Source organism: Phocoena sinus, chromosome 6, assembly GCF_008692025.1.
Source record: "Phocoena sinus isolate mPhoSin1 chromosome 6, mPhoSin1.pri, whole genome shotgun sequence".
NCBI classification, from domain to species: domain Eukaryota; kingdom Metazoa; phylum Chordata; class Mammalia; order Artiodactyla; family Phocoenidae; genus Phocoena; species Phocoena sinus.
This window is the reverse complement of record NC_045768.1, coordinates 91,536,269-91,680,447: the sequence shown is the minus strand read 5'-3', so window position 1 is coordinate 91,680,447 and position 144,179 is coordinate 91,536,269. Positions and strand designations below refer to the sequence as shown.

Sequence of the window (144,179 nt, the reverse complement as noted above, 5' to 3'; positions counted from 1 at the left end):
TATGTTTGGTAGTGTATATATGTCCATGCCACTCTTTCACTTTGTCACAGCTTACCCTTCCCCCTCCCTATATCCTCAAGTCCATTCTCTAGTAGGTCTGTGTCTTTGTTCCTGTCTTATCCCTAGGTTCTTCAAGACATTTTTTTCCTTATATTCCATATATATGTGTTAGCATACGGTATTTGTATTTCTCTTTCTGACTTACTTCACTCTGAATGACAGACTCTAGGTCCATCCATCTCATTACAAATAGCTCAATTTCATTTCTTTTTAAGGCTGAGTAATATTCCATTGTATATATGTGCCACATCTTCTTTATCCATTCATCCGATGATGGGCGCTTAGGTTGTTTCCATCTCCGGGCTATTGTAAATAGAGCTGCAATGAACATTTTGGTACATGACTCTTTTTGAATTTTGATTTTAGTCACAGTTTCAATTTCAGTGCTTGTGGTTGGTCTGTTCATATTTTCTATTTCTTCCTGATTCAGTCTTGGCAGGTTGTGCATTTCTAAAAATCTGTCCATTTCTTCCAGGTTGTCCATTTTATTGGCATAGAGTTTTTTGTAGTAATCTCTCATGATCTTTTTATTTCTGCAGTGTCAGTTGTTACTTCTCCTTTTTCATTTCTAATTCTATTGGTTTGAGACTTCTTCCTTTTTTTCTTGATGAGTCTGGCTAATGGTTTATCTATTTTGTTTATCTTCTCAAAGAACCACCTTTTAGTTTTATTGATCTTTGCTATTATTTCCTTCATTTCATTTTCATTTATTTCTGATCTGATTTTTAAATTTCTTTCCTTCTGCTAACTTGGGGTTTTTTATTCTTCTTTCTCTTATTGCATTAGGTGCAAGGTTAGGTTGTTTATTCAAAATGTTTCCTGTTTCTTAAGGTAGGATTGTATTGCTATAAACTTCCCTCTAAGAACTGCTTTTGCTGTAACCCATAGGTTTTGGATTGTCGTGTTTTCATTGTCATTAGTTTCTAGGTATCTTTTTATTTCCTCTTTGATTTCTTCAGTGATCACTTCGTTATTAATTAGTGTATTGTTTAGCCTCCATGTGTTTGTATTTTTTACAGATCTTTTCCTGTAATTGATAACTAGTCTCATAGTGTTGTGGTCGGAAAAGGTAGTTGATACAATTTCAATTTTCTTAAATTTACCAAGACTTGATTTGTGACCCAAGATATGATATATCCTGGAGAATGTTCCATGAGCACTTGAGAAAATTGTGTATTCTGTTGTTTTTGGATGGAATGCCCTATAAATATCAATTAAGTCCATCTTACCATGTTTAATGTATAATTTAAAGCTTGTGTTTCCTTATTTATTTTCATTTTAGATGATTTGTCCATTCGTGAAAGTGGGGTGTTAATGTCCCCTACTAGGAATGTGTTACTGTCGATTTCCCCTTTTATGGGTGTTACTATTTGCCTTATGTACTGTGGTGCTCCTATGTTGGGTGCATAAATATTTACAATTGTTATATCTTCTTCTTAGATCAATCCCTTGATCATTATGCAGTGTTCTTCTTGGTGTTATTTTAAAGTCTATATTGTCTGACCTGAGAATTGCAACTCCAGCTTTCTTTTGGTTTCCATTTGCATGGAATATCTTTTTCCATCCCCTCACTTTCTGTGTGTATGTGTCTCTAGGTCTGAAGTGGGTCTCTTGTAGACAGCATATATATGGGTTTTGTTTTTGTATCCATTCAGCCAATCTGTGCCTTTTGGTGTGAGCATTTAGTCCACTTACATTTAAGGTAATTATCGATATGTATGTTCCTATTCCCCTTTTCTTAATTGTTTTGGGTTCATTATTGTAGGTCTTTTCCTTCTCTTGTGTGTCTTGCCTAGAAAAGTTCCTTTAGCATTTGTTGTAAAGCTGGTTTGGTGGTGTTGAACTCTCTCTGCTTTTGCTTGTCTGTAAATGTTTTAATTTCTCCAGCAAATCGGAAAGAGATCCTTGCTGGGTAGAGTAATATTGGTTGTAGGTTTTTCTCCTTCATCACTTTAAATATGTCCTACCAGTCCCTTCTGGCTTGCAGAGTGTCTGCTGAAAGGTCAGCTGTTAACCTTATGGGGATTCCCTTGTGTGTTATTTGTTGTTTTTCCCTTGCTGCTTTTAATATGTTTACTTTGTATTTAATTTTTGACAGTTTGATTAATATGTGTCTTGGCATGTTTCTCCTTGGATTTATTCTGTATGGGACTCTCTGTGCTTCCTGGACTTGACTATTTCCTTTCCCATATTAGGGAAGTTTTCAACTGTAATCTCCTCAAATATTTTCTCAGTCCTTTCTTTTTCTCTTCTTCTTCTGGAACCCCTATAATTCGAATGCTGGTGCGTTTAATGTTGTCCCAGAGGTCTCTGAGACTGTCCTCAGTTCTTTTCATTCTCTTCTCTTTATTCAGCTCTGCAGTAGTTATTTCCACTATTTTATCTTCCAGGTCACTTATCCATTCTTCTGCATCAGTTATTCTGCTATTGATCCCATATAGAATACTTTTAATTTCATTTACTGTGTTGTTCATCGTTGCTTGTTTCCTCTTTAGTTCTTCTAGGTCCTTGTTAAATGTTTCTTGCATTTTCTCTATTCTATTTCCAAGATTTTGGATCATCTTTACTATCATTATTCTGAATTCTTTTTCAGGTAGACTGCCTATTTCCTCTTCATTTGTTTAGGTCTGGTGGGTTTTTATGTTGCTCCTTCATCTGCTGTGTGTTTTTCTGTCTTCTCATTTTGCTTATCTTACTGTGTTTGGGGTCTCCTTTTTGAAAGCTGCAGTTTCATAGTTCCCGTTGTTTTTGGTGTGTGTCCCCAGTGGTTAAAGTTGGTTCAGTGGGTTGTGTAGGCTTCCTGTTGGAGGGGACTAGTGCCTGTGTTCTGGTGGATGAGGCTGGATCTTGTCTTTCTGGTGGGCAGGTCCATGTCTGGTGGTGTGTTTTGGGGTGTCTGTGGACTTATTTTGATTTTAGGCAGCTTCTCTGCTAATGGGTGGGGTTGTATTGCTGTCATGCTAGTTGTTTGGCATAGGGTGTCCAGCACTGTAGCTTACTGGTTGTTGAGTGAAGCTGGGTGTTGGTGTTGAGATGGAGATCTCTGGGAGATTTTCACCATTTTATATTACATGGAGCTGTGATGTCTCTTGTGGACCAGTGTCCTGAAGTTGGCTCTCCCACCTCAGAGGCACAGCACTGACTCCTGGCTGCAGCACCATGAACGTTTCATCCACACTCTCAGAATAAAAGTGAGAAAAAGTAAAAAGAAAGAAAGAAAGAAAAAACAGAAGAAAGAAAGAGGATAAAGAAACTAAAATAAAGTAAGGTAAAGTAAAATAAAGTTATTAAAATAAAAAAATAATTAAGAAAAAAAATTTTTTAAGTTAAAAAAAAAATAACAGATGGATAGAACCCTAGGACAAATGGTGAAAGCAAAGCTATACTGACAAAATCTGACACAGAAGCATACACATACACACTCACAAAAAGAGGAAAAGGGGAAAAAATAATAAATCTTGCTCTCAAAGTCCACCTCCTAAATTTGGGATGATTCGTTGTCTATGCAGGTTTTCCACAGATGCAGGGTACATCAAGTTGATTGCGGAGATTTAATCCACTGCTCCTGAGGCTGCTGCAAGAGATTTCCCTTTCTTTTCTTTTTTCCCACAGCTCCCAGGGTTCGCTTTGGATGTGGCCCTGCCTCTGCCTGTAGGTCACCGGAGAGCATCTGTTCTTTACTCAGACAGGATGGGGTTAAAGGAGTCGCTGATTCGGGGGCTCTGGCTCACTCTGGCTGGGGGGAGGGAGGGGTATGGAACGCAGGGCAAGCCTGCGGCGGCAGAGGTCAGCATGACGTTGCACCAGCCTGAGGCGTGCCTTGCCTTGTCCTGGGGAAGTTGTCCCTGGATCCTGGGACCGTAGCAGTGGTGGGCTGCACAGGCTCCTGGGAGGGGATGTGTGGATAGCGCCCTGTGCTCACACACAGGCTTCTTGGTGGCAGCAGCAGCAGCCTTAGCGTCTCATGCCCATCTCTGGGGTCCGCGTTTTTAGCTGCGGCTTGCGCCTGTCTCTGGAACTCCTTTAAGCAGTGCTCTTAATTCCGTCTCGTTGCGCACCAGGATACAAAGAGGGAAGAAAAAGTCTCTTGCTTCTTCGGCAGGTCCAGACTTTTTCCTGGACTCCCTTCCAGCTAGCCATGGTGCACCCACCCCTTCAGGTTGTGTTTACACTGCAGGTTGTCTCCCTGGGCTCCGAGCCTCAGCTCCCAGCCCCACCCGACCTGGCGGGTGAGCAGACAAGCCTCTTGGGCTGGTGAGTGCTGGTCAGCACTGATCTTCTGTGCAGGAATCTCTCTGCTTTGCCCTCTGCACCCCTGTGGCTGCGCTCACCTCCACGGCTGCGAAGCTCCCCCCCTTTGCCACCCGCAGTCTCCCCCCATGAAGGGGCTTCTAGTGTGTGGAAACCTTTCCTCCTTCATGGCTCTCTCCCACTGGTGCAGGTCCCATCCCTATTCTTTTGTCTCTGTTTATTCTTTTACGCTACCCAGGTACGTGGGGAGTTTCTTGCCTTTTGAGAGGTCTGAGGTCTTCTGCCAACGTTCAGTAGGTGTTCTGTAGGAGTTGTTCCACGTGTAGATGTATTTCTGATGTATCTGTGGGAAGGAAAGTGATCTCCACGTCTTATTCTTCCGCCATCTTCCCCCTCTCAACACAAAGTATTTTTTTTCAAAAATATAAAAGCCTACAAAGAAAGAGAGGCTGTTTGGTACAAAAATAATTGTAATAAGGATAATAAAAAAGAAGTGTGCACAAGGAAAAAGGTAGCAGACACAGGGAAATTGGCCAGGAAATCTAAATTTTATATCAATAGTAATATAATCCAAGCTACCTTGGTTGACCTGCACTTCCCAAACACATACCACAGGAAGCCAGGATGAGATCAGGTTTTAGGACCTTTCCACCCATTCAACTAGAGGTGTTAAGTAATGGGGACAGATATGTGAGTTTTGAGCCAACTTTCAGAGTGCTAAAATCAAATCAGTGGAAAAAAGATCAGCTGACCAGGCTGAAGGGAGAGGCAACACTAAACCAGTGAGGCACCACAATGCTCAGCAAGTCAACAACAAAAATATGAGGGTGTTGACTGTGGCTTCAACTGGAGTTCAGATGTCCAGAATTTTCTTCCTAGGCAGTTGTCTTCATTTTTTTGCTTGTTGCCTCTTAAAGCAATATTAAACAAACAAACAAATAAAACCTATTCAACCTCACATACATTTTTAGGTTGACATTTCAATTGCTTTATCATTAGTTTACAGATACAAAGGATATATTTTCCAGGATATTGCAGACAGGATTTTAAAATTTTTTGTAAAATTCTTGGGGTCAATTTGGCCTTTTCACTTTACGGAAAATAAACACCCTTTGACTTATTTGCCAAAACTAATCATCATTGTCAAATAAGTCAGCCAAATCCAACTCACATTCTGACAGAAATGTTCTCATTTTATTGTTTAATCCAAATAAACATGGTGTTAGGAGTCTCTGTGACTGGAGACTTGACAAGAGCCTGTTGCTTAAATGAAATGTCACTCTCAGGGATGAAGCTTTCTCAAACTGTCCCCTTGTTTGGCCCTTGGAAGTATTTAAAACCAGGGTCTGTGATCAGATTTGGAATGGGTGGAGAAGCTTTAGTGAAGTGGGTGAAGGATGACTATGGAAAGGGATGTGGGAAAGAAGAATATGCAAAGCAGTGACACTTTTTGGAGCAAGGTATCTGTAGTAAAGAGTACCTGCCTAAGGTGAGAATCTGGAAATTAGGTACTTAAAACTATCAATGGCCATATAACCCCTGGAAAGTCTTCCCATAGTCTGAATAACAATAATCTAAGTTCCCTCAAGTTCAGTGTGTGCCAGGATTGAATGAACTAAAAAGTACACTATCAAGGTAGTCAATAACAGTACTAAGAAAAATTACTCCAATCTTGGAAATAAAGCAAGGAGATGCCATATCAATACATCATGCTAGAAGACAATTGTTGAAAAATTCCATCTAAGGGTCATCTGACTCTTTAGGGAAAAGTTTGATTATTTATTTTTAACTATTTATTATTGACTAAGCCCAGATGTTTTACAGCCCTGAAAAGTTAGAAGTTATCCCATAAGAAACTGGTGAGATGGTTTTCTTTATAATGGTGGGGAAATAAGCCCAAATGTTACATTTAATTACACTATAGGACATAAAGTAGGGCTGCATCTAATTTAGCAGTCTTAATTCATTATTCCTTTTTGTTCTCATTCATTGTAACAATCAGTTTTTCAAATTCTCTTTGAACTCATTTTATGGGTTCCCTTAATAATGAGATAATGAAATATTGGCATGAGAATTATGTTTTAACATTTAGAGAATTACATGTTGACAGAAAAAGTATACACAAAGTACAAACAAGTTGCAAGGAAAATGTATGTGATACAGAAGAAGACATATGAGGAAGACCTGGTAGAGATGATACCTGAGTTGAGGGAGAAAAGGAGGCTCTTCTACACAGGAAGAGCCTCAGGTTTGGGAGCACAGTGGCATGGTTGTAGAATGTACTAGATGATCAGGCTGAGAGGTGGGAAAAAGTTATCCTGGGCCATGCATATCATGCTAATGTGTTGGAGCCTTGTCTTGCATAAAAACAGGAGACCTTGAATAATTTTTAGCAACAAAGTGACATAAGATGGATTTGTATCATAAAGACCAATTCTGTTTGAGGAGAGCATGCATAGGTGGAAATAAACCAGATAAAGACACTAAACTACTGAGAGATGAGAAGGTTATGAAGGTTATGAGAAGGTTATGGCAGTGTCAGTAGGAATGAGCAGGTACAGAATAAATAGGACACGATCATTGCTTCAATGTGGGGATGGGGAAAGAGAGATAGGAGGTGAGAAAATGCATAAGTATAAGTAACATTTGATAATTGATTATGAGGGGGTGCCAAGGAGCAGGAGGAGCTGACCCATATCAGCAATAATTAGTGCTTGAGGCATAGAATTGTATCAGGTGGCAGGAACACAAATATCTAGCATGTGAAACACATAGAAGTAGGGCAAGGGGAAAAGGCTTTAAATTTCTAACTTTTTGCATAGTTCATATACATTGTAGACTAAACTCTTTGTCTGCCTGGATTACTCAAAATTCCATCCCTCCTTATGGAATGTTTGCTTAATTGATCTGATTCTGAATCATCTCAGTATGCATAACAGCATAACTTTTGTTTTTTCAGAAGGTAAGTCACATTTGCCTTTTAGCCAAATTTGCCAAATAGAATGCTTTGCTGGATGGAATGTAAGGAATTGAAAAGATTAAGTAAGTATAGTCCTCCATGAGAAAAAAAGCCAACTAAAGTGAATCCTTTCAAACAAATATAAAAATATAGATTTGTGTATAAATTGAATGACCTAAAAGCATTGACACCTCAGTGACAATGAGCACACCCACCACCCAAATCTTGGTTTCTAAGAATCATTCTGTAATAAAAGAAACCAGAAATGGCCGATCCTAAGGCTGGGCTGAGAAAATACTAAATGAACCTGGAGCATCCTGTAGTGTCAGAAAGTAACAAAGTTCTAAAGAAAAAAAAATTCTCAAAAGGACACAGGAGAAAAACTGAAAGAGCTCCCAATGGCCAAAGATGGAACAATTTGAACAACAAAATAAATAATGATAGAATTCCACGGTGAGGTTGACTTTTTTTTTTTTTTTTTTTTAAGATTTTATTTTTTTTTATTTTTTATTTTTTTTAAACATCTTTATTGGGGTATAATTGCTTTACAATGGTGTGTTAGTTTCTGCTTTATAACAAAGTGAATCATCTATACATATACATATGTTCCCATATGTCTTCCCTCTTGCGTCTCCCTCCCTCCCACTCTCCCCATCCCACCCTTCCAGGCTGTCACAAAGCACCGAGCTAATATCCCTGTGCCTTGCGGCTGCTTCCCCCCAGCTATCTACCTTACTACGTTTGTTAGTGTGTATATGTCCATGACTCTCTCTCGCCCTGTCAAAACTCACCCCTCCCCCTCCCCATACCCTCAAGTCCGTTCTCCAGTAGGTCTGCGTCTTTATTCCTATCTTACCCCTAGGTTCTTCATGACATTTTTTCCCCTTAAATTCCATATATATGTGTTAGCATACGGTATTTGTCTTTTTCTTTCTGACTTACTTCACTCTGTATGACAGACTCTAGGTCTATCCATCTCATTACAAATAGCTCAATTTCATTTCTTTTTAAGGCTGAGTAATATTCCATTGTGTATATGTGCCACATCTTCTTTATCCATTCATCCGATGATGGGCGCTTAGGTTGTTTCCATGTCCTGGCTATTGTAAATAGAGCTGCAATGAACATTTTGGTACATGACTCTTTTTGAATTTTGGTTTTCTCAGGGTATATGCCCAGTAGTGGGATTGCTGGGTCATATGGTAATTCTATCTGTAGTTTTTTAAGGAACCTCCATACTGTTCTCCACAGTGGCTGAACCAATTCACATTCCCACCAGCAGTGCAAGAGTGTCCCCTTTTCTCCACACCCTCTCCAGCATTTATTGTTTCTAGATTTTTTGATGATGGCCATTCTGACTGGTGTGAGATGATATCTCATTGTAGTTTTGATTTGCATTTCTCTAATGATTAATGATGTTGAGCATTCTTTCATGTGTTTGTTGGCATTCTGTATATCTTCTTTGGAGAAATGTCTATTTAGGTCTTCTGCCCATTTTTGGATGGGGTTGTTTGTTTTTTTGTTATTGAGCTGCATGAGCTGCTTGTAAATTTTGGAGATTAATCCTTTGTCAGTTGCTTCATTTGCAAATGTTTTCTCCCATTCTGAGGGTTGTCTTTTGGTCTTGGTTATGGTTTCCTTTGCTGTGCAAAAGCTTTGAAGTTTCATTAGGTCCCATTTGTTTATTTTTGTTTTTATTTCCATTACTCTAGGAGGTGGGTCAGAAAGGATCTTGCTGTGATTTATGTCATAGAGTGTTCTTCCTATGTTTTCTTCTAAGAGTTTGATAGTTTCTGGCCTTACATTTAGGTCTTTAATCCATTTTGAGCTTATTTTTGTGTATGGTGTTAGGGAGTGATCTAATCTCATACTTTTACATGTACCTGTCCAGTTTTCCCAGCACCATTTATTGAAGAGGCTGTCCTTTCTCCACTGTACATTCCTGCCTCCTTTATCAAAGATAAGGTGTCCATATGTGCGTGGGTTTATCTCTGGGCTTTCTATCCTGTTCCACTGATCTATCTTTCTGTTTTTGTGCCAGTACCATACTGTCTTGATTACTGTTGCTTTGTAATATAGTCTGAAGTCAGGCAGCCTTATTCCTCCAGCTCCTTTTTTCGTTCTCAAGATTGCTTTGGCTATTCGGGGTCTTTTGTGTTTCCATACAAATTGCGAAATTTTTTGTTCTAGTTCTGTGAAAAATGCCAGTGGTAGTTTGATAGGGATTGCATTGAATCTGTAGATTGCTTTGGGTAGTAGAGTCATTTTCACAATGTTGATTCTTCCCATCCAAGAACATGGTATATCTCTCCATCTATTTGTATCATCTTTAATTTCTTTCATCAGTGTCTTATAATTTTCTGCATACAGGTCTTTCGTCTCCTTAGGTAGGTTTATTCCTAGATATTTTATTCTTTTTGTTGCAATGGTAAATGGGAGTGTTTTCTTGATTTCACTTTCAGATTTTTCATCATTAGTATATAGGAATGCCAGAGATTTCTGTGCATTAATTTTGTATCCTGCTACTTTACCAAATTCATTGATTAGCTCTAGTAGTTTTCTGGTAGCATCTTTAGGATTCTCTATGTATAGTATCATGTCATCTGCAAACAGTGACAGCTTTACTTCTTCTTTTCCGATTTGGATTCCTTTTATTTCCTTTTCTTCTCTGATTGCTGTGGCTAAAACTTCCAAAACTATGTTGAATAAGAGTGGTGAGAGTGGGCAACCTTGTCTTGTTCCTGATCTTAGTGGAAATGGTTTCAGTTTTTCACCATTGAGGATGATGTTTGCTGTGGGCTTGTCATATATGGCTTTTATTATGTTTAGGAAAGTTCCCTCTATGCCTACTTTCTGGAGGGTTTTTATCATAAATGGGTGTTGAATTTTGTCGAAAGCTTTCTCTGCATCTATTGAGATGATCATATGGTTTTTCTCCTTCAATTTGTTAATATGGTTTATCACATTGATAGATTTGCGTATATTGAAGAATCCTTGCATTCCTGGAATAAACCCCACTTGATCATGGTGTATGATCCTTTTAATGTGCTGTTGGATTCTGTTTGCTAGTATTTTGTTGAGGATTTTTGCATCTATGTTCATCAGTGATATTGGCCTGTAGTTTTCTTTCTTTGTGACATCCTTGTCTGGTTTTGGTATCAAGGTGATGGTGGCTTCGTAGAAGGAATTTGGGAGTGTTCCTCCCTCTGCTATATTTTGGAGGAGTTTGAGAAGGATAGGTGTTAGCTCTTCTCTAAACGTTTGATAGAATTCACCTGTGAAGCCATCTGGTCCTGGGCTTTTGTTTGTTGGAAGGTTTTTAATCACAGTTTCAATTTCAGTGCTTGTGATTGGTCTGTTCATATTTTCTATTTCTTCCTGATTCAGTCTTGGCAGGTTGTGCATTTCTAAGAATTTGTCCATTTCTTCCAGATTGTCCATTTTATTGGCATAGAGTTGCTTGTAGTAATCTCTCATGATTCTTTTTATTTCTGCAGTGTCAGTTGTTACTTCTCCTTTTTCATTTCTAATTCTATTGATTTGAGTCTTCTCCCTTTTTTTCTTGATGAGTCTGGCTAGTGGTTTATCTATTTTGTTTATCTTCTCAAAGAACCAGCTTTTAGTTTTATTGATCTTTGTTATTGTTTCCTTCATTTCTTTTTCATTTATTTCTGATCTGATTTTTATGATTTCTTTCCTTCTGCTAGCTTTGGGGTTTTTTTGTTCTTCTTTCTCTAATTGCTTGAGGTGCAAGGTTAGGTTGTTTATTCGAGATGTTTCCTGCTTCTTAAGGTGGGCTTGTATTGCTATAAACTTCCCCCTTAGAACTGCTTTTGCTGCATCCCATAGGTTTTGGGTCGTTGTGTCTCCATTGTCATTTGTTTCTAGGTATTTTTTTATTTCCTCTTTGATTTCTTCAGTGATCATTATTAAGTAGTGTATTGTTTAGCCTCCATGTGTTTGTATTTTTTAAAGATCTTTTCCTGTAATTGATATCTAGTCTCATGGCGTTGTGGTCAGAAAAGATACTTGATACAATTTCAGTTTTCTTAAATTTACCAAGGCTTGATTTGTGACCCAAGATATGATCTATCCTGGAGAATGTTCCATGAGCACTTGAGAAAAATGTGTATTCTGTTGTTTTTGGATGGAGTGTCCTATAAATATCAATTAAGTCCATCTTGTTTAATGTATCATTTAAAGCTTGTGTTTCCTTATTTATTTTCATTTTGGATGATCTGTCCATGGGTGAAAGTGGGGTGTTAAAGTCCCCTACTATGAATGTGTTACTGTCGATCTCCCCTTTTATGGTTGTTAGTATTTGCCTTATGTATTGAGGTGCTCCTATGTTGGGTGCATAAATATTTACAATTGTTATATCTTCTTCTTGGATCGATCCCTTGATCATTATGTAGTGTCCTTCTTTGTCCCTTTTAATAGTCCTTATTTTAAAGTCTATTTTGTCTGATATGAGAATTACTACTCCAGCTTTCTTTTGGTTTCCATTTGCATGGAATATCTTTTTCCATCCCCTTACTTTCAGTCTGTATGTGTCTCTAGTTCTGAAGTGGGTCTCTTGTAGACAGCATATATAAGGGTCTTGTTTTTGTATCCATTCAGCCAATCTGTGTCTTTTGGTGGGAGCATTTAGTCCATTTACATTTAAGGTAATTATCGATATGTATGTTCCTATTTCCATTTTATATATTGTTTTGGGTTCGCTACTATAGGTCATTTCCTTCTCTTGTGTTTCGTGTCTAGATAAGTTCCTTTAGCATTTGTTGTAAAGCTGGTTTGGTGGTGCTGAACTCTCTCAGCTTTTGCTTGTCTGTAAAGGTTTTAATTTCTCCATCAAATGTGAATGAGATCCTTGCTGGGTAGAGTAGTCTTGGTTGCAGGCTATTCTCCTTCAGCACTTTCAGTATGTCCTGCCACTCCCTTCTGGCTTGTAGGGTTTCTGCTGAGAGATCAGCTGTTAACCTTATGGGGATTCCCTTGTGTGTTATTTGTTGTTTTTCCCTTGCTGCTTTTAATATGCTTTCTTTGTATTTAATTTTTGACAGTTTGATTAATATGTGTCTTGGCGTGTTTCTCCTTGTATTTATCCTGTATGGGACCCTCTGTGCTTCCTGGACTTGATTAACTACTTCCTTTCCCATATTAGGGAAGTTTTCAACTATAATCTCTTCAAATATTTTCTCAGTCCCTTTCTTTCTTTCTTCTTCTTCTGGAACCCCTATAATTCGAATGTTGGTGCGTTTCATGTTGTCCCAGAGGTCTCTGAGACTGTCCTCAGTTCTTTTCATTCTTTTTTCTTTATTCTGCTCTGCAGTAGTTATTTCCACTACTTTATCTTCCAGGTCACTTATCCGTTCTTCTGCCTCAGTTATTCTGCTATTGATCCTATCTAGAGTACTTTTTATTTCATTTATTGCATTGTTCATCGTTGCTTGTTTCATCTTTAGTTCTTGTAGGTCCTTGTTAACTGTTTCTTGCATTTTGTCCATTCTACTTCCAAGATTTCAGATCATCCTTACTATCATTATTCTGAATTCTTTTTCAGGTAGATTGCCTATTTCCTCTTCATTTGTTAGGTCTGGTGGGTTTTTATCTTGCTCCTTCATCTGCTGTGTGTTTTTCTGTCTTCTCATTTTGCTTATCTTACTGTGTTTGGGGTCTCCTTTTTGCAGGCTGCACTTTCGTAGTTCCCGTTGTTTTTGATGTCTGTCTCCAGTGGCTAAGGTTGTTTCAGTGGGTTGTGTAGGCTTCCTGGTGGAGGGGACTAGTGCCTGTGTTGTGCTGGATGAGGCTGGATCTTGTCTCTCTAGTGGGCAGGTTCACGTCTGGTGGTGTGTTTTGGGGTGTCTGTGGCCTTATTATGATTTTAGGCAGCCTCTCTGCTAATGGGTGGGGTTGTGTTCCTGTTTTGCTAGTTGTTTGGCATAGGTTGTCCAGCACTGTGGCTTGCTGGTCGTTGAGTGAAGCTGGGTGCTGGTGTTAAGATGGAGGTCTCTGGGATATTTCCACCGTTTAATATTATGTGGAGCTGGGAGGTCTCTTGTTGACCAGTGTCCTGAAGTTGGCTCTCCTACCTCAGAGGCAGAGCCCTGACTCCTGGCTGGAGCACCAAGAGCCTTTCATCCACACAGCTCAGAATAAAAGGGAGAAAAAGTAGGGAGAATTAGTAGAAGTATGAGTAAAGAAAGAAGGAAAGGAGGAAAGGAAGGAAGGAAGAAAGAAGCAAAGAAGGAAAGAAAGGAGGGAGGGAGGGAGGAAGGAAGGAAGGAGGGAAAGAAGGAAAAAAGACAGAAAGTAAGATGATACAGTAAAAATAAAATAAAGTATAATATAGTTATTGAATTAAAAAATATTTAGAAAAAAAAAAGGGACGGATAGAACCTTAGGACAAATGTTGGAAGCAAAGCTATACAGAGAAAATCTTACACAGAAGCATACACATACACCTTCACAAAAAGAGGTAAAGGGGGAAAAATCATAAATCCTGCTCCCTGAGACCACCTCCTCAATTTGGGGTGATTCGTTGTCTAAAGGAGGGAAGGAAGGAAGGAAAGAAAGAAAGAACGAAGGTAAAGTATAATAAAGTTATCACAATTAAACTTAATTATTAAGAAAAAGAATTTTTTAAAAAAAGTCATGGACGGATAGAGCCCTAGGACAAATGGTGGAAGCAAGAGTATACAGACAGGATCTCACACAGAAGCATACACGTACACATTCACAAAAAGAGGAAAAGGGAAAAAAATCATAGATCTCGCTCCTAAATTCCACCTCTTCAATTTGGGATCATTCCTTGTCTATTCAGGTATTCCACAGATGCAGGGTATATCAAGTTGATTGTGGAGCTTTAATCCGCTGCTTCTGTGGCTGCTGGGAGAGATTTCCCTTTCTCTTCTTTGTTCTCACAGCTCACAGGAGCTCAGCTTTGGATTTGGCCCTGCCTCTGCGTGTAGGTCGCTGGAGGGCGTCTGTTTTTTCGCTCAGACAGGACGGGGTTAAAGGAGCCGCTGATTCGGGGCCTCCGGCTCACTCAGGCCGGGGGTTGGGGGATGGGGGTAGGAGGGGCACTGCGTGCGGGGCGGGCCTGCGGCTGCAGAGGCAGCGTGACGTTGCGGCAGAGGCCGGCGTGATGTTGCACCAGCCTGAGACCCGCCGTGCGTACTCCCGGGGAAGTTGTCCCTGGATCCCGGGAACCTGGCAGTGGCGGGCTGCACAGGCTCCGCGGAAGAGGGGTGTGGAGAGTGACCTGTGCTCGCACACAGGCCCCTTGGTGGCGGCAGCAGCAGCCTTAGCGTCTCCCGCCCGTCTCTGGGGTCCGCGGTTTTAGCCGCGGCTCGCGCCCGTCTCTGGGGTTTGCGCTTTCAGCCGCGGCTCGCGCCCGTCTTGGGGGCTCGCGCCCTCAGCCGCGGCTCGCGCCCGTCTCTGGGGTTCGCGCTTTTAGCCGCGGCTCGCGCCCGTCTCTGGAGTTCCTTTAAGCAGCGCTCTTAAACCCCTCTCCTCGCGCACCAGGAAACAAAGAGGGAAGAAAAAGTCTCTTGCCTCTTCGGCCGGTGCAGGCTTTTCCCCGAACTCCCTCCCGGCTAGTCGTGGTGCACTAACCCCTTCAGGCTATGTTCAAGCCGCCAACCCCAGTCCTCTCCCTGAGCTCCGTCCAAAACCAAAACCCGAGCCTCAGCTCGCAGCCCCGCCCGCCCCGGCGGGTGAGCAGACAAGCCACTCGGGCTGGTGAGTGCCGGTCAGCACCGATCGTCTGTGCAGGAATCTCCCTGCTTTGCCCTCCGCACCCGTCGCTGTGCACTACTCCGCGGTCCCGTAACTCCCCCCTCTGCCTCCCGCAGTCTCCGCCCGCGGAGGGGCTTCCTAGTGTGTGGAAACTTTTCCTCCTTCACAGCTCCCTCCCACTGGTGCAGGTGCCGTCCTTATTCTTTTGTCTCTGTTTTTTCTTTTGCCCTACCCAGTTACGTGGGGAGTTTCTTGCCTTTTGGGAGGTCTGAGGTCTTCTGCCAGCCTTCAGTAGGAGTTCTGTAGGAGTTGTTCCACGTGTGGATGTATTTCTGGTGTATCCGTGGGGAGGAAGGCGATCTCCGCGTCTTACTCTTCCGCCATCTTCAAGGTCCCTCCTCGAGGTTGACTTTTTTTCTTCTTTCAGTACTCTACAGATGTTGCTCCACTGTCTTCTACCTTGCATTGTTCCCAGTGAAAAATATGGTCTCTTTCTTAACTTTGTTCCTCTGTACATAATTGTACATAATGTGTTTCTTTACTTGGGCTGATTTTAAGATTTTCTGTTTACAATTAATTTTAAGCAATTTGATTATGACGTACTTTGGTGTTTTCTTCATGTTACTTGTGCTTATGTATTATTGAGCTTCTTGGATCTATGGCTTTATAGGTTCATTAAATTTATACAATTTTGGTCATTATTTTTTCAAATACTTTCTATGCCCCTCCCTATTCTCCTTTGGGGACTCAAACTATAAATTAGACCAGTGTGTGTGAAGTTGTCACACAGTGAGGCACTCTATTTATTTCCAATCTTTTTTTCACACGGTATTTCATTTTGCATAGCTTCTATTGCTGTTAACAAGTTCACTAATCTTTTCTGCCAGGTCTAAACTGTCATTAATCCCATACAGTGTACTTTTTATCTTAGATATTGTATTATATTACTAACTCCATTAAAAACCACACCAGCATCCCTATCAAATTACCAATGGTATATTTTACAGAACTAGAACAAAAAATCTTAAAATTTGTATGGAGACACAAAAGATACAAATAGCCAAAGCAATCTTGAGGGAAAAAAATGGAGCTGGAGGAATCAGACTCAAATATAGACTTCAAACTATACTACAAAGCTACAGCAGATTCTACAAATTGTTAAACTTGTAGAATAGGTAGGTCAAAGGAATATTTATGTAAAAATTTGCTCATATTGTCCAATTCATTACCTCCAAAAAGTTGAACTAATTTACACTTCACCAGTATTTACACCTTCACCAACTTTGAATATTATTATTCTGTTTAATCTTTGCTGTTCTTAAAATGGAAAGTGATGTTTCATTATTCTAATTTACATTTCTTTGTTTACTAATCAGAATGAATATATCTTTTTATGTTTTTTAACAGTTTGTATTTCTTATTTTGAAATTGCCCTGTTCATGATTCTTTGCTCATTTGGGGGGAAGAGAAGATTATGTGTCTTTTTAAAATTGATATATAGAACTCTTAGTAAAATACAGATACTAACCTTTTCACTGCCCTCTATGTTACATATTTTCTCCCCCAAATATATTTTATTGCTGCCTTTATTTATTATTTTTTAAACTAAGGATCCAATAAAGGTTGTTTATATTTGGTTGTTAGGTACCTTTAGTTTCTTTTTAATATAGAAGAGTCTCTCAAAAATTTTTGTATGCATATAGTCTCTTACTTCTCTCTGTTGCATAGTGTTCTATAGTATGCATCTGTCGCATTAAATTTATCCAGCCATGGAGGCCTAGATTGTCTCCAACACCCTCATCCCACAGATAATGGTACAATACAAATTCCTGCCACTATCCTTTTGTGTGTTGATGTGAGAATTTCTCTGAGATACACAAGTATGGTTTGTTTGGTTGCTGAGGAATGCATATTAACATCAATAAGAATTACCTGATTTCTTTCCAGAAAGGCCTTACCAGCCTAAATTCCCACCAGCAGGAGACTACCAAGACTTGTATCTTGTTTAACCATTTACTGGCAGCAAAGCAAAGGTAAATTTCTAAATATATCTCACTTGGTTTTATCCATATGTAAATGAAGATTAAAATGCCTACCTTATAAAGTTAAGATGAAGATGAAAGGTAATATATAAATCACTTATCACCAATCACTCACTAAATGGTAGCCAGTGTTATTATCACGTCTCTTCTGTTAGATTGTCCGCTCTTTGATAGCATGCATAAGTCTTCAGCTATTTCTGCCTGTCTCTCTTCTCCCATTCCGAATTCTCTGAGTTACAAATTGTGATGGGGGTATCCTTATTAACCTGACAATTTACTTCTAGAAGTCACAAATTGAGTAGCAAGAGTCTTGGTTCTAGCACACATTATAAAACATTTTGGTTTGGAGAAATCACATTTAAGTTGTTTATTTTATTAGATTGTGTTCAGTGAAGGACTAACTCAGCAGGCCTGGCTCACCTAAAGCCTACATATTCCAAACAAAGGTTTGGCCTGGAGGAGCTTCAAGATGGCAGAAGAGTAAGACATGGAGATCACCTTCATCTCCACAAATACATCAGAAATACATCTACATGTGGAACAACCCCTATAAAACACCTACTGAATGTTGGCAGAAGAACTCAGACCTCTCAAAAGGCAAGAAGCTCCCCACATACCTGGGTAGGGCAAAAGAAAAAGAAAAAACAGAGACAAAAGAATAGGGATGGGACCTGCACCAGTGGGAGGGAGCTGTGAAGGAGGAAAAGTTTCCACACACTAGGTAGCTGTGGGTGGCGGAGGGAGGAAACTTCAGAGCCATGGAGGAGAGCATAGCAACAGGGGTGCGGAGGGCAAAGCGGAGAGATTCCCGCACAGAGGATTGGTGCGGACCAGCACTCACCAGCTTGAGAGACTTGTCTGCTCACCCACTGGGGTGGGCGGTGGCTGGGAGCTGAGGCTCGGGCTTCGGAGGTCGGATCCCAGGGAGAGGACTGGGGTTGGCTGCATGAACATGGCCTGAAGGGGGCTAGTGTGCCACAGCTAGCCGGGAGGGAGTCCAGGAAAAGGTCTGGAGCTGCCGATGAGACAAGAGACTTTTTCTTGCCTCTTTGTTTCCTGATGCGTGAGGAGAGAGGAATAAGAACACCACTCAAAGGAGCTCCAGAGACGGGCGTGAGCCACGGCTATCAGCGCGGACCCCAGAGACGGACATGAGACACTAAGGCTGCTGCTGCAGCCACCAAGAAGCCTGTGTGCAAGCACAGGTCACTATCCACACCTCCACCCCCGGGAGCCTGTGCAGCCTGCCACTGCCAGGATGCCGTGATCCAGGGACAACTTCCCTGGGAGAACACACGGTGCGTCTCAGGCTGGTGCAAGGTCATGCCAGCCCCTGCTGCTGCAGACTCACCACGAACTCCATACCCCTCCCTTCCCCCAGCCAGAGTGAGCCAGAGCCCCCGAATCAGCGGCTCCTTTAACCTCGTCCTGTCCGAGTGAAGAACAGACGTCCTCTGGCAACCTACATGCAGAGGCGGGGCCAAATCCAAAGCTGAACCCCAGGAGCTGTGCGAACAAAGAAGAGAAAGGGAAATTTCTTGCAGCAGCCTCAGCAGCAGCGGATTAAACCTCCACAGACAACTTGATGTACACTGCATCTGTGGAATACCTGAATAGACAACGAATCATCTCAAATTGAGGAGGTGGACTTTGAGAGCAAGATTTATTATTTTTCCCCCTTTTCCTCTTTTTGTGAGTGTGTATGTGTATGCTTCTGTGTGAGATTTTGTCTGAGATAGCTTTGCTTTCACAATTTGTCCCAGGGTTCGGTCTATCCATTTTATTTTTTATTTTCCTATTATAATTTTTAGCACTTGTTATCATTGGTGGATTTGTTTTTTGGTTTGGTTGTTCTCTTCTTTCTTTCATTTTTTCTGTTTTTAATTACTTGAAAATTTTTTAAATAATTATTTTATTCGTTCATTCTTTCTTTCTTTTCTTCCTTTTATTGTGAGCCGTGTGGATGACAGGCTCTTGGTACTCCAGCCAGGTGTCAGGGCTGAGTCTCTGAGGTGGGAGAGCCAAGTTCAAGACACTGGTCCACAAGAGACCTCCCAGCTCCACATAATATCAAACGGTGAAAATCTTCCAGATATCTCCATCTCAGTGCCAAGACTCAGCTCCACTCAACGACCAGCAAGCTACAGTACTGGACACCCTATGACAAACAACTAGCAAGACAGGAACACAACCCAATCCATTAGCACAGAGGCTGCCTAAAATCATAATAAGGACACAGACACCCCACAAGCTACCACAAGAAGTGGACCTGTCCACTGGAAAGGCAAGATCCAGCCTCATCCACCAGAACACAGGCACTAGTCCCCTCTACCAGGAAGCCAACACAACCCACTGAACCAACCTTAGCCACTGGGGACAGACACCAAAAACAATGGGAACTACGAACCTGCAGCCTGTGAAAAGCAGACCCCAAATGCAGTAAGTTAAGCAAACTGAGATGACAGAGAAACACACAGCGGATGAAGGAGCAAGGCAAAAACCCACCAGATCTAACAAATGAAGAGGGGATAGGCAGTCTACCTGAAAAAGAATTCAGAATAATGATAGTAAAGATGATCCAAAATCTTGGAAATAGAATGGACAAAATACAAGAAACGTTTAACAAGGAACTAGAAGAACTAAAGTGCAAAGAAACAGTGATGAACAACACAATAAATGAAATTAAAAATTCTCTAGAAGGGATCAATAGCAGAATAACTGAGGCAGAACGGGTAAGTGACCTGGAAGATGAAATAGTGGAAATAACTACTGCAGAGCAGAATAAAGAAAAAAGAATGAAAAGAATGGAGGACAGTCTTGATACCTCTGGGACAACATTAAATGCACCAACATTCGCATTATAGGGGTCCCAGAAGAAGAAGAGAAAAAGAAAGGGGCTGAGAAAATATTTGAAGAGATCATAGTTGAAAACTTGCCTAATGTGGGAAGGGAAATAGTTAACGAAGTCCAGGAAGCACAGAGCCCCATACAGGATAAATCCAAGGAGAAACATGCCAAGACACATATTAATCAAAGTATCAAAAATTAAATACAAAGAAAAAATATTAAAAGCAGCAAGGGAAAAAAAATAAATAACACACCCGGGAATCCCCATAAGGTTAACAGGTGATCTTTCAGCAGAAACTCTGTAAGGCAGAAGGGACTGGCAGGACATATTTAAAGTGATGAAGGAGAAAAACCTAAAACCAAGATTACTCTACCCAGCAAGGATCTCATTCAGATTTGACAGAGAAATGAAAACCTTTACAGACAAGCAAAAGCTAAGACAATTCAGCACCACCAATCCAGCTTAACAACAAATGCTAAGGGAACTGCTCTAGGCAGGAAAAACAAGAGAAGGAAAAGACCTACAATAACAAACACAAAACAATTAAGAAAATGGCAATAGGAACATACATATCAATAATTACCTTAAATGTAAATGGATTAAATGCTCCAGCTGAAAGACATAGACTGGCTGAATGGATACAAAAACAATATACGCTGTCTACAGGTGACCCACGTCAGACCTAGGGACACATACAGACTGAAAGTGAGGGGATGTAAAAAAATATTCCATGCAAATGGAAATCAAAAGAATTGGAGTAGCAATTCTCATATCAGACACAATGTACTTTAAAACAAAGACTATTACAAGAAACAAAGAAGGACACTACACAATGATTAAGGGATCAATCCAAGAAAAAGATATAACAATTGTAAATATTTATGCACCCAAGATAGGAGCACCTCAATACATAAGGCAAATAGTAACACCTATAAAAGGGGAAATCGACAGTAACACAATCATAGTAGGGAACTTTAACACCATACTTTCACAAATGGACAGACCATCCAAAATGAAAATAAATAAGGAAACACAAGCTTTAAATGATACATTAAACAAGATGGACTTAATTGCCATTTACAGGACATTACATCAAAAAACAACAGAGTACACATTCTTCTCAAGTGTTCATGTAACATTCTCTAGGATAGATCGTATCTTGGGTCACAAATCAAGCCTTGGTAAATTTAACAAAACTGAAATTGTGAGAGGCTCGTGTACCACACAAAAAAGAAAAATATTCAACATGCATTTATGACAAAAAAAAACCCCTCCAGACAGTAGGCATTAGAGGGAACCTACCTCAACATAATAAAGGCCACATATGACAAACCCACAATCAACATTGTCCTCAATGGTGAAAAACTAAAACCATTTCCACTAAGATAAGGAACAAGACAAGGTTGCCCACTCTCACCACTATTATTTACATTGTTTTGGAAGTTTTAGCCACAGCAATCAGAGAAGAAAAAGAAACAAAAGGAATCCAAATTGGAAAAGAAGAAGTAAAGCTGCCACTGTTTGCAGATGACATGATACTCTACATAGCGAATCCTAAAGATGCTACCAGAAAACTACTAGAGCTAATCAATGAACTTGGTAAAGTAGCAGGATAGAAAATTAATGCACAGAAATCTCTAGTATTCCTATACACTAATGATGAAAAATCTGAAAGTGAAATTAAGGAAAGACTTGCATTTACCTTTGCAACAAAAAGAATAAAATACCTAGGAATAAACCTACTAAGGAGACAAAAGACTTGTATGCAGAAAACTATAAGACACTGATGAAAGAAATTAAAGATGATACAAATAGATGGAGAGATATACCATGTTCTTGGATTGGGAGAATCAACATTGTGAAAATGACTATACTACCCAAGACAATCTGCAGATTAAATGCAATACCTATCAAACTACCACTGGCATTTTTCATAGAACAAAATAGTTCACAATTTGTATGGAAACACAAAAGACCCCGAATAGCCAAAGCAATCTTGAGAAGGAGCTGGAGGAATCAGCCTCCCTGACTTCCAACTATACTACAATGCTACAGTAATCAAGACAGCATGGTAGTGGCACAAAAACAGAAATATAGATCAATGGAACAGGAATGAAAGCCCAGAGATAAACCCATGCACATATGGCCACCTTATCATTGATAAAGGAGGCAAGGGCTTCCCTGGTGGCGCAGTGGTTGAGAGTCCGCCTGCCGATGCAGGGGACGCGGGTTCGTGCCCCGGTCCGGGAAGATCCCACATGCCACGGAGCGGCTGGACCCGTGAGCCATGGCTGCTGAGCCTGCGCGTCCGGAGCCTGTGCTCCGAAGCGGGAGAGGCCACAACAGTGAGAGGCCCGCGTACCGCAAAAAAAAAAAAAAAAAAAAAAAAAAAAAAAAAAAAAAAGGAGGCAAGAATATACAGTGGAGCAAAGAGAGCCTCTTCAATAAGTGGTGCTGGGAAAACTGGACAGTTACATCTAAAAGAATGAAATTAGAACACTCCCTAACACCATACACAAAATAAAGTAAAAATGGATTGAAGACCTAAATGTAAGGCCAGACATTATAAAATTCTTAGCGGAAAACAGAGACAGAACACTCTATGACATAAATCACAGCAAGATCCTTTTTGACCCACCTCCTAGAGTAATGGAAATAAAAACAAAAATAAACAAATGGGACCTAATGAAACTTAAAAGCTTTGCACAGAAAAGGAAACAATAAAGAAGTCAAAAAGACAACCCTCAGCATGGGAGAAAATATTTGCAAACGAAGCTACTGACAAAGGATTAATCTCCAAAACATACAAGCAGCTCATGCAGCTCAATATCAAAAAAACAAACAACCCAATCGAAAAATGGGCAGAATACCTAAATAGACATTTCTCCAAAGAAGATATATAGATTGCCAACAAACACATGAAAGAATGCTCAACATCATTAATCATTAGAGAAATGCAAATCAAAACTACAATGAGATATCATCTCACACCAGTCAGAATGGCCATCATCAAAAATGCTGGAGAGGGTTTGGAGAAAATGGAACCCTCTTGCACTGTTGGTGGGAATGTACATTGATATAGCCACTGTGCAGGACAGTATGGAGGTTCCTTGAAAACCTAAAAATAGAGCTATCATACGACCCGGCAATCCCACTACTGGGCATATACCCTGAGAAAACCATAATTCAAAAAGAGTCATGTACCACAATGTTCATTGTAGCTCTATTTACAATAGCCAGGACATGGTAGCAACCTAAGTGTCCATCGGCAGATGAATGGATCAAGATGTGGCACATCTTGATACAATGGAATATTACTCAGCCATAAAAAGAAACGAAATTGAGTTATTTGTAGTGATGTGGATGGACCTAGAATTTGTTATACAGAGTGAAGTAAGTCAGAAAGAGAAAAACAAATACCGTACGCTAACACATTTATATGGAATCTAAAAAAAAAGGTCATGAATCTAGGGGCAGGATGGAAACAAAGACACAGACCTACTAGAGAATGGACTTGAGGACATGGGGAGGGGAAAGTTAAGCTGAGACAAAGTGAGAGAGTGGCATGGACATAGATACACTACCATATGTAAAACCGATAGCTAGTGGGAAGCAGCCGCATAGCACAGGGAGTTCAGCTGGGTGCTTTGCGACCACCTAGAGGGGTGGGATGGTGGGGCAAGGGAGACGCAAGAGGGAAGAGATATGGGGATATATGTATATGCATAGCTGATTCACTTTGTTATAAGGCAGAAACTAACACACCCTTGTACAGCAATTATACTCCAATATAGATGAAAAAAACACCCCAAGAAACAAAGGTTTGGCCCGTGACTATCTTCTGGGAGATAACCTCTAAGCCCTTGGAATTTCCCTATAAGCCTGATAATAATGGCTTTGTTTACCTGGGGCCTTGGAGTATGCTAGGAAGCTTATGCTAACAATGTGATTTATGATGGGGTCTTTGGGCCACTTGGTATCAATATCATCCCTGGAGGGGCTGGGGACTGAGTACCTAAGGTCAGTCACTTGGTGCTCCATGCTATGTGACTGACCCCCAATAAACACCTTGGATACCAAGGCTTAGGTAAGCTTCCTGGGCTTCATGCATATTGTCACACATCATTGCTGGGGTAATTAAACGATATCCATAGCCTCCACTCAGAGAAGACAACTGGAAACTTGTTGCATGGTCTCTCCTGGACTCTGCCCTATGTGCCCTTTAACTTTTCTGATTTCAATCTGCATCCTTTCACTGTAATAAACCATACCATGAGTTTAACAGCTTTTCCTTTTCTTAATTAAAATGTTTATTAAATTATTTTTTATTAATTATTGCTCCAGCTTTATTGAGGTATAATGAATAAAAATTGAAAAAATTTATGGTGTTCAGTTGATGTTTTGATATTCATATAGACTATGAAATAGTCACTCCAACCAAGCTATTAACATATCTATCGCTTCACAGTTGCCATTTTCTTTCGTTTTTCTTTTTGTAATGAGAACACTTAGGATCAACCCTCTTAGCAAATTTCAAGAACACAATACAGTACTGATAATGACAGTCACACTGCTGTACATTAGGTCTTCAGAACTTATTTTGCATAACTGAAATTATATACTCATTGACAAACATCTCCCATTTCTCTCTTCCTCAAACCCCTGGAAACCACCATTCTACTCCACTGCTTCTAGGAGTTTGGCTATTTTAGATTCCACATGTAAGTGACATCATGCAATACTTGTCTTTCTGTATTTGGCTTATTTCATTTAGCATAATGTCCTCCAGGCTCATCCATGTTGTCACAAATGGCCATATTTACATCGTTTAAAATGATGAATTATATAATATTGCAATATACATATATATATATATCACATTTTCTTTAAACAATCATCTGAAGATAAATATTTATGTTGTTTCCATATCTTGCCAACTGTGAATAATGCTGCAATAAACATGGGAGTGCAGATATCTCTTTGAGATTCTGATTTTATTTCTTCTGGATATATACCCAGAAGTGGGATTGCTGGATCATATGGTAATTTTGTTTTTTTACTTTTGGGGAGAAGCTCTATACTGTTTTCCACATTGTCTGTACCAATTACATTCCCACCAGCAGTGTACACATGTTCACTTTTATCAAAATTCTTGCAACACTTGTTATTTTTTGTCTTTTTTATAACAGCCATTCTAACAGATTTGAGGTGGTATCTCACTGTGGTTTTGATTTGCACTTCCTTGATGATTAGTGAAGTTGAGCATCTTTTCATATACCTGTTGGTCATTTGCACGTCTTCTTTTGAGAAATGTCTATTTAGGTCTTTTGCCCATGTGGTTTCTTTTTGTTTGTTTTTTGCGGTACGTGGGCCTCTCACTGTTGTGGCCTCTCCCTTTGCGGAGCACAGGTTCTGGACGCGCAGGCTCAGCGGCCATGGCTCACGGACCCAGCCGCTCCGCGGGACGTGGGATCTTCCCAGACCTGGGCACGAACCCGTGTCCCCTGCATCGGCAGGCGGACTCTCAACTACTGTGCCACCAGAGAAGCCCTTGCCCATGTTTTAATCAGGCTATTTATTTATCTATTTGCTATTAAGTTGCATGAGTTCCATATATATTTTAGATATTAACCCCTTATTGGATATATAATTTGAAAATATTTTCTCCCATTCAGTAGGTTGCTTTTTCATTTTGTTGATTATTTCCTTTGCTGTACAAAAGCTTTATATGCAATCTCACTTGTCTAATTTTGCTTTGTAGCCTGTGCTTTTGGTGTCATATCAAAAAAATATTTGTCCAGTCAGATTTTTTCCCTGTTTTCTTTCAGTAGTTTTAGAGTTTCAGGTCTTATGTTTGAGAATTTCATCCACTTTGAGTGATGTACGGTGTTAAGACAAGGGTCCAATTTCATGGATTGCATATGGATATCCAATTTTCCAGATACCATAACACACGTATCCTTCAGTGAGTGCCATTATTTTCCTAGAGCCTAGGATGTTGAATTAAATTATGTGGAATCCCAGGTCTTTGACATTGATTAGTGCAGAATTAATTAGAAGGTAAGAATAAGGGTCTATTTAATTCCTATGGTATAACTATCAACACAATGCAATAAATAATTCATCTCCTAAAATTTACTTTTATGACTCTGCAAATCAAGGGACCAGACCTCACAGTGCCATCATCAAATATTACTTCCAGTGTTACATTTCTGGCAATGCATTTTAATTGGGATTTTCACAAACTGGTATGTATTTAGAATATAATCAAGAAAGATGACAAGTTCATCTTGGCATTTCACACAAATGGAATTAGACATGTTTGTACAGATATAGAAGGCAGAACCAGAATCAAAGTATGGATGAAATAGTTTTTGGCTTAATAAAAAGGACATAATTCCAAAATATGACAGCTATCCATAAATGGATTGGGCCTATTTAACATATCCTCTTTTCTGGCTATATTTAAGAATAGGATAGGGGACAACTGGTCTGAGGTATCGTTGGGGGAATTTCCTACTCACAATTCAAGGCTGGTGGCTTCTGAAATCCTGTCAGTTTCCTAGTGCCGACTAAAAAGCCTTCAGTCAAGGATAAGTAGCAGTAAAGTCCCTGATAGAAGGGTCAGTCTAGGTAGATGAACTGAGCTCAATACAAGAATTTCTATGTTCTTTCAGGATAAACTGATTTTGGACATCAATATGCTTTGGGAAGCAATGTCTGATCAGTGAGTGTAAATGAAGCTATAACTCAGTACACCAAGTGCTATGGACTCAAGCCCTGGAAGGGACCTAAGCCAATGGATACACAATAGCAAATCAAACAAAAATCTTTAGGATTGTACAAGACCCATTTAAAACAACAACAATAATACAAGATGCAAATCAATAGTGAAATGACTGGACTTACTCCATTCTTCAGTTAAGTCCACCTGGGTCTCTTTAATAAGGAGGAAGACATAAGTTCTTCAGAGTTTCAGTGTTTGTGTTCTTTCAAATAGGCATCGAATTCTCAAACACCTAATAAAAAATATTCTGACTATATTTGTTCCCCAAATTCGTGGAGCAGGTCCTATCTATCCCATTAACTCTTTAACTAGCCAAGCCACTTTACTTTTGGAGCTTAGGTTGGCATCTGCAAAGTAGGAAGTAATATCTCACAAGGTCCTTTCCAGCCAGTAATCATAACATTTATAGAGCCACAGTTAGTGTTAGCTGATTTCTGTACATCAGCACTTTACCCAAACATGATCTGAGATTTTGAGTAATCAGTTAATATACACCGTGTTGGTACCATCAAGTAGCTCTGGATTGGAACAGGAACCTGTATGTTTCCTAAGACTGTCCTTCCTATGAATCCCACAGCCCAGGTAAGCTCTCTGTCAGCTTCTTTATAGACTTTGAAGAGGAACAGAATATCGTAGTTATAGCATACGGCACTTCCCCAGTTCGGGATTCCAGATCCCGGGGCTCTGTATCCGTGTCTGAAAGTGCCCATCCATATACTTGTTGGGGGAACCAAACCAAGACCAGAAGTGCAGTCACTAACAAAACCCCCTGCACCTGACACCCTCAGCTCCCCAGATCCGGTTCTGTCCCAGAAAAAGAAACTACTCTTGGGGGCCTTGGGAGATGACGCATTTCCGGCGTGCTGCGGAGTCCTGACGCCAAGGTGGCCCCGGAAACGTGGAGGCGGGGCCTGGGGTGGGCGGGCGCTGTTGAGGCTTTGGGCACAGGCGACGAACTTGTGGCGGGAGCTGAGATCCGGGGCGGGGCTTCCTGCCCCTCGCTGGCTTGTGGGGAAGCGGAGCGGGGTTACCTCGGCCGCTGGAGACGCTGTTGGCGGCTTTCTGAGTTGAGTTCTGTTCGTGGCTGTGGCTTGTGCCCGCTTTTAGCTGCTCTTCTCGCCTCGTTTCTCTTGCTGCTCCGGCCTCGGCAGCGCTCACAGCCCTCGGAGTTGCCACTGGCGCCGCCGCCTGAACCGCAGGCCGCTTTGGGCCGCGGAGCCCATGAGAGCGCGGGCCCAGCCGCCGCATTTGCGGCGTAGCTGTAGTCCCGGAACACCCCCAGCCGGCGCGGGCATGGCAGCGGCATGAACGCGGAATCTCCACTGGAGAGGGAGGTGAAGGCGGCGTCGGAGCCCGAGGCGGGAGCCATGCTGGAGAAGCGCGCGGGCGCGCGGGCCGCGAGCGGCAGTTCGGTGAGCGCGGGCTCGGAGTTCGGACGCTTTACTCAGCCCGAAGCCCCAAGCCAGGGGAGGTTGGGCGGCGTCGCGGCCGGAGTCCGGGGACGCCTGATGCGGGGCTGGGGCCTGGGTCGCCTGGGGATGAGGATACACTGATCCTCCGCGTCGGCTCGAGGGGCTCTGGCTGTCGGAAAGCCTGTCCTTTTCCGTGTCAGCCAGCCGAATTCATTACTGCTAGGCTTTCCTAGCGCTGCTCATCGCTAGACAAAAATGTAGGCGACTTGGTTATTGATTCAAAAGACACCCGACGTGGGACCGTGAATATAAGTAATTTGGTTCTTTCAGAGTTCTCCATACACGTGACAGTGGATACTATTTTCATGGTGCACTTTCTGGTTTGAGCCTACTTAGAAGATGTATGGAGAACCTTTAGAACCGGCATTGGGCCCTGGACCGGGAAGCTGGCGGTGGAGGCTGGGCAGCGCCTTCCTGTTCCTTCATGGTTCTCTAGGCGGTCGCAGAAGCGGTTGGTGAGCAGGCTTTCAGAGGAAGCTGCCTATCCCAGGGCCCAACTGTAGAGCGTATTCAGGCTAATCTCTTTTAACAGTTTCACGTGAGATTCAGATGGCTTCCGAAGCAGTGGTTTAATTGGCCTGGATTCAGCAGAACAGGCTGTCAGTGGCGCTTAAGTGTCTGACGTTGGAATTCTAAGCATAGAGTGTCATTTCTCAAAGATATATTTTTTTCTTTTTTGCTCTGTTTAGGACAGGGAATATAGAAACAGTACAATGAATAGAAACTAATGCCAAGGAGACTTTTCCCAAAGAAAATAGAAATTTTAGGGAAATTAAATTATATGCAGTCGGCTTCAGATTTAATTTGCTTTTAAAGAATGCTAAATGATGTTGAAGGCCCCTTCCTGCCCAAGTGCCTTCTTATTTTTGAGAAAAAAAAATTAGGAGTTCTTCATTTCGAAGATAAGATTTCTGGAAAGTGGGAAAGTGTTTTTGGTAGGAGGAGGGAAATTCTATAGTATTGGTTTTTCTCGTTTTGTTTTTGATTACATAAAATGCAGACTTATCTTCCTGCCGACTAAGGGAAACGAAACTGCCAGTTCCTCCTCCTGTCTTTGAATTGATAGACCATAATTACCAGTGGCCAAGCTAGTAACCTGAGAGGTAGACTCCATCCTTTCCCATCCCTTCATCCAATAAGTTAATAAGTCTAGCTAAGTTTACCAGGTAAAGATTTTAGGTTTTTTATCCTTTCTGCATTCCTGTGGTTCAGTTCCTTAGCATTTTTGACCTAGATTTTGACTATCTCTTGAGACCCTTGCTTACTTCATCATCATGCTGCTCTCCACAGTATTGATTAGTGTAATCTAACGTGTAAATATGATCATTACTGCTGTCCTTAAATATTTTCATTGGCTCTCTTTGGCTTATAGGGTAAAAAAAGTAACCTGGCAGGTTGAAGCATTAAAGCATAGTGATTAGGTGAGCATGCTTGGAATCCCAGTTCCCACTTTTTATTACCTGTATAACTTTGGGCAAGTTATATAACCTCTCCACATTAATGATAGTGTTTACCTCATAGTATTGTGAGGGTTACTACAACCTGGCACCTGGTAAGTCCTCAATAAATATTAGCTTTTAGTGTTATTATTTCTCAATATTTTAAGCATGAATGATTGCTCAGAATGTATGGTGATCCTTGTCTGATAAAAAGCATTCAGTTCTCTCCCATTTACTAATCTATAGAGGAACTAGACCCCAACCTAAAAGTTAAAGTTGCTGATTTTATATGCTTAGAACAGGAATTTTTGAGGAATGTGTACTCAAAGAAACTGAGACAGTTTATTCCCTGATTGCTTTCCCTGTGAGTTGATGCTAATTTAGGCACAGATTCCTGTCCAGTCTTTCCTTACCTCTTAAGGTGTGTCTAGTCAGTATTGATAAATTGCAGTGAATTCTGACAGTGAGTTTTAGTGCTTGCTCTACTTAGATGACTATAGCATGGGTAGGTAGCAGGGTTCAGCCACTGGTGCTTTTTGTAATGTGTGTTGCCTGGGAAAGTAGTGAATGTCTTTAATCATATATGTTCGTGTCATATGCCAGTACCCCCAAATTATACATCTTTCCTGTTTGCAGTTTCTTTCTAGTATTGCTTCCAGGTGCTACATTCTTTGGCCTCCAAGACTTGACTTCATTTTAATGTGTTGGAATTTCCTTATAGCTTGATTCTAGTGTATCCATGGTTTCAGTTTCGATGCTACTAATAAGCACAAGCAAGACTGCCCACATACAGGGAATCAGCTGAAACTTTTTTCTACCTTGTTTGGCAAAGAGATGTATTGACCTGAATAATAGAGGGAATCACATATTTATTCAAAGAGATGATTGCAATCTAGAAAAGGGAGTTTTGTATAGTAAATAAGTTCTTGTTTTATTGTCCTTTCTTTGCTCTATCCCTTCCTAATTGTGCGTGTACATACACCTTGAAATGTTGTGTCAGAATTATTTGCATTATCATTGAATGCATATCCTTTTGGAATCATTTACCTTTGAGCATCTGAAGAGAATTAAGGATTTTCTGCAAAGAAAACACAACTGAGTTTAGCATACTCTGTATTTCAGAATGTTCATTGACTCCAAAAAGCCAGTACTTAGATACCAGTTAAGATCTCTGATGTAGGGCCTCTCAGGATCAATGCCATTCTGGTGACATTTGATGTGTTTTTAGTTGATTTTCCTCAGACCGTTTCAGAGGGGCTCCTGTAAAGACTAATTTTGATTTATAAGGACAAGAGTATTATATACTTTATAGGCAAAATGGAAATAGTACTCAAGAGCAGCTTGTTACCCCCCAAAAAAGGCTAAAATGACTAGATATGTTTTGTTTGTAAAAAGGTGAAAGAGGGGATTTCCCTGGTGGTCCAGTGGTTAAGACTCCATGCTTCCACTGCAGCGGGGCACGGGTTCCATCCCTGGTCAGGGAACTAAGATCCCACATCCCACGGGTGGCACGGCCAAAAAAAAAAAGTGAGAGCGGACCTAGGGACATTTTAGGGGAATTTTTTTTTTTTTTAATTAGCTTTCAATTCTTAACACTGTTAGGAATCAGTATGATCATTTTAGTAATAAAATAGTACTGGACATTAGCACAACCAAACTCTGTTAAGTAAATTATAGCAGATAAAAGAAATGAAAAGTATTTGTGAGCAGTTGATCTATCGCAATTTATAAAAGTAAATGCATTGTGCTTTCATAGCAGAAACATTTATATTTCATATTAAGAATTATGCAGATCTCTAGTCAACTTTCAAGCCTTTATCAGAACACAGACGTTGTTGCTGCTGTTATGTTGTTCTTAGGCCTAGTATAGGTAGGATTTTGTAAAACTTGCTTCTTAGGATATCTGAGCATCCTTTCCCACTGGTTTTCTTACTAGATTAAGTCTTTGAAGACAGGAACTACAGCTGTGTATCTTTTAATCTAAAATAGTCCTTTAATCTAAAATAGTCTAAAATGAATGTGTGTTAGAGAAGTAAATTAGTCTAGTTTAAACCAGTAATTATGCTTATCAATGAAATTAGCTTGTTGCTTTTATATAAGTTTTGGTTGGACTTATAAAACAGATTGGAGAGTTCTGTTTTATTCTCTGAAGAGTTTGTGTAAGATGGTAATACAGTTGTAGAACTTTATGGTTCTTCAGTTTTTTTGGCTAATGTAGTTCTAGAACAATGTAGATTTTCCGTTTGATTTTCTGTTTCTTTCTGTCAATTTTAGTAAGTTGTATTTTCCTAGGAATTTGTCCACTTCATCTAAAATTTCAAATTAATTGGCATAAAGTTGTTCCTAACAGCCTCTTAGGCTCTTTTTAATTACTGTAGGATCTTTAGTCTATTTTTTTTTTATTGCTGACATTGGTAATTTTTACCTTATCTTTAAAAAATATTCTTTAGGGTCTTCTGGATAAATATTCACGAATTTTTCAAGTGGCATTAATTTCATGTTTTATTTCTGTATTATATGAACTATATCCAGGAAAATGTTCAGTAGTAATTGTAAAAGTGCACAGCCTTCTCTGCATAACAGGAATATATACTTTTTCCACTGTCAAGGATGATGTTAGCTATACAGGTGAGATAAACATGCTTTATTACACTATGGAAGCGTCTTTTTATTCCTCATTCTCCTTCTTGCTGGTGTTTTCTCTCTCCTTTCCCCCTTCTTTCTCTTTCCTTCCTTCCCTCTCTCCCTCCTTCTAGTGTAGTGTCTCATAGAACCTTCACAAGTGGTTTATGAAATCTGAGATGTGCCCTGGGGAAAGAGGTTGTGGCGTAGCAAGGGCATTGTTATATGAAAATTGGAAGAGAAATTTGTCCTTAGTATCTGTAATCAATTATAAAAAATAAGAGTTTTTAACCCTGCAAAAAACATCATATTTGTGAAGTTTGGTCAATTTCCTATCTAGATGCCTGACTTTTTTATATGTAGCTTTGTATTTGCTTGTCTTTTAAAAACAGCTTTATTGAAATGTAATTATAAAAACTATATATGTTTACAGTGTACAGATTTGTGTTTTGACACTTCTGAAATCGTTACTGCAATCAACATAGTGAACATATCCATCACCCCTAAAAGTTTCCTTGTGCCCATTTGTACATCTTCTATCCACCTCTACCTTCCCAGGCAAGCATTTATCTACTTTCTGTTACTATATATTAGTTTTAATTTTTTAAAGTTTTATATAAATGGGCTCATACAGAATATATTCTTTTTGGTCTGGCTTTTTTCAACTCAGATAAATTATTTTGAGATTTATTCATGTTGTATAAATCAGTAGTGCATTCTTTTTGTTGCTGAGTAGTGTTCAGTTGTATGGATGTATCAGTTTGTTTATCCATTCATCCCTTGGTGAACATTTGGTTTATCACCAGTTTTTGGCGGTTACAAATAAAGCGGCGATGAGCGTTCATGAACCAGTCTTTGTATGGAGTATACTTTATTTTCTTTTAAGTAAATAAGTGGAATGGCTGGATCATATAGTAGGTGTGTTGTTTAACTTTTTAAGAAACTGCCCAGCTGTTTTGAAAATTTTTAAATTTTAATTTTGCATTGGCACTAGCACTATGAGAGTTCATCTACATCCTCATCAACACTTGGTCAGTCAATTTTAGCCCTTCTAGTAGGTCTGTAGTGGTATCTTACCATGCTTTTATTTTGCATCTCCCTATGGCTAATTATGTTCAACATCTTTCCATAAGCTTACTTGCCATTTGTATATCCTCTTGGTGAAGTGTCTGTTCGCATCTTTTGCCTACTTATTTGTTGTTGTTGGGTCGTTTATTATCTTATAATTGAGTTTTAAGAGTTCTTTATATATTGGGGTTGTAAGTCTTTTATCAGATATATGTTTGCAAATATTTTCTTCTCAGCAGAAGTTTTCATGAAATTTAATTTTATCAATATGCTCTTTAGGGATTGTGTTTTTGGTTTCATATCCAAGAAATCCTAACTCAGTATCAAAATAATTTCCTTTTATATTTTTAGAATTTTTAAAAATTTTACAATTAGGTTTATGACCCATTTTGAATTAGTTTTTTATATGGTGTACAGTATCAGTAGCATTTCTTTTTTTGCATATGGTAACGTGAATTGTTGCCTCTTCTGTTGAAAAGACTTATTCACTGAATTGCCTTTGCACCTTTGTCAAAATTCAGTTATCCATGTATGTGTCAGTCTATTCTGGATTCTTTATTTTGTTTCATTGATCTGTTTATCTTTACATCAGTACCATTCAATCGCTATTACTGGAGATTCATAGTAAGATTTGGAACGAATAGAGTTTGTCCTACAACCTTGTTCTTCTCTTTTAAAACTGTTTTGGCTATTCTGGGTCCTTTGCATTTTAGAATTATAGAATCAGCTTGTCAATTTCTACAAAAAAGCCCGCTGATATTTTCATTGGGCTTTTGTTGATCCAGAAGATCAGTTTAGGAAGAATTGAAAACAGTATAGGCTTCTGATCCATAAATGAGGTATTTCTCCATTTATTTTAGATCTTTAATTTCTTTCAACTGTGCTTTGTAAGTTTCAACAGGTCTTTTGGGTCATTTGTCACATTTTCCCTATATCACACGTTTTAGGTGCTATTGAACATGTAAATGTAATATAAATGTAAATTATTAAGAAATTTTAAATTCACAACTGTTTGTTGCCAATATATAGAAATACAGTTGATTTAAGAAAAAATTTAAATTGTGATATAATATACAAAATTGTAAATTGTAACAAAATTTACAATTTAATTATTTTTATGTGTTTAGTTCAGTAGTGTTAAGTATATTCACATTGTTGTGCAACCAATCTCCAGAACTTTTTCATCTTCTAAAACTGAAACTCTATATCCATTAAAGAGCAACTTCCCATTTACTCCAGCTCCTGGTAACCACCATTCTGCCTTCAGTTTCTGAGTATTGACTACTCTAGATACTTCATATAAGTGGAGTCATATACATAATTTGTCGTTTTCTGACTGGCTTATTTCACTTAGCATAATGTCCTCAAGACATGTTGTCTTCAAGATTGTTGAAGGCATGTATGGCATGTGTCAGGATTTCCATTTTTTTAAAAAAAATAAATTATTTATTTATTTTTGGCTGCGTCAGGTCCTTGTTGCTCCGCGCTTTTGGCTGCGTTGGGTCCTCATTTCTGCTCACGGGCTTTCTTTTTTTTTTTTTTTTTTTCTTTTTGTTTTGTTTGTTTTTGCGGTACGCGGGCCTCTCACTGTTGTGGCCTCACCCACTGCAGAGCACAGGCTCCGGATGCGCAGGCTCAGCGGCCATAGCTCATGAGCCTAACCGCTCTGCGGCATGTGGGGTCTTCCCGGACCGGGGCACGAACCCGTGTCCCCTGCCTCGGCAGGCGGACTCTCAACCACTGCGCCACCAGGGAAGCCCACGGGCTTTCTTTAGTTGAGGCAAGTGGGGGCTACTCTTCTTTGCGGTGCATGGCTTCTCATTACTGTGACTTCTCTTGTTGCAGAGCACGGGCTCTAGGCACGCGGTATTCAGTAGTTGTGGCACACAAGCTCTAGAGTGCAGACTCAGTAGTTGTGGTGCATGGGCTTAGTTGCTCCACGGCATGTGGGATCTTCTTGGACCAGGGCTCGAACCCATGTCCCCTGTGTTGGCAGGTGGATTCTTAACCACTGTGCCACCAGGGAAGGCCTTTTCTTCCTTTAAGGCTGAATAATATTCCATTTTCTGTATGTGCCACATTTTCTGTTTATCTTTTGATGAGCACTTAGGTTGTTTCTATCTTTTGGCTATTGTGAATAATGCCACTGAACATGAATGTACAAATATTGGGTTGACCAAAATGTTAACATATTATGGAAAAACCCGAATGGACTTTTTTGCCAACCCAATATTTCTTTGAGATCCAACTTTCAGTTCTTTTGCATATCTACCCAGAAGTGGAATTGCTAGATCATTGGATAATTCTATTTTTATTTATTTATTTATTTTTGGCAGTACGCAGGCCTCTCACTGTTGTGGCCTCTCCCGTTGCGGAGCACAGGCTCCGGACGCGCAGGCTCAGCGGCCATGGCTCACGGGCCCAGCCGCTCCGCAGCATGCGGGATCCTCCCGAGCTGGGGCATGAACCCGTGTCCCCTGCATCGGCAGGCGGACTCTCAACCACTGCGCCACCAGGGAAGCCCTATTTTTAATTTTTTAAGGAACCATTATACTGTTTCCCATAGTGGCTGCACCATTTTACATTCCCACCAACAGTGCACAAGGGTTCTAGTTTCTCAGGTGGAGAAACTCCTCATCAACACTTGTCATTTTCTTTCTTTCTTTTTTTTTTACAATACAGAATACAATTAACTTTTATTTTTTTAATAAATTTATTTATTTTATTTATTTATTTTTGACTGCATTGGGTCTTTGTTGCTGCCCATGGGCCTTCTCCACTTGTGGCGAGCAGGGGCTACTCTTCATTGCAGTGTGTGGGCCTCTCACTGCGGTGGCCTCTCCTGTTGCGGAGCACGGGCTCTAGGCACGTGGGCTTCAGTAGTTGTGGTGCATGGGCTTAGTTGCTCCACGGCATGTGGGATCTTCCTGGACCAGAGCTCGAACCCATGTCCCCTGCATTGGCAGGAGGATTCTTAACCACTGTGCCACCAGGGAAGCCCAACACTTGTCATTTTCTGTTTTGTTTTTGTTGTGGATAGTAGCCATCCTGATGTGTATGAAGTGATATCTCATTTTGATTTTGCATTTTCCTAATGATTAGCATGTTGAACATCTCATATGCTTGTTTGGCCATTTGTATATTTTCATTAGAGAAATGTATATTCAAGTCCTTTGCCCATTTTGAATTGGATTATTTGGATTAACTCCTTATCAGATACATGTTTTGCAGATATTTTCTCCATAGGTTGCCTTTTCACTCTGTTGATTCTGTCCGTTGATGCACAAGTTTTAAATTTTTATAAAGTCCAGTTTATCTATTTTTACTTTTGTTGCCTGTGTGTTTTGGTGTCATTGCCAAGAAATCATTGTCAAATCTAACGTTGTGAAGCTTTTCCCCTATGTTGTCATCTAAGAGTTTTAGAGTTTTAGGTCTTATGTTTAGGTCTATTTTTTTTCCCCGCTAATCCCAAGCTCCTAATTTATCCCTCCCCATAGGTCTTTGGTTTATTTTAAAAGTTTGTAATTTTGTTGAAGCTCGATATATGTTGTTTCTTTTGTTGCTTGTCATTTTGGAGTCATGTCTAAGAATCCATTACTAAATCTAAGATTTATCTCTGTGTTTTCTTCTAGGAGTTTTATGGCTTTTAGCTTAGTTCATTCATCTGTTTTGAGTTAATTTTTGTGTGTGGTGTGAGGTAGGGTTCCACCTTCATTCTTTACATGTGGAAATTGAGTTGTCTTAGCATCATTTGTTGGAGAGACTGTTCTTTGCTTATTGATTGAATGGGTTTGGCACTGTTGGCAAAAATCAGTTGGACATAGATATATGGATTTCTTTGTGGGCTTTCAGTTTTATTCAGTTGGTATATATGATAGACTCTCTCTTGCTTCTATGTCGACAAGTCGCTGGTGTTTACTGTGTACTGTGATCCTTGAGTTGGGGGTTATGTGGGGGACAAAGGGAGTAGCTTTCAACCTTATCTTTTTCCAGTTGGCAGCAGATGACCTGATTGACAAAAGCCAGATGTCCTAGTTCATCTGAACTCTTCAGGTCATGTTGAGAAAGCAGGTGGGTTGGTGAAGATTGTCCTTTGCCTTGATACACACTATCCAGGCCAGACTTCTTAGTGTGGGTAAGGGATAGGTGGGTAAGTAAAGGTCTGTGCTTTACTTTGCCTGAGACTCCTTACCACTTAACTCAGGTTGCTGCAGTCCAGGCTACCTACCATACGTATGTGCTGATTCTATTTGTGGAGAAATTCGGGCTCTCTAAGAAAGGCATTGTAAGTAATACAAGTGGTTAGTAGCACATACTCTGGAGGTATGTGACTCCCTGGATGTAATACCAGCTTTGCCACTTACTAATCACTTGAATCAGGCAAGTACTTAAGCTCTGTGCATCTGAGTTTTGTCATCTATAAAGTGGGGATAATAATAGTTCCTGTGTCAAAAGATTGTAGTGAGGATAAAATGATAGTAATGTGCTTTGATCAGGGCTTGGCATGGTGTCTATTGCTGCTGCTGTAAAAGGATAATTTTTGCCTGTGTGTATCTCAGAATCCTTTGTAATAGACTGTCCCTGACCTGTGTCCTTGTCCTTCAGGGTGTTTATTTCCATTTAAAATTTTACATTTCATGAAGTGGGAGCCGAGATAGTTTCTTCTATTGCTGCCATTGTTCCCAGCATCTGGCTGACATACGGTAGAGCTCAACAAATATGTGTTGAATGAATTGATCCCTTGGAGTTGAATTTTTTTTTTTTTTTTTGGGCTGCGCCACATAGCTTGTGGGATCTTAATTCCCAGACTAGGGATTGAACCCAGACCACGGCAGTGAAAGCGCCAAGTCCTAACCACAGGACCACCAGGGAACGCCCTGGAGTTGAATATTTTTATTGTTAAAGAATGTTGATAGAAATAGGAATATTTACAAAGACAGTTCTTGGGATCTTAGTTTGCTTTAAGTTCGTTGGTAGTTGATAAATTAAGTTTGAAAACTTGAGTGAGGGAAAAGCAGTTCTTTTACAAATATTTAATGAACGCTTGGTCTATCTTACATGATAGCCATGTCATTTATTCAACTATTTAATGTGAGACTGACAAATTTTTTTTTTTTTTTGCTGTACGTGGGCCTCTCACTGTTGTGGCCTCTCCCGTTGTGGAGCACAGGCTCCAGACGCGCAGGCTTAGCGGCCATGGCTCACGGGTCCAGCCGCTCCGCGGTATGTGGGATCCTCCCGGGCCGGGGCACGAACCTGTGTCCCCTGCATCGGCAGGTGAACTCTCAACCACTGCGCCACCAGGAAAGCCCGAGACTGACAATTTTTTTTAAAGTTTTGCAAAAAAGTCATTTCATCTGGAGAAATAAGCAGTAAAATTGTTTTTCTGACTTGCATTCCAATATTGTTAGGTAGGAGGAAGAAAAGCAAAGCCTTTAGGTATAGTCATTTATTTGCTTTTTAAAACCATTTGTGTTCTCCTCGTGTTTATATTTAAAAGCTTTCTAATAAAAAATTTATTTTTGATGGAGCATTTTACTAACCAGGTATATATGATATAAGCAGAAAGTACCATAAGTATGAATTATTAAAATATTGAGGGCTAATAGTGAAACATACTTTTCCTACATATCTTTTATAGTAAAGCAGAGATGACTGACTGAATCTTGTGGCAATACTTTCCAACTATGGAGTACCAATTTTCAATTAGAATGTATTTTAAAATAATTTTTTTTTCTGTCCAGAAGTATGATGGAGCCAACAGTTTACATAGTTATAGACTTGGTTCCTTAAAATATCAAACTCAAATATTTCATTTTAACGTTGTGCATGACATAATAATGTATTTGATAAAGAGATTTATTATTGTACATAGGAAATCCAGGAATAGTGTGCTTAGCTTAGCAGTTTAATATCACCAAGGACCTGGTGGGCTCATTACATTCATAAGCTTCACTCTTCTCAATATGTTGGCTTTTGGTCTTTAGGATTGATCCCTTGTGGTCTCTTAAGTTCAAGTGCATTTTAACAACCCTACATTTTTAGTCTTGCCACCCCACATTTACTGTTTTTGAGTGTGCTTAGCTTAGCAGTTTAATATCACCAAGGACCTGGTGGGCTCATTACATTCATAAGCTTCACTCTTCTCAATATGTTGGCTTTTGGTCTTTAGGATTGATCCCTTGTGGTCTCTTAAGTTCAAGTGCATTTTAACAACCCTACATTTTTAGTCTTGCCACCCCACATTTACTGTTTTTGACATTCTATTTTACATCTTTTTGTTTTGCGTATCCCTTAACTGCTTATTGCAGATATAGATGATTTTGCTACTTCTTTCTTTACACTTTCCCTACTAGCTTTATACATGGCTGATTTATTACCTTTACTGTATATTTGCCTTTACCAATGAGATTTTTCCTTTTATAATTTTCATGTTTCTAGTTGTGGCCCTTTTCTTTTTTTTTTCCGCTTAGAAAAGTTCCTTTTAACATTTCTTGTAAAGTTGGTTTGATGGTGCTGAACTCTTAGCTTGCTTGTCTGTGAAACCTTTGATCTCTCCATCAAATCTGAATGAAATTCTTTGTTGTAGGTTTACCCCTTTCATCACTTTAAATATCATGTCCCTCCCTTCTGGTCTGCTGAGTTTATGCTGAAAAGTCATCTGATATTCATGGGAATTCCCTTGAATGTAACTTGTTGCTTTTATTCTCTCTTTAGCTTTTATTTTTGCCATTTTAATTACTGTTTATCTTGGTGTCGTTCTCTTTGGGTTGATCCTGTTTGGGATGTCTGTGATTCCTGGACCTGGGGGTCTGTGTTTCCTTTCCCCAGTTAAGGAAATTTTCAGCTATTATGTCTTAAAATATGTTTTCTCTCTCTTCTCCTTCTGGGACCCCTATAATGCAAATGTAGTATGCTTGATGTTGTTCTAAAGGTCTCTTAGGCTGTCCTCCTTTCTTTTTTTTCCTTTTGTCTGTTCTGCTACAGTGATTTCTACTGTCTTCCAGCTTGCTGATCCATTCCCTTGTATCATTCAGTTTGTTGTTGATTCCTTCTAGTGTATTTTTCATTTCACTTATTGTATTCTTTGTCTCTGTTTGGTTCTTCTTTATATTTGCTTGTTATATGTATTATATACGCACAAAAGTTTAACTCTTTGTTAAACACGAGTTTTTAACTGTAATGGAGTCCAACATAACTTTTTCTTGCATGGATGGTGACAATAGTGTTGTGTATACAAACTCATCATGAAACTAAGGGACCTAATTTTGGGGTCTATGATCTGCTTTGAGTTACTTGTTTTTTAGTGTAGCAATATATACATAACATAAAATTTATCATCTTAGACATTTTTAAGTTCATAGTTCAGTGGCATTTAAGTATATTAAAATTGTTGTGCAACCATTACCATTGTCCATCTCCAGAACTTTTCATTATCCCAAACTGAATTCGGTACCCATTAAACTATAACTCCCCAATTCCCTCTCCTCCCAGCCCCTGGCAACCACCATTTACAATCTATCTCTGTGAGTCTGACTACTCTAGGTACCTCATATAAATTGAATTATACAGCAACTGTCCTTTTATGACTGGCTTATTTCACTTAGCATATTGTCTTCAAGGTTTATCTGTGTTGTAACATGTCAGAATGTCCTGTCTTTTGTACTGCTGAAAACTATTCCCTTGCATGCATATACCATATTTTGTTCATACATTCTCCACCAATGGACACTTGGGTGGCTTCTACCTTTTGGCTGTTGTGAATAATGCTGCTGTGAACGTGGGTGTAGATACCTCTTGGAGACCCTGCATTCAATTCTTTTGGGTATATACCCAAAAGCAGAATTGCTGGACCTCTAGGTAATTCTATTTTTAATTTTTTTTTAGGAACCTCATACTGTTTTTCACAGTGGTTGTAGCATATTACATTCCCATTAACGGTGCACCAGGGTTCCAGTTTCTCTAAGTCTTTGTCAACATTTGTTTTTTCTGGTTTTAATTTTTTTTTTAGTCATGGCAATCCTAATGAGCACAGGTAATATCTCATTTTGCTTTTGATTTTCATTTCCCTAATGCTTAGTGATGTTCAGCGTCTTTTCATGTATTTATTTGTTCTTTGCCCAATTTTTTTTTTTGTCCTTGAGTTGTAGGACGTTTAAAAACTATACTCTGTATGTTAATTTCTTATCAGATATGTGATTTGCAAATGTTTTCTTCTATTGTCTTTTCACTCTGTTGGTAATGTCCTTTAATGCACAAAAGCTTTCTATTTTGATCAAGTCCAATTTATCTATTTTTTTATTTTGTTGCTTTTTCTTTTGGTGTTATATCCAAGAAATCATTGCCAAGTCCAGTGTCATGAAGCTTTTCCCCTGTGTTGTCATCTAAGAGTTTTATAGTTTTAGCTCTTATGTTCAGGGCTTTAATCCATTCTGAGCTAATTTTTTGTGCATGATGTAAGGTAGAAAAGGTCTACATGTGAATATCCAACTTCCCCAGCACGTTTGTTGAAGAGACTGTCCTTTCTCCATTAAATGGCCTTAGCACCCTTGTTGCAAATGATTTGACCATTATGCAAGTGTTCATTTCTGGATTCTATTATACTCCTTAGGTCTATATGTCTGTCTTTATGCCAGTACCATACTGTTTTGATTAGCTTTGTACTATGTTTTGAAATCAGGAAGTGTGAGAACTACAGTTTTGTTCTTCTTTTTCAAGATTGTTTTGGCTATTCAGGATTCCTTGAGATTCCATGTAAGATCATGATATCCTCAAACAAATAATTTTACTTCTTCCTTTCCAGTTTGGATGTCTTTTATTTCTTTTTTTCCCTAATTAGTCTGGCTAGAACTTCCACTACTGTGTTGAGTAGAAACTGTGAAAGCGGGCATCTTTTTCTTCTTCCTGGTCTTAGAGGAAAAGTTTTTTCAGCCATTGACTATTTTGACATTAGGTGTGGATTTTTCATATGTGGCCTTTATTATATTGAGATAAGATAATTTCCTTCAATGCTAGTTTTTTGGAACTTTTTTTTTTTAATCATAAAAGGGTGTTAATTTTCTCAAATGCTTTTTCTGCATCAGTTGAGATGGAGCATGTGGGTTTTCTCCCCCCTTCATTTTAATGTGGTGTATTCCATTGGTTGATTTTTATACGTGAACTATTCTTAACATTCCACGAATAAATCTCACTTGGTCATGGTGTATAACCCTTTTCATATACTGCTGCATTTGGTTTGCTGGCGTATTGTTAAGGACTGTTGCATCAACAGCATAAGGAAAATTAGTCTCTAGTTGTCTTTTCTGGTAGGGTCTTTGTCTGGTTTTATACAGGTAATGCTGTTTTCATAGAGAATGTTGATAAAATGTGGTCAGTTGTGAGAAGAGTTTGAGAGGGATTGGTGTTCTTTAAATGTTTGCTTTAAAGTGAAGCCATCAGGTTCAGGGCTTTTCTTTGTCAGGAGGTTTTTGATCACTGATTCAATCTCTTTATTAGTTCTAGATCTGTTCATATGTTCTGCTTCTTTATGATTCAGCCTTAGTAGATTCCTAGGAATTTGTCTCTTTCATCCAGTTAATCCAATTTATTGGCTTACACATGTCCAAGTACTGCCTTATAACCTTTCTTTCATTTCTGATTTTAGCAATTTAAGTCTTCCTCTGTTTTTTTTTGGTTTTCCAAAGATTTGTCAATTTTTTCATATTTTCATAAATATCAACTTGATTTTGTTGATTTTCTGTGTTGCTTTTCTGTATTGCATTTATTTCTGCTTTAATCTACTGTTTCCTTTTTCTTGCTTTGTGTTTAGTTTTCTCTTTTCTAGTTTCTTACAGGGAAAAGTTAGATTGTTGATATCAGATCTTCTGTAATAATCAGGCATTTACAGCTGTAAGTTTCTCTCTAAGCACTGCTTTAGCTGCATTTAACAAGCTTTGATATGCTGTGTTTTCCTTTTCCTTCATCTGAAAGTTTTGTAACTTTCTTTGTGATTTCTTTTTTGACACATGGCTATTTAGGAGTATGTTGAATAATGTTCATATTTATGAATTTTGCAAATTTTCTTATGTTACTGATTCCTAGCTGCATTGTGTTCAAGAACATAGTGTGATTTTTAATTCTTTTTTTTTTTTCCGGTACGCGGGCCTCTCACTGTTGTGGCCTCTTCCATTGCGGAACACAGGCCCCGGACGAGCAGGCTCAGTGGCCATGGCTCACGGGCCCAGCCACTCCGCGGCATGTGGGATCTTCCCGGACCAGGGCACGAGCCTGTGTCCCCTGCATCGGCAGGCGGACTCTCAACCACTGTGCCACCAGGGAAGCCCCACCTCATTGTGGTTTTGATTTGCATTTCTCTAATGATTAATGATGTTGAGCATCCGTTCATGTGTTTGTTGGCAATCTGTATATCTTTGAAGAAATGTCTGTTTAGGTGTTCTGCCCATTTTTGGATTGCATTGTTTTTTAGATATTGAGCTGCATGAACTGCTTGTACATTTTGGAGATTAATCCTTTGTCAGTTGCTTCATTTGCAAATATTTTCTCCCATTCTGAGGGTTGTCTTTTCATCTTGTTTATGGTTTCCTTTGCTGTGCAAAGGCTTTTAAGTTTTCTTAGGTCCCATTTGTTTATTTTTGTTTTTATTTCCATTACTCTAGGAGGTAGGTCAAAAAGGATCTTGCTGTGATTTATGTCATAGAGTGTTCTGCCTTCTTTTCCTCTAAGAGTTTTATAGCATCTGGCCTTATATTTAGGTCTTTGATCTGTTTTGAGTTTATTTTTGTGTATGGTGTTAGGAAGTGTTCAAATTGCATTCTTTTCCATGTAGTTGTCCAGTTTTCCCAGCACGATTTATTGAAGAGACTGTCTTTTGTCCATCGCATATTCTTGCCTACTTTGTCAAAGCTGAGGTGACCATGTGTGCATGGGTTTATCTCTGGGCATTGTATCCTGTTCCATTGATCTATATTTCTCTGTACCAGTACCATACTGTCTTGATTACTGTAGTTCTGTAGCATACTTTGAAGTCAGGGAGGCTGATTCCTCCAGCTCTGTTTTTCTTAAGATTGCATTAGCTCTTTGGGGTCTTTTCTGTTTCCATACAAATTGTGAAATTTTCTGTTCTAGTTCTGTGAAAAATGCCATTTTTAGTTTGATAGGGATTGCATTGAATCTGTAGTTTGCTTTGGGTAGTATAGTCATTTTCACAGTGTTGATTCTTCCCATTTAAAAACATGGTGCATCTCTCCATCTGTTTGTATCATCTTTAATTTCTTTCATCAGTGTCTTATAGTTCTCTGCATACAGGTCTTTTGTCTGCTTAGGTAGGTTTATTCCTAGGTATTTTATTCTTTTTGTTGCAGTGGTAATGGGAGTGTTTCCTTAATTTCTCTTTCAGATTTTTCGTTGTTAGTGTATAGGAATGCAAGAGATTTCTGTGCATTAATATTGTATTTTGCTACTCTACCAAATTCACTGATTGGCTCTAGTAGTTTTCTTGTAGCATCTTTAGGATTCTCTATGTATAGTGTCATGTCATCTGTAACAGTGACAGTTTTACTTCTTCTTTTCCAATTTGGATTCTTTTTATTTCTCTTTCTTCCCTGATTGCTGTGGCTAAAACTTCCAAAACAATGTTGAATAATAGTGGTGAGACTGGGCAACCTTGTCTTGTTCCTGATCTTAGAAGAAATGGTTTCAGTTTTTCACCATGGAGAATGATGTTGGCTCTGGGTTTGTCATATATGGCCTTTATTGTGTTGAGGTAGGTTCCCTCTGTGCCTACTTTCTGGAGGGTTTTTATCATAAATAGGTATTGAATTTTGTCAAAAGCTTTTTCTGAATCTATTGAGATGATCATATGGTTTTTCTCTTTGAATTTGTTAATATGGTTTATTACATTGATTGATTTGTATATATTGAAGAATCCTTGCATTCCTGGGATAAAACTCGCTTGATCATGGTGTATGATCCTTTTAATGTGCTGCTAGATTCTGTTTGCTAGTATTTTGTTAAGGATTTTTGCATCTGTGTTCATCAGTGATATTGGCCTGTAGTTTTCTTTCTTTGTGACATCTTTGTCTGGTTTTGGTATCAGGGTGATGGTGGCCTTGTAGAATAAGTTTGGGAGTGCTTCTCCCTCTGCAGTATTTTGGAAGAGTTTGAGAGGGTTTGGTGTTAGCTTTTCTCTAAATGTTTAATAGAATTTGCCTGTGAAGCCATCTGATCCTGGGCTTTTGTTTGTTGGAAGATTTTTAATCACAGTTTCAATTTCAATGCTTGTTCTGTTTATACTTTCTATTTCTTCCTGGTTCTGTCTTGGAAGGTTGTGCTTTTCTAAGAAGTTGTCGATTTTTGTCCATTTTATTGGCATATAGTTGCTTGTAGTAATCTCTCATGATCCTTTGTATTTCTGCAGTGTCAGTTGTTACTTCTCCTTTTCATTTCTAATTCTGTTGATTTGAGTCTTCTCCCTGTTTTTCTTGATGAGTCTGGCTAATGGTTTAACTATTTTGCATATCTTCTCAAAGAACCAGCTTTTAGTTTTATTGATCTTTGGTATTGTTTCCTTCATTTCTGATCTGATATTTATGATTTCTTTCCTTCTGCTAAATTTGGGTTTTGTTTGTTCTTTCTCAAATTGCTTTTGGTGTAAGGTCAGGTTGTTTATTTGAGATTTTTCTTGAGGTAGGCTTGTATAGCTATCAACTTCTCTCTTAGAACTGCTTTTGCTGCATCCCATAGGTTTTGGATCATCGTGTTTTCATTGTCATTTGTTTCTAGGTATCTTTTGATTTCTTCTTTGATTTTTGTCAGTGATCTCTTGGTTACTTAGTACGAATTGTTTAGCCCCCATGTGTTTGTATTTTTTACAATTTTTTTCCTGTAATTGATATCTAGTCTCATAGTTTTCTGGTCGGAAAATATACTTGATACGATTTCAGTTTTCTTAAGTTTACCAAGGCTTGATTTGTGACCCAAGATATGATCTATTCTGGAGAATGTTCCATGAGCACTTGAGAAGAAAGTGTATTTTGTTGTTTTTGGATGGAATATCCCATAAATATCAATTAAATTCATCTTGTATAATGTGTCATTTAAAGTCTGTGTTCCCTTTTTTATTTTGTTTTGGATGATCTGTCCATTGGTGAAAGTGGTGTTAAAGTAACCCTACTATTATTGTGTTGCTGTCAATTTCCCCTTTAATGGCTGTTAGCATTTGACTTATGTATTGTGGTGCTCCTATGTTGGGTGCATAAATATTTACAATCGTTATATCTCCCTATTGGATTGACCCCTTGATTATCATGTAGTGCCCTTTTCTGTCTCTTGAAATAATCTTTATTTTAAAGTCTATTTTGTCTGATATGAGAATTGCTACTCCAGCTTTCTTTGATTTCCATTTGCATGGAATATCTTTTTCCATCCCCTCACTTTTAGTCTTTATGTGTCCCTAGGTCTGAAGTGGATCTCTTGTAGATAGCATATGTACAGGTCTTGTTTTTGTATCCATTCAGCTAGTCTGTGTCTTTTGGTTGGAGCATTTAATCCATTTACTTCTAAGGTAATTATCGATATGTGTGTTCCTATTACCATTTTCTTAATTGTTTTGGGTTTGTTTTTGTAGTTCTTTTCCTTTGTGTTTCCTGCCTAGAGAAGTTCCTTTAACATTTGTTGTAAAACTGGCTTGGTGGTGCTGAATTCTTTTAGCTTTTGCTTGTCTGTAAAAGTTTTAATTTCTCTGTAAAATCTGAATGAGACCCTTGCTGGGTACAGTAATCTTGGTTGTAGATTTTTCCCTTTCATCACTTTAAATATGTCCTGCCACTCCCTCTGGCTTGCAGAGTTCCTGCTGAAAGATCACCTGTTAACCTTATGGAGATTCCCTTGTATGTAGTTTTTTGCTTTTCCCTTGCTGCTTTTAATAATTTCTCTTTGTACTTAATTTTTTTTTTTTTTGTGGACCTCTCACTGTTGTGGCTTCTCCCATTGCGGAGCACAGGCTCCAGATGCACAGGCTCAGCGGTCATGGCTCATGGGCCCAGCCACTCCACGGCATGTGGGATATTCCCAGACCGGGGCACGAACACGTGTCCCCTGCATCGGCAGGCAGACTCTCAACCACTGCACCACCTGGGAAGCCCCTGGATCATCTTTACTGTCATTACTCTGAATTCTTATTCAGGTAGACTGCCTATTTTCTCTTCATTTGTTTGGTCTGGTAGCTTTTTTACCTTGCTTCTTCACCTGCTGCATATTTCTCTGTCTTCTCATTTTGTTTAACTTACTGTGTTTGGGGTCGGGGTCTCCTTTTTGCAGCCTGCAGGTTCGTAGTTACCGCTGTTTTTTGTGTCTGCCCCCAGTGGGTGAGGTTGGTTCCGTGGTTTGTGTAGGCTTCCTGGTGGAGGGGACTGGTACCTGTGTTCTGGTGGGTGGGACTGGATATTGTCTTTCTGGTGGGCAGGGCTGTGTCTGGTGGTCTGTTTTGGGGTGTCTGTGAACTTCTTACAGTTTTAGGCAGCCTCTCTGCTAATGGGTGGGGTTGTGTTCCTGTCTTGCTAGTTTGGCATGGGGCATCAAGAACTGGGGCTTGCTGTCCATTGGGTGGAGCTGGGTCTTAGTATTGAGACAGAGATCTCTAGATGAGCTCTCACCAACTGACATTATGTGAGGCCAGGAGGTCGCTGGTGGTCCAGTGTCCTGGTCTTGACCTGCCACCTTGGAGGCTCAGGCCTGACACGTGGCCGGAGCACCAGGACCTCTCAACCACACTGTACTCTTGTTTCCAACACACCCTGCAGGCAGAGATCCAGGAGACTGAATGATGTGGTAGGAATTCTCACCTTCTTCTGGCTTCCGTCCGGTGTCCCAGCATCTCTTACTGCAACAGCTTTGGGGCAAGTAGTGTCCAGCCACTAAAGTTGCATCCCATTCTCATCCCAGCTGTTTGGTAGGAAGAAATTGCCCTCTACCCTTCTAGGTTATTCTGGCTGGTCAAAATGGCTGAAACTCTCACCTTAAATACCATCTTCTACTAAAGATAAAAGAGGGTGTATCTTTTATTTTTAAAGGGTATGGTTGCTAGTGGATGAGAGAGAATGATTTAAGGTTGCACAATATAAATATCTTTGATATTGATTGTAAACAGGTCCTATAAATAAATATGAAAGATTATACTCTTTATGAAAAAAAGTGTGCGAAGAATGAACAGACAATTCATAGAAAAATAAATATAAATTCCTAATAATCATGGAAAGAAGCTCAACCTCACTTGTAATCAGAGAAATGCAAAATAAAATGATAATCATTTTAAAAATGTAACAAAATTTAAAAAATTATTTGTAGTCTTAGAATATGGGGAAACAGGTATTTTCAAACACTATTAATGAGACAGGTTCTTTTTAAAATTTTTGGTAACTTTTAAAAAGTTTTTTTTTGTTGTTTACTTATATTCAGTTGTGAATACACTCATATATTCATCCCTCTACTCCACCAGTTGAAACAGTCTTATTTCATCTGCATTTTGTGTAAACTGGTCCTTAAGTATCAGCTGAGTTGAATCCAAGCTTTTGTTTGTTTTATTTTATTTTGGCAAGAATAATTTATAAGTGGTGTTATTTCTTGTTGTAGCACATGATGCAAGAAATAATCTTTGACTCTCTTAGTGATGTTATGAATGATCAGGTTTCAGGTGTTAGTCTGATTATTCCTTCATGAAGTACCTTGTTCACTTTTACCTAATGACTTTAACAGCCATTAATAGTTATTGCCTAGATTTACTATTTAAGTGAGCTTATTACAAAGTGTGAGGATTATATGTTAATCATTCCTTCTTCATTCATTATTGAAATTCTTAAAAAGGAGAACTTTAGCTAATCAGTATTGGGTTACCCTGAGATATGGAAAAGCAGAATAAGTGCTTCTCTCTCTCTCTCTCTTTTTTTTTTTTTACTCCACATTTACCAATTTTCAGAATAATGGCTTAGTTTTCTAGCATCCACCAAAGATTGATGGACTTACAAATTTGCATATATATATGTTTCAATCTGTGGCAGACATTACTCTTTTTACTCAGTCTTTGCCCAGTGAGGTTTCCTTCAGGTTGGCTCCTGAATCCTTTTGATATGACTGTAGTCTGTGATAGCATCTTTGCTTTTGGAAAGATATGTTCCAGGATCATGTACATATTTTGCCCCAAACCTGGAATCAGCTCATTGTCTAAAAAGTTCAATTTTCTTTTAGTGGGAAATGATATTTCAAGACCACAGTCTGGGCTCTAGGAGATGTTTGCTTCTGTTGGGTTGCTCATTTTTTTCTAGGTCTTTTCAGTGAATAGAATTAGGAAATCCTAACTATTTTCCTTTAAGGTAATGTGTATCATAATCTATACTGATATTTTTAAACCAGATTTAGGATTTCAAGTATTTACTTCTTTGATTTTATATTTATGTCTTTTTCTCTTACAAAGAAAATCTTGGTTCCTAGAGACAATAGCATAGTACCTTATTTACTCTGTTCTACTAGTTACATTTGAAAGTTTCAGGAAATAAAAACAATGTTATTAGTACCAACATGATTACTTTAAAACAGTTCAAGATTTTTTTGACCCTTAGAATGTAGCCTCTAAGGATGTGCATTCAAATTCTGTGTTTTAAAGCAACTAAACAACACCTTGATACACAGGTTGATTTATTTCATTTGGATTTAATTTTGTTTTAGAATTAGGTAAAGCATTTACATGGTTCCAAAGTCAAATATATAAAACAAGGTATGAAATCTTGCTACCATCTCTGTGGCCTCCATTTCTCTCCCTCCTTCCTTCTGTATGTAACTGCTTTTCTTTGGTTGCTTATTTTTCTTTCCACCTGTGTTTTGTTTTTTAATATAAGCAAATATATGTGTGTGCATAGGTACTCATATTATTTGATCATCTCTTAGATTAAAAAGTACTGTACATTGCACCGTATTGTGTGCCTTGCTTTTTTTTTTTTTTGCCTTGCTTTTTTTTACTTAACAACATATTCTGATCATTGCTCCAAAGCAATATGTAGACATCTCCTTTTATTACTGTATAATACTCCAGTGTGTGGATTTACTATAGTCTATTCTGTCAGTACTTAACTGAATGAACCGAGTCCCTTGTGAAGGCAGAAGCACTATCAGAGTGTTCCCAAAGCCTTGTGCGTATGACACCTCATATTTTGGCCGTTTTGTCTTTGGGACAAATCCCTAAAGTGGGATTGTTTCTTTGGAGGATAAATATGTAAGTAATTTTGCTAGATGTTGCCACATTGTACCATTTTTCATCCCATTAGCAGTGTAAGAGAATATTGTGAAACTTCGGAAATTTTGCTATTCTGATAGTGAGAAATTATCTGAGTAAACCTCAGTTTTGCATTTTTCTTATTATGAATGAAGTTGTTGAAGTGCTATTTGATACCTTATTCTATGAACTGTTTGTGCTTACCTTTTGCCCATCTTACTATTGTGTTGTTAGTCTTTTTCTTCTTGATTTTTTAGAAGAATTTTATGTTAGAGATATTAGTTGATTAGCTGACGTAAGTTGAAGTGTATTTTTTTTTACCCACAGTTTGTGCAGCTTTTTGATTATAATTGGTTCTTATTATAATTTAAAGTGTGTATATAACCTTTGGCGCAATTCTACTTCTAGGAATTTATCCTAGAATGCTGTACATTTGTATATATGAAAGGATATTAATTGTCCCAACAATTCCATTCCTTGGTTATAGCCAAGGGAATTGGAAATCTATGTTTCTACAAAAACTTGCACATCAGTGTTTATAGCAGCACTATTCATAATAGCCAAAGGTAGGAAAAACTCAAGTGTCAATTAAACTGATGAATGAATAAACAAAATGCAGTATATCTATACAATGGAATATTGTTTGGCCATAGAACTGAAAAATGAACATGGATGAACTTTGAAAATATTGTGCCGAATGGAAGCAGCAAGACACAATAAGCCACACGTTTTATGATTACGTTTGTGAATTCTATTTATATATGATTCTAGAATAGGCAAATCCACAGAGACAGAAGGTAGATTAGCAGTTACCAGGGGATGGGGTGAGGAGAAAATGGGGAGTGAGTGCTAATGGATATGAGATTTCTTTTTAGGTGATGGTTTTAGAACTTTGTAAATATATGAAAAACCACTGAATTGTATATTTGAAAATGGTGAATTTTATGGGATATGTATTATATCCCGATAAAAAAAATTTAATGAATATTTCCAACCTAATCATGAGAGAACATTAGACAAATTCAAACTGAAGGGCATTCTACAAAATAACTGGTGAAATATATACCAGAACTCCTCAAAAGTGTCAAGATCATGAAAAATAAAAAATAAAAATCTTAGGAATCATCTCAGATTGGAAAAGCCTAAGGAAACACGAGACCTAAATGCAGTGTGAAATCCTGGATTAGGTCCTAAACTAGGAAAAAGAAAAAATTAGTGGGGAAAATAGTGAATTCAAATAAGATTTGTAGATTAGCTAAAGTAGTGTAGTAATGTTAGTTTCCAGGTTTGAATAATTGTACCATAGTTATTTAAGATGTTAACATTTGGGGAAGCTGGTAAGGGGTATACAAGGACTCTACTGGTTTTACAGCTTTCTATAAGTTTAAAATTATCTCAGAAAGTTTTAAAATGAAAATTATTAATTGCAACAACATTGAAAAAGTGGAAACTCCATTGATATCGATCAATATGGAATGGTTAAAATAATGCTATATTCATACAGTGGAATACCATGTAGCTATTTGTATACAGTGACATGGAAAGATATAGAATAAGGTAAAAAAAAATAATAATATTTATATTCTGTTACCATTTATATAAAAGGATGTTTTTACCTGTGAATGTACATTCATAAAAATATATGACAGATTTCTAGCATTGTGATTGCCTATGGAGAGTAGAACATGTATATTCCCTTACTTTAAAGTTTTATGACTTTCATTTGTTCATGTAACAGTTATAATGTTTTTAAGTGTATATATTCCATAAAAAGGAATGCAGAAAAATAATAAACTCATTAGTCTTTACTGTTATATAAAACATTAGGTGGAAGAGAAGTGCTAAGTCCAAGTATGTAGTTCCCTTAATACTGCCTTTCATGTATTTGATATTTTGGTTCTTTGTATTAAAGCTCATCAGCTAACTTTTAGGAGTATATGTGCAGTGATTTCATTGGTTTGTTGCTGTGTCCTACTTTGAATGAAATCCATGGAGTACTTGTTTTGCACCATGTCTTGTTTTGATGACTAGTTACAAGCTTCTATACTATAGCCAGAGTGATGTTAAACCCCTTGTCATGTCTCCTTAGGAGAGAATCACAGTAGGCTTAAGAGAGCTGAGACTAGGGGCTTCCCTGGTGGCACAGTGGTTGAGAGTCCACCTGCCGATGCAGGGGACACGGGTTCGTGCCCTGGTCCGGGAAGATCCCGCATGCCGCGGAGCGGCTGGGCCCGTGAGCCATGGCCACTGAGCCTGCGCATCCAGCGCCTGTGCTCCACAACGGGAGAGGCCACAACAGTGAGAGGCCCGCATACACACACACACACACACACACACACACACACACACACACAAAAAGAGAGCTGAGACTAGAAGTTGTTTTCCTTCTTAAGCAATACAATGTAAATTCCTCATACTAAAAAAATAAAATCAGTGCTTACTGTTTCCTATGACGGGTAATATACAGTCTTTTAAACAGAATGCTATGGACAATGCCTTTTATTTACCTATAAGCTAACTTTCAATATGCTAGGAAAATCATCACTGAGTTAAAAACTTCCTGCATTTAGCACCCTGGAGTACCCTACATGTGAGAGGAAGCTCAAAGACAAGTCTAGACCTACAACTGCTCTTGGCTCTTTCTATTTGAAGTTTATGTTTGAAAGAAATAGGTCTTAATCCATATGGATGCCTCATCATTAATCACACAGGCTTCCTTTCCTTCTGTTGAAGAATGTGCTTTTGGGGTCCCTTACATGATTTTGAATATTCCACATGCTTATATATGTAAATGTATGTATATATACATTTTTCTTTAATTGTGGTAAAATACACATAATATAAAAATGGATAAGATGGTAAATTTTAAGTGTACAGTTCAGTAGTATTAACTATATTTGCATTGTTAATCGACAGAACATTTTCATCTTGCAAAACAAACTTATACCCACTAAACAACAATTTCCTCTTTCCTCCTACCCTGGCCTGTGGCTTTGGCATCCACCATTCTACCTTTTGTTTTTGTTTTTTTAAAAAATTTTATTTATTTTTTGGCTGCTTTGGGTCTTCACTGCTGCACACGGGCTTTCTCTAGTTGCAGCAAGCAGGGGCTACTCTTTGTTGCAGTGAGCGGGCTTCATTGCAGTGGCTTCTCTTATTGCGGAGCACGGGCTCTAGGCACGTGGGCTTCAGTAGTGGTGGCTCACGGGCTTAGTTGCTCCGCGGCATGTGGAATCTTCCTGGACAAGGGCTTTAACCCGTGTCCCCTGCATTGACAGGTGGTTTCTTAACCACTGTGCCACCAGGGAAGTCCCATACCTTTTGTTTCTACGCGTTCTTCTACTCTAGATACCACATATTAGTGGAATCAAAAAGTATTTGTTTTTTTTGTGACTGGTTTATTTCACTTAGCATAGTGTCCTCAAGGTTCATTCATGTTGTAACATGTTTCACATGCTTATATTTTAAGTCATTTGTCACCCACGTTCCCCTGCTTCCGAACACCACTGATACTGTGAAGTGTTGTTTTTTTTTTGTAGTCTAGCGTTCAAAAAATGATTTCTCAGACATTTGTGTTTGCTCTTTCTAATCACAAATGTCTATAACACATATAGTGACTACACAATCTACTCTTTTAAATAAAATAGTAAAAAATGATGTTTGTGATGAAGGGTAATCTCACACATTTTTCATTGAGTTATGTTTGGACTAAGGATGATATTGGAGAGCTACAAAAGAGACTCAAAAATAATCTTAAGAGTTTAAAATTAATCATGAGGGCAATGGGGTGGGGAGTTGTATCAGTTACTATTTGCTACATAAGAAACTACCCCAAAACTTAGTGGCTTAAAACAAATATTCTTTGGGTTAGCAGTTTGGGCTAGGCTCAGTGTGGGGTTCTTCACTGGATTTTTTTGGAGTTACTCATACTTCTTTAGTCATCTGCAGGCTTGATTGGAGTTGGATGATCTCAACTGGCCTTGCCCCTGTATCAGGCAGTTGGCAATGGCTATTCACTGGTTGGTCTGGAGGGCCTCATATGCTCTCATTCTCCTGTGCCTAGATGGTATTTCTTCATGTGGTCTAGAAGGCCTCTGGAGGCCTATGTCAGAAGTCCGTGTTGTTACTTTACCTATCTGTTGGTTAGATCAAGTTGTTAAACCACCCCAGATCTAGGGAAGTGGAGAAATAGACTGTACCTTTTGATGAAACTGACAGCACAGTCATGTTGTAAAAAGGTTTTGTGTACAGGAATGGGAGGAACCTATAGCTCATTTTTTGCAGTCTTCTACAGGAGTAATAGAATAAGATTTGTATTTTAGAATGATCACTCTGAGTGTAGTGTCAAGAAAGATTTGGAGGGGGCAGTGAAGAGGAGTCAAGGCAGGATCATCTGTGGGAGAGATGGTAATGTGAGTGTGTAAAAACATCATCACACACTTTTCATCCTCTGCTTCTAAACATCTCAAGATGTTCCATACTGATTTATAAAGAGGCAAAATGGAGAGGGGAGACATTGAACTGATCCACAGAGGCTGCACTAGATAATGTTCAACAAGAAATAATCAGTTAAGCTTTGATAAATACTTTCTAATTAGCTCATAATTTAAAGGAGAAGCCTGTGTCACTTTTTTCATTAGCATACTAGCCACCAAGAGCTTAGGAAGAGTTGGAAGGAAAGCAGATTTATTTTTGTCACCATTTCATATCCAGTTGCCCACACAAAGTTCCCATCATACCAGGGCCCGGCTGTCATGCCACATTGGTATTTGCTAGGGATGAATGATAATTCAATTGAAGTAGTTTATGTAGAGGTGAAAGAAAGTGTTTGCATTTTAGAAGAGGTGTTTGTTAATTTAAACAATTTCTCACTGACAGGTGTAAGCTTTTAATGTTTGAACAAAAGATGCGTTGTCTGTTTTTTGCAAGGTGTTAAAAATAGCATAATTATATAATGATATGTGCACACAGACAAAAGTGTGTACCTGTTTTTATATTTAATCAGCATTGCAGCCACATGGATCTCTTTTCCAGTGGTCTCCATAAATAGAGCTTGCCTGGGAAAGAAGCACTAAATCACAGAAATTGCAAATGAGAAATAGGGTGGCCCCCCTATGCTTTCTACTGTGAGTGGTTTTCAGAGGGTTTTTTTGTTTTGTTTTGTTTTGAATTCTTGTGTGCATGATGCTTGATAAACAAAATGATTTAAAAGGAATAGTTAGGCTATTTGTTGACATATTCACTCGCAGTTTGAGAGTAGTTTCTTTGCAGTGTGGGGTGGGTAACTATCAGAATTTCCACCCAAATAATTTGGAAATTATTAGTAAATGCATATAACCCATTTACTTTTTTAAAAGTTATTTTTGCCACCACTTCTGCTTTTGTTATCATGCTGTAGATTTTGAAACAGATTACAGATATCTTCTTATTTCAAAATTTAATACATTAGCATGTGGCTCTAATGTGTGAGGATATTTTAAAAAATCTTACTTCAGTACCATTATTACAATGAGTATAAGTCTTGAGTATCATTTAATATTCCATTTTCAAATTTCCATGACTGTGTTGATGAAAAATTAATCAGTCGATCTAAGAAAGAAATGGAAAATTTTGAGCCAAATTTGAGGATTATAACTGGGAAGAGCATCTCAGAAAACTCTGAGAACTGTTTGGCCCATCAGAAGTCAAGACACAGTTATATTAAGCTTTTTTGAGACAGAGGGTTGTCCATCAAATGACATATTATTGACAGTTCACACAATCCAGATCTGAGTGCCATGTGACACCTTATCAAGAAAAGATGTTATCTTTAAGGAGTTGACTTAGGAGAATGTTGTTCTTCATGGTTGAGGGGAAATTTCTGCTGAAGGGGAAGGTTTGGTTGATGCATAATGCAGATACACAATCCACACTGGGGAGACAGGGGGTGCCAAATGGAAGAGAAAATTTTTTATGTTTAAATTTTTCTTGTCTTGGCATAAAATATGAATTTTATTTCACAGTTGACTCAATTTTTTTCCAGTTAGTTTGAGTCAAAACCCAAAGTGCACATATTGCTTTTGGTTAATATTTCTTAAATTTGTTTTAATCTATATACTGATGTAGTATATTGTTCCTCCCCTCCACCCCATACTGTTTCTTTGAGGAATATGGGTCATTTTTTTCTACATTCTGGGGTTTGCTGTTTAAAAGACCAGAGAAAAGACATCAGTATCAGAAGAGCTCCTTCTTCTATATCATGTGTATTTTGTCAAGTGCTTGTTATATAGAGAGAAGAGCTATTTGGGATACATCTCTGAACAAAACAGACAAAAAATCCTTTTCCTTCATGGCATTTACATTCCCATTCCAGGGGAGGTAGACAATAAACAGAATGAAGTTTGTTAGACATCTTCTAGAAAACAATAGAGCATAACAAGGGAATAGGGACGTGTAGGACCAGTTGGATGTGTTAGATGTGTGGCCAAGTGCCGTAGGAGCTAGGGAGGGTGGAGCAGAGGAGTAACATCTGATTTACATTTAAATGGTTGCTCTGGCTGCCCTGCAGAGGGTGAAGGAGCTAGGATGGAAAGGTACGCTGTTATTGGCACAATTACAATGGCAGTTTCTGACTCCAGTGGCTGGAACAACTGATGCAGAAGGTCTCCTCACAGGCAGAGGCTGATGAGTTGCTACCATTTCCATTCACTATTCTATTGATAAAGAACTGATGAAACTGAAACCTCACAGCTCAGATGGGATTTGAACCCACAGGCTGGGATTCGAACCCAGACTTGAACCCACTGTCTTTTAATTGAGGTCACACACCTGGTCTCAGGATTTAATGATGCTCAGGTTCTTTATGTCTTGTCACAGAAAGAATTCAGTGAGAGACAAAGTGATAGGTAAGAAGTAGATTTATTTAGAGAGATAGCACATTCCATAGACAGAATGCAGTTGTCTCGGAAAGTCAGAGCGACCTAGGGAGAAACACTGCACAGACAGAGTGTGGTCCATCTAAGAAGGCAAGAGGCCCTGAAATATGGGGTGGTTAGTTGTTAAGGGCTGGGTAATTTCATAGGCTAACGAGTGGGAGGATTATTCCAACTATTTCAGGAAAGTGATGGGGATTTCCAGAAATTGGGCCACGACCCACTTTTTGGCCTTTTGTGATTGGCCTCGGAACTGTCATGGCGCCTGTGGGTATGTCATTTAGCATGCTCATGTATTACAATGAGTGTATACTGAGATTCAAGGTCTAGTGGAAGTCGAATCTACCACCATCTTGGACCTAGTTGGTTCTAACTAGTTTATGCTGTATCCAAGGCTATGTCATTCTTTTAAAGGTTGTGCTCTACCCCCTTCCCTCCTTGTTTCAAAACATGGTTTGAAGCCTGGGTTATATTAAAGATCTTTTTTTTTAGTTGTTTGACGCTTAATTGCTTCTTTTTCTTTTAAATTTTGTAAAATGCTTTCTGTTTTTCAAATGTCTTATTTAGTGACATTTAAAACTACTTATTATTAGACATTGCAAAAATCTAGAAATTTACAAGTTTGGATTTTTAATAACAATTGTTCTTGGCCCGTTTTGAAAATTTTCAAAACTACAAAAATTAAAAGAATAGTAAAATGAATAGTCATTCCCTTCATCTAAATTCATAACAAAATTAAATTTTGTGACATTTGCTTTAGAAAGTATATATGTTCCTTTTTTTTTTTTTTTTTCCAAATCATTTGACAACAAGTTGCAGTAACATTAAGGCTGTTGCAGGAAAGATAGCGAGGAGTGAGAGGATGGTCACCTCCTATCTCAGGCGAGTCCCTGGGACAGCCACCAAGTGTGGGTTCTTGGCTTTGCACGGAAAGAATTCAAGAGCAAGCCATAAAGTGAAAGAAAGTTTATTCAGGTAGAAACACACTCCATATACAGAGTGTGGGCCATCTCAGAAGGTGAGAGAGGCACCAGGGTACGGGGTTGTCAGTTTTTATAGGGGTAGGTAATTTCATAGCCTAATGAGTGGGAGGAGTATTCCAGCTATTTTGGGGAAGGGATGGGGATTTCCAGGAATTGGGCCATTTCCCACTTGTTGACCTTTTATGGTCAGCCTTGGAACTGTTATGGCACCTGTGGGTGTGTCATTTAGTGTGCTGATGTGTTACAGTGAGCATATACTGAGGCTCAAGGTCTAGTGGAAGTCGACTTGTGCGCCATCTTGAACCTAGTTGGTTCTAACCAGTTTATCGTGTCCTCAGGCCATGTCATTCTTTTAAAGGTTGTGCCCTGCCCCCTTCCTGTCTCAATGCCAAATGATTATCTAATATATAGTACATATTGAAATTTTTTCCTCTTGTCTCCTTTTTATCCAGGATCCAGTTCAGGATCCCCCATTTGTTTTCTATGACTCTTGTTTCCTTTAATTTGTACAAGTCTCCTACCTTTACTTTGGTCTTTTATGACATTGACTTTTTTTTTTTTTTGTGGTACGTGGGCCTCTCACTGTTGTGGCCTCTCGCTTTGCAGAGCACAGGCTCCGGACGAGCAGGCTCAGTGGCCATGGCTCACGGGTCCAGCCACTCTGCGGCATGTGGGATCTTCCCGGACCGGGGCACGAACCCATGTCCCCTGCATCGGCAGGCGGACTCTCAACCACTGTGCCACCAGGGAAGCCCCAACATTGACATTTTTAAGGAGACCAGGCCAGTTGTCTTGTAGAATGTCTCATAATCTGAATTTGATCATTTCCTCATGATTAGATTCTAATTAAACCATGCAGATGTGCTTTTACCTTTTGAAGTCTTAAAAATATAAGCTTAGGAATAATGGGGATTTTGCAAAGTCTTTTGTAAGTATCACTTCCAGTTATTACAAAATGCTAGTACAGCACTTGATTTTGTAAAAACCATTGGCACAAAGAACATTAAATTGAGTGGACTTTCAGGTTTTAGCTCCAGAAGTCATAAACTGCAGAAAACTAGCAGAATAGGCACAGTTTTCAAACAAAACAGAAACAGAAAGCTGGATTTTGACACCTTGAGGTATCAAAGTGTGTTTTCAGATTTGACCTAGTCCTTATTGTTCTTCCCCCACCTCCTATAATTTTACATCATCTATGCTGCCTCTGAAGCTTTTGAGCATATGACCCCCTGCCTACCAGTCTTGTGTAGCAAGGGAAACTTCAGGCTTAGAGAGGCCAAATTGCTTAGGAACACATAATTAATGTGTTCAGACAGAATATTCAGGTCCTGGAACTCCAGTCTCTTGAAGACGCAGTTGATTTCCTACCAAAGTTCCAGTGATTTGCATTGATGGGACAAGTAGAAAGTCTCATCAATGGCACCTTCCATGATTAGGGAAGATGAAGAAATCAGAGATACCACAGAATTAAGTTTTATCTTAAATAATATAGGTAGGTCCTAAGTTTATTTTATACAGTTTGTGTGTGTGTGTGTATGTTAGATACCATTTTAGGATAATGAGTTTCTTATAGCTGTTTACTATTTTTCATAATAATTTCCTTCCTTTTTTAGCTACAAGGCTTTGGCCGACCAAGTGTACACCATGCTGCTATTGTCATCTTCCTTGAATTCTTTGCATGGGGCCTATTGACAACTCCAATGTTAACTGTAAGTATTGACAACTCCAGTGTTAACTGAACTAGGTCCTTGTTTATGAGAGCAGAGACATTGTTAAGCATATGTCCCCAGAGCTATATGTCTAGGTATGTATTTGAGAGTAGCTCTTGACAATAATTTAAGACTGTTTACTATTGGGTTGTTTCCACTGTTGTAGACTGTGAACCACCTGCAACTAAATACCTGCTTATTAAATATTCCTGGGTAGCAGGGCCACTCCCAGAATCTTGGGAGTGCTGTGAATGAACTACAGTCTGTATATCTAGGAAAATCTTTAAGAAGTCTTTAAGAAATTATTGCAAAGCTTTGTTGAAGTTTGTAACTTCCTTTGTATGGGTGTAATGACCTTTGATTTAAGAACATAGTAACAGGAGATTAGTAAGTACCGTTTAACAATGACAGTGATGAATGTAAGAATGCCCCGATTTCCGCTTTTGATAGCTGACCTACAGCCATTTCTTTGTAGAAGCCATTGAATTTCTTAGTAAGAACTTGGATGTTTGATATATAGTGTGGTTAGAGGGAAGGGAGATGCTGAAGAAAAGATTGGGGTGCAGATTTTAGGTGCCTAGTAACTACTTAACACAGTTTTAGTAAAGATATTTTTTAATTGGCCTTACAGTTCAGTTGACTTAAATTGTTTTTTAAAAATCGTTGGTTAGGGCTTCCCTGGTGGCACTGTGGTTGAGAGTCCGCTTGCCGATGCAGGGGACGCGGGTTCGTGCCCCGGTCCGCGAAGATCCCACATGCCATGGAGCGGCTGGGCCCGTGAGCCATGGCCACTGAGTCTGCGCGTCCGGAGCCTGTGCTCTGCAACGGGAGAGGCCACAACAGTGAGAGGCCTGCGTACCGCAAAAAAAAAAAAAAAAAAAAAAATCTTTGGTTAACCCTTCCCAATCACCATTTTGCCTTACCAGAGAATCCCTTTGGGTTCAGATAAACTTTGTTCCCAAATTAGGTTTAGAAAATAGAGAACTTTAGAGGATGACTATTAGCCTTACATATGACTTTGCTATACCCTTTTTAAAGTTTTTAACTCTTTTGGCACAGTTAAAATTACATTTTGGATGGAACAGGTTAAAAAACTGCCTGTGTTTTTATCCTCTATTTTATTCTTTTTCATTGCATTTCCTTTTTCTTCATAATGCTTTACTGCAGGAGGTAACTGGTTATTAGTTAATGGGGGATAAGTGGTCTCCATTTTAAGTTTCATGAAATCCTGCGTGCTGTGTGAATCACAGTCTCTAGTGCCTAGGGCTGCCTGGAACACAGTTGATGCTCAACGTGTATTTTCTTTGAACAAATGTATGTGTTGTGGGCACACACATAATGTGTTGTCAGGTTATTGCTTCTCCAAGACATATTTTTAGTGTAAATATAGACACACCATGCTGCTCATTTTAATAAACTGTTATAATATTTTTTTTTTTTTTCTGGTCCGCGGGCCTCTCACTGTTGTGGCCTCTCCCGTTGCGGAGCACAGGCTCCGGACGCGTAGGCTCAGCGGCCATGGCTCACGGGCCCAGCCGCTCCGCAGCATGTGGGATCTTCCCGGACCGGGGCACGAACCCATGTCCCCTGCATCGGCAGGCGGACTCTCAACCACTGTGTCACCAGGGAAGCCCATATAAAAATAATTTTTAATTAATTTTTAATTTTTGGCCCTAGTTCTCTAAATTTTTCCCCACAGTTTCTTTAGCTTACAAAGTTAAGAGTTTCAAACTAGTATTTTTCTGATGCAACCCGTTGCCTATAATTGCTAAATGTAGAAGTAATTCTGTAATCATTCTTCATTTGGTAAGAATTCAAATTGAAATGAAGAATGTTGTAGTGTTTTTGATACCATGTGAGAAATTCTAAAACCTCCTTCCAGATGGTTAAAATCCTTGGGCCTTTTTGACCCTAGACCAGATTATCAGATCCCTTTTAAATTTAGTTAATAAGTTAATGGACTAATTAATGCACCTTCTTCCTTCTTACTGCCCAAAGCAGATAATTTTCTTAGGGTTACTGTGTCCCTGTTAGACCCTGCAGTGCAGTCTTAGAAACCAGCTTAAGTGCTGCTTACTGCCTCTTTGCAGTTTCTGAGCAATTTTGCTTCTTGCAAAGATTTGGTTAAAAAGAACATTTATGTGAGGAATACAGGTTACTAGCGTCACTCTACAGTGTCATAGAAGAAGTGTTGTTGAGTTAGTAGATGTGCTTATTCTCTTTCTCTAAGCTCTTGGTGTTGCTAAATTAAGCTAAATGTCCTTTACTTTCCTATCTCCCCCAGATTTTACACCACAGTTTAACTCTTTTTCTTTTTTGACATGGGGGGACTGGTTCACTCCTCCTTTTGAAAAGAAAGATTTCTTTTTTCCCCCCTTGCTGTAGCTAGTGGGCAGCACTCTGTCCTGTTTCCAAAGCAAGAAAATACAGTCTTGAGATGAGGATTTGGAAATACAGAACAGTACATACATATTCATATATTGTCCAATCTGACTATCTCTTCATCCTAGCATTCATTAGGACCCTCTGTTTGAAGTAGTGTAGAACAATTTCTTCTTCTTAGTCATTTTCTCTGAGATTTGTTGCCTGTCTCATGTGGCCATGTCATAGATTACAACTTTAGTTTGCTAATTAAGCACCATCAGAAAGGTCTCCACCCCTAATACACTGAAGCAAAACTGCAAAGTTGGCCTTACACAGTGACCTTAACCTTCTAGTAGTACTATTAGTTCTTCGTACATAAAAATGACCTTTCTCTTGTCTTACATCCCTGCCTGACATTCTACCCTCTACTCAAAATGTGCATCCTTTTAGAGGGCCTGATCTCATTTTAATATAAATAAAGTAATCTGATTAAATTTATTTAAAAGTCTTTAGGTATATTTAAATAGAACACTTATTTCAATAAAGATATACTTAATATTCTTGTGAGTGAAGAATTTTAGTTTTGCAATTTGCAGATTTTCTTTTATAAGCTCACCTTCCTGGAATCCTGATAGAGATTCAAGGACTCAATATTCCTTACTATACCATCTTCTGTCTGTATGGTGATCTAATAATCCAAAGAATTCTCTTTAAACACTTCCCTGCTGCATTCAGTTTTCCTATCCCTTCTTACTTACTCTCAAAATACGTTTTCATTTAACAAACATATATTCTATCTCATCAGCCCCTTATTTGCTCCACAGTCCAGCGCTTCTGCTTCCTTTGCTTTAATCAGTGTTTCCTCTTGGGAGTTGAGGTGGATGGAATGGATAGGGCTGTTTGTCAGGCATTTTGGGCATAATACACAGGCACTTTGAGGCATGATTTGCTCTGCACATGAAAAGGAAGTAAGTTCTAACTATAGTCACATGGACACTGTTTGCTTTCTGGATTCATAAGATTTTCCAGGCTCATTTTTATGGTTTTGACAGGTTCCTAATGGTGTTTTGACCAAAGTACCCAGAACCTACCATCTTGTGTGTCATATAATTATTAAAATAAGTAGCATTCACTAAAGGTATCCATAATATATGATGACAGTGTGTTAAATCTTTGCCTTCTTTTGCCAAGCTGACCGTTATGATATCATGAGTATTAATTAGACGCAGTGACCTTTGTTTGGCATTTATTTCTGACCTATTTTTGTGTGTTGTATGTTGTAATCTGTAACATGCTTTTATATCTATAAACTTGTGAATGCTTAAAAAAAAACAATGCTGATTTCCAACTTACCTAATTAATACAGTTATAAGAAGAGTTGACATGGAAATACAAGGAAACTGTTGGTGGGTCTCTTCGGCTTAAAATTTGGTATATAAAATATTTAGTGTGCATTCTGTTTTTTTCATAGATTTTTCAGCATTTTAATATGTCATTATATTGTCTGGCATCCATTGTATCTGACAGGAAGTCAGCTGTTAATAAGTATTATTGTTCTCTTGATGTCAGGGGGTCTGCAGAGTATGGCCCACAGGCCTAATCTGGCCTACTGCGTGTTTTTATGTGGTCTGTATACTAAGAATGTTTTTTACATTTTTAAAAGGTTGGAAAATATCAAAAGAAGGTGTTTGGTGACACATGAAAATTATATGAAATTCAAATGTAAAATTTTGTTGGACCATGACAATGCCCATTGAACGTGACAGCTTTTGTTCTACAATGGCAGAGTTGAGTAGTTGCACCACAGACAACCTTACCTGAAATATTTACTATGTACTGTATGTTCCTTTATGGAATAAGTCTGTCAGTCCCTGATGTAAGCGGTAATTCATTTCCTTTTTCTTGCCGCTTTAGAGATTTTCTCTTTGTCTTTCAACAATTTGACTATGCTATAATGTGTCTAGGTGTGGATCTTTCTGTGTTACATTTTTTTTGGCCATGCCCCGCAGTTTGTGGGATCTTAGTTCTCTGACCAGGGATTGAACTTGCCCCCTTGGCAATGAATGCTGAGTCTTAACCACTGGACTGCTAGGGAATTCCCTTTTTGTGTTACTTTTACTTGGGGTTTGTTTGGCTTCCGGGGGTCTGTAGATTAATATTTTTTATCAAATTTGGGAAGTTTTTGGCCATTTTTTAATATTTTTGCTCCCCTTTCTCTCCTTCTCTTTTGGGACTCTCATACTTCATAATGTTTCACAGGTCTTGGAAGCAAAGTTCATCTTTTTTTTTCCCTCAAAAATTACTGTCAGACTTTTGACTTTTGATATTACAGGAGGTCAACAAATTCTGTCCTAATAAAGCTGGACAAAACAGTCAAAAACAACCATTTCAGTGCTCTGGGATTCAAAAGCACACAACAAACTGAGAAGCATTTATTTATTAAGCTACTGAACTTCAGGCAAGAATAGTGAGTTTGCAGTTCTGAGCTATATCCTTTTGCTATAATTATAACTGTGAGTATAACAGTTTCTGAGTCCTGTGAATCCTTTTAGCAAATCTCTGAAATCCGTTCTATCATTGATGGACATTTGGGTTTACTGTGTTTGCCTATTACAAATACTGCTTTTGTGATATTTCTTGTATATGTCTTATCAGTTAAGGTGTAAACATTTTTTCTTGTTTCTTGTAATACATACCTAGGAGAAAAATTGCAGGGTTTTGTTCAATTTAGGTATATACTGCCAAAAGTTTTCCAGAGTGGTTGAATCAATTTGCCCTCCAACAAGCCAGGCTCTACATCTTCACTCACAGTTGGTGTTTCATTTTAGTCATTCTGATGGGTACAGTGTGGCCTTAATTTGCATCTTCCTAATGATCAATGAAGTTAACCCCCTTTATGTATATTTATTTGCCATGTGAATATCTGATCATATTTCTTTTCCCTCCTTGGATTGCCTTTTCACTCTCTTAATAGTGTCTTTTTATTAACAGTAGTTCATAATCTTTACATAGTTCAGTTAACTGATGTTTTTCTTATGTTTGGTTGCTTTCTTAAAATCTTGCTAAAGAAACTTTCTTCTTCCCCAGAGCTTTATTGGTTTATTTTACACACACAGATCTACCATACATCTAGAAAAAAATCACTGTATTTTATAGTGGTCAAGATTCATTTTGGTTCATATTAATATATAGTTGAACCAGCATCATTTATGTTAAAATATCTTTCTTTCCCCACTGTATGTGTCAACTTTGTCATAAAGCAGGCAGCCATATTCATATGGATTTGTTTCTAGGTTTTGTATTCTATTTGTGTATGTATCCTGTGTCGATACTATGCTGTGTTGATTTCCATAGCAATATCTTGATATCTTATATAACTTTCATAACTTGGTTCTTCTTCCTCAAGATTGCCTAGGCCTTTTCTATACCCATATACATTTTGTAGTCAGCTCTTCAATATTCACAAAATATCTTGCTGGGAATTTTGATTGTGATTGCATTACTACAGATTAATTGAGGGAGAACTGACATCTTTACACTATTGAGTCTTCTGATCTACATGGTATATTCTCCTTTTATTCAGTCTTTAAAACTTTCTCTGAATAATGTTTTAGATTTCTCAGCGCATGAATTTTTCACGAGATTTATTCCTAGGTATTTGGGTTTTGATGCTATAGTAAATAATGTAGTTTTAAAGATTAATTTTCTAATTGTTGATGGTACATAAAACAATTTGTTTTTGTGTCCTGACCTTGTGTTTAGTAATTTTTCTAGATTCACTTATTAATCCTTATAGTTTATCTGTAGGTTTTCTACACATTCATATCTTTTGTGAATAATGACAGTTTTTAACTCATTCCAATCTTTTTTATTTTCATTTCTTTTTCTTTCTTTGTTGTATTGATTATGACATCCAGTGTAAGGTTGAATAGAAGCAGTCATAGTGGGTGTCCTTATCTCATAAATGATATGATATTCTAAAATTCACCACTAAGTATGATGTTTGCTGTAGATTGTTTTTATAGACACTCGTTATCAGAGAAAGGAAGTTCCCTTCTGTTTCTGTTTTGCTTATTGTTATAATGAATGGGTGTTAACTTTTATCAGATGAAGTTTCTGCATATAACCAGATAATTAGATTTTCCCCTTTATTCTGGTAATGTGGTCAGTTATATTGATTTTTGAATATTAAGCCACCCTTGTATTCTTGTAGTAAATTCCACTCAGTTATGAGAAATATATAATTTTAAAAACTATCACTGGATATGATTTACTAGTATTTTGTTCGTGTCTTTGCAATTATGGGCACAATAGAGATTGGAGTGTAATTTTCTTTTCTTGTGATGTCCTCATCATGTTTTAGTATTAAGGTTTTGTTGGCCTTATAAAAATTAATTTGGAAAAGGTCTCCTCATTCTCTGGGAAAGTTTGAGTGAGATTGCTGATATTTCTTCTTTAAATGTTTGGAAGAATTTGGTGAGGCTGAAGTTTTTTGTTCTTTTGTTTATTTTAGCAAAGATTTTTAATAACATTTCATTTTTTTACTGAGATGTGACTATTCAGATTATGTATATTTTCTAGTGTCTGTTTTGGTAAGTTGTGTTTTTCAAAGAATTTTTTCACTAAACGTATAAGAGTCTAGTTTATTAGCAAAAAGTTCATGATATCTTCTTTCCTTTTTTTTTTTTTTTTTTTTTTTTTGCGGTACGCAGGCTTCTCACCGTTGTGGCCTCTCCCGTTGCGGAGCACAGGCTCCAGACGCTCAGGCTCAGCGGCCATGGCTCACGGGCCCAGCCGCTCCGCGGTATGTGGGATCTTCCCGGACCAGGGCACGAACCCGTGTCCCCTGCATCGGCAGGTGGAGTCTCAACCACTGCGCCACCAGGGAAGCCCCTCCTTTTTTTTAAATTGAGGTCTAATTGATGTATAACATTAGTTTCAGGTTTACAACATAATGATTTGTTGTTTGTATATATTGCAGAATGATCACCACAGTAAATCTAGTCAACTTCCATCACCATACATAGTTACAAGTTTTGTGTGTGATGAGAACTTAATTTTAAGATATACCTGCTTAGCACTTTTCAAATATGCAATACAGTATTATTAACTAAAATCAGCATGCTGTACACTACATCTCTATGGCTTATTTGTTTAGGGTTTTTTTTTGTCTTTTTTATTAATTTTTATCGGAGTATAGTTGCTTTACAATGTTGCATTAGTTTCTGCTGCACAGCAAAGTGAATCAGCTCAATGTATACATATATCCCTTCTTTTTTGGATTTCCTTCCCATTTAGATCACCACAGAACACGGAGTAGAGTCACCTGTGCTATACAGTAGGTTCTCACTAGTTATCCATTTTATACATAGTAGTGTATATATGTCAATCCCAACCTCCCAGTTCATCCCCCCTCCCCCCTTGGTATCCATACATTTATTCTCTACATCTGTTTCTGCTTTTCAAGTAGGTCCATCTGTGCCATTTATCTAGATTCCACATATAAGCAATATCATACGATATTTGTCTTTCTCTTTCCGACTTACTTTACTCTGTATGACGGTCTCTAGGTCCATGACTTATTTGTTTTATAATTGGAAGTTTGTACCTTTTGACCCCCTTCATTAATTTGCCTACTCCCTGCCCCCTTGCCTCTGGCAGCCACAAATCTATGAGCTTGGTTTTTTGCTTTTGTTTTTTTAGATTCTACATATAGGTGAAATTATACAGTATTTGTCTTTCTCTGTCTGACTTATTTCACTTAGCATAATGCCCTCAAGTTCCTTCCATGTTGTCACCAATAGCAAGATTCCATTCTTTTTTTTTTTTTTTTTCGGTACGCGGGCCTCTCACTGTTGTGGCCTCTCCCGTTGCAGAGCATAGGCTCCAGACTCGCAGGCTCAGCGGCCATGGCTTACGGGCCTAGCCGCTCCGCGGCATGTGGGATCTTCCTGGACTGGGGCACAAACCCATGTCCCCTGCATCAGCAGGTGGACTCTCAACCACTGCGCCACCAGGGAAGCCCTCCATTCTTTTTTTATAGCCGACTAATTAATGTTCATATATATGTGTGTGTATATATACACACATACATACACAGCACATCTTCTTCATCCATTGATGACCATTTCAGTTGCTTGCATATCTTGCCTACTGTAAATAATGACGTGATGAACACAGAGGTGCATAAATCTTTTCAAATTAGTGTTTTTGTTTTCTTCAGCTAAATACCCAGAAGTGGAATTGCTGGATCGTATGGTAGTCCTATTTTTAATTTTTTGAGGAACCTCCATACTGTCCTCCAGTAGTTGCTGCACCAATTTACATTCTCATCAACAGTGCACAAGGGTTCCCCTTTTCCCACATCCTCGCCAACACTTGTTATTTCTTGTCTTTTTGATAATAGCCATTCTAACAGGTGTTAGATGATATATCTCATTGTGGTTTTGATTTGCATTTCCCTGGTGATTAGTGATAGTAAGCATCTTTCATGTACCTGTTGGCCATCAGTATGTCTTCTTTGGAAAAATGTCTGTTCAGATCTTCTGCCCATTTTTTAGTCACACTGTTCTGTTTTTTGCTATTGAGTTGTATGAGTTATTTATATATTTTGGATATTAACCTATTATAGTTACATTATTTGCACATATTTTCTCCTAGTTAGTAGGTTGCCTTTTCATTTTGTTGATGGTTTCCTTTGCTGTACGTAATCTTCATTCTTGTTATTAGTAATTTGTGTTTCTTCCCTTGGTTAATCTTATTAATAGTTTATCACTTTTACTAAGCTTTCAAAGAAGTTATTTTTGGCTTTGTTGATTTCCATTTTTGAATGTTTGGATTTTATTTCATTGATTTCTCTTTTTTATTTTTATTTATTTATTTATTTTTTTGGCAGTACATGGGCCTCTTACTGTTCTGGCCTCTCCCGTTGCGGAGGACAGGCTCCAGACGCGCAGGCTCAGCGGCCATGGCTTACAGGCCCAGCCGCTCCACGGCATGTGGGATCTTCCTGGACCGGGGCACGAACCCACGTCCCCTGCATCGGCAGGCAGACTCTCAACCACTGCGCCACCAAGGAAGCCCCTGATTTCTCTTTTTTAAAACATTACCTCATTTCCTTATTTCTTTGGGTTGGATTTGCTGTTCTTTTCCTAGCTTCTTCATAAAGAAGCTTAGAACATTGGTTTCAGCCCTTTTCTGGTTTTCAGTTATAAGTATTTAAAACTAAATTCCTTTCAAGCATTAATATTGATATACATATAACTCATGAGGTTTAATTTATTGTATCTTTATTATCATTTAGTTCATTCTTTTTTCTAATATTTCTTATAACTTCTTTGAATCACGGATTATTGGAAGTATATTTTCTAATTTCTAAACATTTGGGATTTTTCTAGCTTGCATTATTAGAGAACATATTGTGATGAATTGTTTCGGTTCTTTGAAATTTGTTGAAGTTTGCTTTATATTCTGTGTTCTTTTTTGTGCCTTCCAGTGGTTTTTTTCAACTTCTTTTGTTGAATTTTATACATATTTATATTTACAGATTAGGGGGTAGGTCAGGGATTGTGAAAACAAACGTCTTCTGGGGCTATGCAAGTGTAGTAAATGTGAGAAGTGGGGGTAAGAATGGGTTGGTGTTATCGGTGGAATACATGCTCTTTCTACTGCAGCAGCCACTATCTACTTAGCCAGTCGGTGACATGGCTGTTCAGGCCCCATGTTTTGAAATCTTCTGACTTCCTATGAAATACTAGAAAACCATATGGAGTTTGGTGAAATTTCCTGAAATCTACACATGACAGCCAGCTCACTTTGGAAAATATGAGTCAGAAAGCATATCATTTTACCAATTTGCCACCCATGTTCTAGACACCTCAGGTAGCTTATAGAGTGTCATTCTCCAGCCCAGGTGGAAATCCCTGTTCTGTAGTACCGAATGCAAGCACTGCTTGTAGGAGTTCTGGAGGTCTGGGTGCTCTGGGATTTCCTCTATAGTGCTGAAGTAGTTTCTCAAGTGATTGTAAGGCTTTGTGGCACTCTTGGCAGCCATAAGTGACCTGGGAAACTAAGTTTTGAATCCCACCCCCATTCAGTTCTGCACGTATCCCACTTACAAGCCCCACTTCAGAGAACTATGCTTGTGATTGTTATCTTGGGGACAAATATAGAGGTCAGCAGCTTTGAGAGCAAGATAGCAGGGGCTTATTTTGTAACCTTTTAATGACCTATTCAGTTATGGATGTTCTTCCTCCTCCTCCAGTTCTGTTTTTTTGTTTTTTCCTTGGATTCTGAAAAATTTACTTCAAGGATCTTTTTCACCTTAACATGTGACTATTTTCTTCAACTCGTTTAGGGTTCATTTTCAGCGTTTTCCCATCTCCTCTGTATCATCCAGAAGTGTTTCACTATTCTTCCAAGTAAATAGTGAATGCTATAAATTGGTTTCATATTTTTTCTGTCATATCAGTGATACTTTAGGTAGAAGTGGAGAAGAACAGCTGTATATGTGTGTATGTTTGAATGTAATATATATACACACACAGATATTTATTAGCTTCATTGTACTGGAAGTCAATTCAGTTCTCTGAAGTTTCTAAATTTTTTTTTAAGTGATAAGCAAATGCCATTGTATTTTATGTTTACTGTATTCCTTCTCAAGAAAAAAGATAATATCTTTCTTGAAGTTTTTAGTATAGAAAGATATTTAAAATGAAAGCTTTGATCTTATCTGAGATATTTAATATACTTTTTATCATTAGGTTTACTTTATTATGGTAACAGTTATTGTCTTTTGTAGTAAAATTATATACTTTATTTTAATTTTTTTGAATTTATCATAAGTTTGGAACGTTGCTGTTTTCAGCTGCTTTATTTTGTGAACGTTTAGTCCTTAGCTTTGTAAAAAAAATTTTATTGACTTGTTTTGTTTTACGTACTTGTTTAATAAAACTTTACTATTTCTTTTTTTTTAAATAGGAAAAAGTAGGAAAGTTTTAAAAAGCACAGATTGAAAAATTTTAGAGGAACTTCCTGCATCATGGCTCTATTACCCAGAAACAGTCTCTCATACTGCCAGAAATTCCATTAGATCTTTATTTTAATGTGCAGTTCAGTAAATCCAAGTTCTGTCATTCATACATGGGTATGGTTTTGCCAAATTAAAGAGGTTATCTCTTATTCCTAGATTGTATCACCTGCATAAGTGAATGCATGTTTGGGTCATGTTGAGTGTAGAATTGTTTTAGGAGAGGTCAGAGGTCTGGAGGGTGAGGACGAAGCAGGGGGCAGCAGAAGAGAAGCATTGCTGCCCCTTTGACAGAATGAAGACAGCTCTGAAGTTATTGGTGTAGTGTTCACCAGCACTACCCCAACCCTATTGTTTCCCACTGGCAAAAACTGTGAAGAAATCCATGGGCAAAGGGGAGTTTGAAAAATATGTGTAAGCTCTCAGCCTTGGTCTGACAGAGTATAATAGGGAAAAAGTGGGGCTAAGAGACAATGGATAAATAACTGGCACACCTAGGATCAGAGAAACTTTTTTTAAAATATACTGACTCTGGTGTTTTGCTATTGAACCATATTTCGGTGGTGCATATGCCAAATTATTAAACAGTTCTAATATTGATTTGTATTCCTTTTTCTTTAAAGAAAATTTCTGTATCTCTGTATCCTCTGAAATTTGTTATTTAAGGAAGATTTTTCTGAAAACTTTGATGATTTTCTGCTTGAGATATTTGGTGTCCTTCATTTACTTTTCTGTTTTTTTCAGTACAGGAAGTAGAGTTCAAATGCCACTAGCTTAGATGACAGATATTTTCTAAACCTTAAAAATTATGTGTTAGGAGATAGATTGGAAGTAATTTTTCTATGGATACATTTTAATTTCATATTTTGAAGAACCTGTGGAGATAAACTGTCTAAAGTTAGAATACAGTTGCTCTATCCTGCCCCCCTTTTTTATAATTCATAGGACTTCAGGTGCATAGAATTAGATTAATCATAACTCTTTTTTTGTGATACATTTCATTGTTTCACTCATGGAATGAAACATTCATCCCCCCTTATTTTATGTTTTATCCTTCTTTGTTTTTAAAATTTATTTCTATAACATATTTTTTAAGGATGTTTGGAACACCTGTGAACCCATGCTTAACCCAACAACAATTTATTTCTGTGTCCTCTTTGCCTACTCTTTCCCTGCCTCCCCCACAAAGACAACCACAATTCTGAATTTATTTATTTATCATTTATTTGATTATTTTCTAGTTCTAGCTCACATTATTATATATATATATACACACAAAGATATATCTATGTTATTTAATTCTGACTATTTTTGAACTTCTAAAAAAGAGTATATAACATGTATAATGTTCATGTTGTCTTCTGGGGCTTCAAGCTTTTTTTTCTATTATGTACTTTTAACACAAGTTATTTTTCTGTTCTCCTGGTAGTGAACATTTGTTTCCAGTTGTTCCATTGTCTATACAGTGCTGCTATAAACATTCTTGTACATGTCCTGGTGTTCACATGCTTGATTTTCTTTGGTGGTTAAACACTGCTGGATCATAGGTATTCAAAAGTTCAGTTTAACCAGATTTTGCTAAATTGTTTTGCAAAGTGATTATTACTAATTTAGATTTCTACCAGCAATGTATAAGAGATCCTGTGGTTCCAAATGCTGTGGTTCAGTTTCTGTCTAAAATTTGGTTTTAGAGTGGTATACTTTTTGCCTTTTAACTGGTGTATTAAGTCTACGTGAATTCAGTTACCTCATTATTTTGTTCTGTGTACCACAGTTCTCAGTTGTCATTTTATTCCTTTTTGCCTTCTTTTGCATTGAATAGTTAGGCTAATTTTTCTCCTATTATATTAGAAGTATTCTACTCTATTCCTGTCATTTTTGGTTACCATGGCATTACATGCAAACTTATCAAAGTCTAATATTAATATCTTTACTCTCATCTAGGATAATATTAGCATAAATGAGGTAAATGAATTTAACACTTCATAGTCATTTACCTCATTTATGCTAATATTATTAAGTATTTTAATTCTGTATAATTGAAAATAAAACCTATAAGACCCATTATTTTTGTTTTGTAGCATCCCTGTTCATTTATATTTACCATTTTCTTTGCTCTTTATTTTGTTTTGCATCTTGAACCTTAATTACATCTGGATTATTTTCCTTCTCCTGGAAGTATATTTTTTATATTTTATTAATTGGGGTCTATAAGTTAGTAAACTCATTACTGTAAGTTAGTAACCTAGTTTTTGCTAGGTCAAAAATGTTATATTTGCCTTTGTCCTCAAAGGACATTTTAACTGGGTATAGAATTTTAGGTTGGCATTTGTTTTGTTTTTCTCATTATATTGATGATAGAATAGCATGCTCCTTGTCTGGGTTCAGTTGTTACAATTATGAAACAGTTTAAGTGTTGTTCTTTTGAAAGCAATCTGTATTTCTCTGGCTGTTTATAGGTATTTTTCTTTGGTTCTCTATAATTTTAATTGTGAATGTGGATTTCTTTTTATACTGCTTAAAAGTTGTTAGGCTGCTTTAATCTCTGCATTGATGTTTGTCATTGGTTCTAGTACATTCTCAGCCATTGGCTCCTGAAATATTGTCTCTGCCTCATTCTCATTACTGGACAAGTTTAATTGTCAGACTTTCTTACTGGACCCTCTCTGTTTCTTACGTTTTCTCTTATATTCTGTCTTTTTGTCTCTCGATGCTGCATTCTGAATGAATTCTTTTGACCTACTTTTCGGTTCAGTTATTCTCTTTAAGCTGTGTCTAATGTTGTTAAACATATCCATTGAGTTTCTAATTTAAAGTTAATGCATTTTTTCTCTTCTAGAATTTCTTTTTGTTCTTTTAATCTGCTACAGAGTTTCAAGCTTGTTTTATATATCTTGCAACAAAGTAAACATGCTAATTTTAAAGTCTGTTGAGTAATCCCAAAATGTGAGGTCTTTGAGAGTCTGTTTCTGTTTTGTAGTTTTGTTTGCTTGTTGCTGTTCATGATGTCTTATTTACTTTTGTATCTGATTACCTTTGACTATGTGCTTGTCATTATATTTGAAAAATACACATACAGTTGATTTGAAGCCAAGGTGATGAAATGACCTTGATTCTGAAAATCATTTTCAGAAATGATTTTAGATATTTTTCTTCCTAGACATCTGGAGGTGTTACCAGTCTGGATCACTGTAATCCAAATTTAAGGCTTGAGGTTTCCTGGACTTTGTAGGTGACATGAAGCTGGGCTGCAGGTTCATACCTGAGTTTGTATAGCTGCTTGTAGTACATACTTAAAATTGTAGGTGGTTGAGGGGGTAGCCAATTTAACAGTTTATTTTTGCTACAAATGCTTTTGTAGCAAAAGCAGCTGAATGTTGGGCATAACCTTTTTAGGTTACTGCTTTATTTAGATTTCTGCCTCACTATCTTGTTACCTTTTCATAAGTCATTGTTACCTAAATTTTTTTCATTCCAGGGTTTATTTTGTTTACCTAGTCTGCCATTAACAGAGGCAGAAATCATTCCCTTTAATTTGCTTTTGAATTTTTCTTGATGTTTGTTTGCTTTTTGTAGGTTCTGCATGAAACATTTCCTCAACACACATTCCTCATGAATGGTCTCATTCAAGGTGTAAAGGTAAGAACAATTTCTGTGTGGTTCACAGTGAACCAAAGCCAGGAACCCTTAGTAGTTTAACTCTGGAAGTTTAAACGGAACATAGGGAAATGGTTACCATTAGTAAATTCTATAAATCAAAATTTTAGCTGGATTATCAAAGTCAAAATAAAATATAACCCAAATCCATAAGACACTGGTAAGAACAGTATTTTTATTAGCATGTACAGAGCAGTATAGGAAGGGTATAATTATGTGAACTTTTTTTGTTTGTTTGTTTTTGTTTTCGTTTTTGCGGTATGCGGGCCTCTCACTGCTGTGGCCTCTCCCGTTGCGGAGCACAGGCTCCGGACGCGCAGGCTCAGCGGCCATGGCTCACGGGCCCAGCCGCCCTCCATGGCATGTGGGATCTTCCCAGACCGGGGCACGAACCTGTGTCCCCTGCATCAGCAGGCGGACTCTCAACCACTGTGCCACCAGGGAAGCCCTATGTGAACTTTTAATTGCTGTATCAACAGAATAAAATGGGCAAGTATTAATATCTTCTTTTGAGATAGACTTTGAGATTGAAGAAGAGGAGCAATCAGGATTTAGTTGTATGTATAGTCTTTCGGCAAGGCTGGTGTTCTAGCCATAACTTTCTGAGCTCTCAACTACTTGACTTAATTAGGCTTAATTCATTGTTTAAATTTAATGTGATATTTGTCAGAAAAGCTTATAAATAGGGGTTAAAATATGATGTTATGTTCCGGTCGCAATTTGTAGTAAAGTATATGGGTATAGCATGTAATTTGTCCTTTTCAACTTAGATAATATCAACCTACTTAATTTTACTTTGTGCTGAACAGCACACTTAAAATTATACCCTAGTAATTTGCTGAATTCATAGCTTTGAGCAGCATTAATTGTCATAAATACTATTTATTCTTTGCCTATTTTCAAAAAGCATTTTGAGAATGCTTACAATAATAACATAAGTAAACCAGGGCAATTTAAACAAAGTAAAACAAGAACTTTTTAATACTCATTGAACGGAGGAATATTATCAAGAATCTGATGTGTGTTCATTTAAGCACCAGTTTGTGAGCAGTTTTTAACTACATGATGAAAAACTAAATGAGAGGGCATTGATTAAAAATACAACATAAGCTTATCCTTACAGTAGATTCTTGTGGAAGTTACCATGGATCTTTTTCTTTTGTCTTGTGGAGCTAATAAAATGTGTTTTAGTCTGGTTCTGCTAAATAAAACCAGTTAGGTCTGCACCCTAAAGTCAAGTGGCATGCTTATTACACTTTCACTTAGAGACATCCACAATATTATTCTAAAAAACCATAGAACAAAAAGTATTTGATTCAAGGGTGTGGACAAGAATTTATTTAACCTTCAATGACTATTGAACTTCAATTTATTGAACTTAAGTAAGGAGTTATGTACTTTAATGATTGGCTATTGTTTCTGGGGTGGGGATATAATAAGAGAACCCAACAGCAAAGCACAGCTCTATTAAGATATCTTAATATGGATATGTGCACAGTGGCATGAATATGGCTTTGGATTGCTTTAACATTAAATCTCTGTCTACATCTTATTAACTGTTACCTTAGTCATATAATTTAATCTCCCCTTCATTATGAAGTAATGAGAAAAATTTTAAAAACCTCTAGTAGGGTGATTATGAGGATTAAATGAGCTAGTAGATGTAAAGCTATTAGCATAGTACATTCATTCATGTGCTAAATACTCAGTAAATTTTGCAAAGAAGAGTACATAAAAAGCAAAAACTATTAGAAGGACATCTTGGTGACCATTTTTCTTACCAGTTTGGGGAAAGATTTTCTTTTTTTAGAAAAAGAATTCATAAAGGAAAAAAACTGAGTCATTTACATCAATGTTTTAACTTTAGAAAGTCAAAGCCACCATCATCAAACTGAAAATGCAAATGACAAAATGTTATTGGTAATAGAAGGAGGAATACATAAAAGCACTCACAAAGTAAAACCATAGGAAAATGACTGATATCCCAGAAGGGCAAAGAAGGGTGTAACTTGGCAGTTTACAAAAGATGTCAGTGTGAAAATAAGTTTATCACTAATAAGCAGTAAGTCCCAAATTAAATGAGATAATAGTTTTACATACCCACTGGAAAAAATTTTAAACTGACAAGAACTACTTCAGTTTGTGGTAAATTGGGTCCCCGTGCACTGTTGATGACAGGATAAATATAGCTCTTCTGTAAGGCAATATTTTAAGAGTTAAAAATGTTCACATATTTTAACAAAGTAATTCCATTTCTAGAAAGTTGTTCTTATCAAATAGAGTTATTCAGAGGTTTGGATAAAGGGCTATTTGTAATAGTAAACATAGAAACTTTTTAAATGCCTTAAAATTAAAAGAATAAATATGTTGTGGGGGCTTCCCTGGTGGTGCAGTGGTTGAGAGTCCGCCTGCCGATGCTGGGGACACGGGTTTGTGCCCCGGTCCGGGAAGATCCCACATGCCGCAGAGCGGCTGGGCCCATGATCCATGGCTGCTGAGCCTGCGCGTCCGGAGCCAGTGCTCCGCAATGGGAGAGGCCACAACAGTGAGAGGCCCGCGTACCGCAAAAAAAAAAAAGTAAGTTGTGGTATAGCAATATAATGTAATACAGGCATATAAAGAACATGTTTTTGAAGAACACCATGTAATGTGTGAAACAAAAAGGATATACAACTATACAGTATGGTTTCAAGTGTGTTTTGACCAAAATAAATGTAAATAAGCAGGGGGAGAAAATGATATCAAACCTGAAATTTGAAAGTATGTGGATTTTTGGATGATTTTTAATTTTCTTCTTTATGTATTTTGTTTATCTTTGTAGATTTTCTACAGTTAACTTTTACTTTTTAAGTTTACTGTCATAATGCTTGGAAGAGAAGGTTTAGATTTGGGGTGAGCATCAATTAAGGATGCAAGAGTAACCAGTTCTGTTTTGTGAATTCTCCAGTTTTAGTTTTGGAGTTGCTTGTTTTTGTTTTTGGTTATTGCAGCAGCTTTATTGAGATATAATTCACCTATCATGCAAGTCACCCACTTAAAATGTACATTCAGTGGTTTTTAATATATTCACAAAGTTGTGCAGCCATCAGCACACAATTTTAGAACATTTTCATTGCCCCTGAAAGAAATCCTGTACCGATTAGTAGTCATTTCTCATTTCCCCCTAACCTCTTCAGTGTTAAGCAAGCACAAATCTACCTTCTGTCTCTATAGATTTGTCTCTTCTGGACATTTCATGTAAATAGAGTCATACAATATGTTCTTTTGTGACTGGCTTCTCTCACAATGTTTTCAAGGTTCACCTGTGTTGTAGCACATATTAGTACTTCATTCTTTTTATGGCCAAATAATATTTTACTGTATGGATATACCACAGTTTATCCATTTATCAGTTGATAGACATTTGGGGTTGTTTCTAGTTTTTTGTTTGTTTGTTTTTGCGGTATGCGGGCCTCTCACTGCTGTGGCCTCTCCCGTTGCGGAGCACAGGCTCCAGACGCGCAGGCTCAGCGGCCATGGCTCATGGGCCCAGCCGCTCCGTGGCATGTGGGATCTTCCCAGACTGGGGCACGAACCTGTGTCCCCTGCATCGGCAGGCGGACTCTCAACCACTGCGCCACCAGGGAAGCACTGTTTCTAGTTTTTGATTATTGTGACTAATGCTGCTGTGAACATTTGTGCACAGGTTTTCATGTGGACATATGTTTTCACTTCATCCTAGGTACATGCTTAGGAGTAGAAATGCTGGGTCATATGGTAACTTGAGGTTTTTTTTAATTATGTTTTTAAATTAACTTCTTTCTTAACCCTGTTTCTGGCAAGTAATATACGTTCCTCATCTCCTAGACTTCTGACAGATGGGTGGCTGAAGCCATGGAAAACAATTTCTTTTATCTCTACACTTACTCCCTTGGTGGTATCGTCAGACTTACTCACTTTCAACTCTCAAATAAATATCTTCCTCGACCTTGGGCCGGAACTTCAGACTTGTCTATCCAGTTGCCTAATTGACATCTCTATTTCCTTGCCTAATAAGTATCTCAAAGTTAACAGCTCCAAAACTAAGATCCTGGTCTTCCCCTCCAGCCTGACCAACCCACAAGTCTTCCTCATATCAGTTACTGGTCATGCCATTCTTGTTCACGCCAAAATTCCTGGAATCAGTCTTCTTTCTCTTCCATATCCCAAACCCGATCCATCAGCAAGTTCTGTGATTCTACCTTCAAAATAGAACTATAATCAAAACAGTACATGGTCTCCTTTCAGTAGAGATCATGATAAAATATAAACCAGTTTGTGGCACTCTTCTTAATCAACCCCACCCACACTCTGTTTTCTCCTTTGGTGTCATCCCTGTTCTCTCCTCCACTTCCTGCTGACCTTGCTGCAGCCACAGCTTCCTCAGCCAGTGCTTGCCTGAGGGCTTTGCAGGTACTGTTTTTTCTGCTTGCTTTTCCCAGATTTTGGCAGGCTTCACTCCTTAACCCCTCAGCTCTTCACCCAGATGTCATTTTTCAGTGAAGCCTTCACTGACTACCATCTTGAATAATGTGTCCAGTTCTCATCACTCCCAATCCCCCTTCTCTGCTTTTTCTTCAAAGCATTATCTTACCTCTGACATGCTGTATATTTTGCTTTATCTTATCTTGTTATTATGTGTTCTCATCACCCCTCCTCTTTTAGACTGGAAGTTTCTTAAAGACATGAATTTTTGTCCACTTTGCTCATTGTTGTCCCCAGCACCTAGAACAGTTCTTGGCACATGGTAGGCACTAAGTAAATACTGTTGAAATAACGTTTCTTTCCAGTCTTTTTCTATGCATTTTTATATAGTCAAGATCCAGCTTACTCAGAGACTTTAACTGTGTATCTTTTTTTTCTTGTATCAGCGGTCACTAATTATATCATAGTAATTTCCCCATAACATTAAAACTACATAAAATACAGGCAGCCCCCTCTTGCATGTTCCAATATGCACAAATTTCAGTTACCACAGTTCGGTTATATAACATGAGTCTCCCAATTCAGCACGATTCAGAATTCCGTTACCTGGTGTATTAACTGAGTAGCTGCATAAAATACAAACTGCTGCTAACTCCTCAGTCCACAAAACACTACATAAATAACAGATGCACATCATAACCAGTCACGCATTTCAAAGTGTTGGTGACCAGTCACTGTGCATCTTAGTTCATGCACATACAGCAAAACATGCCATTGTGTTGCCTCCTTGATCCAGTGAGAAACCCACATGACAGTTTACAAAAATGGATCATCGAAAGAAGGAATTGGCCAACAAGGATGAGAATGCAGTAAAGAAATAAATAATGATAATGCTGGAAGTGGGATTCATATAGAACCTCAGAGGAATTATAGAAGAACCAGCTGGTTGGAGAGACTCTAGATGGGTAGCCAAAGGAACTTAGTGAAGATAAACTTATCAGCATAAATGAGGAAAATGGTTGTGATGAAAAGGATAAAGATGTCCCAGAGGAAGTGATGCCAGCAAAAAGCTTGGACTTATATACACTACCAAACGTAAAATAGCTAGCTAGTGGGAAGCAGCCACATAGCACAGGGAGATCAGCTTGGTGCTTTGTGACCACCTGGAGGGGTGGGATAGGGAGGGTGGGAGGGAGGGAGACGTGGGAGGGAAGAGATATGGGGCCATATGTATATGTATAACTGATTCACTTTGTTATAAAGCAGAAGCTAACACACTATTGTAAAGCAATTATACTCCAATGAAGATGTTTAAAAAAATAAAAGAGGTCTCAGAGATGATATTGCATGACACTGAAAGCACAAACGATAAATGTTGGAAGCTGATCCAAACTTAAAAAGGCGTATGACAGTTTTCCGAAGCAAAGAAGATACTGTGCATCATACATTATATGCCTTACAAAGAAGACAAGCACTGTTCAAATGACTCTTGATAAGTTTTTTACAAAGAAATAAAACACTTTAATTCTTTAAATTACAGTGTACTAAATAAATACTATTGATAGTTTTACTATTTTTTTCATTTCACTAAACATGTATAACTGATAGTAAAAGTTTTCAGTGTTCTGACAAAAATTTCTAAATGTCATAGAATAAATCCGTTTTTCCCATTGATTAAAATCACTTTACATGGTTTCAGCTTGCACATTTTTTTTCAGTCCTGTACTACCATGCAAAGCAAAAACTGCCTGTATTTGAAGTGGTTATACGTATACTATTCTATTGTATGAATATGCCATAATTTATCCATTTCCTTATATAAGTGGTTTCTAATTTCAAACTACTGAAGATAATTCTGTAACAAATTATTTTTTATTTTTATTTTTTTGCGGTATGCGGGCCTCTCACTGTTGTGGCCTCTCCTGTTGTGGAGCACAGGCTCTGGACACGCAGGCTCTGCGGCCATGGCTCACGGGCCCAGCCGCTCCGCGGCATGTGGGATCTTCCCGGACCAGAGCACGAACACGTGTCCCCTGCATCAGCAGGCGGACTCTCAACCACTGCGCCACCAGGGAAGCCCCTGTAACAAATTTTTTAAAATAAATCTTTACATTTTTTATTGTTTCCCAAAAAATAGAGTTGTAAAGGTATAACTAGTGAGTAGAAAAGTTTGGGCATTTTAAAAGATCTTGAATATATAGTACCACATTATCTCCTAGAGCAGTTGTGCCATTTCACACGTCCATCAACAGTGTGTGTATCTGTTTCACCATGCTCTAATACAAGTATTACTTTTCAGATCTTCACTAATCTGATAAGCTTGAAAATGATGTCTCAATGTAATTTTATTTCTTTGATTTCTAGTGAGGTTGGGTATTTTTACATTATTTGCTGGCTACTTTTATGAAGTGCCTTCAAGTTCTTTGTTTATTGTTTATTTTTCTAATGAGGATTGTTCAGTTCTCTATTTTTAAATGATGTACTTCATTTTATGATAATCCCCTCATTTTAATGATTATTAGTTTAAGTACCTGTTCATCTTAACAATTATAAAGGGAAAAACTCACACTTGATCCCTCTTCTCAGATTTTGAAAGTCCTACTCTCCAAACATTTTTCAATAGCAGTTTTTATTTTTATGGAATTGAAACATATGGTAGACATTGTTATGTGACTAGCAATAAGAAGTTGTGTTAGCGTTCTCCAGAGAAATAAGACCAATAGAATATATATAAAGAGGGTTATTTTAAGGAATTGGCTCACATGATTGTGGGGCTGGCAAGTCTGATATATGTACGGCAGGTTGGCAGGCTGGAAACTCAAGCAGGAGTTAATGCTACAGTCCTGAGGCAGAATTCTTTCTTCTACTGGAAACCTCAGATTTTGCTCTTAAGGCCGTCAGCTGATTAAACAAGACTTTCATATTATTGAGGGTAATACCCTTTACTTTAAAGCCAACTGATTGTAGATGTTAGACCACATCTACAAAATACTGTCAACAGCAACACCCACACTAGTATTTGATTAAATAACTCGGTACTATAGCCTAGCCAAACTGACACATAAAATTAACCACTAAAGTATTATAGTTTTGGCTACATTTCATTGGAAGTATAACCAGACTGAGATGCTGTGGTTTGACTTAGTAGATGAAGTCTAGGTATTACTGCTGGTTAACATGAGCAGATAGAGTGACTGTAATCATTTTTTCATGAAGACCAGCTGGTCTGATTGCCCAGTGTCTACCTTGAAACTTCTTGAAGCTTCCTTCTTTAGCATGTTTTATATTTAATACAAAACTAGATATCTTCATCAGTGTCCCAAACTAAAACTAAGTGGGCCAGATGCCCAGGGTTGATTTACACCTGGATCAATTGATATGAAGAAGATGCCTCTGTAGCATGCAGCTTTAATCTTGTCTAGCTTTGACTTCACAGCAAGGGGTGGGAAAGGCGAAAAAGTAGAAGACCCAGCAGTCCATCCCAGGGCTTGGCCACAGAAGTTCACCTGCAGTGCTTCTTAGCCTAGACTTGATGGTCAAGTCTGATCAAGGAGATGGCCATGTAGATCTACCAGGACACTCATCCGGGACATTTAATATGTTAAGAGTTTCTCTAATCCTGGGAATTGCTGCTGAGCTATCTCATCCTGCTATTTAATGAATTAAATTATGAAGCAGCGCATAGCATAAGCACACAGAGAAACTGTTGGCTGATGTTTCTAAGAATTAAAAATATAAAAATAAAAAACAAGATACCTTTAAAGTCCTCTTATAGCTACTCTTTAGGATTACTAAGTACCGAAGTGCTTTGCACGCACACACACACACACACATAGTAATTCTTGCTTAATTTGGACAGGAACTTGTCCTTTTAATATCCTTTTAATTATCTGTAAATAAAATAGTTAAAACAACCTACTTGAGAGAGATGACTTCATAAATTTTAAATAGTTTTTTATAACAAGCTGCTAATTTATCCATTTATTAAAACATGTTTAAGAGAATTCATAAGTCTAGTACTTTATATGCTTCAGGATAGAGCCACTAAAATGTCAGTAAAAAAAAAAGTGTAATAATTGGTTTGAATTATGGGCTTATGGGTTAGTCTCAGGTCCTAGAGCCACCTCACACCTGAGTTGAATCTCTCTTCTACTGCTTATGAGCCCTGAGCCTTAGGCTACTTACCCTAATATTACCCATCTCAGAAGGTAAGACATTTGTGTGAAAGGCATAAAACAGTTTGGCATATAGGAATGCTAGCTGTTATTCTTTCTTGTAATCAATTTGAAGTAATGGCCCTACTACTTCTAAGATTAAGGGAAAGCCTGTGACAGTCTGTTTCTTTATATTTTAATTAAATTTAATTGCACTTTCATATGCTTTTCTTTCTGCTTTCAGTGGATCTTCCCTACATCCATCCCCTTTTCTCCCCTTATCAAAAGAAAACACTCCAGCCCTCTTGCCCATATTGTTCTTTCCTTGAAGTCTCAGGATTACCAGCTGTTCTTAGACCTTCATGCTTCACAAATTCCCTTTCCCGGACTTCAGTTGAACTAAAGTCATTTTGTGGATCATATTTCTCATTTGCCCTGTTAAACTGATTGTTATGCACCCTGGGAAGGGAAGCTGTGTACTGTACAGGGTCTTACTGGGTCCTAGGTCTGAAAGGTGACCCCTGTTTTAGTACGGTTATTTTATGTGAAAGGATTTGCATTTGTCAGTTATGTAAATAAAAACCACAATTCCATTAGTGTGAAATTTTCTCTTTGATGTCCTTTTAAGAAGTGAAAGAGATAAAAGTTATTATTGGTAAAATACTGTATGAAAAATCAAAGTGAATGAATATAATTTGGGGGTAAACTATGTCTATATGTTGCAGGTTCCTTGCGGCTTATAAAGGATACTTATAAAAGGATACTTGTTATAAGATGTGAACTTTTTCATGGAAAAATGAAAATTTTCAGAAGTAGTTAAATAACTGTACTTTATTCTTCATTGGTGGTACCATTGCCCCCTCAAACTCAGTTGTAAATTAATTAAAATATTTGAAGGAAAACAAAAAAAAATTTTTAGTTTTAAAACTTGTTAAGGGTATTGACCTAATTATTTTAGTCAAATGTTTGCCAACTGCATATGTTAAGGAAAACTTACACTTAAAACTTTTATGATGGCTATATAAAGTATAAAATTCATGTACTTCTGCTTCAGATGAGTTGTATTTGCTATTCTTTGTATGCTCTAAAAAGTTTATTGGATAATTGTATTTAATTGAACAATAAGCTTTAATTGCTGTTTTGTCAAATTAGAGCCTGTAAGGCCATGTCAGAATTACTGGCCAATTAATTATGCCACCTTAAAAACCTGTTGGACTGGGAAGCTAATTTACAAAAGTGACGTATTAACTGTTGGTTAATTTTGCCATCCACACCTAGGCTCCTACACACCATGTTTTATCCAGTATTCGTTGGGCCACGATAGCATGGCTTAGTAGATTCGGTCCTCATTTTTCCCGGATTTCATATTTGCAGATCTGCCTACTCGCTAAATTTATTTGTAACCCCCAAATCAATACAGTGCTTTCGTGTTCATTTATGTATGGCATAAGGAGGGAATTTGAGTTGCCCAACTGCGAGTTTCCAGCTGAGGTTGAACAAGGGGACATTCTCTTTTCTTGTTTCAGGTCTCATACTATAAACATGTTCTTTTTGCAGTCCATGTAATGCCATATATTTTGCATTTTTGTTCCTTTTGTTGACAATTTCTCTGTTTAAAATGGCCCCAAATGTAGTGCCAAAGTGTTGTCAAGTATTTCTAAATGCAGGAGGGCCTTGATGTACCTTATGGAGAAAATACTGTTAGATAAGCCTCATTCAGACATGAGTCATAGGGCTGTCAGCTGAAACTTCATTGTTAATAAATCAACAATATACATATTAAATAAGGCATCTTTAAACAGAAACACACATTAATCAATGTTATGTATTGATCAGTTAATGAAACTATGTGACCAGAGGCTTGCAAGAACCCAACCTTGTGTTTCCTCTATCAACAATGGTGCCATGTTCTCTAATTCTGTGAATAATGAGAATCAACTGTATTTGTGTTAAAGGCTAGGGCCTTGATGTCAGTCTGGTTTTAATTTTTAAACATTTTGTTCTCATTTGCAAATTGTGCTCTGCATCTTTAGGACTGATGAAGTACTTGCCTAATCAAGGTACAAATATCCTTCTTAATCTACTGTTGTAATAATGTGGCCTGATAGGATCTAGGGCTAGATTGGGTAGTGAAGAAATAACTCTGGGACAGGAGAAAGTCTTTGATTTTTAAGAAATACAAGTTTTCCAAAGAGGCAGATATTTATTAGATTGAATTTTAGCATCTTAATAAAAATGTAGGTTCCCCCAGAGGGTATTTTCAGCATCTGTTGTCACTGAGAATTTTATTTAAATAATAATTATTTAATGAATAGATTAAATTACAACTTAAATGCAGAATCTAGATAGCAGTATCTTTTATCTGTAAAAACTACATTATTTTAAATAAAACTTCAGTGCTTGGCCTTCTCATATCCTTTGTTTTAATGGCATGCATTCTATATCTTAAAGCATTGTATGAAATCTAAAATCAGAACTGTCCAAAAAGTTTTCCAGGGTTCTTTGTGTTCAGAGTTTTTGTTACTGTTTTTGTGGTGGTTGTTACTTCAATTGCCTTGTCCTCTTAAATTTCTTTACGTATTTTTCTTGACCAGTTCTATACTGAACTGGTATTTGATATGCCAGGAACTCAGGCATTTGATATTTTTAAATTTTATTTATTTATTTATTTATTTATGGCTGTGTTAGGTCTTCGTTTCTGTGCGAGGGCTTTCTCTAGTTGCGGCAAGTGGGAGCCACTATTCATCGCAGTGCACGGGCCTCTCACTCTCGTGGCCTCTCTTGTTAAGGAACGCAGGCTCCAGATGTGCAGGCTCAGTAATTTTGGCTCACGGGCCTAGTTGCTCCGCGGCATGTGGGATCTTCCCAGACCAGGGCTCGAACCCGTGTCCCCTGCATTGGCAGGCAGATTCTCAACCACTGCACCACCAGGGAAGCCCTGATATTTTTAGAGAATTTTAAAGCAATGTAAAAGATTTTCGTTTCTAAAATTTATGAAACTGATAGTTGCAAGTCGTGAATTTAAGCCCTGCTTCTGCAGTCGTTTAGCTCTTAGTTAAAGGAGATCATTTAACTGTCTTGATGCAAGAACAGACCAAACGCCCTGGAAATCCACTGTGGCTTATAAATTACAAGGTTTGATGCCTGGGTAGGGTTAATATTTTATTTCAGAGGAGCCAAAATGCTTTTCTCCTCAACTTGCCTGCCCTCCACTGAGTCTTCTCTCACCTCCCCTTACATCAGTTTACTGGTGGCTGATAAGGGATTAGAATCCTATTCTTCTTCTTCTCAGCCATGTGACCTTGGAAACTACTGTGAGTTGATTTGCTCTTAAAAGTTCTATTCAGTTTACCAAACCTCTTTGAAAGCCCTTATTACCAGACCCTGTGATAGGCATCCAAGGGTACAGAGAAGGAAAGAAACATTCCTCTGACCTTAATCTCAATTTCTAATCCAATAGAGAAGACAGACAATAACAAGTAATTGTAATAGAGTGTTACAGTTATAATAGAAGCAATATGTACCAGGTTGGGGGGAGGGTTGTTTGTTTTGCACCCCTCAAAAACCAGTGTGATTAATTCTGTATGAGTAGCTAAGAAAATAGATAGAGGAAGAGGTGCTCCTTGCTCGGAGTTGAGAAGAATGACTAGTAGTTTACCAGGTCCAAGTGTGGGAAGCATACAGGCACAACAAGGGCCTTTGCAATGCCTGTTGGCACAAAGGAACACGGTATTGTATATGTTCAGAAAACTAAGAAGTATTGTATATAGACAAAACATAGAGGATGTGTGTTAGGTGATAGATGTTGGAGTGTTCTATCTGTATGCTATGCTGAGGAATTTTTTAAATGTATTATGAAATTCAAATACCCAAAAGGAGAGAATAATGTAATAAACGTCCATATACTTATCACCTAGTTTCTATTTGTAGTATTTAAAAGCAAAGTTCAGACACTCATTATTTCACCTATTAAATACCTGCTAAAGAATTTCACCTCTGCACAGTGGAGAGTTTTAAACAAAGGATCAAAGAACAGAAGTCTGCAGCTCATCAAGGTTCTCTTGAGGGTATGTGGAGGACAGATTGGAGGGAACTAGGACCAGGGGCGGGAAGCAGTTAGAAAGCAGTTTAATTTAAATCCAGGCAAGAAATGCTGAAGAGTGTCACACAGCAGGGGATGGATAAAGAGAACTCATTACAAGAGAATGGTCTGAAAAATCGCCCTGGGGAGTGGAGGGATGATGGGAAAGCTTTGGACAGCTTCTTAGCAAAGATGGGAAGTGTGGGTGTTTGGTCAGGTTTATAGGGAACAGTGTGCATGTTAAATGTCGAAATAGGGAAGTCCATTTGGCTGTAGGCACAGAGCTCAGAAGAAATATTGCAAAGCTGTTCATAATGTAGGTGGTGGTGGCCATGTGTGCAGACAGAGCATGTAAAGGGAGGATGATAGCACCAACAGGGTCTGAGAGGCAAGCCTGTGGCCACCTCAAAGGGCCCTGATTTCAAAAAGGAAATAGATATGGAAGTGGCCAGCAGGCAGAGTGACTGGCAAATTGTGAGGAAGTGGTAAATGTGAGTTTCTTCCTTTGCTTATGTGTGGTGTTCTTGCTTCCCCTTAGCCTCAACTCTTTTTTCAAATCTTATGCAACTTGCATTATCTCTGTCCTAAGTTCACCAGGCAAATGGAACTTTAAATTTGATGGCAAGAAAATTTGCTTTTCTTATGGACATTTAGTATATGCATACTTATCCTGCTATCCCTATTAGTTTATCCCTTTGAGAGCAGAAGGTGTGTATTCATTTGAGTGTCTTCACTTCAGTTAATTCATAGCTTTGCACGTGATAGATATGGTATACATATTTATTAAAATGAATTAAGTGTCTGGCTCCTTTCCATACACTTGGTGTGTGTTCACGTTATGGGCCAACTGTGGGTGTATATATTTTACATCACCTCTCTTTTCCAGTTTCTCCCAGAAAATAAGCTCTTAACCCTTTCTTCCCCTCTCAAACAGCACGCTTAAAAATTTTGTTAGTTTGTTTTTTTTAATGACAGGTTATATTTAATGTTTCAAATTACTCTGTTTTGGAGCCACTGAAATGAATTGGAGCATTTAGAAATACATTTAGAAAATAAGAATTACAAGTAGTTGGGGGATCACATTATAAATCTCACCTTCTGCTTTTTCTCCAGGGCCTGCTCTCTTTTCTGAGCGCCCCACTCATAGGTGCGCTGTCTGATGTGTGGGGAAGGAAGCCCTTTCTCCTCGGCACCGTCTTCTTCACCTGCTTCCCAATTCCACTGATGAGGATTAGTCCATGGTGAGTGGCTAGGTCCTCCATCATGACTGTCTGTTTTGGGTCACATGTGGACAGTACACCTGCAGTGTGCTTTTTAACCTTTGCAAAACAGTTGTACCTGTGTTTTCATTTGAACTCTTCGGTAATACTGAAAGCTAGTAGGCAGTTGCCATCATGCCCACTTAAGTTCTTCACTTAGGTGAAGAAATAGAAAGAAAAGATGTCTCTAAGGGCAGCTATTGTTGCCATGAGGTAAGTTACAAGATTAGGTCCTAGGAGGGGACAGACAATCCCTGTACTCACTCAGTTGTGGCTCATTTGACTTTGAAAATGTGTTGTTTTTGTCAGCTCATTGCTCTAGGGCACTGACATGAACATAGTTTATATCAAAAGGCAGGAGTCACTTTTGTGTGTACTGTATTAAGACCAATAACTTATTCTAAATCATAATGTGAATTTTAATTTGATCTCATTTTTTCATGATAAATAAGGAGAGAATAGTTAGCATGTAACCAAGGCTATTTAGTTAATAAAAATGGGTTGGAATTTGCACCTGAGCAGTAACTTAGTTTTTCTGGAGTACAGAGGATGGTATTTTGGCCAAAATTCCTGTTGCTGAGATGCTATTCCTATGTGAAGAACATACTTTAGAATGGAGGGTTTTTGTGTTTCAGTTTTTTGGGTTTTTTTTTGTTTGTTTGTTTGTTTGTTTGTTTGTTTTGCGTATGCAGGCCTCTCACTGTTGTGGCCTCTCCCATTGCGGAGCACAGGCTCCGGACGCGCAGGCTCAGCAGCCATGGCTCACGGGCCCAGCCACTCCGCGGCATGTGGGATCTTCCCGGACCGGGGCACGAACCCGCGTCCCCTGCATCAGCAGGCAGACTCTCAACCACTGCGCCACCAGGGAAGCCCTGGGTTTTTTTAAAAAATTCAATTAATAGTTTCGGAGGGGGGTGCTCATGTGAAAATACTCTCATTTGATTATTTGATAGAAATTTTAGGTCAACATTTGTCATGTTCCAAATGTGTTGGCTATCTATAATGAATCATTTTATTTCCTACCAGATAAATTTTTATAAAATACTTTTTGGTATTGAGTCTTTCTGTCCAAGAACAAGTCATGCTTTTCTGATGAATTAGGGTTTTTTTTTAATGTCCTTAAAATTATTTTCTTCAGATCTTTAAATGATTTTACCTCTTCTCTTCCAGTTTTCATGCTGCTGCTTCTGCTACATGTGTAGACTAATGAATAATGTTAAATAAAAGTAATGATTATGGACCTGTCTAGGACCTATCTACCTCATATATATGAAGGAAATATAATGTTTCATCATTGAGTATTAAGCTGCCTTTTGGGTTTAAAAATACTTGTTCCTATTTTATTTAGAGATTTTCTTTTTTAAAATCAAGGTTGAATGTCAAATTTTATTTGATGCCTTTTGCATCAGTGGAGATCATTTGAATTTTCTTCTTAGATCTACCAGCATGATGAAGCATATTAGTAGACTTCTAATATTGAAACATCCTTACCTCCTAGGATTAAACCCTACTTTTTGTTCTGTGAGATTCTGTTTGCTAATATTTTAACTAGATTTTTTAAGCATCTATGCATATGATAGAAATTTTTTGTCTTAATTACATTAATTTTTAAAATGCTTCCTGCTTTTGTGTATATGTATTATTCTTAGCTAAAGCTAGGAAGTTTAGAAATTTTTAATTTCTGTTCTGGCTACCTTTAAAAGTATAACTTTACTGCATACCCTTACTCTTTCATTTTTTTAAACTGCATTTACTGAAACCCCTTGAACAATGACAAAATTAGTATGTTTCTCCTTCCTCTCCATCTTGATTATAATTTTATTAGTTGTCCTCTATATCTTTAAATATACATGTATTTTTTAAATTTATTTGTTGGTTTATAGTCTTTACATGATATCTTTGGCTTTGGTTATAAAAGTGTGTATACACTACTTCTCTCATGGGTGTTTAAAATAATCTTTTTATAGGTGGTATTTTGCAATGATTTCCATGTCTGGAGTCTTCTCAGTCACGTTCTCTGTGATATTTGCCTATGTAGCTGATGTTACTCAGGAGCATGAGCGAAGTACTGCTTATGGATGGGTAAGATAATAGATTGTTTTTTAATCAGAGAAATAATGGACATTCTACTAAAAATTCACTGGAAAGTGAGATTTTATTAAAATAGTGTTAAATATTGACTTATGTAAAAGAAAATCCAAAGCAATTGAAATGAAAAAGGAGACTTATGAGAAGTTAAAAATAGCAAGATAGAAATTGCTAGTAATTTATTTTCTGGTTTTAGTGTTGGAAGATTGGCAGGATGTGTTGAGTTGTCAGTTACAAAGTTTTTTTAAAGTTGGTTTGATTTGTTTCTTGTTAGCTAATCTCTTGAGGAAACATGACAGTAAACAAGTGCTAGGATCATAGGTCTCTGTGTACCTAATTAGAATTGGAGAGGTGATAAAACCTCAGCCATGTTAATCCATTGTTACTGTATTGCTAGTTGTGTGACTCAGGCACTTATTTGGGACATGGTACTACAGAAAAAGGACTACATTCATTCAGCAAATAATTGCTGAGTGTAAAACAAAAGTTATAGGAGAACTTTTTTGGGTAATTGACAATCATTTCTAATTTTCTTAGGCAAGATAATGGCACTGTGGTTACATAGGAGAAGAAAGACCTGTAGAAGATGGCAGGCTGAAGCCATTTAGGTCAGAGTGTCACAACTCTGAAAATTACTTAAGTGGTTCAAGGGGAAAAGATGACAGGCGAGCATTTGTGGGTATGTGTTCAGTGTGTGAACCTCTTGGGGTAATTGGGTGTGGACAGGAAAAATGTTCCCTTCTTCCCTTTTAGGTTCTTTGGCCAGCATAATAATTAAATTGACGTAAGACAGATTAACAGGAGAAAAACAAATTTAATTTCATTTGTATGGGAGTCCCACAAAGATGTGAGATACTCAAGGAAAGTCAGGCAATTGAGGCTTATATACCATCCTGAGCTAAGGAGAAAGAGGGTAGGGGTCTGGGGCTTCAAAGGGAAGGAAGACAATTCACAGGAAGATGAGAGCAAATATCTGGTAAACAAATGTTTGCCATTCCATGCAGATAAGTCTGATATAAAAAGTTATCTTTACTATTTGCTCTCTTCCTGGCATAGGCCTCCTGTCTAAATTCTTTTAGGCTGTTAAGGGAAAGGTAAAAAGCTTTTCCTGAGTCTCCTGGGTCTTAATTGCCTTCAGCTGAAAACAATCTACATGCCAAAGTGGCACATTTTGGGGTGGCTTATTCTGCTCCCCTTCAGTGTGCAGTGTGCTCTTCTCTCCACCCTCATGAAGCTGTTGTGCAAAGCAGTCGTACTTAGGAAAGATTTCAGAGAGAGAGTTCTGGAACCAAAGTGATCATGACTTAGTTCCCCTGTCTCCAGCTCAGTTCTTCATCTGTAAAATGGCAATTATAATGATGGCTGTTCGTAGGTATGTTGAGAGAAGTTAGTGAGAGGAGCGCCCTACTGAAGTGTGCCCTCAGCCAGCATGTAAGGCTTCCTGGACTTGGTCACAGGACCCAGGATTTGGCCAGTGGCTAACCTTTACATTTACCTCTACATGTCAGATGTTGAGATGACAAACCTGAAAAAAGTAAAAGAAAAAAAGCTTGCAGGCTACCTTACAGATATAGGAGGATTTATTGCCAGTTAATTATAGGATTGTCAATCAAGTCTAGCTGAAATTCTAAGAAGCATTTTGAGATCTGTTAAAGAATATATATGTATATCTTCCTTACTGAAACTCCTCCAGTAAACAAAGAAAAGTGGTATTTTCTTTCAATGGCTGCAATAATGAATTTAAGTTAATGCTCATTGAGAGACTGTTGTGGTGAAGTCATCCTTTAGATTTACTCACTGCTGTCGTATTGAGTGTTAAAGAGGGATTTTAGATAAATACACAAACTAAGCAAGTAGGCTGCTTTAAGTTTTAAGAAAGATGCAACATTTTACATAGAATTTCATGGGGCCATAGATTCTCAGAAACTCATTCAACAAATATTTATTGAGCAATGTAACTAATCAAATAAAACAATTAGGAAACCACTGCTGCTCCCTGTCCCCTTCTGATATTTGAAATTTGGTGACTAACCTTTTTATTTTCATTTCCATATTCCACATGATTAAATTGGCTCTCAGAGTATTCATTATTAAATATTTTAATAACAGATTTTTTCCCACTAAATTCCTGTTGTTTCTCACTATTACTACATGTATATAATAATTATGTTTTACTTTTTGCATACTTGGAAGAAATTAAACTGATCTTTAAGTGTTATACCTGCTTCAATGGACCACTAAGGGAATGGAGGGAGGAAGATTAGGGTATTATAGGTGGGCATTAGTAGACAGAGAGATGGGAGGAGGAAATCCTGAGCACTGTAGGACCTAAACAAATTGGGCTGTGTTAGGAGGAGGGGATAGGCCTGCCCCTCTGTGTCTGAGAGCATTTGCCTTGCGGTACCATCTAAGTCAAGTTATGAAGCTTTCAGGTCTTCAGATACATAGACTTGTAAATAATAATGCTCATGTCTTTTTCATGGTTTGCAAGACTTAAAGATTCTCATTAAGATTTCTGCCTTTGGTAATTTCTCCATGGCAGTGTACAAATGTTTGAATTATGGAAATACCAGAAAATAGAGCACTTCTCCCTTAGAGCAGTGTTGCAGGATACATCACATGGATGGGAAAGATGAATTTAAAAGTTTACCATGGTTTGGAGTGCATCATTTATTGATAATGAGCATTAATCTCATAATCAATCATTCTTTATCCCTCTTGTTTATATCTGAAGTAGTTACTGTATCCCCTTCAAATTTGTGGGGAGCTTAGTAAAGAAGGCAGTCATTTTCTATTCAAAACTGATGTATCGTGTATTCTTATATATTAAATTATTGTTACATAGATAATAATTTAATTCCATTGTTCTTTTTTTTTTGCGGTATGTGGGCCTCTCACTGTTGTGGTCTCTCCCGTTGCGGAGCACAGGCTCTGGACATGCAGGCTCAGTGGCCATGGCTCATGGGCCCAGCCGCTCCGCGGCACGTGGGATCCTCCTGGACCGGGGCACGAACCCGTGTCCCCTGCATCAGCAGGTGGACTCTCAACCACTGCGCCACCAGGGAAGCCCAATTCCATTGTTCTTAATGACCAAATCTTGAGTTATTGAACAGTCTTTATCTTAGAAAATGTCCAATTGGCTAGAATAGAATTATGATAGAATTAGAAATGTCTTTGACAAATAACGAAATAAATGATTGAGTGTTTTCTTCTGTATACTCCATGATCTTTAGATTCTTTACACTTGGAATGCTGTGGAATTATAGAAGCAGTTTTAGCTGAAATTTAGGTCTAAGTCTGACTGTGCATTTTAGTGAGAAAGATTAATTTGAGAAATTGGAAAATGGCTTCCAGTTCTTGCTCATCTATGTGAACTTAAGACATATATTGTTTCTTTATTTGTACATTGAGTTGTAGAATATCTTCTCAATTTACATACAGTAATTTGATAAGGATTAAGTAGTGGAAAACTGTTATGAATAAATGAATGAATGACCCATTTTGTGCAGGTATGATGTTGTTAGTATTAGCACCTGAGGACCCTGCAGCAGTGCTTCCGTAGCACGTGAGGATGCTGCAGGAGCGCTCACATAGCTGTTTGCATGTCATTGCAATTTATAATATAAAGTTACATGATTGTCTTGATCTTCTTAAATAAAATGAAAAACCCTGAAGGGCAGGAGCTCTGTCTTCTTATTTATCTGGCACATAGTAGATGCTCAATAAATATTGAACCAGGGAATTCCTGTTCCCCAAATTAGAATTCTCTATATTCCCTTTTTTTCTCCAGAAATTTTTTTACTTTTGGCTTTTATAATATTTTAATATAATACTAATTTCCAATACGTTGTATTATCACATTCAGTTGGGGGGTGATGGATGAAGAAAAAATGTTATTGGCTACCCAGGAGTCATAATTTCAATCATAGATAATGATTTCTGTAGTTTCTGTTAAAATCCATTAGAAGTTTAAATAACCAACTTATTATAAATGTGCTTTTGACACTCAGTCTGGTTATAATTTGGAGACTGCCCATTTAAGCTTCTGAACATTCAGATTACATTTCAGAATAAAGGGAGCTTTCTACGTGCTTGTAGGAAAGCAGTGTGAAGAAGCTTCACATGGATTCAAGTTGCAAGGGTGATCAGTTGAGTCAGTGGTTTCTGGTATTACGTGGAGGTTGGGGATGACAGCATGACAAAAGTCCCTAGCCTGGGGATTTCTCCATTTAAAAAGCTTTGACATCTCCCTCAACAAATCTTTTTGGATTTTTTGTTGTTGTTATAGCTTTTTCTAAGATTACCAGAGATTTTTCCCCCTCTCAGTGCTAATGAAATGGTGAAACAGTACATGTTTTTGGAAGATGAAATCAAGCCTAGTCTCTGAGTAATTTGTAGATTTTATCATCAACCCTGCAGAAATTTATTTCATACCTTTCTCTCTACATCCCCATTCCCCAAATAAAGAAGATTAAAACATGTATATTTTATTTATGGGGAAGGTTTTACAATTTTTATTTCTAACAAATCATTATTTTGTATTCTTGTAGCTTTCTAGAATAACTCCACTTAGTTAATAGCTTATGAACAAGTCCTTAAAACAAAATTACTTTCATTCTTTTTCATTCTTAAAAGTTGTGTGCAACACAATCCTTTTGTCTTTTTAAAGCCAGGGATGGATGGCTTTAGGTATGTACCTGTGGGAACCTGGATGAGAACAGGAATATAGCTGTGCACCTGCAGCAGATGGGACCCTGGGTGAGAGTGTGCTTTTTCCATAGGTCTCAGCCACATTTGCAGCCAGTCTGGTCAGCAGCCCAGCCATTGGAGCATACCTGTCCGCCAGTTATGGAGACAGCCTTGTTGTGCTGGTGGCCACAGTGGTGGCTCTTCTGGACATCTGCTTCATCTTATTGGCTGTTCCAGAATCTTTGCCAGAGAAAATGAGACCTCTTTCCTGGGGAGCTCAGATTTCTTGGAAACAAGCAGACCCTTTTGCGGTAAATAAAAACATGAAAACATTTACTTTCCTAAATATCTTTCTAAGCCATGCAAATAAAAGAACATTCCTGCAGCCTCAAGCATCCTAGCAGTTGTTGATCTATTTTTTTTCTCCAGTAAAAACAGAAAAAATGTATTTGCAAGTAAGGGACTAAGGTAGACTGTATACCAAGGAATATATAGAATTGCTACTTCTTAAGTCAAACGTGGTTATCCTGTGGGAAGAGACAAGAAATGTCCAGTTTATCCCTGATGAAGACTTGGGAAGGAAGGTTTTTTTTCTTTTTGCATAGTTATTTTCATCCTTCTTTTAACAAAATAAATGAAAGTGGCCATTTGAAGTGGTTGTTTCGATTCACTTCAATTCAAAAAGGTTAAATGCATTTGGACCGACTAAAGTAGTTATTATCTAAGTTGTTAATATACACCCATGTTGAACAGAGGCTTTGAACTTGTCTTTTGCTGATTGAATAGAGTCTTTGTTTTCTCTTTTGTCATGGGGGAATCCCATTAACAACTAGAAAAAGTACTGAGAAGAATCTTCTCTCCCCACCTTCTCTGGTTTGAAATTGTTCTTGAAGAAAATATGTGCGGAAAAATATAACCAGAGATTTGATATTTGCATTCTTCCCTTAAGTTTACCTTTTAGGAAAAATACATATAAAAAAACTAACTCATGAGAAATTCTTTTCTAAAAAGCTCCCTCATTGTATGACCTGGGGACCCTGCTCATTCTGTTTGTGCTGTAATGTCAGATATCAAGAAATAGGTGTGGAGAAAAGGAAACCAGGAGTGGAGCCAGTCAGACCTCCCACCTTGTCAAGCTACACAGAGAAATTCCTCTGTGAAGTGGAACTATTGTGGCTTACTTTTCAGGGCTGTTATGAGGATTGCAGTGAATGTATATAAATTAACCAGTCTAGTGTCTGGTATATAGCAAGGTCCCAATAGACATTAGCTACTTTTGCTTTTAATTATATGAAGGTTACAGTTACGATCACCTAGAATGCACTGCAGAACTCTACACTCTGTAGACAACTTTTGGTGCACCTTTTGGTCTACTCAAATATCCTGTGTAGAGAGGAGTATAGGATTTTGGACAAGGTTGTAACATTCAAAAAGTTGTTACTGGTCAGAGAATCTTGTCGTCACTGACCCCATGGCTGGAGCATACTTTTTCGTCTACCAATTTTAAAGGCAAATTTAATGCTAACATTTAAAATTACAGAGTAAATTTATGTATAATGAAAACACTGTACTGTTTATGGCTTTAAAGGAGTTGTATTATGAATGAAAGAGAGAGATGAGATTTTCTTAAAAGGTTCTGGAGCAGTGTTTTTTCAGGGTCTGTTCATAGGACATTCAGGGTCTGTTTCAGGATGTGAACCAATATTGTTAACAAAGAGAGAAAGCTGTAATATTTGAAACATACCTCTGAAATTAGGACTTGTAACCTCCTTAAAGAGATGGTGATAGATTTAATGTTAAGGCTCAATTCCTTTTATAATCCATTCATCTTTTGTTATCCACCTTAATAGATCAAAACAGTACAGCCAATATCCCAGAATATCAGTGACATCAGTATCTATTTGCTTTTTATATGTTTCTGTTTCTGCTTATTCCTAGTCACTGAAGAAAGTTGGAAAAGATTCTACCGTCTTACTAATCTGCATCACCGTTTTTCTTTCATACCTTCCTGAGGCTGGACAGTATTCAAGTTTTTTCCTCTATCTCAGGCAGGTGAGTAGTGAGTGCCTAGAAGCTTTTGAACATGAGGAAAACCAGAGATTGGGATCTGGCTAGAGGTATTTTGTGGGAAAACACTGTAGAGAAAAAAAATGTGTTAACTTGCTTCTAGTTATAAATGTAGGTGCTGACATATAATTAGTAGTCAGGAGACCTTTAGTGCAGTAATTTTAAAAACACAATAAAATGTTTACTGTGGAAAAAATTTCTTTGAGAGAGTTATACAGAAAGAGAATTAGTAAAAACAAAATTTATTAAATCTTTAATAATACCCATTAAATTTCACAGAGAGGTAAAGTTTATTTCAGAAGTGCCCTGACCCCTGGGTCTGATCACAGCCAGCTTGCTTAGCCATCTGTAGTAGGCCATAGCTCAACACCACTGTAGACTTCAAGGTGGCTCACAAACAATAACCAAAATAATCTTTTCTCCCTTCTGATTTTTCTCTTTAAAAATTTACACTTTGGGCTTCCCTGGTGGCGCAGTGGTTGAGAGTCCGCCTGCCGATGCAGGGGACGCGGGTTCGTGCCCCGGTCTGGGAAGATCCCACATGCCGCGGAGCGGCTGGGCCCGTGAGCCATGGCCGCTGAGCCCGCACGTCCGGAGCCTGTGCTCCACAACGCGACAGGCCACAACAGTGAGAGGCCCGCGTACCGCACAAAAAAAAATTATACTTTGTCCTCCCCAAAAGGCAATTGACTTACAGCAATTAAAAAAAAAAGTTCCCTTTTCCAACTGTTGTTTTAGGTCTCTGGGATTGCTAAGACCTGAGTTGCCTTCCATTGCAATCCTGTCTTGGTCTTTTACTGATTTCACTAGAAGTCCTCCTCCTAATGGTTTACTCCACTTTGTCAGAGCAAGCCTCCTCCTAAGATAAATTCCTCTATTTTTTAGAGATATTTTTAAATAAAATTTGTTAAATTCTCCATTCTCATAGTTTTCCTGAGAGTATGAGACTATAATATTTTATATGGTGGCACGTTTAAGTAAAACTTTTTTCAAGCAGTTTTATTTTTGCTTTGCTCATTATGGTGGGTGGATGCTGGAGATTCGGACGGAAGAGTGGTGAGATAGTGTGGTTAATGTAGAAAATTATATATGCATGTATTAAATTACATTAAATTTGCATTTAATATAGAAAATAATGTAGGAAAAATGGGAAAGTCCAAGGAAGAAAGTGAAAAAACATGTCTCCTTTTCAAAGTGTTCAACATAGAGTTCCCAGCAAATCTATTTCTAGGTATATAGCCAAGAGAATTGAAAACATATACCTATACAAAAACTCTTACACAAATTATTATTCATAGTAGCCAAAAAGTAGAAACAACCCATATGCTTATTAACTGATGAAATGGATCAACAAATGTGAAATATCTATACAATGGAATGTTATTATTTGGCAGTAAAAAGCAATGAAGCACTGATACACACTACAACATGGGTGAACTTTGAAAACATTATAAGTGAAAGAAGCCAGACCATATATAGTATGATTCCATTTGTATGAAATGCTCAGAATAAATAAGTCCATAGAGATAGAAAGTAGATTACTGGCTAGGTGGTAGAGTAGGCTGGGGGAATGGGAATCCTAAGGGGTTATGATGTTTCTTTGAGGAGTGATAAGAGCTTTTAAAATTGATCATGGTGATAATTCCCAACTCTGTGAATATAAAACTAAAACCATTGAATTGTACACTTGTAATGGGTTAATTGTATGGTATTTTAATTCTGTCTCAATAAAGCTGTTTTAAAAAGTATATTTACGGGGGGTGTGGGGAAGGATGGACTGGGAGTTTGGGGTTAGTAGATGCAAACTATTACATATAGAATGGATGGACAACAGGGTCCTACTGTATAGCACAAAGAACTATATATTCAGTGTCCTGGGATAAACCGTAATGGAAAAGAATATAAAAGAGAATGTATATTATGCATAACTGAGTCACTTTGCTGTATAGCAGAAACTGATGCATTTTAAATCAACAATACTTCAATTAAAATATATATATATATTTACAAATTAGACTGAGAAATAGATTCTAATTTTTAAAAATTGCATTTGATTAGAGAGTAATAGGATATTATTAATGTCAGCAGCACTGGTTTGGGAACCAGAGGTTCTAGCTCTAACCCTTTTTATTAGCTAGTTGTGTAACTTGAAGCAAGACGGTCATTTATGAAATTGTGAAGATTGTATACAATAATTTTTAAAGCTTTTTTTGGAATTTTATAAAGTTTCAATAGATAGGGCAAATAAAAACTTGATATATAAAACTTAAAAGTTTTAGTAGGCATTTCGGAGCTACTGTTAAGATTAAGAGGCTTAGAAATCATTACCAGCTAACTTTGGCTGCTCATTAGAATTAGAATCACCATGGAAGCTTTTTAAAACATACCTGTGTCTGGGCCCAGAGAGTCTGATTTAATTGGTCTCAAGTGGATTCCAGCATCTCATTTCTCCTCTCTCCCTTCTTCTCTTCTCCCCTTCTCTGTTGCTCACATGATTTTAATGTGCAGCCAAAGTTGAGAGCCACTGACTTTGCCAGTGAGCATACTCTGTGTTGGCAGCATCAAAAATCGAATCATTTTCTTCATGTTCTCTCCAATGCTTGATAATGTTATGTTTGTCTCTTGGTGGGTTGCAGATGGGGATGGATATGAAAAAAATAGGTAGGCCTACAATAGAAAATATTATCTTAATACTTAATATTTGTTAAATTAAGTTGTGCCACTTATAATGATTTCTTATGACAGATTTAGATATAAATTATTGGTTAAATAGGTTCAACTTTGAGCACTGCCTAATTTGCCATTGTCAAGGTTTTATGAACTTTCCTCAACTATTTTATTCTATGGCTTTAATGGAACATAACATTCCTTATTTTTATAATATCTGTATTACAAAGTGTTTTCATTTCCACAGGTCATAGGTTTTGGATCTGTTAAAATTGCAGCATTCATAGCTATGGTAGGAATTCTTTCTATTGTGGCTCAGGTGAGTGTTATTTTACTCATCCTTTTTTTTTTTAGTGTTTTTAATCTGAAGTAACTGTAGATTCATAGGAAGCTGCAAAGAAATATTCATGGAGATCTCCTGCACCACTACCTCAGTTCCCCTCCTCCTCTGCCATGGCAACATCTTGTGTCCTGTGGTACAATATCAAACCCAGTAAACTGACAATGGATACAGACCATAGAGTTATTCCATTTTTAATAGAATCTTAAGGTTATGATTTAGGAGGAATTTAACACAACTTTTCAATACTTTGTAGAGCATGTGTTGTTACCTCTAATGGATCAATTCAGCAAATAGAAATTTGCTTTTACAACCACCAGCCACAATCTAACTCCAGTATTGCAAAATTAACCAGAAAAATGTTTCAATATTATTTTAATATTGAAAAGTAATGAAGGTGAAAAGCAGAAATGAAATTTTGTAACTATTACAATCCTTGGTATCCCCAGGACTGAAGAAATGGTGGTAAGTCAGTATGTTAGGATATATGTAATGAGTAAAGAGTATTTATTAAACGTTTCCCCATCTATTATAGGACCACAAAAGACAGGGCATATGTGCTTTAAATTAATTCATTGATATGCTTAGGTGCATTCACTATATCATATGGGACTATTATGAGGCTATTTTCCTGGAACAGATATATGCTGCTTTTAAAGCATGGTAGGCCAGGTGGAGCATTCTTCTGTGATAACTCTTTCAAAGAGAAATGAGAAGCCTGCAAAACTGCTTTGCCCAAATATTAGAATTGACAAGGCTTATAGGAATGCATCAAACCAAGGGTCTTTTATTTTTTTTAACTGTATCAGCAAATGTAAATTATGTTAAACTTTCAAGTTGCTTATGATTTTTATATTAACTCTGGTTAGTCAGTTAGCCCAGATTCACCTTTTATCCTATGCCTTTTCAGGCTATATCACCTAAGTTTTTAGTAGAGTATATATTTGTTAAAATCACATTTGTATCAGTCCAACTTTGTGAAACCGTTAACCCCCACCAAAATCCCACATACTCTGTAAATGTTCATCAGGGGTTTGCTATTCACTGGTGGTTAAATTATTGGCATTTCTCCAAAGAGACAGAGGCATTTTCTTCTCAATCACAGTTACTGTTGAACAGCTGTGATGACCTTTTGGGACGTGATAAGCACCAGATAAACAGGTTTCTGGGGAGGAGGCCGAAGGCCCTGAGCCCAGGTTAGTCTGGGAAGGCCCCGAAGTTTCACCCCTTTTGAGCTACATCAGTACTGCACGGCCTCCAAGGTCTTAGGTCAGGTGGTCTGCCATTTTGAGATTCTTGGTCACCATTAATGGGCTTCCCCACAGAACTTGCATCAGATCTTGTGCTTGTGTTCATATGATTACTCAGGATTATCCCCTTTGCTTTGCAGACGGTCTTTCTTACCATCTTGATGAGGTCATTGGGGAATAAGAACACCGTTCTCCTTGGTTTGGGTTTTCAGATGTTCCAGTTAGCCTGGTACGGTTTTGGATCTCAGGCATGGTAAGCCTCTCCCATAGATTCTTATGAACTAATAGATGTATCTTTTAGAGGAGCTCGAATTAGTTGAGTGTGATGTGAAGGAAGCAGGACTTATTTTACTGGCATAGTGTATTCAACATTTCAAAAACTGTTTAGACTTAATTTGGGGAAGGGTAGAGCTGGTAATTTAGGATTATTTGGATAGATTGCCTTCACCTCAGCAGGCTTTCAGTGAGTTGTTACTTCTTCCAACCCTCCAAAAAATGTTTTATGCCTAATTTTTAAACACATTTGTCAATTTTTGGAGACAGCACATTATAGGCAAAAACAAAACAAGAAGACAAGGAAAAATGACTGATTATGGTGGGATTTATTACTATCATTAGCTGAGTGACTTTGGACAGTGACATAACCTTTATAATACAAAGCATATGAGTTAGATGAACACTGAGATCTCCTCCAGAATCTTGTATATCCTGATCAGTTATTACTCCTAATGTATTAGATTCCCATTAAGAGGAAGGAAGGTCAAATTAAGCCCTGTGGAATAAGAAGAAATAAAAAGAAATTTGAGTGCTATTTTGTTGTGTGGCAAGTTTCCCTATGTGCTTGGCTACCAAATACTAGAGTCCATATCTCCGTTTTAGATATTTGAGTTGGTCCCCATTTTGCAGTCATAAATGGATGACACAATTTAGAAGAACTCGAAATGCTTTAGGTGATCAGTGGTTGATTCTTTTTGTTCTTGGAAATCTTAATTTCAGTCCCATGAACTTTGGTTCAGTAGCTGATTCAGTCAAACTCATGCTACCTTAGAAAGATTCTGTCGACCTAAAGGGTTTTTCCTTTTAAGTAAGGACGTGCATGTCATCCCCAAGAGAGTCTGGCCAAGCAGGTTTTAAGCCCAGTTGGGGTCTCACTTTGCTCACACTCAATGCCTAATACTGACACACATGTAGGTCCCTTTCATTGAGAAAAAAACAAAGGTCTAAAGGAAGCACACTTGGAAGTCTGCAGGATGTCATCCTGAACTTCAGGTCTCTGAAGTGTTATGTGCCACCAACTTTTTCTGTAGGTGACACACAACACTTTATTGAGGGGTAGAAAACTGAGCAGCTCAAAGACAGTATGGAGGTGTGAGCCTTTGAGAAGTACAAAGAAAACAGTGGAAAATTCGTAGTGAAAATGTGGTATTTATAGGAGCAAGAAATCCTTTTGTATTTCATTGAGCTTGCATCTAAATACGGTAATAGGGAAACTAGGAAGAAGAACAGATTTGACAGAGGTAAAATAAAGAAATGAAACTTTCCCAGCCCGTGAAGTGATCAGTATAAACAGATGCATAACCTTCTAGGTTAAAAAAAAAATCCATTTTTAAAGAGGAATAAAATAAATGCAACTTAACACAAGAAAACAGAAAGCATTTAGTGCTTTTGCCATTGATTGTACTCTGAACAGCAAGCTCATTGGGGCTGGCCTGCTCCCTGACCGCAGCCTGTCCTGTCATTGCAGGATGATGTGGGCAGCAGGGACCGTGGCCGCCATGTCCAGCATCACATTTCCAGCAGTCAGTGCCCTCGTCTCTCGGAATGCAGAGTCAGATCAGCAAGGTGAGGTCACTGTTTTCCTCCTTCAACGGAGACGTACCTGCCATAAGCATGAGCAACTCTGAACCTCTCTTCACATCAACAAAGCAAGAGGTTACAGCCATGTGGTCCCTGCTCAACAATCATACCTATTTACTTTGGCAAATAGGAAAATTCTGTTTTCCTTCCTACTTTGATCTTTGATCATATTTTTGAAATCTGGACTCAGCAGGTCAGAATACTAAGACAACTATCCATTTTCTCTTTTCAGTTTTGACTCCTCTTTTATTTGTCACCGTTAGAATTTACTAGACTTTAATCGACTTTAATCATATTTTAACAGACTAGTTAGTAAAACAATGAGTTCTTTATTTAATCACTGAAATTTCTTTAATTTGGAATCACTCAAAGTCCATTACTCAATTTAGGAAATGATTCTTTGAGTGGATAAAGAAAAATAAATTGAGTAGTTCTTGATAATTGGATGCAGAGTGAGAGACAAAATTAAGATGACTGTGTAGAGTAGCACTCTGTCTAGAGGCTTACTTCATCCTTCTTGTGCCTCTGGCTTCCCTATCAAGCAGTTCCTACTGCCAAAATTAGTCCTTTTCTTTCACCATCACTTAATGGCTTACCTGACTGTAGTCAGAAAGTAGTGAATTTTAGAAGAAAAAAATTTTAATGCCTTAGAGATATTTCTAAAGTTTCAATAAAAAACTAGATTGGAAAAGCTAGTTTATTCATTGCAACTATTTTTCTGCATCAGAAATTAGCCATCTTATTCATATCTACTTTTTTTTTAATCTTTTTTTTTTTTTTAACAGTAGGTCCTTGTTGGTTATCTATTTTAAATATAGCAGTATCATTTGAAGACCACAAATTCTGTGTGTTACCCTGGTTATATTAACTTAGCTGACTGCATCCTTGGGGAGGTGTTGTGCTTGAAGTAAAGGCATGAGCTATCTGTGAAGGATGGGCATTGCCTTGGCATCTAAGAGACACTATCCTATCTCTCAGGGCATGAATTTTCTTTGACTTTTTTTATGCTTACATGTATTAATACAGATGTTTCTAAATGTCAGCATATAAACTTATTAGAACACACTGTATTAGGTTGAATTATATTTGACCATTTTTGATTTACAGAAACATTCATCTCATGATTCAAGCTAATTTTTGACCTGCCACATTAGATACCAGAGATATCTAGAAATTAGCACTTGGATTTTTCAGTAGAGGTGTACAGGGAGATGGACCTGGAGTATGGAGGTCACTGTGAGGAACAGAATCTGTCTGAAGGTGCTGGGAGCACACAGCATCAGGACCTCTGTGGACTCACACATGGGCAGGGATACAAGAGGCAAAGGGCAGATTTTTATTGTGAAAGTGCCATTAAATGAGTAGAAAAGGAAACTCTCAATCCACAGAAAAGTGTAAATTGCCTATAAATGGAGAATATTAAAACTTTTTTATTATTCCCTGATTATAGGAAGATCTGCTGTTAGGGAATTCAGCCTCAAAAGGATTTTAGAAACATCACTGTCATTTCATACCCTATAGATCATTGAGTGAGGACAACATTAAAAGGACATAGAAAACCAAGGAAACATTTGTGCAATGAATGAAAATATGATGGGTAAAGTCCCTAAAATCTCCACAGCCCAGACTACTCAGTCCAGCAGAAGCAGTATTTCATATTAGTAAGAAAGTACTGTTAAGTCTCCAGTCTTGAGACGCTTATCTGAGAAGACTGGCTCCCTTCTCTTTTTTCTGACTTAGGAGTTGCCCAGGGTATCATAACTGGAATAAGAGGACTGTGTAATGGCCTGGGGCCAGCCCTGTATGGCTTCATATTCTACATGTTCCACGTGGAACTGACTGAGTTGGAACTGGAATTGAATTCTAACAATGCTGCCCTGCAGGTAATTTGGTAATAAGTCTAGGTTTACAATAGCAGTTGTGTCTGATTATAGCAAAATCTTCTGACCTTAAATTTGGAAAGTGTTCTTATTTTTATAATACTATTGTATTTGACAGTAGTAAGTGCTATGTTCATTGCTTCCTGGGACTAGGGAGGGATCATTTCAGTGATGTAATATCTTATGTAAAACATTTGTCTTTACTTTGTTCAGATTCTGTTTTCACCTATATAATTATTCTGATCAGAATGCTGTCCTCTGGTGAAGCTCAGGCCAGATAAAAGATGAAATGACCTAAAATTCCAGCTAGAATTTGAGCTAGAGTGCTTTTTCTACTATTTATTTGCTATTACTTCCCTCCTTCCAAGCTATATTTAATATAGATTTCTATACAAAATTGGAATTACTGTTCATGTACATAGTTCATGATCTCAGGTCACAGGGCAGGATTAGAGATAAATAACTTGTTTACATGTTTACATGTTTACATGTTTGGTTAAGCTGTTGGAAAGTTTGGTTAAGCTGTTGGAAAGTGGTGCACAAAGCAGTGATTAGTTGCCCTCCATCATATTCCAGATGCCAGGCTCTGTTAGAATTTGCTATGACACTTAATGAACATTTGCTTATGAGAAAATAATGCACTTTTCAGTGGTGTGCTTTTTTGGGGTCGTCCAGGACTAATTTTGACTAACCAAATCTTCATTTGTTTCCCACACCCATCAGGGAGCTGTCATCCCAGGCCCACCGTTTTTATTTGGGGCATGTATAGTTCTTATGTCTTTTCTGGTTGCCTTATTCATCCCTGAATACAGTAAAGGCAGTGGAATTAAAAAACACAGCAACAACATCAGCGGCAGCCTGACCAACACAATAGAACGAGGCAGTGATGAAGACATTGAGCCACTACTGCAGGACAGCAGCATCTGGGAGCTCTCTTCCTTCGAGGAGCCTGGGAATCAATGCACTGAACTATAAACTGCAGAAACTAGAATTCTGTAGACTCCATCTCTGAGAGCCATGGAGGAGCCACACCACACTGGAGACTTCATGGTGCTGGAGGGGAGATGCTAGTGGCATGCTTCAGGCCGAGTTTGAGAAGTAACCACCTCCATCCCTCATCTCCCGCCCCTTTCTCCTCCTGTTCCTTTTCTGCCATTCTGTTTCTTTCTCTTTATATGTTAGAACAAGTTACGGTTTGAAATACTTTTCTGCAAATAATATGCAACTCTCAAAGTTATCTGGAGTCCACACTTCGAAACTCAGAAAAAGTCATCTCTGGTAGAAAGGATGACTTTCCTTTAATAACTCCAGAGTAAGAGTGACCATGTCCTTTTCAGTAGAAGGTGCAGGATTATAGTACAACTGCCTTCTCTGGCAAAATTTGAGATAAAGAATCCCATATTTTCTTCCCTCCTGTTTCTCTGAACTGTGCCCGTTTAGCCCATAGGTGTTTATGAGTGGCTGCTCAGTATCAGGGATCTATTGCCTTTGTTCAAAGGTCAAGCAAATAACTAGTCTTACTCTCCTTTCCTTATCTCTACTTCCTATTCTTGGCTAGAATGAAATTCAGCATATACACATCTGGACAGTAATAATATTGATTAGTGATAACCTTTACCGGATGAAGGAAATTTTTTTAATAAATTTAAATCATGAAGAACTAGCAATTCAGATTCCTGGGCCTAATGTTTTGGTTAGATCCAAGGTGATTTTACAGAAGAAAAACATACATCAGCCATTCTGGTGGCAACATAGAAATTGGAGGGTGCTTGTAAGAAAGTTTTCAACAATGTAAACATTCCTAGGTGAGAATGAAAGTTAGTAACTGGATACCAGTGGAGTTTATATCCAAGTTTAGACTCATGTAATGCATTCTTACTATATTTGCTCCCACCCACATCTCCTGTGTCTTACTTTTCAGTGTTTCTCATTCATCACACCCCTGCCTTAACTGCTCTATGTAGGCATTTGTTTTCAGTCAGTCTTTATTTTCATCTATGTATCTGCCACTTGAATCTCATGGGAATATGCACAGTAAATTCCTTTCTAAAATATGATGGTTTAAGAAGCTCAGTTTCAAAATAAGTGTCTTGCTAATTTTTCGAGATGTTTTATGGACAAAGAAAACTTTAGATTATATGTGTTTTCCTGCACCAGTAGGTGGACCATTAACTAGGGCCCATCTTTAACACAGCACTCCTTTGAAAGTTTTATAGGTATGAAATATATGTAGATATTCATAAGGAGTTTTAATTTTTTTTTGATGGGGTGCTATGTAAATCTTGTATTTATAAATGTAATGAAGGTATTGACAGAAAAAAATATATACAACTTTTATAAAGGATTGTGTACTGACTGAATACATTTAAAAGAAAATATATTTTGAAACCTGTTCTGCTGCGAACAAAGATAACATATCTTTTTACTATGCTGTTGGTTTTTAAGTTAAGCTTCCTAATGCATAATAAATTTGCAATGGATACTTTTATGTCTTTTGTGTTTCTTTACAGTGAACAGTACCATTGATCTTTGCGTTCTCCTTTGGGTGACTTTCAACTGAAATAAGTTTTTAGTCTTTAAGCTAATGAAGAAGATATGTGTATTTTCAAAATAAGTTTCATTTCAAAATCTCCCTTCAAAAAGTTGTGATCTTCAAAAAGAGATCACAACTTTTTTTTTTTTTTTTTTAAAGCAGGGATACAAACATACTTGTACACCCATGTTTATTAGCAGCATCATTCACAGCAACCAAAAGGTGGAAGCAACCCAAGTGTCCATTGTTGGATGAATGGATAAAGAAAATATGGTATATATTATACATAAATGGAATATTATTTGGCCTTTAAAAGGAACGAAATTCTGACATATGCTACAATGTGGATGAACCTTGAAGATATTATGCTAAGTGAAATAAGGCAGTCACATGACAAATACTATATGGTTCAACTTATATGAAATATCTAGTCAAATTCATACAGAAAGTAGAATAGTGGTGGCAGGACTAAGGGGAAAGGGAAGTGGGAAGTTATTATTTAATGGGTAGAGTTTCAGTTTTGCAGGTAAAGTTCTGGAGATGGATGGTGAGGATGGTTGCACAACAATGTAAATGTACTTAATGCCACTGAACTACTTAAAAATGGTTTAAATGATCCATTTTATGTTAGGTATATTTTGCCACAATTTTTAAAAGATGCTCTCGTGGAGTCTTTGTTCTTTACTACTGCTTATCAAAATTGTAGTTTGGTTTCTTTTTTTTTTTTTTTAACCCAGTATAACAAATGTCATTTTTAAAAATTAGGTAGATTTTTAAAATTGAGATAAAATTAACCATTTTAACCATTCCAAAGTGTACAATTCAGTGGTTTTTAGTTTATTCACAAGTTTGTACAGCTATTATCTAATTCCAGAACATTTCCATCATCCCAAAAGAGAAACCCCATACCCATTAGCAATCACTACCAATTCCCCCATCCCCATCCCCTGGAAACCGGTAATATACTTTATGTCTATAGATTTGCCTATTTTGGACATTTCATATAAATGGAATCATACAGTATGTGACCTTTTGTGTCTGGCTTCTTTCACATAGCATGTTTTCAAGGTTCATCTATGTTGTAGCATGTGTCAATTTTTATTCCTTTTTAAGGCTGAATATTCCATTGTGTGGCATATACCACATTTTCTTTATTTAGTTAATTGATAATGTATCAATCAAATGTCAGTTGGCATTTGGATTGTTTCCACTTTTACGTTATTATGAATAATGCTGCTGTAAACATTCTTGTCTAAGTTTTTGTGTGAACATGTCCTCCTAGGTGTATGTCAGGGAGTAGAGTTGCTAGGTCATGTAGTAACTATGATTAGCCATCTGAGGAACTGACATAGAGCTGCACATTTTACATTCCCATCAGTAACGTAAGAGGGCTTCAATTTCTCTGTATCCTTGCCAACATTTATTATTTTCTGTTTTGTTGTTGTTTATAGACATCCTAGTGAGTTTAGAGTGGTATCTCACTGGTTTTGATTTGCATTTCCCTTATGATGATGTTGAGCATCTTTTTGTGCTTATTTGCCATTTATATCTTTTCTTTGGAGAAATGTCTATTCAAGTTCTTTGCCTATTTTTGAATCAAGATGTTTGTTCTCGTTGAGTTGTATGAGTTCTTTATATATTCTGGACACTAGACTCTTACCAGATGTATGATTTGCAAATATTTTCTCCCATTCTGTGGATTGGCTTTTCTGTTTCTTTATGGTGTCCTTTGATGCACAAAAGTTTGTGTTAATTAGGTCCGATTTATCAGCTTTTTTTCTTTTTGGTGTTTTGTATGGTGTCATATCTAAGAATCTGTTATCAAATCCAAAGTAATGAATTTATCCGTATGTTTTCTTTTTTCACACATCTTAAAAGTTACCATTTTAACCACTTTAAAAGTACAATTCAGTGTTTTTTAGTATAGTCATAATATTGTTTAGCCATCTGTACTATCTAACTCCAAAATCTTTTCGTGTGCTTGCTGGCCATTTGAATATTCTCTTTGCAGAAATGTGTATTCAAATCCTTTGCCCATTTTTAAAATGGATTATCTTTTGTTGTTGGCTTGTAAGTGATCTTTATATATTCTGGATGTAGACTCTTATCAGATATACTGTTTATAAATACTTTCTGTCATTCTGTGGTTTTTCTTTTTACTTTCTTGATAGTGTCCTCTCATGCACAGATTTTGATAAAGTCCAGTTTATTTTTTTCTTTTGTCAGTTTTGCTTTTGGTGGCATATTTGAGAAACCATTGACTAATCCAAGGTCATGAAGGTTTACAACTATTTTTCCCTTCTAAGAGTTATATAGTTGTATCTCTTACATTTAGGTCTTTAATCCATTTGGGTAAATTTTTTGTATATGGTGTGAGATAGAAGTACTAATTTATCCTTTTTCATGTAGTTATCCAGTGCCCTATACCATTTGTGGTTGTCTTTTTTTAAAAAAAACATCTTTATTGGAGTATAATTGCTTTACAGTGGTGTGTTAGTTTCTGCTTTATAACAAAGTGAATCAGCTATACATATATCCCCATATCTCCTCCCTCTTGCGTCTCCCTCCCTCCCACCCTCCCTATCCCACCCTCCCTATCCCACCCCTCTAGGTGGACACAAAGCACCGAGCTGATCTCCCTGTGCTATGTAGCTGCTTCCCACTAGCTATTTTACATTTGGTAGTATATATAAGTCCATGCCACTCTCTCACTTCGTCCCAGCTTACCCTTACCCCTCCCCGTGTCCTCAAGTCCATTCTCTACGTCTGCGTCTTTATTCCTGTCCTGCCCCTAGGTTCTTAAGAACTTTTTCTTTTTAGATTCCATATATATCTGTTAGCATACGGTATTTGTTTTTCTCTTTCTGACTTACTTCACTCTGTATGACAGACTAGGTCCATCCACCTCACTCAATTTCATTTCTTTTTATAGCCGAGTAATATTCCATCGTATATATGTGCCACATCGTCTGTCGATGGAAACTTAGGTCACTGCCATGACCTGGCTGTTGTAAATAGTGCTACAATGAATATTGGGGTGCATATGTCTTTTTGAATTATGGTTTTCTCTGGGTTTATGCCCAGTAGTGGGATTGCTGGCTCATATAGTAATTCTATTTTTTGTTTTTCAAGGAACCTCCATACTGTTCTCCATAGTGGCTGTATCAATTTACATTCCCACCAACAGTGTAAGAGGGTTCCCTTTTCTCCACACCCTTTCCAGCATTCGTTGTTTGTAGATTTTCTGATGATGCCCATTCTAACTAAGTGTGAGGAGGTGATACCTCATTGTAGTTTTGATTTGCATTTCTCTAATGATTAATGATATTGAGCAGCTTTTCATGTGCTTCTTGGCCATCTGTATGTCTTCTTCGGAGAAATGTCTATTTAGGTCTGCCCATTTTTGGATTGCGTTGTTTTTTTGATATTGAGCTGTATGAGCTGCTTGAAAACTTTGGAGATTAATCCTTTGTCAGTTGATTCGTTAGTAAATATTTTCTCCCAGTCTGAGGATTGTCTTTTCGTCTTGTTTGTAGTTTCCTTTGCTTTGCAAAAGATTTCAAGTTTCATTAGGTCCCATTTGTTTATTTTTTATTTTATTTCCATTATTCTAGAAAGTGGATCAAACAAGATCTTGCTGTGATGTATGTCAGAGTGTTCTTCTTATGTTTTCCTCTAAGAGGTTTATAGTGTCTGGTCTTACACTTAGGTCTCTAATCCATTTTGAGTTTATTTTTGTATATGGTGTTAGGGAGTGTTCTAATTTCATTCTTTTACATATACCTGGCCAGTTTTCCCAGCACCACTTATTGAAGAGACTTTCTTTTCTCCACTGTATATCCTTGCCTCCTTTGTCATAGATTAATTGAACATAGGTGCGTGGGTTTCTCTCTGGGCTTTCTGTCCTGTTCCATTGATCTATATTTCTGTTTTTGTGCCAGTACCACATTGTCTTGATTACTGTAGCTTTGTAGTATAGTCTGAAGTCAGCGAGTCTGATTCCTCCAGTTCCATTTTTTTTCCTCATTACTGCTTTGACTATTCGGGGTCTTTTGTGTTTCCATACAAATTGTGAATTTTTTTCTTCTAGTTCTATGAAAAATACCATTGGTAGTTTGATAGGGATTGCATTCAATCTGTGGATTGCTTTGGGTAGTAGAGTCATTTTCACAATGTTGATTCTTCCGATCCAAGAAACATGGTATATCTCTCCATCTATTTGTATCATCTTCAATTTCTTTCATCAGTGTCATATAGTTTTCTGCATACAGGTCTTTTGTCTCCTTAGGTAGGTTTATTCCTAGGTATTTTATTCTTTTTGTTGCATTGGTAAATGGGAGTGTTTCCTTAATTTCTCTTTCAGATTTTCCATCATTAGTGTATTGGAATGCAGGAGGTTTCTGTGCATTAATTTTGTATCCTGCTACTTTACCAAATTCATTGATTACCTCTAGTAGATTTCTGGTAGCATCTTTAGGACTCTCTATGTATGGTATCATGTCATCTGCAAACAACAACAACTTTACTTCTCCTTTTCTGATTTGTATTCCTTTTATTTCTTTTTCTTCTCTGATTGCTGTGGCTAAAACTTCCAAAACTATTTTGAATTAGAGTGGTGAGAGTGGACAACCTTGTCTTGTTCCTGATCTTAGAGGAAATGGTTTCAATATTGCACCATTGAGAATGATGTTGGCTGTTGGTTTGTAATGTATGGCCTTATTATGTTGAGGTAAGTTCCCTCTATGCCTACTTTCTGGAGGGTTTTTATCATGAATGGGTGTTGAATTTTGTTGAAAGTTTTTTCTGCATCTATTGAGATGATCATATGGTTTTTCTGTCTCAATTTGTTAAAATGGTTTATCACATTGATTAATTTGCGTATTTTGAAGAATCCTTGCATTCCTAGGATAAACCCCACTGGATCATGGTGTATGGTCCTTTAAATGTGCTGCTAGATTCTGTTTGCTAGTATTTTGTTGAGGAATTTTGCATCTGTGTTCATCAGTGATACTGGCCTGTAGTTTTCTTTCTTTGTGACATCTTTGTCTGGTTTTGGTATCAGGGTGATGGTGGCCTTGTTGAATGAGTTTGGGAGTTTTCCTCCCTCTGCTATATTTGGGACGAATTTGAGAAGCATAGGTGTTAGCTCTTCTCTAAATGTTTGATAGAATTTGCCTGTGAAGCCATCTGGTCCTGGGCTTTTGTTTGTTGGAAGATTTTTAATCACAATTTCAATTTCACTGCTTGTGATTCGTCTGTTTATATTTTCTATTTCTTCCTGGTTCAGTCTCGGAAAGTTGTGCTTTTCTAAGAATTTGTCCATTTCTTCCCATGTTGTGGGAAGTTCCCCTCTATTCCTAGTTTGTTGAGTGTTGTTTTTGTTGTTTGTTTTATAATAAAACGATGTTGGATTCTGTCACATGCTTTTTCTGCATTGAGATGATTGTTGGGGGGGGGGGTTCCTTCATTCTATTTTGTAGTGTATTGCATTGGTTGATTTTCACATGTTGATCTACCCTTGCGTTACTGGGATAATTCCCACTTGGTCATGTTGCACAAACCCTTTAATATGTTGCTGGATTCAATGAAATTTTTTTCTTTTTAAGGATTTTTGCATCTATATTCATAAGAAATATAGGTCTTGTGACGTCTCTGGCTGGCTTTGGTAATGGTGGCCTCATATAAATGAGTTGGGAAATGTTCCCTTTTCTTCTATTTTTTGGAAGAGTTTAAGAAGGATTAGTGTTGATAACTACTTTAAACATTTGTTAGAATGCTACAGTATTAGGGTATCACACACCAGTTATTTAAACAGAGAGTTTAATATAAGGAATAGTTAACTATACTGTTAACTAGGCAACCAAAAGAGTGAAATGAGAACTCTGAGGCAGTGGGCAGTGATTCCCAAATTTCAGCATGCATCAGGGTCAACTGGAGTGCTAAACAGATTCCTGCTCACACCATCTGAGCCACTGACTCAGTAGGTTGGGTGGTGCATGGGAATCTGCATTTGTAACCAGTTCCCAGGAGATGCTGATGTTGCTGATCCTGGGACCACAGTTTGAGAACTGCTGTTTCAAGTATCATGGGGGTAACAACTGTAGTTTCCCCAGGCTGAGGGAACAAAGAGTACAAGTTTGAATTATTAAAACATAGAATCTTAGGGAAGGGTCCCTGTGTGGTTTGATCTCAGATTTCTGAACAGGGATTGCCAGATGGTCAATGGTGGTGTTTCTAGGCCTGGAGGTAAGGTCTGTGGGGGTGGTGTATGGAGCTGGCACAGTGTACCTGGGGTTCTGCTTGTGTTGGGAAAACTGCAAACTGGGTTTAGCTGCTGCTATGGGAAGGAACCACCACTGTCAGGGTAAAGAAATTGTTGGAATGTGGCTGTGAGAAATGAGAACATAAGAAGGAGTAGTCAGTCACTCACTCTTCCTCTTCAGTTTGCAGTTTCCTTCTAGCATCCTTTATTGGCAGAGCTAACAGCCTGCTGGCAAAAGCAGAATGGGTATGCCAGCTAAAGGACAAGTTGGAACTGAGAGACAATAATTGAACCACTGGCACCATCAACATACCTGCTACACCTGTGTGAGCTCCTATGTGGCCCCCAACCAACTCCATTTTTCTATTTAATGACGTGTAACTGTCTTATTTGCAATTGATGCACCCACCCTCTCCACAAAATTGGAGACACAAAGTCTTAGCAGTCAGTTATCTGTCACTGGACTATGTAGATTACTCCCCCCAAATCAATCATAGTACCATTTGAAAATTCTCTTACAAAAAGGTATAATTAATCTCCAATAAAACTTGTATAAAATAAGGAGGAAAGAAAAGAAAATGCTTACTCTCTCTATATAAACACATACCAACAAAAGGAAGGAGATGATATATTTAGCTGCTCTGTCCTCTTTTCTGTGACTGGTCACATGGCCTTAGCTAGTATTTATAACTTCTACTTTTACCCATTCCATATTTCCTTGGCCTTCACTAGCACTTCATCTCGTTGGGGTTTTCTACCTGACCGGTGACCAAGATCTTCATCAAGAAAGGATCTGCACCCTCAGCAGTCATGCCATTTTTCTTGGTAGCTGTAATTTTCTACTAACCTTTATACTAGGCATGGAGTACTATGAGACACCTCAGAGAATCCCCTGGGTTCCAGACATAGCTCTCCTTTCCCCATTGTCAGTACAACCCATTTGTCTCCTGCCTCAGTGACATGAGGAAGCCAAGTGGCAGTCTCATCTTCCAGTGCAACGGAGGGGAGAGGGGGAAGATGGCGGAAGGGTAAAACGCGGAGATCACCTTCCTCCCCACAAATACATCAGAAATACATCTGAACACGTGAAACAACTCCTACAGAACACCTACTGAACGCTGGCAGAAGACCTCAGACCTCCCCAAAGGCAAGAAACTCCCCATGCACCTGGGTAGGACAAAAGAAAAAATAAACAGAGATAAAAGAATGGGGACGGGACCTGCACCAGTGGGAGGGAGCCGTGAAGGAGGAAATGTTTCCACACACTAGGAAGCCCCTTCGAGCGTGTAGACTGCAGGAGGCGGACGGGAGGAGCTTCAGAGCCGCGGAGGAGAGCGCAGCAACAGGGGTGCAGAGGGCAAAATGGAGAGATTTCCGCACAGAGGATCGGTGCCGACCAGCACTCACCAGCCCGAAAGGCTTCTCTGCTCATCCCCCGGGGCAGGCAGGGCTGGGAGCTGAGGGTCAGGCGTAGGTCCGAGTGCAGGGAGAGGAATGGCGGCGTGAACAGAACCTGAAGGAGTTAGTGCACCACGGCTAGCCGGGAGGGAGTCCGGGAAAAAGTCTGGACCTGCTGAAGAGGCAAGAGACTTTTACTTCCCTCTTTGTTTCCTGGTGTGCAAGGAGAGGGGATTAAGAGCGCTGCTTAAAGGAGCTCCAGAGACCCGCGTGAATCGCGGCTAACAGCACGGACCCCAGAGACGGGCATGAGACGCTAAGGCTGCTGCTGCCGCCACCAAGAAGCCTGTGTGCAAGCACAAGTCACTCTCCACATCTCCCTTCCAGGAATCCTGTGCAGCCCACCACTGCTAGGGTCCCGGGAGCCAGGAACAACTTCCCCGGGAGAACGCACGGCGCACCTCAGGCTGGTGCAACGTCACGCTGGCCTCTGCCACGGCAGGCTCGCCCCACACTCTGTACCCCTCCCTCCCCCAAGCCTGGGTGAGCCAGAGCCCCCTAATCAGTGGCTCCTTTAACCCCATCCTGTCTGAGCGAAGAACAGACGCCCTCTGGTGACCTACATGCAGAGGCAGGGCCAAATCCAAAGCTGAGTCCCAGGAGCTGTGCAAACAAAGAAGAGAAAGGGAAATCTCTCCCAGCAGCCTCAGGAGCAGCAGATTAAATCTCCACAATCAACTTGATGTACCCTGCATCTGTGGAATACCTGAATAGACAACAAATCATCCCAAATTGAGGAAGTGGACTTTGAGAGCAAGATTTATGATTTTTTTCCCCTTTTCCTCTTTTTGTGAGTGTGTATGTGTATGCTTCTGTGTGAGATTTTGTCTGTATAGCTTTGCTTTCACCATTTGTCCTAGGGTTCTATCCGTCCATTGTTTTTGTTTTGATTACTTTAAAAAAATTTTTTTTTCTTAATTATTTTTCCATTTTAATAACTTTATTTTACCTTACTTTATTTTATTTTATCCTCTTTCTTTCTTCCTTTTTAATTTCTCTCCCTTTTATTCTGAGTCGTGTGGATGAAAGGCTCTTGGTGCTGCAGGCAGGAGTTAGTGCTGTGCCTCTGAGGTGTGAGAGCCAACTTCAGGACAGTGGTCCACAAGAGACCTCCCAGCTCCACGTAATATCAGATGGCAAAAATCTCCCAGAGCTCTCCATCTCAACACCAACAGACCCAGCTTCACTCAACGACCAGCAAGCTATAGTGCTGGACACCCTATGCCAAACAACTAGGAAGACAAGAACAAAACCCCACCCATTAGCAGAGAGGCTGTCTAAAATCATAATAAGTCCACAGGCACCCCAAAACACACCACCAGACGTGGACCTGCCCACCAGAAAGACAAGATCCAGCCTCATCCACCAGAACACAGGCACTAGTCCCCTCCAACAGGAAGCCTACACAACCCACTGAACCAACTTTAGCCACTGGGGACAGACACCAAAAACAATGGGAACTACGAACCTGCAGCGTGCAAAAAGGAGACTCCAAACACAGTAAGATAAGCAAAATGAGAAGACAGAAAAACACACAGCAGATGAAGGAGCAAGATAAAGACGCACCAGACCTAACAAATGAAGAGGAAATAGGCAGTCTGCCTGAAAAAGAATTCAGAATAATGATAGTAAAGATGATCCAAAATCTTGGAAATAGAATAGAGAAAATGCAAGAAACATTTAACAAGGACCTAGAAGAACTAAAGAGGAAACAAGCAACAATCAACAACACAATAAATGAAATTTAAAATACTCTAGATGGGATCAATAGCAGAATAACTGAGGCAGAAGAACGGATAAGTGACCTGGAAGATAAAATAGTGGAAATAACTAGTGCAGAGCAGAATAAAGAAGAAAGAATGAAAAAAACTGAGGACAATCTCAGAGACCTCTAGGACAACATTAAACGCACCAACATTCGAATTATAGGGGTTCCAGAAGAAGAAGAGAAGAAGAAAGGGACTGAGAAAATATTTGAAGAGATTATAGTTGAAAACTTCACTAATATGGGAAAGGAAATAGTTAATGAAGTCCAGGAAGCACAGAGAGTCCCATACAGGATAAATACAAGGAGAAATACGCCAAGACACATATTAAACAAACTATCAAAAATTAAATACAAAGAAAACATATTAAAAGCAGCAAGGGAAAAATAACAAATAACAGACAAGGGAATCCCCATCAGGTTAACAGCTGATCTTTCAGCAGAAACTCTGCAAGCCAGAAGGGACTGGCAGGACATATTTAAAGTGATGAAGGAGAAAAACCCACAACCAAGATTACTCTACCCAGCAAGGATATCATTCAGATTTGATGGAGAAATTAAAACCTTTACAGACAAGCAAAAGCTGAGAGAGTTCAGCACCACCAAACCAGCTTTACAACAAATGCTAAAGGAACTTCTCTAGGCAAGAAACACAAGAGAAGGAAAAGACCTACAATAACAAACCCAAAACAATTAAGAAAATGGAAATAGGAGCATAACATATCGATAATTACCTTAAATGTAAATGGATTAAATGCTCCCACCAAAAGACACAGAGTGGCTGAATGGATACAAAAACAAGACCCATATATATGCTGTCTACAAGAGACCCACTTCAGAACTAGAGACAGATACAGACTGAAAGTGAGGGGATGGAAAAAATATTCCATGCAAATGGAAACCAAAAGAAACCTGGAGTTGCAATTCTCAGGTCAGACAAAAAAGACTTTAAAATAAAGACTATTACAAAAGACAAAGAAGAACACTACATAATGATCAAGGGATCGATCCAAGAAGAAGCTATAACAATTGTAAATATTTATGCACCCAACACAGGAGCACCTCAATATATAAGGCAAATACTAACAGCCATAAAAGGGGAAATCAACAGTAACACATTCATAGTAGGGGACTTTAACACCCCACTTTCACCAGTGCAATGGAATCATAGTTGTGTCACATTGTGGCAGCATTATCCACTTATCTCCCCCTGGCAGCTCTCAGAGTTGCAAAGATGGGTTAATGTTGGTACGTGTGATGGTAAGAGGAGCCAACCCACTTCCTCCCTTGAGTCCTACCTAAATCCTTGTATTCTGGCTCTGAGAGACAATACCCTATATTGTTTCTCATACAAAACTATGGAGGTTGGATTTTATTCTTTTTATGCTTTTTTTTTTCTTTCTCAGTTCTTTAAGGCAGAGGGAGTGAGCCTCTTGACTAGATCTCCTTGTCTCTTTCTGGCTTGCTTGTGTTTGAAAGCTTCTTTTTCCTCCTTTCTTTTTATTTTTTATGTGTTTGCCTGATCTTCCTTGATGTTGGGCCCAGAAATCTATCTCACAATTCCTCCGATTAGCAGTGCAGCTCCACTGCTGTGGCCTGAGCTATGACCTTCTCTGCAGTGACTCTCACATGGCCTCATGTGCCAGCTGGGAATCATTGCACATTTAGGTCCTTGGAATACTGAAATACATTGATATCTAATACTGATTGTTACCATTTTAGTTCCAATAACTTGATTTTATATTTTGGTTATTGGGGTAAGAAGAATAAAAAGGTTTACATTAAAGGAACATAACTTCAAAAAATGTTATGAAAAACCCCATGATATTTGGGGGACTGGGATGAGTGATGTGAAGGCTATTAGACCCTTCGTACTTAAGTATGAATTGTTTCTTTTCAACTCTGCGTGAGATTAACTTCACTAAATTGAGTCATTTAGAATGCTCAAGAATGTGAATGTGTAAAGATAAACGTATTACAAAATATTAACATGCATTAGATGTATTAAAGTACTTCGGTATATTAGCTATTTTGGTTTTGTTTATGGGTTATACATTTAAAGTTGCTTTAACAGTCATGACCATTTTCTTTTTGAAGCTATTAGTTGTCTTAGAAAGAGTGTAATGATCATTAGAGTCATTGTGTTCTAAAGTACACTGACCACTAGATGACAGAATCTAGACAGTGATTTTCAAGGTTAGGCCCAATGCAGAGCATTGCTAGGTTCTGTTAGAACCTTTACTAAAATAAATAAATAAATGGAATTTTGTGAAAATGGACATTTTAAAATATCTGCATACCAAAATTCTTGAGCAGTAATATCAAGACACTACAAAGTTGTACTTCTAAATTTTCATTGTTCTTACCTGTGTTTGGCATCAGTCATGATTTCATATTAAATGTATATAGTACATAAAAAGAGTATTAAAAGGAAGAGTGGTAATAACACATAAAGTATGCTCATCTATTTTTTTTTCTGACCATAGTGATTCTAGAAGAAAGCATTGTCCTCTTCTGTCATGTAAGAGTACTTGAATCTTCCATTTTCTCATCTGGCTTTTCTACCAGTGTGGCAAGCTGTGAAAAGTCTACTTAGGGGAGTTCTGAGTCTGGCCAACTGCTGGTTTCAAAACTGTGAGTTTAGGATATCAGCAAAGATAATTACATACCAAAATTTCTTGTGGATTTTCTGTTGTATGCCTATTGCTTTGTAATTATATAAGAATAAAAAAACCTTTTGTCTAAATAGATTTAGAATCTACTTTCCTGCAGTTAAGAAAAGAAATATTCTTTCCCTCAGAGTTTTCAAGTGACCAAAATTCAGCTAATTTATTATAATTTTTTTAAAAATTAGTTTCAATTAGGTTCTCAGATGCCATTTCCTTGAATACTGAATGAATGAATATACTTCATCTTTCAGTTGGATGTGGGTCCAGTGTTCTCAATGAGTGTTATGACCCTTATTCTTGGTGTAGCACTGAGAAGCTCTCATAATTTTGTGGCGGAAAGTGAACAACAGCTATTCAAGGAAAAATTAGATTATTCCCATACTGAAGCAGGGGACTAGGGAGAAACTGACTTCAACCCATTGCATTGCCTAGGAAGTATGGGGACCCCAGGGGGGAAATATATATATATATATCTTTGGAGGAGAAAACAGTCAATTCCCCAATCCCAGAAAGACAAACACTTTTATAATCATTCCACGGAGGCCAACAGGTTGCAAAACCAACTGAATAGCCCTGCAAACATAAATCTCCACCAGACTCCTTAACTCTTTTTTTTTTTTTTTTTTTTTTTTTTTTTGCGTTACACGGGCCTGTCACTGTTGTGGCCCCTCCTGTTGCGGAGCACAGTCTCCGTACACGCAGGCTCAGCTGCCATGGCTCATGGGACCAGCTGCCCCGCGGCATGTGGGATCTTCCCGGACCGGGGCACGAACCCATGTCCCCTGCATCGGCAGGCAGACTCTCAACCACTGCGCCACCAGGGAAGCCCCAGACTACTTAACTCTTATCAAAGTAAGTGGGCTCCCAAGAAACTACCCAGAATGCAAGAGTGATTCAATCCTTCCCAGGGAACTCATTCAGTTGTTTACTCATTTGACACTGTTATTGAGGGTTCAGTATGTATTAGGCATTGCTGTAAGGAATAGGGACACAGGATGACTAGGACAGGGACCCTAATAGGAAACAACAACAACAAAACCTCCAAATGTTCTGTCTCTGTGCATCACTCCTGACTGTTCCAATATCTTCCGAAATACCTGTCATTGAACTGACCCAAGCTTAGTTTAATTTTGATGGGTATACTGAGTGATGATGATGATTACAAAAGTTCCCATTTGGCATTTTGTACATTTAGTCATTATTTCACTTAATCTTCACAGAAGTTCTGTGAAAGTATTGGAGCAAACAAAGCTGAAATATATTTGTTCCAACACGCTCCTGAACAGCCAGTGGATTAAAGAAGAAATCAAAAGAGAAATCAAAAAACATCTTGAGATAAATAAAATGGAAACACTACCAAAACTTATGGGTTACAGCAAAAGCGCTTCTAGAGGAAAGTTTATAGCTATAAACATACACATCGAGGGGAGAATAAAATCTCAAGAAAACAACAAAACATCTCAAAGAACTGGAAAAAAATAAGGAATTAAGCTCAAGGTTAGCAGAAGAGAGGAAATAATAAAGATTAGAGTATAAGTAAATGAAATAGAGAACAGAAAAACAATAGAAAATATTAACCATAGTTTTTTCTTTGAAAAGATAAACAAAACTGACAAACGCCTAGCTAGACTAACCAAGGAAAAAAGAGAGGAGACCCAAATCAGATATAAATGAAAAAGGAGACATTACAACTGATACCACAGAAATACAAAAAATCATGAGTCTACTCTGAAAAACTATTTGTCAACAAACCGGACAACCTAGAAAAAAATGGAAATATTCTTAGAAACATACAACTTACCAAGACTGAATCAGAAAGAAATAGAAAGTCTGAATAGGCCAAGTACTAGAAGGATATTGAATCAGAAATCAATACTCTACCAATGAAGAAAAGCCCAGGACCAGATAACTGGTGAATTTTATCAAACACTTAAAAAATTAACACCAATGCTTCACAAACTCTACCAAAATATCAAAGAGGAGAGAACACTTCCAACACTTCCTTATTTTACAAGGCCAGCATCCTGATACCAAAGCCAAATAAGGATACTACTAGAAAAGAAAACTAGAGGTCAATATCCCTGATAAATATAGATGCAAAAAAATTTCAACAAGATACCAGCAAACCAAATTCAGCAGCACATTAAAAGGATCATTCACCATGATCAAGTGGGATTTATCCCTGTGACGAAAGGATGTTTCAACATATACAAATCAATGTGATATATAAATAGAATAAAAGATAAAGTCATATGATCATTTCAATAGGCACAGAAAAAGAGCTTGAGAAAATTCAACATCTTTTCATAAAATTTTTTTTTAGAAAAGCTCAAAAAATTGGGTATAGGAAGAATGAACCTCAAGACAACCAAAGCCATATATGACAAGCCCAAGCCCACAGCAAACGTTATCCAATGATAAAAGGTTGACAGCTTTTCTTCTAAGGTCAGAAACAGCACAAGTGTGCCCACTCTCACCACTCCTATTGAACACTGTACTGAAAGTCCTAGCTAGAGCAATCAGAAAAGACAGAAAAAGAACAGACATCCATATTGGAAAGGAAAAAGTAAAACTCTTTGCAAATGACATGATTTTAATATAGAAAACCCCAAAGACTCCACCCCCCCAAAAAAACTAACAACAAATTCAGTAAAGTTGCAGGATATAAAATCAATGCATAAATTTAGTTGTATTTCTATACAATAGCAACATACTATCTGAAAAAAAAAAGTCCCATTCACAATAGCATCAAAAACAATAAAGTAGTTAGGAACAAATTTTACAAATGAATTGACATCTGCACAATGAAAACTATAAGACTTAGATGAAAGGAACTGAAGAAAACAAAAACAAATGGAAAGCTATCCCATACTCATGGATCAGAATTAATATTGTTAATATCTCCATACTACCTAAAGCAATCTACAAATTCGATGCAATCTCCATCAGAATTCTAAGCCATTTTTCACAATGGTAGGACAAACAATCCTAAAATTTGTATGTAGCCAAAGTAATCTTGAGAAAGAACAAATAGCCAAAGTAATCTTGAGAAAGAACAAAGCTGGAGGCACTATAATTACTGATTTCAAACTATACTACAAAGCTATTGTAATTTTTAAAAAGCAGTATGATATTAGCATAAAAGATGACACATAGACCAATGGAACAGATTCAAGAGCCCAGAAACAAAGGAGCCAGGAATATACAATGGGGAAATGATAGTCTCTTCAATAAATGGTGTTGGGAAAACTGGATATTCACACGCAAAAGAATGAAACCAGACCCTTCCCTTACACCACTCATAAAATATTACATTAAAGATTTAAATACAAAACAAGAAACCATAAAACCCCTAGAAGGAAATGGGAAAACTCCTTGTTATTAGTCTTGGGAATGAATGTTTTGGGTATGACAACAAAAGCAAAAATCAACAAGTGGGTCTACATCAAACTAAAAAAACCTAAATCTGATTTAAAAATGGGCAGAGGATCTGAATAGACATTTTTTCCAAAGAAGACACACAGATATCTTGGCCAGAAAGTACATGAAAATGTGGTTGACATCACTAATCATCAGGGAAATGCAAATCAAAACCACGATGAGGCTTTTCTCCATGTCCCTCACAGTGGGCAGCAGATCTGAGGGGAGCTATCTGCTGAAGGTTCTGGGCCAATTCCTTTTTTGGGGCCCCACTGCCACCCACCCCACTCCTCCGTGGAGAGAAGATGGTGGGCCAGAACAGCACCATCTTGGGTGGAACACTTTTCATCAGGTACTACATTTACTTTGACCTCGAGACAGAGTGACCCCAAATTCAAGAACAGGCTGTGAGAATGAAGAAAGAAACAAAAGCTTGACAAGGAGAGAGTTGGCTTTCCAAGTTACCTGACCTTAAAGATGCTGAAGCTATTCAGAATTTCTTCTTCCAATAACTATGGCTTGGTGAAGAGTTACTAGCCCAAGGTGAATATGAGAAGGGTATAGACCACCTGACAAATGCAGTTGCTGTGTGTGGACAGTCACAGAAGTTATTGCAAGTGTTAGGGCTAACAATTCAACAACCAGTGTTCCAGATGCTTTTGACTAAGCTTCCAACAATTAGAGAATTAATTATAAATGCTCAGAGCTTGACTGAAGGTGATGTGGAATGAGAAAAAATGTCAACATAATTATCTCAATTTAAAATATTTTAAAAATCTTAACTCTGAAGATGAGCAGCTCTGGGGGTGGGGTGGGGGACATAAGGGCAAATATGCTTGTTTCTGACTGTCCTACACTGAAATCTACCAAAGTTAATTTTTACTTTGTGTAGAACCATTTGTCTGTTTTATTTATTTTTCCCAGTAAAAAGCATATTTTGAGAGAGATTTTCATTTTATAAATACACTGTGTGTTACTGAAATTTAGATTTTGTTTATTCCTAAAACATGCAATTAAAATATACATATCACATTGTTTACATTACAAATACTCAGTGCTCAGTTTTGAAAGATGGCCAAAAAAGTGTAGAAGAAAGCTGAAGAATGCACATTATTTTAAGCAAGTACATTTTGCTTTACATCAGAAAACTGGATGGAAACTTGATTGTGTTTATCAAAGGTGAACATTAAAATCGTTTTTTTTTTTTTTTTTGCTGTACGCGGGCCTCTCACTGCTGTGGCCTCCCCCGTTGCAGAGCACAGGCTCCGGACGCGCAGGCTCAGCGGCCATGACTCACGGGCCCAGCCACTCCACGGCATGTGGGATCCTCCCGGACCGGGGCACGAACCCGCGTCCCCTGCATCGGCAGGCGGACTTTCAACCACTGCGCCACCAGGGAAGCCCCGTTTAATCTTTTATACATGTGAGATGTGCTGCTGTACTGTAGTAACAATTTCAGCCTCCACTATGTGTATTAATCTTGACATGTTTTGGTTAAATCAGTGGGCTTAATGTGTTCTGGATAGTTATCTCCTTAATAACTATCTAACTCATTTAGATATATGTAGTTGTAAGTAGCACTGGAAATTAGATCTACGTGCATCCCTAATCTAGATGAATGAGCTTCAGCAGTTAATGTCTGCCCACTTACCTCATTTATAAAATGAGAGAATTGGTCTGCTTATTCAGAGAAGCCTCCCTTTCAGCTTCTAATTCCTTTGGTTCTGTTCAGCATCTTCAAATCTTCTTCTGAGGGATATATCTGTGTGGGCAACCACACTTGCATTTTTTAATACTCTGAATTTTACATGCTTGCCTGACTTGGTATTTCTGAACTGTTTTTTTAAGGTATAAATTGTGTTGATTTTCACTGAAATTATGGTTCTATCACTACTTCTTTAAATTAATCTGAAACTTAACCTTCAAGTTAAAAACAAAGCAAAACAAAAAAACCATGAGATATCACCCCACACCTGTTAGAATGTCTATAATCAAAAAGACAAGAGATTACAAATGTTGACAAGGATGTGGAGAAAAGAGAACTCTTGTACACTGGTGGTGGGAATGTAAATAGGTACAGCCACTATGGAAAACCACATGAAGCTTCCTTTAAAAATAGGGCTTCCCTGGTGGTGCAGTGGTTGGGAGTCCGCCTGCCAATGCAGGGGACGCGGGTTCGTGCCTCGGTCCGGGAGGATCCTGCATGCCGCGGAGCGGCTGGGCCCGTGAGCCGTGGCCGCTGAGCCTGCGCATCCGGAGCCTATGCTCTGCAACGGGAGAGGCCGCGGCAGTGACAGGCCCGCGTACTGCAAAAAAAAAAAAAAAAAATTAAAAATAGAGCTACCATATGATCCAGCAATCTCCCTTTGAGGTATATATCTGAAGGAAATGAGATCACTATCTTCAAGAGATAGCTGCGTCCTCATGTTCATTGCAGCATTAACCTAAGTGTCTGTCAACAGATAAATGGATAAAGAAGTTGTGGTATATATGTACAATAGAATTGTACAATTCAGCCATAAAAAAGAAGGAAATTCTACCATTTAAGACAACATGGGGCTTCCCTGGTGGCACAGTGGTTAAGAATCCACCTGCCAATACAGGGGACATGGGTTCAAGCCCTGGGCCAGGAAGATACCACATGCCATGGAGCAACTAAGCCCTTGCACCACAACTACTGAGCCTGCCCTCTAGAACCAGTGAGCAACAACTACTGAATCCCCTACACCTAGAGCCCATGCTCCACAACAAGAGAAGCCACCACAATGAAAAACCTGTGCACCACAATAAAGAGTAGCCCCTGCTAGCCGCAACTAGAGAAAGCCCACATGCAGCAACAAAGACCTAACACAGCCAAAAATAAATAGATAAATAAATATTTTTAAAAAGACAATATGGATGGACCTTGAGGGCATTATGCTTAGTGAAGTAAGTCACACAGAAAGAAAAATACTGTATGACAGCATTTACATGTGGAATCTAAAAAAAAAAAATCTAAAAAACCCCCCAAAAACTAAAAAGCAGATTGTGGTTACCAGGATTGGAGGGGTTTGGGGAAGGGAGATGGAATATGTGAAGATAGTAAGAGGGTGCAAACTTTCCATTATAAGATGAATAAATTCTGGGGATCTAATTTATAGCATGGTGATTATACTTAACAATACTTTATTGTGTGATTGAAAGTTGCTAAGAGAGTAGATCTTAAAAGTTCTCACCACACACATAAATTAACTATGTGAGGTGATGGATGTGTTAACTGACTTTAGCATGGTAATAATACCACAATATTTATATATATCAAGTCATCATGCTATACACCTTAAACTTATACAATGTTATATGTCAATTATATGTCAATAAAGCTAGGAAAAATAAATGTCAAAAAAAGATATTTGTTCAGTAGAGCAAGGCTGAATAGAGTGATACCCACTTGCTCTTTAATAGATTTTTCCAGAGGCCTCAGGCAAAGACACTTGATCTTCTCTAAGAGGTGTTTTTCTCTTATAGAAAGGACTATTTTAATGTTTTGATTGATTTTTCTGACCTAAGGTCTTAGTTTTGCTCATCCATTGGAATAGAATTTTTTTTTTTTTTTTTTTTTTGGCTGCGTTGGGTCTTCGTTGCTGCGCGCGGGCTTTTCTTTGGTTGCGGAGAGTGGGGCCACATCTCATTGCAGTGCACGGGCTTCTCATTGCGGTGGCTTCTCTTGTTGTGGAGCACAGGCTCTAGGCACACGGGCTTCAGTAGTTGTGGCTCGCAGGCTCTAGAGCACAGGCTCAGTAGTTGTGGCGCACGGGATTAGTTGCTCCGCGGCATGTGGGATCTTCCCAGACCAGGGATCGAACCCCTGTCCCCTGCATTGGCAGGCGGATTCTTAACCACTGCGCCACCAGGGAAGCCCTGGAATAGAATTTTTAAAGTATTTTAAAACTCTATCTTCAGTATACTTTAATGTATTCTGCTTCAGATATTTGAAACTAATAATGTCATGTGAGACTGTCAGCCAGGGTGACTACCAATGTCTTTTCCAGCATAGTCAGCTTATATGGCTGCTCAAGACTTAAGAAAGAGTGTTCCCAGGAAAAAGGCCAATGGCCTTTTAAGACCTAGCCTTTAAAACACAAGGCATTACTTCTGCCATATATATTGTTTGAAGTAGTTACAAGCCCACCTAGATTCAAGGGAGGGGTCATGAGAGATGTATCAAAAAATTTGCAACTGGGTTTGAAAACCACCATGGGTGGTAATGAGAAGGTTTTAAGATGGGAACACTTTAACTAGATTTGCATTTTAATTAGATCCACCTGGCTGGAATGAGAATAGATGTGGTGAGACCAGTTGAGAGAAAGAAATGGTAGTAGTGGAGATGTGAATGGATACAGAGGTGTGAATGGATTCAGGAGATATTTAAGAGCTAAAATTTATGGGATATAAAACAATAACTGTAACACTACCATTTGGCTTATAACATATATGAATGTAACATACTGACAATAGCACAAAGGAGGAGGACAGAAATGAAGTTAGGATGGAATAAAGTTTCTACATTTTATTGAAATTAAGTTAGAATTAACATGAAGTGGATTGTGGTATAAATTAAGATGCATATTGCAATCCACAGAGCAACCAGCCACTAAGAAAATAACAAAAATTGTTTAAAAATCAACACTTGAATTAAAATGGTACAGTATAGAATTTTATTTTGAAAAATAGTAAAGAAAGAAGAATAAAAGAGACATGAGGCATATAGAAAATAAATAGCAAAGTGGAAAACATAACTTCCACCATATCAGTTACATGAAGTGTGAATGTATTAAACACTCCAAATATAGAGATTACACAACAAACAAAAATCCAGGACAAGATGACTTCACTGGTGAATTCTACAAAACATTTAAAGAATACCAATCCTTCTCAAACTCTTCCAAAAAAATAGAAGAGGAGGGAACATTTCCATACACATTTTACAAGACCAACATTACCCTGTTACCAAAACCAGAAAAGAATGCCACAAGAAAAAAATTACAAGCCAATAGCCCTGTTGATGAACATAGATGCAAAAATCCTCAACAAAATATTAGCAAACTGAATTTAGCAATACATTAAAAGGATCATATATGATCATCAAGTGGGATTTATTCCAAGGATGCAGCATGGTTCAACATCTGCTAGTCAATCAGTGTGATTCATCACATTAACAAAATGAAGAATAAAAAATGGTATGATTATCTCAATAGATGCAGAAAAAACATTTGAAATTTTTCAACATTCATTTATGATAAAATCTCTCAACACACTTGGTATGTTGAGGGAATGTACCTCAACATGATAAAGCCCATATATAACAAACCTACAGCTTACATCATACTCAGTGGTGAAAAGCTTAGAGCTTTTTCTCTAAGATCAGGAATAAGACAAGGATGCCCACTCTCACCAGCTTTATTCAAAATAACATTGAAAGTCCTAGCCAGAGCAATTGTGGCGGGGGGGGAAGGCATCCTAATCAGAATGAAAGAAATAAAACTGTCACTATTTGCAGATGACATGATATTACATATAGAAAACCCTAAAGATTCCACAAAAAACTATTGGAACTAATAAACAAATTCAGTAAAGTTCCAGAACACAAAATCATTGAACAGTTGACCCTCTGTCTATATCCTTGGGTTCTGCATCTGTGGACTCAAACAACTGCAGACTGAAAACGTTCATTAAAAAAATTCCAGAAATTTTCAAAAAGCAAAATGCAAATTTGCTGCATGCCAGCAACTATTTATATAACATTTACATTGTATTAAGTATTATAAGTAATCTAGAAATTATTTAAAGTATATAGGAGAAAGTGTGTAGGTTATATGCAAATACTGTGCCATTTTATATAAGGGACTTCAGCATCCGTGGATTTGGGTATTTACAGGGGTCCTGGAACCAGATGCCTGAGGATACCAAGGGATAATTGTACAAAAATCAGTTGCAGTTCTGTACACCAATAACAAACTATCGGAAAGATAAATTAAAGAAACAATCCCATTTACAATTGCATCAAAAAGAATAAAATATCTAGGAATAAATTTAACCAAAGAGGTGAAAGACCTGTACACTGAAAACTATAAGCCATTGATGAAAGAAACTGAAAAAGACACAAATATATGGAAAGATATTCCATGTTTATGGGTTGGAAGAATTAATATTGCCAAAATGTCCATACTACACAAAGCAACCTATAGATTCAATGCAATCCTGATCAATGTTCCAATGGCATTTTCCACAATAATAGAACAATCCTAAAATTTGTATGGAACCACAGAAAACCCTGAGCAGCCAAAGCAATCTTGAGAAAGGACAAAGCTAGGGCATCACATTCCCTGATTTCAAACTATATACAAAGATATTATAATCAAAATGTATGATATTGGCATTAAAACAGACACACAGACCAATGGAACAGAATAAAGAGCCCAGAAATAAACTCACACAATTAATTTACAACAAAGGAGCCAAGAACATACAATTGGAAATGGACCATTCTTCAATAAGTGGGAAAACTGAACAGCCAGATATATGTGTGTATACACACACACACACACACAAGAATGTTATTCAGCCATTAAAAAAGGTAATCTTGCCATTTGTAACAACATGACTGAAGCACATTTATGCTAAGTGAATAAATCAGACAGAAAAACAAATACTGTATGATCTCACTTATATGTGGAATCTAAAAAGCTAAAAAAGAAAAATCAAACTCATAAATAAGAGAACAGAGAGAAAGATTGGTGGTTTTCAGAGGTGGGGGTGGCAAAACTGGGTGAGGGTGGTCAAAGGTACAAACACCGGTCATAAAATAAATAAATCATGGGGATGTTATGTACAGCATGGTGACTATTGTTAATAATACTTTGTTGTCTATTTGAAAGTTGCTGAGAGTAAATCTTAAAAGTTCTCATCACAAGAAAAAAATTACTGTGTGGTGATGGATGTTAAGTAGCTGATCATTTCACAGTAAACACACACACACACATATTAAAGATTACAGTCACTCTGGAAAACAGTTTGGCACTTTCCTATAAAATTGAACATGCAATTACCATATGACGCAGCAACTGCACTCTGGGACATTTATCCCAGAGAAATGAGAACTTATGTTCACACAAACCCCTGTACATGAATGTTCATAGCAGTTTTATTTGTAAGAGCCAAACCTGGAATCAATCTAAATGTTCTTCAATAAGTGAATTGTTAAACTCTATATCAGAAGCACTAGTCATAAGTAAAGGGAACAAACAAAAATTCCAGTTTCTAGTTCTGCATATAAGGAGCTCCATCCTAATAACAAGTAAAAAGCTGGAGACTGAAAACTCAAAAGCTATTCTTGTGTCCATAAGAGATGGGAGAACAAATTGCTGCCCTCAAGATTGGAGACACAGACAGATGAATATATGAAGTCACAGCTTATGGGAGCAGAGACTCATGAACAGAAACTACCTTAGGAACCAGTGCTGGGGTAGGAAACACTGAATCATAATTGATGAATTGCTGGAGGCTCAGTGTGAACAACTTTGAGAGTTAAAAACTGCAGGAAGACCCAGTCTTAGGAGGGTCCCCACAGTTTCATGAGATTTACCACCAGGAGCTTGACCAGGTCCTCATGGTAAATACTGGGGGGAAATCTTATGTTTCTAGCCCAGAGAGTGGGGGGAGGGGTGGAGGAGGAACCATTTCAAAATACACCAGAACATTCTGTTCTTAACAAGACCTGCCCTTAGAAGAAACTAGTTAACCATAGCCTAACCTTCTGGGGTATTAACAGCCTGACTGATCCAGAGGGAAGGGAAATAACCCTATTCCAACTCACTCTATTTATCCTGTCCTAGCTAAGGAGGAGAAAAAGACCTGAGAAACACTTGTGAACTTCATAGCAGAAGCATAGGCTCAGAAAAAGACCGAGACCTCATCATAAGACTATAGAACTTCCCTCTACACCTTACAACTACATTACTAAAGGCCTATTTACAACAGTTCCTTTTACCCACCATTTCACATCCAGCTATCAAGAAAAAATATTAAAGGGCATATTAAAAGGCAAAAATTAAAATTTGAAGAGAAAGAGCAAGCATTAAACCAGACATGGCAAGATGTTGGAACTATCAAACCGAGAATTTAAAATCAATATGATTAATATGGCAAGGACTGTAGTGCATAAAGTAGACAACATGCAAGAACAGATGGGTAATGTAAGCAAAGAGATGGAAGAACTAGAAAGAAATGACAGAAGACCAAAAACACTGTAACAGCAACAAAGAATGCCTTTGATAGGCTTATTAGTAGACTGGACATGGCTGGAAAAGAATCTCTGAGCTTGAGAATATCTCAATCAGAAACATATAAAACAAAAATCAAAGAGAATAAAGACTGAAGGGGGGAGAACAAAATATCCAAGGAAAATGGGACAAAAAAAGAAGTTGCAACATACATGTGGTAGAAATACTAGAAGGAGAAGAAAGAAGAAAGAAAGAGAAGGAAGGAAGGAAAGCAAGCAAGAAAGAAAGAAAGAAAGAAGGAGGGAGGTAGGGAGGAAGGAAGGAAGAAGAAGAAATATTTGAAAAAATAATGACTATTTCCCCAAATTAATGTCAGGCACAAATTACAGATCCAGGAAGTTCAGAGAACACCAGGATAAATTATGAAATCATTACACCCAGACATATCTTCAAACTAGAAAATCAGAGATAAAGAAAAAATCCTGAAGAAGCCAGAGGAAATAAAACACACCCCTATAGAAGAGCAAAGATAAGAATTACATATCATGAAAGAAGGGAGTGGAGTGAAATATTTACAGTGTTGAACCAACCCAGAATTCTGTACTCTGAAGTTATCCTTCAAAAGTGAAGGAGATATGGAGAACAGTATGGAGGTTCCTTAAAAAACTACAAATAGAATTACCATATGACCCAGCAATCCCACTACTGGGCATATACCCTGAGAAAACCAAAATTCAAAAAGAGTCATGTACCAAAATGTTCATGGCAGCTCTATTTACAATAGCCAGGACATGGAAACAACCTAAGCGCCCATCATCGGATGAATGGATAAAGAAGATGTGGCACATATACACAATGGAATATTACTCAGCCTTAAAAAGAAATGAAATTGAGCTATTTGTAATGAGATGGATAGACCTAGAGTCTGTCATACAGAGTGAAGTAAGTCAGAAAGAAAAAGACAAATACCGTATGCTAACACATATATATGGAATTTAAGGGGAAAAAATGTCATGAAGAACCTAGGGGTAAGACAGGAATAAAGACGCAGACCTACTGGAGAACGGACTTGAGGATATGGGGAGGGGGAAGGGTGAGTTTTGACAGGGCGAGAGAGAGTCATGGACATATACACACTAACAAATGTAGTAAGGTAGATAGCTGGGGGGAAGCAGCCGCAAGGCACAGGGATATTAGCTCGGTGCTTTGTGACAGCCTGGAGGGGTGGGATGGGGAGAGTGGGAGGGAGGGAGACGCAAGAGGGAAGACATATGGGAACATATGTATATGTATAGCTGATTCACTTTGTTATAAAGCAGAAACTAACACACCATTGTAAAGCAATTATACCCCAATAAAGATGTTTTAAAAAAAAAAAAAGTGAAGGAGAAATAAAGACTTTCTCAGACAAACAAAAATTGAGAAAATTTGTTGCCAGTAGACCTACCTTGCAAGAAATATTAAAAGAAGTTCTCTAGAGATAATGGAATTAAGTCAGAAGCTCAGATCTACACAAAACAGAAAGTGTTGAAGAAGAAATGTGAAGGTAAAATTAAGTTTTTCATTTTTCTTATTCTTAACTGATCTGATAGACAAAAGTTTGTTCAAAATAATAATATCAACACAATGTATTTGATTATGTATGATTACATATCTTATGTAATGTATAAACATACATAATGCTCATGTATATATGCTTATATATAAATGAAACGAATGGCAGCAATGACAAAAGGGACATGAAGGAAGAATTAGGATTATTGCTTTTATTACAAGGTACATGTGAAGTGGTGTAGTGTTATTTGAAAGTGGACCTTGATTAATTTTAAATGTATGCTGCAAATTCCAGGGCAACCAGTAAACAAACAAACAAAAAAGTAATTCTTTAAAAAGTGTAACTCACGTACTAAAGAGAGAAAATAGAATCATATGAAATAAACTGTGAATGGAAGAAGAATAGTGTAAGACAAAAATACAAAGAATGAGGGTGACAAAAAACAGTAACAAATATGGTAGATATTAATCTGACTATATCAATAATCACTTTAAATGTCAATGGTCTAAATGCACCAATTAAAATACAGAGATTGTCAGAGTGGATCAAAAAATAAGACCTAACTATATGGTGTCTATTTAAAGAAACCTACTTTAAATGTAAAGACACATGTAGATTAAAAGTAAATAGATGGAGAAAACGATAACAAAAGAAAGAGTAATCAAAAGAAAGCAGGAATAGCTATATGAATCTCAGAGCAAGGAAAGTTAACAGGAATTTTAAAAAATCATTTCGTAATGATAAAGGGATCCATTCTCCAAGAAGACATGCAACTTTTAATGTGTATGTACCTAACAACAGAGCCTTAAAGTACATGAGGCAGAAATTGATAGAACTGCAAGGAGAAATAGATGAATCTACTATCATAGTTGGAGACTTCAACATTCCTCTTACAGAAATGGACTGATCCAGCAGGCAGAAAATCAGTGAGGACGTTGCTGAACTCAACCGTACCATGAATCAAATAGTTGATACTTGTAAACTACTTCAACAGCAGAATTCACATTCTTCTCAAATTCATGTGGAACATTTACCAATATAACCACATTCTGGGCCATAAAGTACACCTTAAAAAATTTAAAAGAATAGAAATCATACAGTGTCTGCTCTCAGAACACAATGGATTAAACTAGAAGTAAATAACAGAAATATAACTGGAAAATCACCAAATACATGGAGATTAAACAACACAGTTCTAAATACACATGAGTCAAGGAAGAAATCTAAAGAAAAAAAATTTAAATAATTGGAACTAAATAAAAACGAAAACAGAACTCATCAAAATGTGTGGAATGCAGTGAAAGTAGTGCTTAAAAGGAAATTTATAAGCATTGAATGCATAGAACAGAAAAGAAAAAATATGTAGAAAGCAATTTTTATTTTATTCATTTTTTTCTTCTTTTATTGAGATATATTGACATACAACAATGTATAAATTTAAGGTATACAGCATAATGATTTGATTTTTAAACATCATGAAGTGATTATTCCAAGTTTAGTGAACATCTATCATATAAGTACAAAATTAAAGAACTAGAAAAAAAGAAAGCTCTAAAATCAATAACTTATCAGTTTAGGAAATAGAAAAAGAAGAGCAAATGAAATCTAAAGTAAAGAGAAGAAAAGAAATAATGAACAGAACAGAAGTCAATGAAATAAAAAAAACAAGTCCCAGTAGAGAAAATCGATGAAACCAAAAGCTGGTTCTTTGGAAAGATCAATAAAATCAATAAACCTCTAGCCAGGCTAAGGGAAAAAAAGAGAGAGAGAAGATACGAATTACTAATATCAGGAATGAAAAAGGGGACATTACTACAGATTCCAAGGACATTAAAAGAACATTATGAACAACTATGTACCAATTCCTTGAAAGACACAGCCTTCCAAATCTCACACAAGAAGAAATAAACAATCTGATTAGGCCTATATCTATTAAAGAAATTGAATAAATAATAACATTCCAAAAAAACCACCAGACTTAACTGGTGTATTCTAACAAACATTTAAAGAAGAAATTGTACCAATTCTCTACAATCCTTTTCAGAAGACAGAGGCAAAGGGAATACTTCCTAACTCATTCTATGAGGCCAGCATTACCCCAATACCAAAACCAGACTAAGACATTACAAGAAAGGAAAACAAAACACTAATATCTTTTATGAACATAGATGCAATATTTCTCAACAAAATAATAGCATATCAAAAAAATAATAGCATATCAAATACAACAATGTATTTTTAAAATATACACGTGACCAAATGGGATTTATACCATACACGTAAGGTTGTTTCAACATGCAAAAATAAATTCATGAAACCGTCACATCAGCTGGCTATAGAAGAAAAATTCTATGATTATATCATTTTGGACCTACACCAGGATTCTAAACTTAACTTAGAACTTTTCTTTGGACTCAGGATCTTGGATATGGATTTAGACCTGACCTGGACATTGGAACTAGAATTTGAAAAAGGACCTACTCTTAGATCCAGATCTTGAACCTCAAACTTTGAGGTTCAGCTAACCCTAGCTCTATCCCTTGTCCTAGCCCTAGCAATAACCCTAATATTAACCTTAACTCTAACATTGGCATTAATCCTAGCCTTAGCTTTAGCCTCAGATCTAATCTTAACCATAATCATAGCTTTAACTTCAACCACAAACCTAACTCTAAGCCTAAGGCTAGCCCTAAGCCTAATTGTAAATATGTCACAATAACATGGTTAGAGCTCAATGTGTGAGAAGGGACACATTTTCCTTAAAAAAGAATTCCAAATAATGGGTGGATATTCCTTCCTCTAGGAGACGGAATTTAATTCCCTTCCCCTTATGTGTAGGCTAGACTTAGTAACTCACTTCCAGAGAGTATGGAAAGAGGAAAATAGCAACTTTACAGTGGAGAAACTTGGTTGGAGAAAGCTTAACAAAATGATCAAGGTTAACATCACCAGCAATGTCATGTTGTTATCATGAAGTGATTATTCCAAGTTTAGTGAACATCTATCATATAAGTACAAAATTAAAGAACTAGAAAAATCATATATGATTAAAAGGGGACTATAATTCTGTGGAATTCTTCCCCAAAGCCCATAACTTAAGTATAATTATAATAAAGTACCATACAAATCCAAATTTAGGGACATTCTACAAAATACTTCATTAGTACTCTTTAAAGTGGAGTCTAAAGATCATGAGAAAAAAAGGAAAGACTGGAAAACTGTTACAGATCAGAGGAGATTAAAGAAATATGATGACTAAATACAATATGGTGTACTGGATAGGATCCTGGAACAGAAAAAGGACATTAGTGGGAAAAGTGTGAAATCTGAATAAAATCTATACTTTACTTAACAATATTGCAACAATGTTAATTTCATAGTTTTGAAAAATGTACCATAGTTATGAAAGATGTTAACACTAGGGGTAACTGGGTAAAGGGAATACTCTGTACTATCTGTGCAACTTTTCTACGAATCTAAAATTATTCCCAAGAAATGTTAAGGGAATTATTAAGCTTTTATACCTATTAATTAATAACTGTATTAGAGAGTAACTACAGAGATCAAATTGGTGAATAATAGCTCTTCCTTATAGATAAAATCTAAAACTAGAAACGATTGAATTTCTTCCTAGCACCCTCCCTTTAAACCTGGTTGTGAAGATTACTACCAGTGTATGTAAGATACTTTCAGAAATTAGAAACTGAAAAGTAAAACTAACAAAAAACATTTGTTACTATAAATAACAATGGAATTTAGTATGCTATTATACCTTCAGACCTACTGTAGGACATGCTGTTCTTTGCTGTTCCACTTGTGGCAGGATTCATAGTTTTTCTAACAGGTACAGATCCCTATGCCTGATACTGTGAGGAAATGTTATACTTGAGCTCCACTCTTATCTCTCTCAGGCATTTTTTGGTATTGTCTAAAATGTAAATACATACTGTCAACCTCCAGCATGATACCAGGCACATAATAGAAACCCAATAAATGTTTCACTGTGAGTGGAGTATAAGTTGATAGAATATTTTTGAAGGTTGATTAGGCAGATTAGATTGATTGAAAATCAATATTTTAAGTTTGCATCTCTTTCTTTCCAGAAATTCTAGTTCTAGAAATTTATATATAGCTATACACATGTATAAAGAGGTTCACATTGCAGCCTATCTGTAAGAGGACAGAAACAAAAAACAAACAAAATACCCCCAAACTGAAAACTAAAAGTCCATCAATATTGGACTGGCCATGTAAATTATGTAATGTGATGCAGCTATTAAAGAGAATGGAATGTATGTACACAAAAATTGACTGGGAAGATCACTATCCAAGACAGATTGTAGACTATGTATACTATGCTGCTCTTGTATAAAATACAGGATCTCCACTACGTAGAAATACTTACATACAAGATACAACAAGTGTGAATGTAAGCACTTGGGAAATATCTGAAAGAACCACACAAGATACTGGAAGAGTGGGACAACTTTCCATGTGCCATATGATTAGAATTCTGAAGGGTAAACACACGAACTAATGGACCTCTGCTACCATCTTCCGGCAAGGGAGGGAATCGCAGGCGTCAGACTCCTCTTTACTAAGGAAGCGTCTCAGTCGGCCGGCGTAATGACGTCATCTCGACGCGCGATGGCGCATGCGCAGTAGAAGGAGGGCCGCGAGCTGCGTGGGTTTGTGCCTAGGCGCTTGTGGTTCGGGGCCCTGGCACCGGGGGCGCCGGGTTGGCGACTTTTGCACTCTTGGCATTGGGTGGGCGGCATCTTAGGGATCGCATGAACCAGTGGCATCATGCCCGTGGGCGCTGGGGTCAGCGTCGCGGCTTTTCCGGACGGACGTTCGTCGGCCAGGAGGAAGGGCGGAAAGCACATCTCGGAAAGGTAATACGGCTTGGCCCCTGGGCCTGGGTTTCGTATCTTGTGTTGTCTTCTGTGACTGTTGCCTCCGCGCGCTGGCCCGTCCGCGCTGTGCTAGGGGGTATTGGTCGTCTCGCGACTCAGTTCACAGTAGCTGAAAGGGACTGTGTGTGATGTTCTGATTTCTCCCCATCGTTTTAAAAGGGAGGCTCTGGCCATTGCTCCTCGGGTAAAATGCAGAGACAGCTTTTTAAGATGGGACTGTCAGTGTTGGGGACCCTCCTTAATTACCAGAATGGAATCCCCTTCAGTTCCTCAAGCTGTGTTGTTTAGGCACAGAAAATGTGAGTAATTGTTACTGGAACTAAGTTTGAGTGAAAAAACGCACCGGTACCGCCGAATTTTCGAACTAATCTTACAAAAGTCAGTTCAGATATTATTTTTCACTGTGTTTCCTAGCATTAAGGAATTTTATTATCAGGTTTTGTATAAGGACTAAAAGTAAATTGTGAAGTGGAAGAATTGAGATTAAACTATTTCAGTCAACACGCATGTATTAATGATACCTTAGTAGTCAACAGCGGGCTAGGTTTTATCAGGGATACAGAAGTTCTGGCCATCTCTGGTTTTAGATATCCCTTATTTGTTGAGACCTTTACATTGTTTTGTTGCCTTTTATCTGTTTTCAAGATGGGAAAACAGGAACAAGGGAAGTATAGGTTATTACTAGGTGGGGTTGAATAAGTGGAGCAGCAAAATGCAAAGCAGAAAGAAGAGGGACCTACCCTAGAGGGATATGATTTCCATTTTCAAGGCACTTTCATCCTATGCAGGGAGACAGCCTAACATAAAATTTGCCTAACAAAAAATATATTAACAGGTGGAAAGACTATCTCCCAGTTGAACAGCGGATGCCTGGGACTCATTTCATTGCTTTCAAAGTTCCTTAAAAAAAGGTAAGCAAAAGTTAATACCGTATTCTTTCAGAAATCTGAATTCTCCATATAGAGCCCTGGCTCTCAACCCCATCGTACTCCATTTTCCCTTTTTATAGCAAATACTTTTTAATACCTCTTTTACTATCCAGAAATGGAATTCATAGATAAATACAACCTACTTTTGTACTTAATTAAAAAACAAAAAAAAACAATGCAATGCCCTAACTATAAATAAAGAATAAAGTAATTTATAAGAAAGTAATATGTATCTCAGTATGTAAATGTTTGGGGATGACTATACTAGAAATAAAGAAATAGTCAGTTACTTGTACCATGAATGCAATAAACTATGGACTTTGATTGATAACGATGTGTCAGTGTTGGTTCATGAATTCTAACGAATGAAGCACACTGGTATGGCATGTTGATAATGGGGAAGGCAGTGTGGGATGAAGGAGAGAGAGTATAAACTGGGAACTGTGTACATATTGCTCGGTTTTGCTGTGAAACTCAAACTGCTCTAAAACTAGTCTACTAATTTAAAAAGAAAATTGTGTTGCTGGCACTTGAATAACCAAACAGATCAATCGAACAGAGTACATAAATAAACCAAATACATAAAAGAATATTTAGCCATCCTTCATATAGATAGATATTCAAGAAGTATTTATTTATGTGTCTATTTACAGGCACTCTGCTTGGAGCTGGCAATACAGTGGTGGGCAAAATTGATGTGGTCCCTGCCTTCTGGGAGTTTACAGTCAGGTTAGGAGACCAACATTGAAATAAACAAACATAGAAATAACTATATAGAAGTGAGCTTATTTTCTTCTGTCTAATCTCTCTGGAAGAAAGGATTGTAATATCGCTTGTAAACTCCAGAGGAGGAAACTTTACTTTGAATCTCATATGTTAGCATCACAGGTTTTGAATAAATGGATAATGTAGTAAAGGATTTTAAACATATGTTCTTCCTTATTTTATTCTTTCTGACAGAGTTTTGAAAAGAATCTTGCTCCAGAAGAACGTTTCTCCCCCTTGGATCTCTTAACAAAATCCAAGGACAGAATGAAGAACTTGGGCTGATTATTGACTTAACATATACTCGCCGCTGTTATAAGCCAGAGGTAAATGGAAGCCGTAATTGAAAATGACCTTTCTGATACTGTAATAATTCATAGTAGTTCAGTAGTTATCATCTTATGCTAAGGTGAATCCTGGCCTTCTCTCATGGGTTCAAAAAGGGAAGCTAGTGGTTTCCTTAAATACACATTTGTAATTGCTGTTTCAAAATGAGATTAAAGATATGAATTGAACTATAGTATTTGGCAGTTGGCTCTAGATATGCTGAAGAAATTCTATAAGCTTCCATGTTCTATATTTTGAAAATGAAGTAAACTTTTAGTAGTTACAATAGTATCCTAAAAAGAAAGAAAGGTATGTCCATTATGTCTTTAGCACTTATTTTAAGCAGTTGCCTGAGCATGTTTAAGCATCACTGTAAAAGACAATTGTGCTCTAAGTTTTATGCTTCCTTTTCCTAATGCCTTCTGATATAGTACAGAAACCCACTCTTGGCCCATGTAGGACATTCCAGTGCAAAAGAGTTCTCCTTCTTCTGACCTGTTCCATGGCCTTGAGAGACAGTAACACCTAATGTCTTTTAATATTTGTGGAGCAGTTTGTCATTTAGAAAGTTCTTTCATATCCATTGACTTAGTTAATCTTCACAGCAATCCTTTGCTCTTGAAGTGGAAGTAGTACTGATATCTCCTACTGAGTGCTTACTCTGCACTAAGCTCAGAGGATAGACAACTACAATTACTAATTTTACAGACGATGAAACTGACTCTCGGAAAAGGAAGAATTGAAATTTCAGCTCTGTTATTCCTTTTTTTTTTTATTATGGTAAGACATAGGTAAATCATATTTATTTAACCATTTATAAATATGCAGTTCAGTGGCATTAAATACAGTCACAGTGTTGTGTAACCATCACCGCTGTCTATAACCAAAACTTTTTCATCATCCTCAACAAAAACTCTGTAACCATCAAACAGTAACAACCCCATTTTCCCTCCCACCAACCCTTGGTAACCTCTATTCTATTTTCTGTCTCTGTGAATTGGCCTATTCTAGGTACCTCGTGTAAGTGGAATCTGCAGTATTTGTCCTTCTGTGTCTGGCTTATTGCACTAAACATCGTGTTTTCAAGGTTCATCCATGTCATAGCACGTAACGAAATGCCATTTCTTTTTTGGCTTAGAAAATCCCATTGTGTGTATATAGACCATAGTTTGTTATTCAACGGTTGATTGACACTTGGTTGTTTTCCACCTTGTAGGTATTGTGAATCACGCTGCTATGATCATTGGTGTACAAATATTTGTTCAAATCCCTGCTTTCAGTTCTGTTAGATGTGCAGCGTAGGTAGTAGCAGAGTTGTTGGATCGTACGGTAGCTCTACGCTTAACCTTTGAGAAAGTGCCAAACTGTTTTCTACAGTGTCGTCTTGTTTTTAAACAATTATCACAAATTTTAAGCATATACAAAAGTATAAAAATACTGTGAGTGTTCCTTGTATACCCATGAACTCATCCAGCTTTCTTATTTACCAACTGATGGCTGTCATGTTTTATCTATACCCCCACCTGTTTCACCCCATTCCATATTATCTTGAAGCAGCTCCAAGACAACATGTAATTACACCTGTACGTTTTTGGTACGTGCATTTAAAATATAGGACTTTTATTCCTTAATATCATTTTTTAATATTAAATACCCAGGGAGTGCTCAAATTTGCAGTTGTCTCCTAAACATCATAAAAAATTGTTTATAAGACTTTTGAATTAGATCCAAATAAGGTCCACACTTTGTCGTGGATTGTTAGGTCTCTGAAGTCTTGTTTAATCTATAGGTTCTCCCTCCATGTCTCTCTCACGTTTTTTTTCCTCCTTGAATTTTGTTTTTAAAGAAACCAGGTAATTTGTCCCATCTAGATGTCGATGATTACATTCCATGTGTTGGTAACATATTCTTCAATCTTTTATTTCCTGTAAATTGGTAGTTGATCTGAATGAAGCTTGCATGTTTTGTTTTGGCAAGACAGTTTCATGGGTGATGATGTGTTCTTCCATGGAGACGTATATAGTTGTGTCTTTCTGTGGTATTAGCAGTCACTGATGATTCATACCTACATCCATTAATTCAGTTGAGGCTTCAAAGAATGGTGAATTCTGTTGTTCTTTTTTTCACTTATTAGCTGGGTATATTTCTACGAGGAGAAGATTCCTCTCATCAGCTGTTTGGTTGCTCAGTTGTAGAGGCATGATTCTCTTCTTTTATTTAACAGTTTTCAAAATAATGAGTTGATTCACAAATATCCTCCAGTGTTGACCAGTTTTGTAAAATTTTATTTACTCCTATCACCGTGGACTCTGTTACAGTTATTATTCTAACTGAGGCCCTATCTTTGGCCAGCTGGAGCTTCTCAGTGACTCCTGAGTCCTTTTAACATGACATCAGTTGTTTCTAGACTTTTTCAGTGGTCAGAGCTAGGAAATATGTATGTTTGTTTATATTTTTAAAATATGTCATAGGTTCCTACTGCTACTTTCCATTTAAATTCAGAACTAGAGAATTTTCACTTATCCTTTTCTGTCTTTTATTGATAGTCTACTTTCTCCCACCCCAAGAATACCAGTTCTCAACAATGCCTGAAATTGCCTCTGTTTCCTAATTCGAATCCAAGTTCTTCTGACTCTATTCTACGACTCTCCTTAAATCACAGCCGCTTTATGGCCCTTGAAATGTAAGATAGAACATAAATGTAGGTAGAACTGTTTATATCATTTTGAGTTACACGTGCATTCATTCACATAGATTTGCTTTTCCTTTTGCATGCCTGGTATCTGTCCGTTCTGCAGTTTTAATGAAAATCAAGTGATAATTACTGGTTAAAGCAGCTTTGGAAAAAATGGCTCTCATCAGAATGACTGACATACTAAGTTTAATGTACTCTCCTGGTTTATATCCTGCCTTCTCTAATTAATTTTTTATTTTTTCCCTACAAAGGAAATAATACATATTTTCATGGTTTTGCCTTATAGGACTCACCAGAAACTATTCCTTATTTAAAAATTTGTACAATTGGGCATCAGGTGCCAGATGACGACACTAGTTTTAAATTCCAATGTGCTGTTAATGGGTTTCTGAAAGAACATAAAGATAACGGTGAGTTACTTTTGTTTTTGTTTTTCTTTTACCTGAACTTTGGTATGCATTTTGAGTGGGGTTGGGGATTTTTAACATTTTTAATAGTTCTGGCATTAGTGTCAAGTTGTCTTTGGTAATATTAAGGTGGAAATGTCAGATGGTGCTAATAGAGTACGGTGTTTTTCCTGTTTATGGTCACAAACAATTTAGTTTAGTTTGGAAAGTGATTTTTGTGAGAAATATGAACTGAGCTAGCT

The 144,179-nt window shown here is 37.8% G+C and overlaps 1 protein-coding gene and 1 pseudogene across 8 annotated transcripts; both read left to right on the top strand.

The window, feature by feature from the left end:
• The first annotated feature begins 27,664 nt into the window (after positions 1-27,664).
• MFSD14B (major facilitator superfamily domain containing 14B) lies at positions 27,665-108,463 on the top strand. 8 transcript variants are annotated; one of them, XM_032635436.1, is made up of 13 exons: positions 27,685-28,099; positions 32,654-32,778; positions 60,056-60,151; positions 75,120-75,182; positions 88,992-89,119; positions 91,105-91,219; positions 96,007-96,225; positions 97,853-97,966; positions 100,896-100,967; positions 102,379-102,491; positions 103,983-104,080; positions 105,836-105,978; positions 106,699-108,463. In XM_032635436.1, the coding sequence occupies exons 3-13, from the start codon at positions 60,143-60,145 to the stop codon at positions 106,948-106,950; spliced, it is 1,326 nt and encodes a 441-aa protein (XP_032491327.1). In that variant the 5' UTR covers positions 27,685-28,099; positions 32,654-32,778; positions 60,056-60,142; the 3' UTR covers positions 106,951-108,463. The 8 variants fall into 8 exon arrangements, 7 of the variants coding, with proteins under 7 accessions (XP_032491324.1, XP_032491330.1, XP_032491326.1 ...); XM_032635433.1 differs by lacking the exon at positions 32,654-32,778 and having other exon boundaries at positions 27,665-28,099; XM_032635437.1 differs by lacking the exon at positions 32,654-32,778 and having other exon boundaries at positions 27,696-27,753.
• Positions 108,464-124,387: 15,924 nt separating this feature from the next.
• On the top strand, positions 124,388-124,813 carry LOC116754953 (annotated as a pseudogene).
• The last annotated feature ends 19,366 nt before the right edge of the window (positions 124,814-144,179 follow it).

Coding starts and splice junctions, on each gene's coding strand:
- MFSD14B (XM_032635433.1), top strand. CDS start 27,992: ATGAACGCGGAATCTCCACTGGAGAGGGAGGTGAAGGCGGCGTCGGAG. Junction 28,100..60,055: donor GGGCCGCGAGCGGCAGTTCG/GTGAGCGCGGGC, acceptor TTCCTTTTTTAG/CTACAAGGCTTTGGCCGACC. Junction 105,979..106,698: donor CTAACAATGCTGCCCTGCAG/GTAATTTGGTAA, acceptor CACACCCATCAG/GGAGCTGTCATCCCAGGCCC.